The sequence below is a fragment of the Castanea sativa genome, chromosome 5 (genome assembly GCF_040712315.1).
Source record: "Castanea sativa cultivar Marrone di Chiusa Pesio chromosome 5, ASM4071231v1".
NCBI lineage: Eukaryota > Viridiplantae > Streptophyta > Magnoliopsida > Fagales > Fagaceae > Castanea > Castanea sativa.
Window position 1 is genome coordinate 28923887 of NC_134017.1, and position 144179 is coordinate 29068065.

The 144179-nt window shown below is 34.0% G+C and overlaps 6 protein-coding genes and 1 pseudogene across 10 annotated transcripts in view; 4 read left to right on the forward strand and 3 right to left on the reverse strand.

Moving 5' to 3' along the window:
* The first annotated feature begins 7701 nt into the window (after positions 1-7701).
* Positions 7702-65598, forward strand: LOC142635033 (dnaJ protein homolog ANJ1-like; annotated as a pseudogene).
* A 2572-nt stretch (positions 65599-68170) lies between these two features.
* Positions 68171-73107, forward strand: LOC142635034 (uncharacterized). The gene is made up of 7 exons (XM_075809253.1): positions 68171-68233; positions 68337-68420; positions 70861-71725; positions 72358-72380; positions 72467-72547; positions 72791-72928; positions 73087-73107. Exons 1-7 carry the CDS (start codon positions 68171-68173, stop codon positions 73105-73107), a joined length of 1275 nt encoding a protein of 424 aa, XP_075665368.1.
* A 6360-nt stretch (positions 73108-79467) lies between these two features.
* LOC142636548 (glycerol kinase-like) lies at positions 79468-82842 on the reverse strand. The gene is made up of 4 exons (XM_075810802.1): positions 82484-82842; positions 82146-82367; positions 80854-81820; positions 79468-79938 (listed from the first exon to the last, which is right to left on the reverse strand). The coding sequence occupies exons 1-4, from the start codon at positions 82642-82644 to the stop codon at positions 79699-79701; spliced, it is 1590 nt and encodes a 529-aa protein (XP_075666917.1). The 5' UTR covers positions 82645-82842; the 3' UTR covers positions 79468-79698.
* A 16964-nt stretch (positions 82843-99806) lies between these two features.
* Positions 99807-109786, reverse strand: LOC142636218 (pentatricopeptide repeat-containing protein At3g26782, mitochondrial-like). Of its 4 annotated transcripts, XM_075810353.1 has the most exons (6): positions 109532-109770; positions 108325-108367; positions 107074-107383; positions 105622-105700; positions 102487-104694; positions 99807-100434 (listed from the first exon to the last, which is right to left on the reverse strand). In XM_075810353.1, the coding sequence occupies exons 3-5, from the start codon at positions 107184-107186 to the stop codon at positions 102592-102594; spliced, it is 2295 nt and encodes a 764-aa protein (XP_075666468.1). In that variant the 5' UTR covers positions 107187-107383; positions 108325-108367; positions 109532-109770; the 3' UTR covers positions 99807-100434; positions 102487-102591. The 4 variants fall into 4 exon arrangements, 3 of the variants coding, with proteins under 3 accessions (XP_075666468.1, XP_075666469.1, XP_075666470.1); XM_075810354.1 differs by lacking the exon at positions 108325-108367; XR_012844280.1 differs by lacking the exon at positions 102487-104694 and having other exon boundaries at positions 107074-108367.
* A 14757-nt stretch (positions 109787-124543) lies between these two features.
* On the forward strand, positions 124544-131037 carry LOC142635966 (pyrophosphate-energized vacuolar membrane proton pump 1). Its single transcript, XM_075810014.1, has 8 exons — positions 124544-124920; positions 127105-127679; positions 127775-128154; positions 128955-129041; positions 129125-129455; positions 129859-130269; positions 130463-130522; positions 130630-131037. The coding sequence occupies exons 1-8, from the start codon at positions 124671-124673 to the stop codon at positions 130834-130836; spliced, it is 2301 nt and encodes a 766-aa protein (XP_075666129.1). The 5' UTR covers positions 124544-124670; the 3' UTR covers positions 130837-131037.
* Positions 131038-132959: 1922 nt separating this feature from the next.
* On the reverse strand, positions 132960-135915 carry LOC142636555 (protein SRG1-like). 2 transcript variants are annotated; one of them, XM_075810811.1, is made up of 4 exons: positions 135535-135915; positions 134822-135069; positions 133956-134280; positions 132960-133464 (listed from the first exon to the last, which is right to left on the reverse strand). In XM_075810811.1, the coding sequence occupies exons 2-4, from the start codon at positions 134992-134994 to the stop codon at positions 133228-133230; spliced, it is 735 nt and encodes a 244-aa protein (XP_075666926.1). In that variant the 5' UTR covers positions 134995-135069; positions 135535-135915; the 3' UTR covers positions 132960-133227. The 2 variants fall into 2 exon arrangements, with proteins under 2 accessions (XP_075666926.1, XP_075666927.1); XM_075810812.1 differs by lacking the exon at positions 135535-135915 and having other exon boundaries at positions 134822-135093.
* Positions 135916-142982: 7067 nt separating this feature from the next.
* LOC142636253 (uncharacterized) overlaps positions 142983-144179 on the forward strand; it is a 7169-nt gene continuing 5972 nt past the window's right edge. The window contains exons 1-4 of the mRNA XM_075810406.1: positions 142983-143191; positions 143587-143667; positions 143763-143887; positions 144015-144111. Coding sequence (XP_075666521.1) covers positions 143598-143667; positions 143763-143887; positions 144015-144111 — 292 coding nt within the window. The 5' untranslated portion in view covers positions 142983-143191; positions 143587-143597. The remainder of the gene's footprint in view (positions 143192-143586; positions 143668-143762; positions 143888-144014; positions 144112-144179) is intronic.

Below are 144179 nucleotides of genomic sequence, written 5' to 3' on the forward strand. Positions count from 1 at the left end.
TCCTATAAGATAGGCCTCATAAACTCCTACGCCAAAACGAGGTTGGCAACACCATTCCTCACGAACGGCCAACCTGAGATTCAACTCATCTGGGATTTGATACCAACTCCTAAGAGACGCTAATTTTTTGTCATCCGTCTTGGAAGGAACTTCCACAGCACAACTGTAGACGGTTTCTACGTCATCCTAAGGGATAGACGGAGGAGCACTCGACGGACTAGCTCCAGACCCAGATGTTGCTCTCGTCCTAAGCTATTCTTGAAGGACTTCCAGAGTGAACCCAGGGACCCCCGAGGTATATTCCTCGTCCGCGGTATTTCCCCCACTACTGCTATCACTACTAGAACCACTGTAGCTAGAAGAGTTATGATACTCGTCTATCTCTTTTTCGATACTATTACTAGATGAGGAAACAACATTTTTAGAAGACATTTTGAAAACTTAAGGAAAGCCTAAAGATGAGTGTAAAGAAAATACCTGGCTTTAGACGGAGGAAACTAGGAATGCTGGAAAACTTCTAGACGAGGCGCTAAGATGAGGATGTCAAAAAAGAAAATTTGAGACAATGCAGAGGGTACGGGAGGAATTCCACTATTTATAGGCGTTGAAAGGTGGTGTCTTGAATCACGTGACCAGCCAAGACACGCCACGTGGCTTTCCCCTCGAAAAATTAAATCAACGTGACAAAGTGCCAATGACATTACGACACGTGGCACATAAACAACTACATAAATGACACGCGACCAAGGGATGACTTCAGCTGGCGTACCTCCTGGACGACCCATGGACAAGGGGGCAACTGATGGGAATGATTTTTATCAACTCCAATATCGTCCATGGAGGTCGTCCTGGAGAAAACCAAGAAGGCAAGATTAGAAATCTCGTCCACACAGGAATGTGCTCGGACGAGATTAACATGATCATGTTTGACAGAACCACTGTCTCGTCCAAGATCCATCCACCTCGATCTGAATAAGGCCGTCCATGGAGGGACGACCTTCCATGAAAGAAAGATATGCTCGACTAAAGGATCTCTAGACGAGGAACCCTGGACGAGCCCTTGACACTTGGGAAAATTCCCGTGTACAAGTACACGTATAACATCCAGTGACCGTTATGTGAGAAAAATGCAACTCCCAAACAGTTGTGGAAGTTATCTCTGAACCCTTACACCTCCTCAAATCCAAGGGAGGTTATAAGTCTGATAATCGTTCTTAGGACACTATATAAATGCTCATTCGGACAAAACAAAGGTACGTTTTTTACTTCTCCTCAAAAGTTGGAACTCCAAAAATATAGAGAGAAAACTAACTTTGCCATCGGCGGGTTCTTGGCCGGTGACCCTGGTCATCTTTGATCGCTCTTCTTTCTTTTTCAGGCCATTGAGGGAGCAAGTAGTCCTTTCAAGTCTGAAACATCTAACCTACTGATTTTCTTCGCATCATGAATAACTATTTTACATTGACCTCCATTGAATGACTGAAAATTGTTTTACAAATTCATTAAAAAAAATCTTTAAAATTCTTGAATTTCTCATTTAAAGAGGATTTGTAGGCTCTTGGGTAAGGCCGCTTAAGCCATTGCCTAGAGTCCCCAATTGGAAAATAAGCACAAAATTTTTATATTAATATTTAGTTCTTTTAATAAAAAAAAAAAATTGGTGAATTATGTTTTTCTTCTAACAAAAATGTTGAGTTCCCTCATTTCAAGAAGGTCCCCGAAATTATATAGTAATAGAAATTCAACTCATTTGAAATCCTAAATTGTTTAACAAAAATATAATTATGTGAGTCTACCAAACTATCATTAATGATTAATTTCCTATAACGACTTCAAATTCCAATTTATTATATGCATATTTTTTTGACATAATAGATTGTCAATTTTAGTAATTCAACCTCACACATGACACGCATTTTATATATTGAAGAAGACCCCCACAAATTTTGAATTAATATTTAGTTTTATAAAAATAAAATAAAAGATAAAATTTGGTAAGTTATTTTTTCTTCTAAAAAAATGGTGAGTTCCCTCGATTCAAGAAAACCCCCAAAATTGTGTGGTAATAGAAATTCATATTATTTGAAATCCTAAATTGTTTGGCAAAAATAAAATTATGTAAGTTTACCAAATTATCATTAGTGATTAATTTGTCGTAACGACTTCAAATTTCAATTTTTTATAAGTATATTTCTCACAATAGATTGTCAATTTTAGTTTTCCAATTTCTCAGAGATGACCACACCTCTCTCTCTCTCTCTCTCTCTCTCTCTCTCTCTTCATGAAGATCCCCAAAATTTTGGCAAATTAAGATTGTTTCATGATTATGTTATTAAATGAAGTTATAGTGCCTTTGTGTATGTGAGAGACCGCGCCCCAAACCCGTTTTGGAATTAGGCCAAACTCATATGAATGAGTGGAGTCGTATTATTGTCTCTCAAAATGAAGGCTCGGCTATTATATATTTCCCTTTAGATTAATAGTTGTACAATAGAGTCGCCGCTTATTTAATTTTTGGAATAAATAAGAAAACCGTAATTGAAAATTTCATCATTTTATTGATTTGATAATAAATGTACATGGATCATAGAAAATTACATGACTCTGGTCCTAGATACAATCTAAGATAATTAAGTACATGGCTTTGTTTTCTAGTTACAATCTAGTAATTGAAAATTACATAGATAAGCGTTAATTTATTAACCCTTGATCTAAGCTCAAAGGGTATGTTACAAGATGGGAGGGTGTTAGGCACCCACCTTGCTCGATGAAACCAGTCTCCTAGACTATGATGGCCAACATTCATATCATATCATCCAACATATTATCAATCCATGTTCATTTCTTTGCTTGAATTTAATGTGTGTGCATGTGATAAACCCTAATTCTATTTATTCATCATTACATTTGAATTGAAAAATAAAATCTAGTGATGATGTGTGTGAATGGTGATATCCTAGATTCAAGGATTTGAGAGAATTATGAAACTAATATGTTTTTAATATTTTAGATGTAGATTTAAGATCAAAGCTAGTGTCATGCATGAACATGTGATGAACAACCAAGAACATATAAAGAACGCATATAAACATTTAAGAATATCAAGAACATTGAAACATATTTAAGGAATTTAAATAATCACTAGCATCCTTTAATCTTAAACTTTCATCGTAGAAACATAAAAATAAAAAAATAAAAAAGTTAGGGAAAGTAATTATACTTGCATGCAGGATCCACAAGGTGAAGAATGAGGCTCTTGGTGGAGGTCCTAAGGGTGGAGTATAGAAGAAGAACTAGGAGAGGGAAAGTGAGTCTCAGGAAGACCAAAATATGGCAAGACTAACTCTACTTCACTAGAACTTAAGACAGGAGAAGAGTGGATGTTTCTATGTGCTTTGGAATGGAGGAGAGGGGGGTTTATATAGTAATGGGGGAGAAAATATAAATGGAAATGAATTTAATGAGGGTTAACAAATGATTAAAAAGAATCATGAACCTAGACCCTATTTCAGTATTTAGAGAAAACCGGTGCATCAAATTTGGAGGTTGGAGGGAGTGATGAGCTAGCAAAATGACTAAAACCTTGGTTTTTCCCATAGCTCCTGTAACAGTTCTCAAAGCTAACTTAGAAAAATCATCTTTCTCAATTTTGGTCAGAATTGTCTCATTCTTGTGCTCAAATTGAAGCCCTAGATGTCTAATTTCTAGAAACATTAACCACAATCACAGATTCAAAATATTTTGAGAAATATCAATGAAATGGTGAGCAGAGGTCATTTGTTGGAAAATAGTTTCAACACAATATAGATATATATATATATATATATAGATATAGCGAGAGAGAGAGAGAGAGAGAGGTAAAGTTCAGAAAAAGTTCAATTAGAATTTGAAATTAGAATAATTTTACACCATGTGTTTAGATTTATATGGGGACGACACCATAATTATCTACTTAAGTTTGTGCCATGTGTCCACTTAAGTTTTTTAATCTTTGTGCCAAGTGAGTTAATAAGTGCAAATACTAAGAATCTAATATTAATAAACTATAAAACTAAATAAATAAATAAAAACTAATCACATATACTAAATAAAAATCACCACACGACAAAAATCACCAAACGTTCTATCTTATAAAAATTAGAAGAAGAAAAAAATGATCACAAGTAGTATTAAATTTAGGTAAGAATTTTAATATGTAACTAATTACGTTTACTTTTTAAAAAAAATAATAATTTGACTAATCATTTATATTTTATAAAATTTGTGTTTAATTTTAATGTATATATACGTATGCATGTATTACATGCTATTCTTTTAAGTAATTTGGCTAATTATTTATATTTGTATAATAAAAAATGTGTTTAATTTTAAATGTATCCATGCATTTGCATGGGTTACATGCTAGTTAAAATTAATAACTCCCCAAGTTAGTTTCCAATTAACATTAATAGGCTCCAATTACTTCAATTTCAGAATTAATCAATTCCAAATTTACCCCAATTAAAAAGATAATTACACAAATTACATTAATATTTGATTATCTAATTAATCAAGTGTGTGCAACTTTACCATAAGCTATTGTTCTTGCCAATCAAATTGTAAGTGCACAATTGCACCTGGACCCAAAGAAGATTATGGGCTCAGGCCCAATGAGCCTTAAACAATAAAATTTGTAGAGTGTGGGCTTGAAACCTAGGTTAGAAGTGCTGGGAGCTTGATAACAGGCTTTTATAAACAAATACAGGTAAATAACGAACGATAATTGCAAATGGATCTCCTCGGACTCGAGCCGAGGACTACTTCTTTATTATTTTTCTTTCTTTCTTACAGGTTACAATCCTTAATTTCTTTTCTTTTTCTTTAGAGAGAGAGAGAGTAAGTGAGAGAGAGAAAAAAGAAGATCCCCCCTCCTTTTGCATTCATCCCCCTTAAATACCCCTTTTTTAGATGCCCTTTGGGACCCTGACTAGAAGTTTCTACCCTACTGTTCAGGGGTCACTTCCACATTAATGCGGCCAGGGAGGTAGGTGCAGAGTCTTTAATGCGGAGGTGGCAGCCTTTGCTCTAGATATTTTCCTTAACACTGGTGTATCGAGAAGGTTCAGGGTTTCCCCCTTTTAACCATTAGTCTTTCTAGAGTTGTGCTTTGACCTTCATAATGAAGCTTTGAATTCTCTTGGGCTTGTCCGAGGAGAAGCTCGTCCTCGGCGGTACCCTTGTATCCTCGGCGTATTGGCCAATTCATAGAGTTCAATTTTGGGGCAGATCGGCCCTCCATGCTACAGTTCACAGGCCCATATGCCCATTTGGGTCCTTTTATTCCCCACAATAGCCCCTCAAAACTCTATTTTCCATCATCCGAGGAGAAAAATAGGGTTTTGATCCAACGAAAACTTTCCCCACACGTTCCGTAAATAACTACGCTTGTGAAGACCGTTTCGCATCCCAGAGGATGCCACTTGGCAGTTTTATTTTCAAAAACGCGCGCATTTATTACCGTGAATTATACCTTGTCTCCCACGTTCAACGGTGAGATGAGCATCCAACGGTTCTTGTTACTCCATGAAAATTTGGGCGGGACAAATGTAATTTCGAGGCCGCTTCTCGCACGTCGTGACGCTTCGGGAACCTGCGCCTTCATTTATTTCTCCAGAGGCTAATCCCATCAAAACATCAGCATTCACCTTTTGTCTGCAGAAATCTGTGGAAATTTGCACAACTCGAAATTTGTAAGTTCTCATTTCTTTTCTCTTAACACTTCCTCCTCGGACCCTGTCCTCGGCTACCCTTATAACAGTTCTCACCCTTAGAACTTAGTTTTTTCGTTTCTTTCTGATGGGGAAGTTCAAGTGTTTAGTTGATACCGCCGCTGGGATGGAAGGCTTTAGAGCCAAGTACCGTATTCCTATGGTCACCATCCCTATGGTCACCTTTGTAGAAGGTGGAATGACCCTCCCAATGAAACCCGTAACTAGGGAATACCTCCCCAACCATCGGTTGTGTCCCGATCAGTGCGCTCCAAACGTTTTTAGAGTTTTAGGTAGCGTCGACGCTCTAAATGAGCAAATGGGTCTGAACTTCACCTGGCATGACGTCGTCTTTATGTACGAATGCCACAAACTCAATGGAGTAGGTTACTACATCAAATCCCACTCCAGCGTAGTTAGGTTGATCTCCTGTTTGCCCAAGTCCAATAAAGGCATGAAGGATGACTATCTCATCGTCTCTGGCAACTGGCACGACGGCCCCCACTGCCCAGTTGAGTGGGGAGATCTAGGTGTGACACCATTAGGATTTAACTTCCCATCCCATAACTCCCTGAATCATCTAGGAATGTGCATTTGCAATTTCTTAAGCGTCTACCTTTAATTTGTTATATGTTTTGCGCCTCTGACATGTTTGTTTATTTGGATGTTTTTCTTTGCAGATAAGCAAAACGTACGCCCACGCTTGAGCCACTGCAACGTTGCAGATTTGAATACAGTGCTACGTTCCAAGGTGTTCGTTAGCAGAGACTTACAACTTAGGGCGGCCCACTTGATTCTGGGGTACAATCCCGTCTCCTCGGACTTCCAGGAGATCGAGAACGCGATAATCGCGGGTGACCGAAGGCGTAGGAAAATTAACGTAGCCAGACCTCACTTTCTGGCCGACCACGACATCCCTGATGCCCCAAACACAGTGTTGTACGCACAGGCCATAGCAGCAGTTCCCCTCGCTGTGCACCCTCAGGCAATTGCTGTCCCAGAGGAGCGTGTGTCTTCCTCGAACACGTTGGACGAGGAGATAGACCAGTTTCGGCTCGAGGACTCCCCACGACCTCGCGGAAACCCGTTTGTCATCCTTTCCGACGAGGAAGAAGAAGAAGCTGAAGCCTCTGGGATCGCTGGTCTAGTGATAGCGCGTCCAGACAACAGTTCTGTTGAAGAAGAGATGGACAAGCTGAAGGACCTTATGACTGACAGGGGCGCCCGAGTGGCAAAGAAAGGAGCAAGAGGGTCCCAAGCTCCCCCTGCCTTGCCACTACCTCATCCTCCAGCCGAGCCAAAACCTCCCACTGACGATTCTAAGAAGAAAAGAAAAGTGGATGCCGAGGGGGCTGGTGGCGAGAAGCCAAAGAAGTTGAAACAACAGCCGCTGCCGGCACAGCAGTCGAAGTTGGACAAGGGTAAATGGCGCGCCCGCTCAGTTGAAAGTGGGGAGATCAGGGACGTGGCCGAGGTGCGCCGAGCACCAGCCACCTGGTCTCCTGACTTGAGGCTAAACGGCGCCCCTATTCCCTGCCACTCCAGCATCAGGGTAGTCCAACAAGGCCACACCCACCACTTAGCCGAGGTATTGGAGCGTCCTTTTCTGCTGCCCAAGGATATGGAGTCCTTGGAGAAGATGGGCCAGCCGCAGCTGTTCCTTTCGTTAAAAAGGGGCTTAGCTCTGGTAAGTTCCACCTTACATTTATATTCTATATTTATTTGTAAGCACTTCACTGCTTTTAACCTCCTAACATATTTGCAGTCCATCCAAGAGGTTTTCGCAGCCGAGAAGTTCATGGAGGATTCTCGGAAGCGCGCTAGGATGGAGCAAGAGCTAAGACAAGAGATAGAAAGATCCCTATGCCAGGCCTTAGCAGAGAACGGGAAGATCACGTCAGAGCTGGCCGACTTGAAAAGAGAAAGAGATGGTGACAAGGCCAGCCTGAAGACGATGGAGGGACAAGTGGAGAGGCAGCTTAAGCTTCTCCGCCAAAAGGATGACGAGCTTGCCCAAGTCCAACGGGCGCGCTCTGACTTAGAAAAGGAGCTTACGCGTGCGAAGGATGAAGCTCGCGCCCACAAGCACACCCTGGAGGCCGTGAAGAAGGCCAGTTATCAGGAGGGAGTGACTAGAACACAAGAAGAGCTGACAGAGGCTTTTGCGGCCTTGTGCCGAGAGTATTGTCAGCTGGTCTGGGGAGAGGCCATGAATGTGGCAGGGGTTCCTCAAACTTCCGAGCTGAGGAAGCTCGAGAACATTTGGCTCCCCCTAGACATACACGAAATTGAAGACCCTCCTGTTGCTGCCTCTCCTGCCCTTCCTCCTGTGGTGCAAGAGCTTGTTCTTGATCCTATAGAACCTGAAGGTTCCTATAAAGAGAAGGACAAGTGTGATGGAGCCGAGAAAGAGCAAGTCCAAGACATGGAGCCCCCCGTTCCTTCAACAGACAAAGGGAAGCAAGTTTTGTCCACCTTTGAACTGGAGTTGAAGAGTACTGAGGCTGGCAGCAGCTCCCTCCAAGACCCCCCTTCCTTAGTTTAGGGCCTAGTGTAGGAATTTTATGTACTCCCCTTCTTTGTATATAATTAATGAAGAAGATTTTTATTCAACTTTCGTTCATGTTGTCTTTGTTTTACTTTATACTTTTTATGCTTGCCATGAGAGCTTTTAATAACAAATATTTAAAGGGAAAACAGAATAAATAAGTATAACTCCACCATGCAAATAACTATGACTTCAGAACTGCCGCATAACTTAATTTAGACATCAAATAATGTTAAAGTTAGACAATTCATATGACAGTTAAACCTTTGTAATTTGACATATTACTCTCAGTATGATGTAAGGTCCGAAGACCATTCCTTACGAAAATTCTGCTTAACACTTAAAGATGAAGAACTTGAGATCCAAATTAATAAATGGTGAGATAATGATTTCCATAAAACGGGTGATAAGAATAAGAACAGTGACAAAATATTAAGAACAGCGACAAGGTTTGTGGTCCGAGGACTACACTTAACCAAGTTTCTGTTTGATTCTTAAGAACAAGAACTTCAATTGTTAATTTCTCCAAAGTAGGAGGTCCGAGGACCCGGCATAACTAAGGTTCTGTTTAACAAATGGTAAGATATCAATTTCCACAAGGTTTGTGGTCCGAGGACTACACTTAACCAAGTTTCTATTTGATTCTTAAAAACAGTAATTTCAAATGTTAATTTCCCCAAAGTAGGAGGTCCGAGGACCCGGCCTAACTAAGGTTCTGTTTAACAAATGACAAGATATCAATTTCCACAAGGTTTGTGGTCCGAGGACTGCATTAACCAAGTTTCTTTTTGATTCTTAAGAACAATAATTTCAAATGTTAATTTCCCCAAAGTAGGAGGTCCGAGGACCCGGCCTAACTAAGGTTCTGTTTAACAAATGACAAGATATCAATTTCCACAAGGTTTGTGGTCCGAGGACTGCACTTAACCAAGTTTCTGTTTGATTCTTAAGAACAGTAACTTCAAATGTTAATTTCCCCAAAGTAGGAGGTCCGAGGACCCGGCATAACTAAGGTTCTGTTTAACAAATGACAAGACATCAATTTCCACAAGGTTTGTGGTCTGAGGACTGCACTTAACCAAGTTTCTGTTTGATTCTTAAGAACAGTAACTTCAAATGTTAATTTCCCCAAAGTAGGAGGTCCGAGGACCCGGCATAACTAAGGTTCTGTTTAACAAATGACAAGACATCAATTTCCACAAGGTTTGTGGTCCGAGGACTACACTTAACCAAGTTTCTGTTTGATTCTTAAGAACAGTAACTTCAAATGTTAATTTCCCCAAAGTAGGAGGTCCGAGGACCCGACATAACTAATTTTCTGTTTAACAAATGACAAGACATCAATTTCCACAAGGTTTGTGGTCCGAGGACTACACTTAACCAAGTTTCTGTTTGATTCTTAAGAACAAGAACTTCAAATGTTAATGGTACTTATAACTTTGACATGTTAACCAACAAAAGCAAGTTTTATTAATAATAATACCTTCTAAGGTTATTTACATTCCACGGACGTGGTAGAATTCTTTCATCTAGGTCAGCTAGCCGATATGACCCTATGCCTGCTACTGAAACAATGCGATAGGGGCCTTCCCAGTTGGGTCCTAGCTTACCCCAAGCTGGGTTCTTAGAAGTCCCTACAACTTTTCTTAGTACAAGATCACCAAGTGCAAGTGGCCTTAGCTTCACATGGGCATCATATCCCTGTTTCAGCTTCTGTTGATAGTAAGCCATTTGGACCATAGCTGTCTCGCGTCGTTCCTCAAGTAAATCAAGACCTTTCTCCAGGAGTCCATTGTTATTCTCCGGGCTAAAATAGCTCGTCTTTAGGGTGGGAAAACCAGATTCCAGAGGTATCACCGCCTCGGCTCCATAAGTCATAGAGAATGGCGTTTCTCCCGTGGACCTACGCGGTGTGGTCCGATACATCCATAGAACATGAGGGAGCTCTTCTACCCATCTGCCTTTCGCATCGTCCAACCTTTTCTTAAGCCCACTGACTATGACCTTGTTAACGGCCTCGGCTTGCCCATTTCCCTAAGGATAAGCTGGGGTGGAGTATCTGTTTATGATACCCATGTCACCACAATATTGCCTAAAGGCCTTATTGTCAAATTGAACGCCATTGTCGGAGATAAGTGTGTGTGGTATACCGAATCTAGTGACAATATTTTTCCAGACAAACTTCTTGGAATCAACATCTCTGATATTTGCTAAGGGTTCGGCCTCAACCCATTTGGTGAAATAGTCTGTTCCCACAAGAAGCCATCTTTTATTTCCTGCTGCTCTCGAAAATGGCCCCACTATGTCCAATCCCCACTGCGCAAAAGGCCAAGGACTGGAGAGAGGGTTGAGAACCCCTCCAGGTTGATGAATATTTGGGGCGAACCTCTGGCATTGATCACATTTTCTGGCATAGTCCTGAGCCTCCCTCTGCATGTTAGGCCACCAATAACCCTGAGTCAGAGCCCTATGGGCTAAGGACCTTCCCCCAGTGTGGCTTCCACAAATCCCTTCATGCAGTTCCTCGAGAAGTGCTTCCGTTGATTCCGGGTGCACACACAACAAGTACGGTCCTGAGAAGGATCGTTTGTACAGTTTCTGGTCCTCGGATAACCAAAAACGTGGCGCCTTCCGACGCACCTTCTCTGCTTCAGACTTGTCCTCAGGAAGGATGTCGTTCTTAAGAAAAGATATGACCGGGTCCATCCAACTAGGTCCAAGCCTTATTAGATGGATGCGGGCCGCCTTGGCGGGGATAAAAGTTGGCTCTAGCAACTCCTCCACAAGGATAATCCGGGGCAAATCCTGAGCTGAGGACGTTGCTAACGTAGCCAAAGAATCGGCGCGGGTGTTTCCACTCCTAGAGATGTGAGCTAAGACAAAGGAGTCAAATTCTGCTTGCTGACGTTTGACCTGGGCCAAATATTCCTGCATTCTTGGGTCCCTAGCCTCCATGGTTCCCATGACCTGGCCGACCACCAACTGAGAGTCTGAGAATGCATGGACTTCCTTTCCACCCATCTTATGTAACATGTTCATGCCTACCAGAACGGCTTCGTACTCGGCTTCATTATTAGTAGCCGAGAATGACAGCCTTAGAGATTTTTCAAAGATAATTCCCTCTGGGGATATCAGAACAAGTCCCACACCAGACCCTTTTTGATTAGCTGCCCCATCCACATAAATTTTCCAAGTCGAAGGCCCTGCGGCCGTGATCACACCAACTGATTTTCCATCCATGTGTGCTTCTTTTAGAGTCTCTTCTGGCAATGATTCAGTAAACTCTGCCACCAAGTCAGCGATGACCTGGCCCTTCACCGAGGTGCGCGGCTTGTATTTAACGTCAAAAGCTCCTAAAATGGTTCCCCACTTTGCCACCCTACCAGAGTAGTCGGCGCTGTGTAACACTGCCTTGAGAGGCAATTAGGTCAGAACCACTACAGTGTGAGACTGGAAATAATGAGGAAGCTTGCGCGTGGCGTGAACTATGGCCAGAAGTGCTTTCTCCAACAGCAGATAGCGCACCTCGGCCTCATTCAAAGACTTACTACCATAGTAGACCGGTCTTTGCACCCCGCTGTCATTCCTTATAAGGACCAAGCTGACCGCGTGGGCGACCACTGCCAGATAAGCAAACAAGACCTCGTCCGCCTCGGGGCGAGACAAAATGGGTGGCCGAGAAAGATATTGCTTAAGCTACTGGAAAGCTAATACGCAGTCCTCGGTCCATTGAAACCCTTTCCACTTATTCAACAATTGGAAGAAAGGACGGCATCAGTCAGCTGACCGAGAGATAAACCTATTCAATGCAGCAATCATTCCGGTCAATTTCTGGATCTCTTTTGGGTTCCGAGGCGGCCGCAAATCCTGAATAGCCTTGACCTGTGCTGAGTTCACCTCTATGCCTCTGTGAGTAATCATGTATCCCAAAAACTTTTCGAACCCCACGCCAAAAGTGCACTTTGAGGCGTTAAGGCGCAGCTTGTACTTTCTTAGCACCTGGAAGGTGTCGGCTAGATCCTTGACGTGTGAAGGTATCGTTTTGCTCTTTACCACCATATCGTCTACATACACCTCAATAGTCTTCCCCAATTGCTGTTCGAACATCCTGGTCATCATTCTTTGGTAAGTAGCCCCAGCATTTTTCAACCCAAATGGCATGACCTTATAGTGGTAGTTCCCCGTTGGAGTAATGAAAGCCGTCTTCTCTTGATCCTCCACCACCAAGGGAATCTGATGGTAACCCTGGAAGGCATCCAAAAAACTCATCCGAGGATGTCCGACAGTGGCGTCCACCAGTTGATCAATACGCGGCATTGGGAACGAATCCTTGGGGCAGGCCTTATTCAAATCCGTGAAGTCCACACATACTCTCCATGTTCCATTTTTCTTTTTAACTACAACCGTGTGCGCCAGCCACTCAGGGTAGAAAACTTCTTTAATAGCCCCAGCCCTCTTAAGTTTGAGCACCTCTTCCTTTATAGCCTCGGAATGTTCTTTGGAAGAACGCCGAGGTGGCTTCCTTCTCAGAACAATGGCAGGGTTGACATTAAAATGATGGCAAATGAAGCTCGGATCTACTCCTGGAGCCTCATACGGGTCCCACGCAAAAACATCAATATTGTCCTTCAGAAATTCCAACAACTCCATTTTCTCCTGGTGAGGCAAACGTACGCCGACTTGGAAGAACCTCTCTGGATCATTGGCTATTGAAAACTTCTCTAATTCCTCACAATGAGTCTTTTCTCCTGTCATCATTCCAGATGAATCAGGAGCAGTTAACTGCTATAAGTCTTTGGTGATCGAAGCCGACGACTCGGCTTCTGCCTGGTGCAGTACTGTAGCCGACATGCATTGCTTGGCCACCGATTAGCTGCCAAGGATTTCTTCTACACATTCCCCCGAAGGGAATTTAACCTTAACATGCAAGGTAGATGAGACAGCTCCAAGAGCGTGCAGCCATGGCCTGGCGAGGATGGCTGTGTATGGAGAGTACGCGTCAACCACAATGAAATCCATTTCAACCGTTTTTGAGCTGAATTAAACGGGCAAACGAATCTGTCCCTTCGGCACAATGGCCCTCCTTTCGAAGCGTATAAGTGGAGAGTCATAAGGGGTAAGATCTTCCAGCTTCAATCTTAACCCCTTAAATAGATCAGGGTACATGATATCTGCACCGCTGCCCTGATCTATCATCACCCTCCTTACATCATAGTTCCCTATCCTAAGCGTAACTACAAGAGCATCGTCATGGGGTTGGATAGTCCCTACCTTATCCTCCTCGGAGAATCTCAAGACGGGCAAATTTAGCTTCAACCTCTTCGGCCTGCAGCCCAACTCCTCGGCCTGAGGATGTGAAACTGCCATCACCCTGGTGGGAGCCGAGCCGGTCCTGCCAGGTGCAGCAAAAATAACACTAATTGTTCCTAACGCCGGTCGAGATGAATTATTCCTCTGATTGTTTGAACCAGATTGACTGCCCTGCCCGCTAGGTTGGCACAGGTGCTGCTTCAGTTTTCCTTCACTGACAAGCTGCTCCAAGTGGTTCCAAAGGGTCCGACAGTTCTCAGTAGTGTGGCCCACATCCTGGTGGTACTGGCAAAAGAGGTTCTGATTCCTCTTCGCAGGGTCTCCTGCCATCTTATCAGGCCATCTAAAGAAGGGCTCCTTACGAACTTTCTCCAGCAGCTGATGTACTGGTTCTCAGAACACAGTGTTCACTACCTGAGGTACTGTCGAGCCGGACTGCCCAACGTAATCTCGCCTCGGCTTGTTATTGTGGTACCTGTCCAACCTGAAATCCCTTTTCTCCTGCGGGATAACCTTCTCCTTACCCTTTCCTTGCTGTTGGTCTTCCTCCACTCTCTTGTCCTCGTCAATACGGTCCATGAGGCGACGTACACTGCGGACGGACTTTTTAGTCAAAGACTTTCTCAGGTCGTGATCAGTAGGAAGGCCTACCTTAAAGGTATTAAGCGCCACCTCATCAAAGTCGCCATCTATTTCATTAAACATCTCCCAGTAACGGTCGGAGTATGTTTTCAGCGTCTCCCCTTCCCTCATGGTCATGGATAACAGCGAGTCCAATGGCCGAGGTACTCTGCTACACGTAATGAACCGCGAAGCGAATGCCCTAGTGAGCTCCCCGAACGAACCTATAGACCCCGATTTAAGGCCGTTGAACCACGTCATAGCAACAGGCCCCAAGCTAGAGGGGAAAACTTTACACATCAGGGTCTCGTTGTGAGAGTGCACCGCCATCCTCTGGTTAAAATGACTCACATGCTCCACCGGATCAATCCGGCCATTGTAGATGGTAAAGGTAGGTTGAGTAAACCTCCTGGGAAGCCTCCCCTTCGCAATCCTCCGTGAAAAAAAAGATTTGGAGAGTTGGTGCAGCGCCCGACTCATAGCATCGTTCCCTAAGCCCCTGGAAGAAGCCTTCTTGCGTCTGCGAGCTGGCTGGTCATCCTCCTCACCTGAGGACATTGCACTGGGGGGTGAGCATGATCTTGAGCTGCAGCTACCTCCCCGTTCCTCCTCTGAGGAAGGATTAGATGAGGATGGTGAAGACCTACGTCTAGCACGGCATAACTTTCTCTTCAAACGATTAATCCCCTTCTGCGTAGCCCTAGCACCATCCTCGTGGGTGGTGCTACCCCCGCCCTGAGTATGGCTAGCCCCGGGGTATTCTGTATGGACACTTCCCTCACGATCCCTTTGACGCTCAAGGCGCTCGAAATGATCCTCCGGTTGTGATCCCTGTGACTCTGCATGGTGAGAACCTAGGCCTCCCATGGTATCCCAACCTTTTTTAGACTAGATTTCCCACAGACGGCGCCAATTGTAGGTATACAATTGCACCTGGAACCAAAGAAGATTATGGGCTCTGGCCCAATGAGCCTTAAACAATAAAATTTGTAGAGTGTGGACTTGAAACGTAGGTTTGAAGTGCTGGGAGCTTGATAATAGGCTTTTATAAATAAATACAGGTAAATAACGAACGATAATTGCAAATGGATCCCCTCGGACTCGAGCCGAGAACTACTTCTTTATTATTTCTCTTTCTTTCTTACAGGTTACAATCCTTAATTTCTTTTCTTTTTCTTTAGAGAGAGAGAGAGTAAGCGAGAGAGAGAAAAAAGAAGATCCCCCCTCCTTTTGCATTCCTCCCCCTTAAATACCCCTTTTTTAGATGCCCTTTGGGACCCTGACTAGAAGTTTCTGCCCTACTGTTCAGGGGTCACTTCCCCATTAATGCGGCCAGGGAGGTAGGTGCAGAGTCTTTAATGCGGAGGTGGCAGCCTTTGCTCTAGATATTTTCCTTAACACTGGTGTATCGAGAAGGTTCAGGGTTTCCCCCTTTTAACCATTAGTCTTTCTAGAGTTGTGCTTTGACCTTCATAATGAAGCTTTGAATTCTCTTGGGCTTGTCCGAGGAGAAGCTCGTCCTCGGCGGTACCCTTGTATCCTCGGCGTATTGGCCAATTCATAGAGTTCAATTTTGGGGCAGATCGGCCCTCCATGCTACAGTTCACAGGCCCATATGCCCATTTGGGTCCTTTTATTCCCCACACAAATTATGACACATCATTAATTTCAAATTGATTATAATTATAACCAATTAGAATCTATTGTTCATAATCACATATAGTCGAACTCAATTTATGATAGTGTATCTCGGCCATTAAAACTTGATTTGATGATATCTTTCAATCTAATGATCCAATTAACACTTATGACCAGTCAATTTGATCATAATAACATCAAGATCACTTTGATGAAATGAAATTAAAGATCTATTTGCCATAATTAAGATGTCTATTTCCAAGGTGAAATTACTCTTTTATTCTTTATGTGAGGTTAAATGCAGGTTGCAAAACGAGGTATCAACACTTTGATAAAGTAAACTATGTTATTTGTTTTAAAACTTATTATATTTTTGTCATATTTTAATCTTCTTACTTTTTTTGTGCTAATTGATTTATTAAGTGAGAAAACCATAGAAGTAAAATTGGTAAACCTTAAAAAAACACAATCATTGATTTTTTTTATTATTATTATTATTATTATTATTATTATTATTATTATTATTATTATACAAATAATAGCTAGACAAACAAAAATCAAGAAATTCATGGATAACAATTTAAATAATTTTTTTATTTGTTTAAAATAAACTTATATTTATTTTATTAGAGGCTATTTTATATTTTCAAATAAAAAACATTATATCTATTGTATATAAACTTGGTAAAATTTGAATATGCATTTACCTATACTTATTTGTAAATATATCTCATGCATATGCATAAAATTACAAGCTAGTTACATTAATGTTTATAACCATGTGAGTCATTACGTATATATGCATATATATATATATATATATATATATATATATATATATATATAAGGGCAATAAACAAATAACTGCAAAAAAATATATAATTAAATGTCAATATAAACATAAACATGCCTATAACCATAAACATAAACAAAAATATACAATAAAATAATAAAAAAGAAAATTACCAAGTAAGTATTATGTGTGAATACATAATTGGATTGACATGTTTTCTTTGGAATCGATAATTGAATAGAGAATTGGATTTATTATTTATAAGGTTATTATTAACCATGAACCCCCCAAAGAAAATTTGATAACTCTGCACAGATTCACAACAGAAATTTTAATGTCAATCACAATATTGTTTTCTACATGATTGTTTCAAAAAAAATTCAATTACAAAATAAAACACATAATGCCAAATATTAAAAAACATTGCAATTTCTTCTAAATGATTGTTGACATTTTTTTCCTAAACATTGTAATAACATGGATCCAACATCAATTGGACTCCACGACAAATGCTAGTTAAAAAATGAGAGGTAAAAAGCACTAAAGACTAAATACATGGGATATAATTTTTTTTAAATTTTTTTAAATGTGTTAAAGAAGAAATTAAAGAATTGGAATCAATGGAAAAGAATGACCAAATTTACTTTGTAAAAAAATGGGAAAAAAAGCTATAAAAAGTTTTACAACGTAGTTTGTAATAGAAGAAGTTGAAACCATTGAATTGGTAGAAAACACATAATTGAGATAAGGACAATAATCAGTTATATGTTATACCGATCCCTACCACAACTGCAAGTAAAATTAATAAAAATTTGTATAGAAAAACACGTTGAAATTATCTATGCTAAAAGAATCCAACATATGTGACTCAAAAGTTTCTTCATTTTTGCGGTCCTCTTTATTTTTCTTTAGCTATATGTCACCTGATGATTAAGTTTAGGCTCAGCAAAATGCAAACCCATGCTATTGTAACCTTATAAGACAAACTCGTCAATAAGGTTTTCACGCCTAATACAATTTCACATAATACATAAACTAACAATATAAAACCATCAAAAACCTTCTTTGATGGAGTTTAATGTAAACATAAACATAAACATAAATATAAATATAAACAAATATTTTAATAAAATAATAAAAAGTAAAACTACAATACATACATACATATATATATTCAAAGTTGAGAGAAATTCTAATTAGATTCCAAAATTGGAGTCTAATTTTATGCCATGTATCCAACATATGTGACTCAACAATTTCTTCATTTTTGCGGTTCTCTTTATTTTTCTTCAGCTATATGTCATCCTATGACTAAGTTTAGGCTCGGCCAAATGCAGACCCATACTGTTGTAACCTTATAAGAAATTCTTGTCAATAAGGTTTTCACACCTAGTACAATTTCACATAATATATAAACTAACAAGAATATATAAAACCACCAAAAACCTTCTTTGACGAAGTTTAACGTAAACATAAATATAAACAAATATTTTAATAAAATAATAAAAAGAAAAACTACAAATCATACATACATACATACATACATACATACATATATATATATATATATATATTCAAAGTTGAGAGAAATTCTAATTAGATTCCAAAATTGGACTCTAATTTTATGCCATTTATCAAATTAATTTTTAATTTTGCTTCCAATATTTATCACTCATTGCGACAATTGAGGATTTTGTTAGTTCATATTAAATGTGACACCACTCTCAATAAGAACTATTTATTTTTTAAAATATAAGAATTCTATAGCATACAAAACCTTTAGTTTTAAAATTTTGATTTATTTTAAAACAACTAGACAACTTCCTTTAAAAAAAAAATTATCATTTAAAAGAGAGTATTATTTTCATATTTTGAATATAAATTGAGTAAGATAATTAAAGAATAAAATCTTTCTACAACTATAATTAAAAAAAAACTTAAATCATAATTATAATTAACATAACTGATAATTTTAGGTAAAAATTATACTCTGAGAATATAATTTGAAATGAAAAATCATTAGCCTCTAAAAATTGAACTCTTTTTTTTTTTTCCCCCAAAGCTACTACCAAGAATAAACATGTAATAATCAAAACCATAGTTTATAAAAGTGACTCGAAAACATAACACAAAAACCAAAGTCGTAAATTTCATTTTTTTTTTTTAAACCAAAGTCATAAAGTAGCCATAATAAAAGAAAAATGAAATACAACAAAGGCCAAACTATGGTAGTCCAAAAACCAAAAAAAAAACAAACAAACAAACAATCAAAATAAAATGTGAGTTTTTGAATAAAACAAAAAAGAAATGAAATAATAATACTAAGAAAATACTACCACATAACTAGAATTAGAGTTACGTGACATCAAATATGAGATGCCAATGATATACTAGACAAGTAATTTGATGTCAAGTATCCTATATTTTAAATGGGTTTCAATATGTGCTAAGTGTAATTCTATCTCATTTGTAAATTTTGAACGTATAATACTTCCAACCTATTTAAAACTATTTTAAGTCCATCTAAAATTACTTCATCTAAAACTACTTCTAGCTCCTTCTATTTAGACCCCATTTGGAATTGCTTCTAATCTATCTAAAGCCTAGAATTTCTTACAAAAACTTACTACAGTTCAAATATAAATTTAATGTAAAAGTATTATATGTTTTAGAAGTTAATTGTTCATATCTTATTTTAAAAAAATACACACAAAAAATAATTTATTGCATTACAATAACAAAAATAAAGTTAAAAAGTAAAATAATATATATTTTTTACTAAAATAAAATACAAAGGCATGAAAAATTTACATTTTCTATGAAAGAATATTCTTACAAGTTTTTTTTTGTAAGGAGTTAACAAAAGTAAAAATTATCAGCGTAGATAGGAAATATAAAATCCATTTAAATATTTTTAAATGTACTGATACATATGTATGGGATTACAAGCTAGTCTATTATAAAAGTCGGATCCCTCAACTAGTGGATGGACACAACAATGACAATCTTCTATTTAGTTAGAATGATGTGGACAAATAGTGCTACATGGCAAAGTAGCAATTTGTCCATAACATAACACACCTGACATGTGGTAATACATTGATCTATCCATAATATATTATAAAAGTTGGATCTCATAATATGTAGATGCACATAACTGAGGGTGTTCATAATGCGATTCGGTGCGGTTTTGGCCAAAACCATCACCGCACCATACCTCAATTTCACAGTCACATCAGCGATGTAATGTATCATAGTGCAATTTGGTTGATTTTGGGCTATGACATTTTTCAAAATATTTGACTGGCTTTTCTTTGTTTTAGGCTAATTAAGAGTAGCCCAACAAGTTTTTAGGTGTGAAAATGCTCATATTTTATAATAGTATCATACACACACACACACACACACACACACACACACATAAATGGGTGTGGTGTGATTTTTTCACCGCAACTTGCAATGAGGTGTGGTAACTTCATTTTATGCGTAGTTTTGGTCAAGTTAGGTGCGATCATGCGATTTGAGTGGTTTGGTGAATACCCCTACACACAACAATAACAAGTTGCACAATCTTCTATGTATTTAGAGTGATGTGGACACATAGTATTACATGGTAAGTAGCAATTTGTCCATAACAAAACGCATCTTACATGTGGTTTTACATCTAATTTTAAATTTATGATACATTACAAATATTTTGAAAGCTTGAATTTGTGTTAAAAATACAAGAGCTTGTTTAGACCCCCAATTAAAAAATTATGGCTCGGTTGATTTTACTCTTACTTAAGCTAAGAGCGGAAACAAGAGTAAATAAAGAGCAATCAACCAATACTACTCTGGTGCAAAAACATGAATAAAAAAAAATAAAAGTAAAGCACAAGAGTAAGGGAAGAAGGATGCAAACACAAGATAACACGACGATGTGTTATTGAAGAGGAAACCGAAGAACTCGACAAAAAACCTCTCTGCCGCCCTCCAAGCTGTAAATCGATCCATTAGACAATAAGTTGGGTGTTGTGAAATTTTAAAATACTCGCAAGTGTACGAACCGTACCGAAGTATAGTTTGACAAGAACGAGGTCGAACCCACAGGGACTTGAATGAACGTAGGAAAATTAATCAAATCTTAACCAAATTAATCCTAATTTAGTTTAATAAAAATTGGTTGTTTTGAAATTAAATAAACTAAGAAAATAGTTAAACTAAGCAAAAGATATAAAGTAATAAAAAGATATAAACAATCAAGGGAAAGGAATTAAGGTTTTGGAATCCGCCTTGTAAGTCATATCAGCATATATTTATGATCATTAATTTTTCCCAACTACTACATGATAATCTAGAAATCAATCTTGCTATCATGAAAAATATTCTCATTAAAATCTTTATTTTAAAAATCAAAAGCATGTTCTTCTTCACTTCTTAAGTATAAAATCAAATCATCAATTGTATCTATAGCCAAACAAATCACAAGATATATCTAATTCTAAAAATCAAATCATAAATTGTATCCACTGACAGATAAATCACAAGCGATATCCAATTTTATAATCAAGAATTAATAAACCAAGCATTCAATTAATTAAGACAAATCCTAAATCATGAGAAAAACATGATTGAACTCATATCTAGAATCTCATCGTAGTCAATTGATATGAAGCAAGAACAATTTAAATAATTAAAGAACAACTATTGTGGAAAAAATCAAATCACATAAATATTACTAATAATCTTTAACAAGGTTTCATCCTCAACCCTAATTATAAATTTAGCTACTCATAATAATTAAAATAAAACACAAGAATAAAATACTAAACATTAAACTAGACAAATAAAATAAAACTAACTGTCATGGAAGAAAACCAAAGAAGTAGCCGCACTCTCTATGTTCAGCCCTCAGCCCTCAGCCCTAGCACTCGCCTCCCTTGAATTTTGCCCTAAAGAGCCTTTAAATAGGCCAAGGAATCCTATTACAAGTTGAATTCCCGTTTGGGGAAAATTTCAGATTTTTAGGCTTCATTTAACCGACAAGTTTGGCCCATTTAATGTCAGAATTCGGACTTTTGGTAAACTAAAAAGTTGTAACCCTTTAAGTTAACTTTCCAGCCCAACTTGAATCATCTCAATTAGACATCTGAGCCGAAAGTTATACCAAAAATACTAACTGATGTGCAGGCTGGAATCCTAATCCGAATTAAACTTGGATTTGATGCAAATTTCCTTTGATTTCCTGCTCCAATTGGACTTAAATTTAATTGGCTTGGTCTTCTTTAACTTCATCATGGCCCTTGTAAAAGTAAAGTCTATTAGCTTTCTTCTTTGCACAAATCCACTTATTTAATTCCATTCTCCTACAAAAGATAAATTCACGCAATAAGATTCAATTAAGCACAAAATTAATTATTCACCATTATTCCAAAACCAAATATAAAATGCATGAATTACCTCAAAATAAGTATAATAATACTTTCTAACAATGATATAAATATGCAAAATTAAGCTATTATCAGTGCACATCATTGGGATACATGAATAGCAAGAGACACTCCAAGCCTAATCTACCCAATGTATCTAAGCCCTCCAAGCTCCTACTCCAACAAAGCTTCTCAGAACCGTGTCTTGTCTAGCTTTTTGGATCCCGTAATACGCCAGATTGCATCCACCAAGCCTCACCAGCTTCTTTTGGCAAAACCCCAAAGCTTCCCAAGCTCCAAAACACTCTCTACACTCTGAAAGGATGTGGGTTATGTTTGGGTACAAAAATCCTCTCAAGGTATGGCAATAGGAGAGGGAAGGAGAAAATGCTACAATGATTTCTCACTAAGGATGGGTAGCTCTCTCTCTAAAAGATGGGTGTGTGTATCTCTGAATGGTCTCTCATACTTTTGTGGGTAATGAAGGTATATATAGTATGATGAAGGGTAATAAAGTCACACTTAAAAATCCTCCAGGCAGAGAGTTTTGCGAGTATTTCGCGAGAAGGCTTTACCTGCGAGACACCCGCGAAATTGACAGTCTGGCACGACTCTTCAGCTTCCAATCATGTGCTTCTCACATGCCCTTTTCGCGAGAACCCTTCTCATGAACTTCTCGCAAGCTAGTTGCAAAATGCACTGATCTTCAATCAAGCTTGAGTCTTCACCAACTTAATACTAAACTCAATACAATAAAATCCCACAAAATACAAGGAACAAAATTAAAGCAAATACAACACTTTTTGTCATGGAATAAAGTCAACATAAAACATAGTTGTAAATTACAACTTTACAATATCCCCCTTTGGCTCTTCCCTGACAAAACGCCCTATAACAGACTCTAGACTTAAACGTGAATTTGGGAACAATGGCAAAAATCACTCACACCAAAATCTAGAAGTTGTGAAGCACTTAGAACATTTATACCTGTAACTTGAAATACTTGCACAAAACACATTAGACCCTCAAGGTAAAGCAAGTAATAAAAGGACAAGTATAATGTAATAAGTAAAATGCAATCAAGTAAACATGATGTGAAACATAGAAGCATCTTGATCATACACCAAAGCAGTCATATGGAAATGACTACAATGATCATATAGCAAAGCAAATGATCATCCAAATATGCAACCAATAAAGCACAATAACATAAGGAAGTATGCATGTCCAACACACAACTAATGCAAAACACAAAAGGAATTGCATTAAGGATACAAGATCCAACAAGGGCACAAGAACAAACAACCAATGCAAAATACAAAAGGTATTTGCATTAAGGATACAAGATCCAATAAGTGCACAAATGTGTTCCAACACAAAAACACGATGCAATGAGAGCAACAAAGCATGGATATTAAATGTAACTTAAAGCACCATAAAGTAATGAGAAAATAAGCATAATATAAAACAAAGCATAACAAAGTTTTCTCATAAAAGTTGTCTTATCCCCCTTGGTATATGCATCTCCCCTATGGCTTTCTCCCCTACAAATGTACATGAGGTAGATTTCTCTCCCTAAGAATGTGCACATGAGTCATATAGAAATGACGATATAATCTAGTATACTTTCCCCCTTTTTGTCATGAATAGACAAGTCTGTCAAGAGGAAGGGGGGAAATAAGATATGAACAAAGGTAAAGATGACGCATGAGGGGTGCAAGATGAATGAGAAAATGAAGCTCAAACAGAAGACAAAAATAAAGAATGTTATAAAGCATAATGTAAACATGACATGCTAAAGATGATGGAACAAAGTATAGACTAAGGTATGACATAGACACAAGAACATGTTATATGTGCTAAAAGATCTTAAAAGACTTAACTAGCATGAGTGGATGCAAAACATGTCAAGTGTTAGAGCGTGTGCAGCAAAGGTGCATCTAGAGTGCATGTAAGATGCATGACCAATACATAAATAAGCACTCACGGGGCAAACTGTATAAAACACACAACCAATTATCAAAACATGATAAACATGAATAATTATGGTTATTCCCAAAGTTTGGTACTCATCAGAGTACAAAAACAACGAGAAAATGTCATTTGGGCATTTTATCAAACACTTAGAGTGCACACACTACACATGTATATTAAACAATGCATGAACATATAAAAATCTTGCCTAAATACATGTTATTTATGCCACAAAGGGCCAACATCCAAAGCAAATCAACATTTAAAACAAAACTCAATCAAAAAGATTAACAAAAAATAAGTTTTCCAACTCTCATTTGAGAAAATCCCAACTATATACATAAAACCCCCAAAAACATAATCTAAGGATCAAAATCAATGAAAAGAGTTAAAGGTTACCTTAGAGGTGTAGAAACATTAAAATAGGGGTTTGGGAGAAGATGGGATAAGTTTAAAACAAATGACCCACGAAATGCCCTTTAAAAGCTGATCTGGAAATTTTCGTGGGTAATTTCGCTGGTTAGCTTCCCTCAAAATTTCACTGGTATTTCGCTGGTAAGCTTTACTCGCAAAACAGTCGTGAAACAGTCGCAAAACTCTCTGTCCAAAGCTAAAAAACTTGAGAATTGGACTTTTTAACTCGTGACTAAACTTACACGTGAAATAAGTCACGAAAACACCTAGAAAACATTTTTTTCACACAAAAACAACTTGAAAAAATTTGAAAAACATGAGTGATACAAATCACTTCCAAAAGCAAACGAAAAAGAACAAAAATCTTTTGGTTTGATCCACATAAGATTGAGCACACACACATCACATTTGAACATGTACAAACACACAAATGAAATAGGCATTCATTGAACATTAAACTTGTGTGTTGTGTGTGTGGATCAAGTGTGGAATAGTCCTTAGTCTAGAGTGAAGTTTCAATGATTAATTCAATCAAATCATACACAACTAGTACTAAGTCAAATGGACTATCTCAATTATAGAAATGAACATATATGATCTCCCACAATAAAATGATTACATATCTTTAAAGCTTTTCATTTAGCTTCTTTACAAATCATAACATTTGATCATTTTTGAACAAATACATCTCCTTTTGAGATTGATGCCTGAACTTTTTGATATTTCAACTTTGTGAGTGAGCCTTTGGCTTTTTAAGGCACCATACATTTCAATACAAGTCGTTTTCCCTTTTTCCTAGTCAAATACTAGTATGTGCGATGGCTTTTGCAGCTCAATATCTCTTTTCGAGATTTGACATTTGATGAGCTATAAACAAAAACATACAAACATGGGAAAAGATATAGGCACAAGTTTATGCATGTATCAAGACCTACAAGACTATTAACTAATCATTTATGACAAGCTTAAAGATCGATTTACAACTATCACACATAGATTTCAAGATTTTTTCCACAAAGATAGTTGTGCATACAAAACAAGCTAAACTCAAAAATGCAATATGCCATTAGGACGAAGGTACTAGGCCAAACTCACATATGATATGTGCTCAAACATATACGATCAAAATTTTTGAATTTTTCACTTTTTATATGTTTTTGGATTTTTGCACACAAAAACAAAAGCATAAAGTAAGATCAAATGCAAAAACAACAAAAACAATACATATAAAGAGATGCATGATGCACAAATGCATGACAATGAAGCATCTAATGCATGAAGGGTCCTACAAAGATCGAAAGAATTAGATCAATGACCAAAGAGCAAAAGCTCAACCATAGGAACCCTTCCTTATCCAAACGGAATGATTGTTTTGAATGAGTGTCTCATGAGAAGTGAGCCCAGGGTTGGAAGAATGACAACCGGAGATGTACATAGACAAGGAGATAAGAACATCAAAAACTTTCTTTAACAACTTACCATTTTCCCCCAAATCCGGTTTTGCTTTCATAGCACAACTTCCAAGAAGCTCAAGTTTCTCTTTTCTTTTAAGAGCTTGAAACTTAGAGCAATGAGGTTTAAGATGACCAAAGGCACCACAATAGTGACAAACAATGTGTTTAGGTCCACTAGTAGGCTTTTTGGGGAGGGATCTAAAAACATAATTTTGTTCTTTCTTCAACATGGAACATTGAGGTCTTATGCAACCGATCATACCTTAATGGTGGCAAGTAGGAACAAACTTAGATCCACTCAAAACCTTAGGATAAGACATAAACGAAGGCTTTGGCTTGAAAGCCTTTCTCTCCACTTTTTGGTTTCTTTTGTGTGAAGGAATGTACACCGATTTGTCTTTAGAGGTAGAACTCACACTAGGCACAAAATCAGGTGCCACAACATGATTGCAACAAATATTTTCATCCTTCTTAGCAATAGGTTCAACAATCAAACACTTGGCATAAATCTTAAGATATTCATTTTCGCATTTTAGCTCATCAACAAGCTTGTTAGACAAAACAAGTTTAGCATCTAAGTCTACATTCAAACTTTTTTAGTTTTTCAAGAGAATGTTCAACAAGTTTTTTATACTTTTCAACCAATTTGTTGGATTCATTGAGCTTAGCAATCAAATCATCAATTTAACAAATAAACTTGCTCAAGTTCTCATGAATCTTCTTCGCCTTTTTCTTCAAGAGTTTGACATTTGGAATATTAACAACACCCATAGATTCATGTAACATGTCATCACAATTTTGAGGATTAACACTCATAGAGACTGATGGAAATATTCATGTGCGCCACGGAAAGATAACGGATCTACTTCATTCATAAAAGTTAACATGTACTATATAAGTTTCAGAATTTAAGAACAAGAGAGTGTACCTTGGAGTGGTGAATTTCAAAACCGAAGATCAGAAGTATTTGGGAACACTTTCAATCTTCACTCCAATTCCACTAACGCCCAAGATGAGTGGTCTCTTAATCAGTTCCAAAGGGAAAATGTCAAAGTGTCTAACACTTACAAACACCACTTCGTAATAGTTCTTACAAAATTCTCTACAGAAAAATCTGTATGTTTTTCCCTTTGTGTCTAACCGATTATCTAATTGGGCTGGCCTTTTGGGCCATTCCAATTGGGGCTTAAGTGTGTGGCTGGGAGTGGGACCAAAAAGGACCAATAAGGCATTAGCTCCAATGGGCCTTGGGCTTTTCTGTCAACTCTTGACGAGTCTAAAGTTACCATTAACTATATTTAATAGCACTATATAAATATAGTTGCACTCTAGGCCTTATCTATAAATTATATCACAAGACTTTATTGTACGTGCAACCCCTTCATAAAATATTCGTAGTAATACAAAGTCATGAAAGAAGACTACCACTTTGTAGATTACTACTTCTTAATTTCTTGAGTACCCGGTTTAATCCTTTAAGTTATTCATCATATATTTATGAAATCCAATTCCATAAACATATACTTTAGTAACTCCTTACTAAAGTGGTTATGCCTAACTCTCTAAATAACAAACTCATTAAACTTATCTCAAGAGAATATTTTGTATCTCCGTTAAGAGATTATGAATTCCCTCTTGAGAATATATGTTCCATTAACACTAAATGTGGTTGCCCAACATACTGAGGTTTTGATCATATTTTTAGACCTCACTCATGATATATCAAAGCAACCTATACCTCATGATCAAGTCCATTATTCTCTAAGGATTAAGAGTTCATGTAAATATAAGTTGTAAGTTTATTATTTAATTGACAGCCGTTAGGAGAATAATAAAACTCACAGCAGTCCAATTTAATATGTCTTAACTCTTAAAACATATCAACATACCAACTAGAAATCTTCATTTCCATAATCAAGACAAATCATCTTAGTTGATATGTTATAGTCTTCGTAGATGAAATGCTCAATTTTCATCACCGACTATGAACTACATTTTAAGTTTACAAAGAACTTGTGATTTATATCTTCTGTAACTTTTCACATAAATCACATACTATACATCTCATGGACTATATGATAATGTCCCAATATTCATGTTACCATTATTTTTAGATAATAATAAAACAACTTTATTAAACACAACATTAAGTCATACATAATGTCATAAATAATAACATACATAGCATCATACAATAGGATTTAAGGGCACTAATCCTAACAATCTCCCACTTGCCCTAAAGACTATTGTGCACTAATCTAACTCCCATCTCCTCCAAATATGACTCAAAAGTCCTTTGGGGCAAGGCTTTGGTAAAAGGATCCGCTAAATTCTTTGCACCATCAATCTTTGCTACTACCACATCTCCACGAGCAACAATGTCTCGAATGATGTGATACTTTCTCTCTATGTGCTTTCCTTTCTTGTGATTCCTTAGATCCTTGGATTGTGCAACCGCTCCACTATTGTCGTAGAACAATGTAATGGCAACTTGCTCAATTCTCACAACACCAAGATCATAAAGGAATTTCTTGAGCCAAACAGCCTTTTTTGCTGCTTCACAAGCAGCAACATACTCAGCTTCCATGGTGGAGCCAGCAATACAAGATTGCTTAACACTCCTCCAACTTATGGCTCCACCTCCCAAGGTGAAAACACAACCCGACATGGATTTTTCAAAATTTAGATCCGACTGAAAATCTGAATTTGTGAAGCCAATAGGAATCAAATCCTTACAACGGTAAACAAGCATATAATCTCTCATTCTCCGTAGATACTTGAGAATATGCTTTACATCTTGCCAATATTTTGGTCCTAAATTTGATTGTCGGCTGACCATGCCAACTAAATAATAAATACCCAGTCTAGTACAAAGCATGGCATACATGAGACTTCCCATAGCAGAAGAATAGGGAACTTGTCTCATCATATTTTCCTCCTCTTGAGTCTTAGGCCTTTGGTCATCAGACAGAGGAACTCCATGTATAAAAGAAAGTAATCATTTCTTGGAGTTTTGCATGCTAAATCGTTCTAGAACCTTATCTATATATCCAGCTTGTGATAAACCCAACATCCTATTCTTTCGATCTCACCAAAGCTTGATCCCTAGAATATAGTTAGCTTCGCCCAAGTCCTTCATATCAAATTGGCTTGACAACCAAACTTTAATCGATGACATTACCCCTACATCATTTCCAATGAGTAGAATGTCATCTACATAAAACACTTGGAATATTACTACTTTGTCTTAATGTCTCTTGTACACACATGGTTTATCAAGATTTTGTTCAAAACCAAATGATTTCATTGCCTGATCAAATCTGATCTTTCATGACCTAGATGCTTGCTTAAGTCCATAAATAGACCTTTTCAACTTGCATACCATATGCTCTTGGTTCTTTGCTATGAAACCTTCCGGTTGCAACATATAGATTTCCTCTTCAAGATTGCCATTTAGAAATGCAGTCTTGACATCCATTTTTCAAATCTCATAATCGTAATGAGCAGCAATGGATAAGAGAATTCTGATAGATTTAAGCATGGCTACTAGCGAAAAAGTTTCATCATAGTCAATGCCTTCTTTTTGTGTATACCCTTTCACCACTAATCTTGCTTTAAAGGTTTCAACCTTTCCATCTATCCCTCTCTTCCTCTTGTAAACCCATTTGCAACCAACAGGTTTAATGTCGTTAAGTGCCACTACAAGATTTCAAACTGGATTGGAATACATGGAATCTAATTCAGATTTCACAGCTTGAACCCAATGATGTGCATCTATATCATTCATTACTTCATCATAAGTGTATGGATCCGATTCAGCCTTTTCTGAGATAGCTTCATAAGTTTCTCCCAAACCTATAAATCTCACAGGAGGCCGAACAATTCTCCCACTACAACAAGGCACCTGTGTACTAGACAACTCATTAGTAGTATCTTGTGGTGTATCTAATATAACCACATCATCCCTAGTTTTATCCAACGATTGTTGATTTACAGATTCATTCATTTCAGCCAATACAACTCTACTTCTAGGAGTAAAATTATTCATATATTCATTTTCCAAAAATCTAGCATTTGTACTAACAAAAACTTTTTTATCATTTCGACTATAGAATAAATAACCCCTAGTTTCTTTTGGATAACCTATAAGCAAACATACTTCTGATTTTGGTTCCAACTTATCAGACTTCCCCTTTAGCACGTGTGCTGGACAACCTCAAATGTGGAGATACCTCATACTAGGCTTACGCCCACTCCACAATTCCATGGGTGTTTTGGGAACAGATTTTGATGGAATTAAATTCAAAAGATGTATTGCTGTATCTAAGGCATACCCCCAAAAAGAAATTGGTGAAGTGGAATAACTCATCATGGACCTAACCATTTCCAAAAGAGTCATATTCCTTCTCTCTGCTACACCATTTTGTTGAGGAGTTCCAGGTGCAGTCAATTGGGATATAATCCCATTCTGAATTAGGTAATCCTTGAAATCCCCAAGAAAGTATTCGCCACCTCGATCAGATCGAATGGCCTTTATGCGTTTGCCTAATTGATTCTCAACTTCAGCCCTAAAGTCTTTGAACTTTTCAAAGGCTTCAGACTTCCATCTCATTAGGTACACATAACCATATCTTGAGTAATCATCCGTGAAAGTAATGAAATACTTATAACCTCCTTTTTCTTGGGTTGACATAGGACCACATACATCTGTATGAACTAATTCAAGCAACTCTTAGGCTCTTCTACCTTTTGCATCAAAAGGTCGTTTGGTCATTTTACCTTCCAAACAAGATTCACAAATTGGAAATTCATCAAAGTCCGTGGGCTGTAAAAGTCCATCTTTGATTAGTCTTTGAATCCTATTTGAATTAATATGACCCAAACGCAAGTGCCAAAGATATGCATCATTAGAAGGAAACTTTCTCTTTAATGATGTTACATGAGAGCTACTATCTAATTCAGAATTGTATAATTCATGCTTATCAGAAGTTAAAATATAAAGACCATCTACAATATTGCCAGAACAGATAAACATTTTATCCTTCTTTATTACAACATTGTCTTTCAGGATAATACAATACTCATGTTTACCTAAATAAGTTGCAGAAATTAAATTCCTACGAACATTAGGTACAAACAGACAGTCTTGCAATATTAAAACCCACCCTAGACTCAAAACACAAATTAACAACACTAACAGCTTCAACCGAAATTCTACTTCCATCAGCCAAAGTAAGAAACAATTCCCCTTCACTTAACTTTCTAGTCTCCTGAAACCCCTGCAAAGAATTGCAGATATGATTAGTACAACCTGAATCTACACACCAGGAATCCGTGGGATTCTGTACCAAATATATTTTAAGAAGAACAGAACTTTTCATACCCTTGTTCTTGACAGCCTTAAACTTTGGACAATTTCTCTTCCAATGTCCTTTCTCACCATAATGGAAACACTTTCCTTTGAGCTTCTTTCCTTTATTGGCAACCCCTAAGGCAATTTGCTTATCCTCTTACTTAGTAAAGTCCTTTTTCTTCTTCTTTTTACCCTTGTCTTTCGACTTAAGTTGAGAAGTAGAAACTTCACCCACATTGGCTTCAACACTAGAAGTACCAAAGATGCCTTCCGCCGCCACTAACTCATTCATTAATTCAGACAATGAATAAACCTTTTTGTTTATATTATAATTCAGTCTGAATTCCTTGAATGATTCCGGTAGTGACTGGAGTATTATATCCACTTGGGATTTTCCATTAATGTCAACACCTAAAACCTCTAAAGTATTCAGATTAGAGATCATTGTAAGACAATGCTCTCTCACTGAAGTACCTTCAACCATTTTGATATTATAAATTTGCCTCATGGTTTCTTGCCTTGCTGAACGGTCTTGCTCACCAAACATCTCCTTCAGACTATGCATAATGTTCAAAGCTAGTTCGATATCCTGCATTTAATGATGTAGAACATTTAAGATAGATACTAGGATATAACACTTGACCATTTCATTAGATTTCTGCCAACTATCATATCGTTGTTTTTCCTTAGAAGGAGCATCTAATGAAGGAAAGTTAGGACATGGTTGAGTAAGCACATATTTGTGCTCTTCAGCAGTTAAAACAATGTCCAAATTTCTTTTTCAGTCAACATAGTTGGATCCAGTCAGTTTGTTTTGATTAAGAATAGAAACAAGTGGGCTAAATGATGCCATGTTCAAATCTGAAAATAATAAACATGAATATAATAAGTAAAATGGACATTGTCAATTTAGCATATAAGCATATAATATGGAACCTTAACAAAATCATAAAATAATATATGCAACGACAACCCAATCCCATGTTTAAAATTCCTTGGAAGCAAGTAAATTATAACACTATGATTGATTGAGAATTGTTCTCATTATTAGTGATATCATGATAACTCTTATCAAACACTAATAATATGTCGTTTTTCCTTTAGCCTCTAAGTGATAATGACATAGCTCCGATGGGATGTTAACATTAAACTTAGTCTAGTGTACACCATTGACTAAATTCTATGTGAGTCATTAAGTAACTCCACGATAGCGTGGTCGTTCTTAATGTAAAAACATATATTATTTATCATTAAGAAGTTTAACCTGTAGTACCATGAATTAAACACCCTCCAAAGGGAGCAAGGCATATACGCCAAGGCGAGGTGCTTAATCACACTACTATAAACCGTCAATGGAGGTCGTGAGATCCAACCTTTGTATCTCTCTCACACTAGATGTTTTAAAATAAAGGGTTTTAAATTTAAAACATGCATAAACTAATTACACATTGCCTTGCTCTTTATATATGTAAAAACACTTAGGAAAAATTCTGAATCCACAGTCCTCGATCGATCGAGGATGTACCTCGATCGATCAAGAAAAGTTCTAGTTGCCCAATCGATCCTTGATAGATTCTCGATCGATCGAGAAAATGTTCTACGAAGCTCGATCGATTCTCGACAGATCCTCGATCGATCGAGAAATCTTCTGTCAGCTCGATCGATGCTCAATAGCTTCTCAATCGATCGAGCATTACGAATTTTGAATTTTTCAGAATTTTTTTTAGACAGTTTTTCAACGTTTTCATGTACAAAACAACTAACATGTGATCATAATGAACATAAAAAGATATCAAAACTGAATTACATTGATGCTATAGCCTTAAAGTTCAATTTTTATCAAAAATAATAATTTCAACATCCATGCAGAAAACTAATTTCTAACAACATGAAACTATTGTCAATAATTCCAAAACTCAAATCATGTTAAACAGATACGAAATGAAGACCACTCTGATACCATTTGATGGAAATATGCATATGCGCAGTGGAAAAATAACGGATCTACTTCATTCATAAAAGTTAACATGTACTATATAAGTTTCAGAATTTAAGAACAAGAGAGTGTATCTTGGAGCGGTGAATTTAAAAACCGAATATCAGAAGCACTTGGGAACACTTTCAATCTTTACTCCAATTCCACTAACGCCCAAGATGAGTGGTCTCTTAATCAGTTCCAAAGGGAAAATGTCAAAGTGTCTAACACTTACAAACACCACTTCGTAATAGTTCTTACAAAATTCTCTACAGAAAAATCTGTATGTTTTTCCCTTTGTGTCTAACCGATTATCTAATTGGGCTGGCCTTTTGGGCCTTTCCAATTGGGCTTAAGTGTGTGGCTTGGAGTGTGACCAAAAGGGACCAATAAGACACTAGCTCCAATGGGCCTTGGTATTTTTTGTCAACTTTTGACAAGTCTAAAGTTACCATTAACTATATTTAATACCACTATATAAATATAGTTGCACTCTAGACCTTATCTATATATTCCAAGACTTTATTGTACATGCAACCCCTTCATAAAATATTTGTAGTAATACAAAGTCATGAAAGAAAACTGCCACTTTGTAGATTACTACATCTTAATTCATTGAGTACCCAGTTTAATCCTTTAAGTTATTTATCATATCTTTATGAAATCCAATTCCATAAATATATACTTTAGTAACTCCTTACTAAAGTGGTTAGGTCTAACTCTCTAAATAACAAACCCATTAAACTTATCTCAAGGGAATATTCCGTATCTCCGTTAAGAGACTATGAATTCCCTCTTGAGAATATATGTTCCATCAACACTAAATGTGGTTGTCTAACATACTGAGGTTTTGATTGTATCTTTAGACCTCACTCCTGATATATCAAAGCAACCTACACCTCATGATCAGGTCCATTATTCTCTCAGGATTAAGAGTTCATGTAAATATAAATCGTGGGTTTATTATTCAATTGATAGCCGTTAGGAGAATAATAAAACTTACAGCGGTCCAGTTCAATATGTCTTAACTCTTAAAATATATCAACATACCAACTAGAAATCTCCATTTTCATGATCAAGACAAATTATCTTAGTTGATATGTTATAGTTTTCGCAGATGAAATGCCCAATTTTCATCACCGACTACAAACTACATTTTGAGTTTACAAAGAACTTGTGATTTATATCTTCGGTGACTGTTCACATAAATCACATATTATGCATCTCATGGACTATATGATAATGTCCTAATATTCATGTTACCATTATTTTTAGATAATAATAAAACAACTTTATTAAACACAACATTAAGTCATACATAATGTCATAAATAATAATATACATAGCATCATACAATAGGATTTAAGGGCACTAATCCTAACAGAGACATTTTCACAAACACATGGCATGGTACAATCATCAACATCCATAGAAGCATACAAAGTACTATCTATGGCAATACACACAAAGTAGTCAAGAATCACACTTAGGTAATGAAACCAAAACAAGTATACCCACTCTGATATCAATTGAAAGCTCGAATTTGTGTTAAAAATACAAGAGCTTGTTTAGACCCCCAATTAAAAAATTACGGCTTGGTGGATTTCACTTTAACTTAAACTAAGAGCGGAAACAAGAGTAAATGAAGCGTAATCAACTGATACTACTCCAGTGCATAAACATGAACAATAAACAATAAAAGTAAAGTACAAGAGTAAGGGAAGAGAGATGCAAACACAAGATAACACAGTGATGTGTTATCGAAGAGGAAACCGAAGAACTCGACAAAAAACCTCTCCACCGCCCTCCAAGCAGTAAATCGATCCACTAGATAATAAGTTGGGATACACGAATAGCAAAAGACCCTCCAAGCCTAATCTACCCAATGTATCTAAGCCTTCCAAGCTCCTACTCCAACAAAGCTTCTCGGAACCGTGTCTTGTCTAACTTTCCAAGATCCAGCAATACGCCCGATTGCATCCGCCAAGGCTCACTAGCTTCTTTTGGTAAAACCCCAAAACTTCCCAAGCTCCAAAACACTCTCTACACTCTGAAAGGGTGTGTGTTGTGTTTGGGTACAAATCTCCTCTCAATGTATGGCAATAGAAGAGGGAATGAGAAAAGGCTACAATGATTTCTCACTAAGGATGGGTAGCTCTCTCTAAAACATGGGTATGTGTGTGGTTAAAAACTTATCAAGAGTTTTTCTCTCTGAATGGCCTCTAATACTTTTGTGGGTAATAAGGGTATATATAGTATGGGTGAAGGATAAGAAAGTCACACTTAAAAATCCTCTAGACAGAGAGTTTCGTGGATATCTCACAAGAAAGCCTTACCCGCGAGACACTCGCGAAACTGACAGCCTGGCACGACTCTTCAGCTTCCAGTCATGTGCTTCTCACATGCCCTTTTCGCAGGAACCCTTCTCGCGAACTTCTCGCGAGCTAGTCGCGAAATGCACTGATCTTCAATTAAACTTGAGTCTTCACCAACTTAATACTAAACCCAATAAAAAATACAAGGAATAAAATTAAAGCAAATACAACACTTTTTGTCATGGAATAAAGCTAACATAAAACATAGTTGTAAATCACAACTTTACATATTTTATATTTAATTCTCCTAAAAGTGATAGAGCATGTATATATTATTTACTATTTACTATTTAGTACTTCTAATGTATATATACTAATTAAAAGAAAAAAAAATACCATCAAAATTTTTGAGCCATCAAAAAAAATGTTAAGTTTAAATATTATATCTATGACAAAATTTAGTTACAAAATTAGTTGTAGTATAAGACTACAAACGTATTCAATATCTTTTTCTTGGAGATGAATTTTGATAAATTTACCATTAGATTACATCTTCTTCTTATATTCTCCATGCATACAAAATTTCTAGAAAATTAAAGATTAATAACTACGTCACCAATAAATTGTTTAAATTGCAATTTTCTGTAGTTTAAAATTATGCATAAAATATAAACTTATAGATCAAATAGTAAATAATATATAATTAACAAAAAAATTTAATATGTGTATTGAAAGCGTAAAAACATGCAATTCAACGGTTAGATTTTCAAAATATGTAGTACTATTTATGGTATTAAGGTTGTAGCCTAAGGCTACAACCTTATTCAATATCTTTTTATTAGAAGTGAATTTTGACAAATCTACCATTGAATTACATTTTCTTTTTATATCTTTATACTTGAAAAAAATTTAGAAAATTAAAAATCAATAACTATATCATCAATAAATTGTTTAAATTGCAAGCCTTTGTAGTTTAAAATTATATATAAAATATAAGCATATAGTTTATATAGTAAATAATATTTGATTGGCTTAAAATTTAACATATGTATTAAGAGCGTAAAGAACATGCAATTCAATGGTTAGATTTTTAAAAATATGTTGCAATGTTAATTTTTTTTAAAGGAAGTTTTAATTTTAGGCTACAATCAATTTTGTAGCTAAATTTTGTCCAATATCTAATTTAATGTTAAGTAGATAGCTCAAATGAGAATAGTAATTGGAATAGAAGACAAAAAGGTTCAAGAGAAGACATTTTCTTTATAAGGGAGATTTTTTTTGGAGTAATTAAATTAGAGTAATATAAGGAGACCAATTTGTTATATATAACTTAATATTGTATATAATTAGATATTTATTTATTTTATTATTATAAAGTTTCCATTTATGGTTTCTGCCATTTTATTGGTTATTTTCTAAACTGTTTGAGATTCATATTCGACATTGTTGCTTGCGCTATCTAATTTCCACTTAATTAGCTAAACGATGAAATTTTGGCAAGCCAACACAAACTTGTGATAGTTGTGGGGCTATCCTATGGTATGAGGAGATGATTGTGAACTCAAAACGACCATCACAACCAAAGTTTTCCTTGCCTTTCGGAATGACTAATTAATTTACGTTAAATTGCGCACCTCCAATCCTCAAAGATTTGTTGAGTTACTGTGGACCTTCATTTGTGCATTTCCACGATAATCTTTTACAACATAATGCAATGATTGCAAAGAAAAATCATTTTAGTACCTTCAAATGTCTTATTATTAATACTATTATTATGAACTTTTAGAATAACAAATTCAAAAAATTATTATATTTTCACTAACATACATTTCTCATTATTTATTCGACATTATAGTGTAGAATATTGTTAGGACATATGTGGAACTTGTTAGAACATAAGTTATGTAAGATTAGCTAATCTTTTGATAAAACACATTTTACTTGTAATTGGGTAGATCTAGGATGGGCTTAGTACTTCAAGGAACAAGAGTTCAAGTTTAGTATTGAAGCCATGAAAATCTATTCAAGAAACAAGTGAAGAAGTGTTGTTCATTAAAGCTCGACAAATAGCTCGACAGATAGATATCTATCAAGGTTTAATGACAAATCTCGACAGCTGCTCAACAGAAACAGTATCTATCAAGAATTACAAAATTCAGATTTCCAGATCTGTTTTCACGCATATCTATGTATGTTTTTATATGGTTTCTTTTCTCACAACCCTAGACATATATAAATATTATTTTAAAGGCCATCACAATGTTGTTGCACAAGGAATTAGAGCATTCCTTCATGCATTGTGTGACCGGAGACAAAAGTTGACCTAGTTCATCATTGTTTTTAAAGAAGCTATTGTGTCTTTGTTACAAAAGTTGATGCCCTATTTTGAGGCTCTCTCTTTCAAGTCTCTCCATAACAAATCATTGCCACCCCTTTGAATTTAAAAACTACTGATTTTATATATTTTTTTCAATTGGTCTCTCTCTAATTTTCGATCGATCGAGCCTTGCAGAAATTGAATAATAATTTCCTACAATTACTCAATTTCAACTTTACATAAACACACACTTTGAGCAGCCTAAATCTAGACTAAATGTTTTGATCATGGTTTGCCGACATATAAATATTGAAGTTCTAATACATTAGTTCCTAATTTCTTAGAACCTAACAATATATATTAGCTTTGAGAGCGAATTCGGCTCTAATCCTTGAACTGATTAATTCAAGTTTACATATTCTCAATTTTCATTTGCAAATTCTCCTTTTTCTTCTCATTAATCCCTCAATTTTTTACATAAAACTGTACATTTTTTTTAATATCTTGATTTGTAGATTCTTGAGTGAATAAAGGAGGAGAGAAGAAGATTAAAAGAGAGTTTACGGTTTAATAATGTTTGTTGTCAATGTACCACTTCTATTTTGGATATCAATCATATGTAATACATGTGCATTTTGTTTCTAATCTTTTAAGCGCATTGAATATTGTATGCATAGAGTGAGTCTGCTTGGCATTATAAGGTTAAACTATTATGTTATTTGATGGGTTCTTCCGCCAATGAAGAGTGATTAAGAGAACAAGACACATTTTGTAGTGTCACTTCCACTTGATTTGGTGATGTATTGCTGGTTGGTCTTTGACTCTTTGCTTATGTATTCACTATGTGTTTGACTTTATGTCTTTGCAGGGCAAACAATAAAACCTTATTACACTCACGGTTGGAATTGGCTACATTAGCTTTGCAACTACATTTAGAGTGCTAAGTATCAAATGTTGAATATTATTTTGAAAATTTTGATCCGAAGCACCACTTTAATTGTATGATTGATACCCAATAGTATAGACTCTCACTTTTGTGGATGTGCTTCTGGTTTGACAATGAGTTTGCATCATGACATTAATTTTTCCAAACCTAAAGATGTCAAAGATCCATTTCAGGTAGGTATTAACTTTTTCACCCCTGAGTTGGGCAATATATTTTCTCCACCTCTAATTATTCGACTCTCATTGCAGAGAATTAAAAAAGGAAAATTTAAATAATTTCTTTATGATTAGGTCTTTTTTCTTTCTTTCTTTTGGATAAGTTTTGTTTGGTTACTGGGGAAACAGAGATGAGAAAAAAGGAAACTTAAAAAAAAAATATATTTGGTGTGATATCCATGCATTCTTCTTTTGGTTAAGTTTTGTTCGTTTATGAGAAAACAGTAAGTACCTAAAGATTTTGTGGTTAGATAATATGTATTGGTTGTGTGCACTATTAAATTATCAATGGTGTTTAATGGCTACATTAGCTTTGCTTGCTTGCTTGATAAAACACAAAAATAAAAATATATACCTTCCTATTTATGGTTTGGTGTGAATGTAAACCTATCTCAGGAGCCAAATAATTTTATCATTTGAGTATATATATTGCCACTATATAGAGGGATCTCATGTTGTTAAGGATGTTGTAATATCAGAGGATGAGGGTGGTCACTGAAATGGTCTTTGTTTTTCTTTTCTTTTTGCCAATATTTGGTTGATTTTGTATTACGTAATTTGAATTTCACTGATGAATGGCTAATGAAATTTATTTTATGGGCAAACCTTCTTAAAAAGAAAAAATAATAAAAATTAAGCACGATTGTTGAGGAGGAGAAAGGGGATAATAATTTGTGATATTTGTTCAAAGTCCAAAAAGATTTGATTTTTGAGTGTAATTTATAATTAGTTTCTTAAATATTTCACCAATTAAATATAATTGGTAGAAATCTGTACAATTGATTAATGAAATACAATAAAAAATAGAATTTTTTTTAGTACCATTTAATATACACACACACACACACACACACACACACACACACATATATATATATATATATATATATATATCTTCTATGTTTTTAGGGTATCTGTTCTATGTTTATTTTTAGTTAATTAGCTGATGATGTCTTAAATATGTATCACAATGTTTGGAATGGAAGTGTAAATTATTCCAACTGAGGAAGGGAAGAAGCAATTTGAAGTTATTGATAAGGGTGATGTTGTTTTTGGGATATTGCCTCCTTGTTTAGGTGCCTCATATTTTTAGATTAGTTCTTGATGCCCACATCCCAGGTCAAAGAATGTCCCACAACTGTCAAAAAGATTTGTTATGGGCTTCAAATCCGTTAAGTCTCTAAAAATTAAAATTGAAAAACATTCACATAAAATTTAGAGAAAACAAATTTTCTCAACATTATCCTCTTTTAAGATTGTAATATCTTTTGGATAGTATTGTATTTTTGTATTTTAATTTATTATAGCTGCTCTTTTTTGTGTTAATTTGAATCAGATTTTCCCATTATTTATACAGTTAGTGTCTTATTATTAGTTTCATTTAACGTTTATAAACACTCCATATATTTATAAAGTACATGTGTTAAAGTATAAATTTGAATATAATCTTAATTAGGTTTTTCATAAGTTTACTGATTTGATTGAATGTTCTAATGATTAGCATTGCATTCAATAACTCATCTATTGCAATAAGCTCCCCCCCCCCCCCCCCACCCCCCTTTTTTTAGATGTTTGAAACTATGTTCAACCTCTCAACAACGATATTATGGCTGGCAAGTTTAGATAGCTAGGTTAATCTCTACACTAGCATATTTTAATTATGCAAGAGGTATAAATTAAGGTGTATATATTAATTGTGTATTTATATATTATTTGAAGAAAAAAAATCAAATTATGCACAAATCAATACACACACACACACACACACACACACACAAACACATCTAATACTATATATAAAAGTAGAAGCCTTTCCCTGAAATTAAGGAGGTGTATTGTTAGGGTTTGTGCCCTAAAATCCAATTTATTGGCATGTCATAAATAATTAAATTGTATAATTACATGAGACTATTTATAAATGAACTAATGGGACATTATCATAGTCCATGAGATGTATTGTATGTGATTTATGTGATTTAGTCACAAAAGATGTAAATCACAAGTTCCTTGTAAACTCAAAATGTAGTTCGTAGTCGGTGATGAAAATGAGTGTTTCATCTGCAAAGACTATAGCATATCAACTAAGATGATTTGTCTTGATCATGGAAGTGGAGACTTCTAGTTGGTATATTGATATGTTTTAAGAGTTAAGATATATTGAACTAAACCGCTGTGAGATTTATTATTCTCCTAACGATTGTCAAATGAATAATAAATCTCACGACTTCTATTTATATCAACTCTAAATCCTGAGAGAATAATGGACCTGATCATGGGATGTAGGTTACTTTGATATACCAGGAGTGAGATCTATTAGTCACGGTCAAAACCTCAATATGTTGGGCAGCCGCATTTAGTGTTGATGGAACATATATTCTCAAGATGGAATTCATAATCTCTTAATGGAGATATAAAATATTCCATTGAGATAAGTTTAATGGGTTTAGTTATTCAGAGTGTTGGGCCCAACCACTTTAGTAAGGAGTTACTAAAGTATATATTTATGAAATTAGATTTCATAAATATATGATAAATAACATAAAGGATTAAACCGGGTACTCAAGGATTAAGATGTAGTAATCTTCAAAGTGGCAGTCTATATTTATGACTTTGTATTACTACGAATATTTTAATGAAGGGGTTGCATGTGAAATAAAGTTTTGGGATATAATTTATTAATAAATCCTAGAGTGCAATTATATTTATATAGTGGTGTTAAATATAAAAAATGGTAACTTTGGACTTATCAAGAGTTGATGGAAAAGCCCAAGGCCCATTGGAGCTAGTGTCTTATTGGTCCCTTTTGGTCCCACTCCAAGCCACATACTAAAGCCCAATTGGAAAGGCCCAATAGGCCAGCCTAATTAGATAATCAGTTAGTTATAAAGGGAGAAACATACAAAATTTTTATTAGCAATTTAAGAAACGGTGTGTATGTGAGAGTGAGACACACTTTCATTCTCTCTTTGAAAACTGATTGAGAGACCACACATCTTGAGCGTAAAGTAGATTTGGAGTGAAGATTAAAAGTGTTCCCAAGTACTTCTAATCTTTGTTTTGAACTTCTCCATACCAAGGTACGCTATCTTGTTCTTAAATTCTGAAATTTACATAGTGCACGTTATCAATCATGAATGAAATAGATCATTGTTTGTTGCTTCCGCTATGTGTTTTTGTATGAGATACAAAACCATTTTTTTTCCTATAGTTGCCACATTAGGAAAAAAAGACTACTTTAAAAACAACCACGTATATAGTTTAATATTAAGAAAACTATACGGTGCACTGTATGAGAAAAAAAAACCATAAAAACCCAAATACGGTTTAGAGAGGCATAGTTGCAGAAAGAAAAGGAGAATGACAGAGAAAGAGAACGATAGAGAAAGAGATTCGGTCCATCATAGGTGGTGGAGCGAAAAATCTGAGACCTTTGCCACCTTCAGACCACCATACCATCCACCCTTATAGTCTTTTCTTTTTTTTGTACCGAAGGTCAACATACTCCTTTCCTCATTAAATACTGTTTTTTTGTTGAAGGACTGAAACTCCTCACCATTGTTTTTCCTATTCGAATTAGAATCTAAAATCTTCAATATATCTATGTTTTTGAATTCAAAACCGGCAATTCCCCTTACTAAATTTTCTAGGGTTCTTCTTTTACCCCTTTTTAAATAAAAAAATTAAATGGGTTGATTCTCTTTCTTTGGATGCTTTGGTTTCAAATTATCCCTCTATATTTTTTATGTGTGGTAACATTAGGGATTTTGCCCTTTATTTACTATGGTTAAAAGTCAAAATTTATTGACACCCCATTTTGCAACCTGCATTTAACCTCACATGGAGGGTAGAAGGGTAATTTCGCCTTAGAAATATGCATCTAGATTCTGGTCACTAGATCCTTAATCTCATTTCACCAAAATGATCTTGATGTTATAACGATCAAATTGACTGGTCTTAAGCCCTAATCAGTGTTTGTTAAATACATGTTTGCATCGCATACAAAACATACGCAGCGAAAAATTAACGGATCTACTTCATTCGCAATTGTTAACATGTACTATGCAAATTTCAGAATTCAAGAACAAGATAACGTACTTTGATGCGGTGAAATTCAAAATAAAATATCAGAAGTACTCGAGAACACTTTTTATCTTCACTCCAATTGCACTTTATGTCCAAGAAGTGTGGTCTCTCAATCAGTTTACAAAGAAAGAATAAAAAAGTGTCTCACTCACATACACACCATTTTACAATGAGGTCACACACTCTTAAAATTTTGTACGTTTCTCCCTTTGTATCTAACAGATTATCTAATTGGGCTAGCCTTTTGGGCCTTTCTAATTGAGCTTTAGTGTGTGGCTCAGAGTGGAACCAAAAGGGATCAAAAAAACACTAGCTCTAATGGGCCTTGGGCTTTTCTGTCAACTCTTGACGAGTCCAAAGTTACCATTAACTATATTTAATACCACTATATAAATACGATTGTACTCTAAGCCTTATTTATAAATTATATCTCAATACTTTATTATACATTCAACCCTTCATAAAATATTCGTAGTAATACAAATTCTATAATGTAGACTGACACTTTGTAAATTATTACATCTTAATCCTTAAGTACCTTATTTAATCCTTTATGTTATTCATCATATATTTATGAAATCCAATTTCACAAATATATATACTTTAATAACTCCTTACAAAAGTGATTAGGCCTAATACTCTAAATAACCTAACCAATTAAACTTATCTCAAAAGAATATTTTGTATCTCCGTTAAAGACTATGAATTCCATCTTGAGAATATATGTTTCATCAATACTAAATGTGGCTACCCAACATACTAAGGTTTTGATCGTGCCTTTAGATCTCACTCTTGATATTCAAAGCAACATACATTTCATGATCAGGTCTATTATCTTCTCAGGATTAAGAGTTCATGTAAATAGAAGTCGTGAGATTTATTATTCATTTGATAGTCATTAGGAGAATAATAAATCTCACAACAGTCCAGTTCAATATGTCTTAACTCTTAAAACATATCAACATACCAATTAGAAGTCTCCACTTCCATGATCAAGACAAATCCTCTTAGTTGATATGTTATAGTCTTCGCAGATGAAATTCCCAATTTCATCACCAACTATGAACTATAATTCTGAGTTTACAAAGAACTTGTGATTTATATCTTCAGTGACTTTTCACATAAATCACATACTATGCATCTCATGGACTATATGATAATGTCCAATATTCATGTTACCATTATTTTAGATTATAATAAAACAACTTTATTAATTACAACATTAAGTCATACATAATGTCATACATAGTATCATAAAATAGGATTTAAGGGCACACATCCTAACAATCGGACCTTCAGATTGAAATTTATCATCAAATCAAGTTCTAATGGCTGAGATGCATTATCACAAATTGAGTCCGACTATATGTGATTATGAAGAATTGATTCCAATTGGTTATAATTATAATTAATTTGAGATTAATAATGTGTCATAAATTGATTGGTTAGGACTACATTTTATGATAAGGTTGCACATACCTAATTAATTAAATAGTTAAACAATAATTATTCAATGAGTAATTTGTGCAATTATCTTTTAATTAGGGTAAATTTGGAACTAATTAAGTCTGAAATGGGAGTGATTGGAGCCTATTAATGTTAATTGGAAACTAATTTTGGGACCTATTAATGTTAATTGTGCTGAAATTGTTTTCTAACAAATGACCTATGTTCACCATTTCGTTGATATCTCTCAGAATATTTTGAATCTGTGAATGAGATTAATTTTCCCAGAAATTAGACATCTACGGCTTCAATTTAAGCACAAGAACGAGAGTAAGATATGATTTTTTGAAATTGACTCTACAAGCTGTTATAGTTGCTACGGGAAAACTGAATTTTGCTTGCTCCTCAGTCCCACCATTCTCTACATTTAATGCACCTGATTTCCCCAAAGGATAAAATAAGGTCTAGGTTCATGATTCTTTGTCAACCATCATTAAATGATCTTCCATTCATATTTTCTCTACCACTACTATATAACCCCCCTCCCCTCTCCTCCATTCCAAGACACATACAAAAAACCCCCTCTCTTCTTCTCTCTTGAGTTCTAGTGAAGTTGAGTAGTCTTGTCATATCTTGGTCTTCCTAAAACTCAAGATATTGAGTGAGACTCACTTTTCCTCTTCTAGCTCTTCTTTTCCTCTACCCTTAGGACCTCCACCAAGAATCTCTTCTTCCACCATATGGATCTTGCATGAAGGTATAATCCATTTTCCTAACTAGTTTTTTATGTTTCCATTATGAGAATTTAAGATTAAAGTATGATAGTAATTATTTAAATTCCCTTGAATATGTTTGAATGTTCTTTTGTGTTCTTCACATGTTCTTGGTTGCTCATCACATGTTCATGCATAACACTAGTTTTAATAAAATGAGGAATTTTTCAATTATGGTTTTCTTCTTTATTCCAACAATTAAATAAGTGGCGACTCCATTGTAAAACTCTTAATCTAAAGGGGAAAATATAATCAGTCGAACCTCCATTTTGAGAGGCAATAACATGACTCCACACATTCATGTAAGTTTGGCCTAACACTTAAAAACGAGCTGGGGGCGTAGTCTCTCACAAAATTCACCTTGGATTATTTTAAAATCTAACTATATTAGACAAAAAACTTAATTTTTAATACACAATTTTGTTTGATAAAATCACTGATCAATCTTTTGTTTTGTTCTAGCATTCTTATTTTACGTTGCCAATTAAATTGTGAATGGTAGTTTCGTACGCATCTCAAAACTCTAAAAAGTTTTTTTTTTTGTTTAATGGGTTTAGATTTGATTCATTTTTGTTTTGGGTTTTTGGGTTTTCTATCAAAATCTTTGTTTCCTCAATTTTAGATATTTGCTTTTTTTGGGGGCTTTTGGGTTTTCTATCAAAATGTTTTGTTTCCTCAATTCTAGATATTTGCTTTTTTTCTTTTTAAGATTACAAAAATCACTAAATCATTGATTGAAATCATTAGGTATTTCCATTTCTAACATTTATTTTCCTTCTTCAATCTTATTTTAGGATTTTCCTGCCAGAATAGCATGCACTAGATAGAGTCCGTAAGGCATACAGAGACAAGCTGAATACCGTAATCGGTAGAGTTTTTTTTTTTTTTTCCTTTTGCGTTTTCAAATCGAGGGACTGAATATGATTTAGGTTTGAATGTCTTGGTTGGATTGGTTTAGATTTAGTTATAGTTAGATTTGGTTTTGAGTTAGGCTTCCATTAGCATGCCTCTGATAGATAATTTGGACGGTTGTTTATTTTTTACATTTTAAATTATTTTTGCGTTAGTTCTGGCTTGAATTAGATTGGTTTGGTTTTGAGTGATCATTTACCAAATTCATTGTATTTGTTTCTCAAGGAAAAAAAAATTGTCGCCTATAATTCCATCTTCTCCCACTTTTCTGCTCCTTCCCTGTAACAAGAAAGGTTCCATTCTTAATTTCATCTTCGCCTACAAAAGGAATTACTTAATCAAGGTTAAAGGTTGTCGATTTTATCTTGGTTAGATTTTTTTTTTTTTTGGCTGATTTTTGTTAGATTTGTATTTTTTTCTGTTTTCCCCTTAAATTTGAATTGATTTATGTTTTGTTGATTATTGTATTTTGGTTAGACTTGGTTTTTTTTTTTTTTTTTGCAGTTTTTTTGTTAGATTTTTTTTTCGTCTGCCTCTACATTTTGAAATTATTTTCTTGCATTAAAAAAGCTTCAAAATTATGCACATTTTAGGTCCAAGAATTAATTCAATTTTCACTATTTTTGGTAGGGCTGTCTAGAGTACCCGAAGACCCACTGAAACCGATCAGCCTGACCGAAACCGACCCGTCACAGCCGAACTAACACCTCTGATGGGTTGATGATAGGTCTCAATCTTCAGACCCGACTCCGGCGGGTCAAGTGGCAGGTTTCGTCCTCAAAAACCTGATCTACCCAACCCTCCTGACAAAACGTCAAAAAGAAGGCCGAAATCCAGGACGTTTGGGCTTCTCAACTCTGATCTAGCCACGTTTGGCCTTCCTTTACTCAGATCCACTTAAATCCGGTGAATCTAGCCCAAATCTACTCAAACTCAAACAAACTCCGGTAAGCACGACTCTAACTCAGTCAAATCTCATTAGATCTCGGCCAAATCTCGGCCAGATTTCCATAGATACGAAGGAATATCAGCCAAATCTCGTTAGATCCGGTCAGATCTGACGAGATTCGGCCAAATTTCGACCAAAATTTGGCAAAATCACAAAACCTGAAACCTGATACGACCCGACCCGGTTGATCTGAAACTTCCCATGCGTCAGTTGCGGGTTGAAATCTTCCCCACCCAAGAAGGTCAAAACAAGTCTGAGTTGGGCACAAACCCAACCCAGCCCGACCTGTGGGCACCCCTAGTTTCTAGATTTCCTTTTTTTTTTTTTTTTTTGCCACCTTTGAAACAAAATCTTTCTAGATCAGCATTCATACAAGTAGGTTTATGGTTGGTCACTTTAAACTCAATGCTTTATAAAAGTTCACACTTTTGAAACTTTTGATTAGATAACTAAAGGAATATGAATGCTACTTAAATAAAACACACTTTGTTTACATTAAACTTTAGGTAGATGGTATGCTATAGCTCCATACGAGAAATTCATAGATGATTATGTGGATTAAAAAAAATAATTGTTTAAGTTTGTTGAAATAAAACATTATTATTAGCAACGTGATGTGTTATACCATGTTGGCTCTGATACCATGTTAAATAGCATTATTATTAGCAACGCAATATGTTATATCATGTTGCGTATGCTAGAATGGATGCAGAAGGGGAAGCATAGAATAGGAATACTAAGAACACGAGGGTTACGTGGTTCAGCCTTGTTGGCCTACATCCAAGGAGGAATCCCTTAAGGGTTACATCTTTATTGTATAAGAGTGTAGTACAATAACCTGTGTTACAATGAACCCTAACATGAGTATATATAAGCGACTAAACCCTAGACTACTAATACAAGCAGGAGTGGGCTTGGGCCTATTAAATTGGGCTCATATGTCTAATATATCTCTAACAAAGTTGTTAGTGTTATCCCTTGAATCCTCTGTATAATTGATACCTGCCTTCGTAATTAATATTTAGGATATAACAGTCCTACAACTCTTTGGTAACAAAGGCATTCTTTCTGTTTGGAGAAAAGTGAAGTCCTTTTGGTATTTGTAGCATTGTGTTGTGGTTATATGTTTAATATTCAATTGTAGAAGACCTAAAATAACATTTTGCAGCTGAAGATGCTATTACTTTACAATCTGATTAAGAATATAGTAATGAAAACAATTACCACCGGTTATTGACGACATTACAAAACTTGAGTAGACTTTGCCCTTCCTGTTTTTAGCAAAAAATCCTGCCTCTCAATCTTCAATTATATCAAAATCATCTATGTTATGACTTATAAGTCAGTATCTGTTTCTACTTTATTTCCTGAGGAAAATAAAAACAGGAATTTCTTTTATTAATTTGATTAATGTATATATCTTCATCAATATTCTTAATGTGACTCACTTATCAAAGACAAAAATTTTAAGGCTTTTTAAAACAAAATAAATTCATGCCTGGTCATCATTTGCTTCTGAACTCTAATTTCAGTGTAGGTGTGACAAAGAATGAAGGGTATTATTCATTTGATGGACAATTTCTATTTGGAATCATTAGATAAATTTGTCATTTGTAAATTTCATAAATTAGTTTAGTTGCTGTAATTTTTTTTTTCATTTATGCTAATTTCCTTATTTTGTGTTATACATTTTTATTCTTAGCTTTTCTAATTTTGCCTAATGGAACCACAAAATTATAAGATTTGGGGAGAAATAAAAAGAAGTAGCTTCTTCTTCTTTTGGAATTTTTAATTAAGTTTTTTAGTCTTTGTTGAGTATTATGTAGGTATGAGAGCTGCCTATGGGAATGTGTAGAATGTCATTGATGGGTGTGATGAGGCTTGAGTTGAAAGTATTCAATCTAACACAAGAGCATACTAGAGCAAGATGACAAGACAAGATGGTGTTGAACAACCTTGAGAAAACATGTAAGAATCTGCAACTTATTAATATTTTATGTAAAATCAATTTTTGACAGGTTTAAAAAACTGTACCAATTACAAAGAATAAAAATTTTATCTGGTGTAAAATCAGTATTTTTCATGAACACTATTTTCCAGTTAAATACCTACTTGACTCTTTTTTTGTTCTTGATTTAGTTTTGGTAGGTTTGATCCTTTAGTAATTTCAGATTTTGTTTGTTTATTTCTCTGGTGCAATTTAATCAATGGTTATTTTTGTGTGCAAAAGAATCATCTTCTGTAAGTAGATTGATTGTATTTATGATGCTATATAGCTATTTGTTATTTTTTTGGAACCTGTTTTGTGGTGGTTGCATTTTGGAATTGGTTAACTGAATCTTATTTACTAAGATAATGTCAGTGGTGCCTTTTCTCTGCATGTTATTTGGTCTTTGCATTATGTAGGAGGCATGTCTTTATAAAAAAGAAGCTAGATTACTTATGAAACCAATGCTTTCTCAACCTCCTAATTTTTCACAAAGTATATCAATGTCACATGAAAATTATAAGCACTGCAACATTGCTATTTTTTTTTCCCTTGATGATCAAAACTAAAGTGCAAATCCAGTGTGTAACAAAGAGGAAAAATTAGAAGAACTAACCTGGATTTTGCTTTCAGTTGTTTAAAGTGGGTGTGTAGTGTGATCCTTAATAGCCAAGTAATCTTTCTAAGCCTTTTGTTATTTCGGCTATTGAATAATTAACATTCTATTGTAGGTTTAGACAAATGGCTATCTACTTAAGTTGGTTTCAAAATTTCAGAAAACAATGATCTTATCTGCATTTGCATCCCTTAATGATCATGTGAAATAAAAAGCAATTTGGAATTTCTAAACAAGCATAGAGAGATCACAGTGGTCAAGATTGAACTTGCATTATGTAATCTTTTCTAGGTTTAAGAATAATTTTGACATTGGCTAAAGATATTTTTAATATGTTTAGCAGATGAAGAAATTATGAGATTAAACGCAATGTTCAAAAGCATAGTTGTTGACAACTTTGGACCTACAAGATTTAGAATGAAGCATGAAGTCATTAAGCAAGATTGTTGCGGCACATAGGAAAAAACACCCCTTAAAATTTTAGCGCGTGTCCAATTTAAAAGTTCCAAAATACCGCAGGTTGCACTATTTGAGGGCTTTCAAATTTATCCATTTATTGTGCACACAATTTAAAGCTAAAAAATTGTTAAATTGAAAGAGACCGAGAGCGAGTCTAATGCCTTTTCTGTTCTAACATATGACAAACAATATTCCAAAGTTATTATATGAAGACCAAAAGAAAATTACAGTTGTATGGTTGTTTGTAATTTTGTTTAGCAAGTCAATGTAGTTAAGTTTTGTTATAGGTGATCTGCATGCTATTATATGACATTTTTTGTTTTATTTTTTCGGGTCTGAGAAAATAGTGTTATAACTTACAAGTTAATATATTGGAAACAAAATTTAGAGTTATGAACTTCAATGGAAGTTTTAAGACCTAATGTAAAAGTTTTTGTGAACATGTGCAGAGAGAGAAGCCTGTAACTACCATATAAGAACAATGGCTGAAGAGTTACAAAAAGGTTATTGTTTTGTTTTGCTTTTTGTTTTTGATTTTTTCTATCAAATTTTTATTGCCTCTCACCCTATCTACATAGTTACCAGGGTTAGGTACTTTAAACTTTTGTTTTAATGGTAGACAATTGCAGACAATGTATTTTGTTGTTGTAGCTGTGGGGGGTAAAAATGCTTAAATGCACATTTGGGCCTTGGGCCTGGTTAGTTGGTATAAATCTGTTCAATCAAGGTCTTCGAGGCCCACAGGCCAATCCGCGCTACAAGAGGCAGCGGAGTTGTCCGAGGAGGAGCATCTCCTCGGACGAGCCCAGTAAAGGCCATGGGACGTGCTAAAGGGTTTAGAGACAAAATTCTGGAGGATCTGTTGGGTAAAGGCGTGGTTCAAGCACTCGTTAGAAGGAGGAACGTGTGAGAAATATTTGAGGAAAAAACTACTACCACCGCATTAAAGGCGCTGCATCTACCTCTCTGGCCGCATTAATGGAGAAATGACCTCTGAACAATAATATTCAGCCTTCCAGCTATTATTTGAAAACTTTAAGAACGTGGTGGATGGGACAAGTATCTAGAAGGAAAATCTGTGTAACACGTGGATGAAATAGGGAAGAAAAAGAAGGTTATAAGAAGATGAGAGATGAAAGAATGGGGGGATCTCTTTTGGAAACTAAAAATTGTAATCTTTTGCTTAGAGAAAGAAAGGTTATACAAGTGGTCATCGACTTACGTCCGAGGAGAGTTTTTTATCATATTCATCTATTATTTGCATAGATTGCGGCTTTCTAGCCTGTTTATCAGTTCCCCAATATCCCTAACCTAGGTTTCAAACCCTAACCTAGGTCCTCGGCTTTCTATTATTTGGATAGTTTTTGTTTTAGGTATATAAGTAGAGAGAATATTTGGTAAGCCATGAAAAGCCACATTCTACCGTGGTTTAATTTTAAATTATCTATAAGACACATATATACACACTTACCCACTGTAGACACTCGATTTGCACCCATAATTTAATCAAGGAAGATGACTAGAATGACCATCTATGTCCCCTAAAAATCATGATTGTATTACATGCATCAATTTATTCTTGCATTACATGCATCAATTTATTCATTGCATATCATATAAATAATCTTGAGGTTCTAACGGTCGCAATGGTGTGTTCGGTTTCTAAATCGAAACATTAGATCGAAAGATATCATGTGATCAAGTTTGCACAGTTAACATGCATTGTATCTATGAAGAGTCAACCATGCACAACTAATTTAAATTAACTCTGATTGGTTAAACAATTAAAATTAAGTAAATAATTTTGTGATTGGTTGATAATTAGTGTTTAAAATAGGATTGCATGCATAGGAATAAAATGGATGATTGGATCACAATAAAATTGTGGATAATTTGAATTTTATCAAGATTTATTTTAAAGAATTTATCTACAAGATAATTGTTCCTAAAAATTTTAAATTATCCAGAAAAAAGATTTAAAAAAATTATAGATTAAGGGTGAAAACATGTCTAGGTACAAGGATTGGATCAAAAAAACCCTAGAAAGAAAGTCCAAAATGCACCCAAACACAAAAGTGTGTTCGGCATCCAAGAGCACCATTCGGCACTTTAAAAGTGCCGAATTGGCTCCTTTTGGGCTTTGGCCCAACTCCTTTTGGGTGATGATAAGGCACACACTTTTCAATCTTTTCGCAAAAAGGATGAGTCCCGATTCGCATTCTACACATCGGAGCTATTTTTTAGAGTTTTCTAGCCTCTATAAATAGAGACTGGATCTCATAATTTAGAAACTTTTTTTTTTGGTGCTCTGAGAGGCATACATTTTTAGACTCTCCAAGTGCTTATATTTGCTGATCCTTTTTGATATTTGATGCCAAAATTAGGATTTTTAGGTTTCAAAGATAATTGAATAAATTTCTTTGAACCCTAAAACATCCTTTCAAGAACAAGAAGTGCTCATGCAAGAGGTTGTTTTCAATCACCCTATTCCTTTTCTTTATGTCTTTCTCTAATGATGATGCATTTTTTTTATCAATAACACGAATTATTAATCATTGTTTTGTTAAAGCATGATCTTTTTTTATATATAATTGTTGTGATCTCTTTCTTAATTTCAATAATCTGCATATAACTAATTTTGTTTCTTAAAATAAAAACAGACGTACATCTTTCTTAGATGCAGATCTAAATTTTTCTTAATAAAAAATGGATCTGCATCTTTCATAGATGTAGATCTGAATTTCTTCTCAGTCAAAACGGATCTGCATCTTTATTAGATGTAGATCTGAATTTTTCTTAAATCAAAAACAGATTTGCATCTTGATTAGATGTAGATCTGAATTTTTTTTTTCTTTAATATATGCAGATTTTGAAACAATGAAAAAGATTTTGCACAATTTTATTCATGATTGTTTGTTTTATTTAGTTCATGTAGCATAAATTTATGTAATGAGTGAAATTCTCTTCAAAAAAAAAAATATTTTCCATATTTTTGAACGTATAAAAAAAGATTTAATTTTTCTATTATCAAAAGCCATTTTTTTTATCATCACAAAATAGATCTAATCTTTTACCAAGTTAAAACCATTTTTTTATTTTCAAAAACAGATCTAATTTTTCTAAACTAAAAACCAAATTTTTTATCACCAGAACAAATCTGAATTTTCTCTCCAAAAACCATTTTTCTTATTATTACAAAACAGATCTGGCATTTTTGACAAACCAAAATCAATTTTTTTTTTCACTAAAACATATTTGAATTTTTTTAAAACTAAGAAGAGGATGAATCCATGGATAAATTTGTGTGATTTAGTTTTGTGTATATACAAATGTCATTCATAGGATGCATAACGGGTATATTGGTCACAAGAGTTTAGAAGACCAGACTCTGTCTAGGCGGAATGGGTGCCTAACACCTTACCATTCCGTAACCTAGTCTCCAGATTTTGGTCTTTGGATAAGTAGATCTAAGCCTTGTCTTTGTTTTATTTTGGGTAGAATGTAACTAGGACAAAAAGCTATGTAATTATTTGGTAGTTTGTAACTAGGACCCAAAGCTATGTAATTTTCGATTCTTCAAACATGTATTTTTTTATTCAATTAATGAGAAGGATGCTATTCAATTATGTATTTAGTTTTTTCTTATTTTTTGTATAAAAAATAAGTGACGACTCCACACCACTTACCCAAAAAGAGAGGTGCCCCAAAAAGCACTCCAAAAATCTCTCTTTTTTGAGAGACACTTTTGGCAAGGTCTCTCACACCCACACTATGTCTTAATATCGCACTATCGATGAGTAGAAGATAGTTAGAGAGTTGGGCATACTTTCATTTCATAGTATGAAATATGTTAACACAACACAAATTAGTTGATTTTTATGGTCCCGTTACTCTTTTGCATTTATTTCTGGTTCCATGATTTTTTTTTTTTTTAAATTAGTCTTATCTTAAGAAGGCTACAAATATGCAGTGAAACTACTAAACTAATTTTTAATATCTCAAAATATATATGTTTCTTTACTCCAATTTAGTTTACTTTTTCTATATAATATATGTACAACATTATCCAAAAGTGTCTTACATAAAATAAAAATATCACAAAATTATCCATACATCGAACAGGCAACTTACTAGTACTAATAAAAGCACATATAACCACAATGAAGCACATGTGCAACACAATAAATTATTAACAAATATTCAATCATATATATTATATTATAGTCAAAGTACAATTAGAATCCAAATTAATTCTCAATTAATTTTTAATTGTTGTTTAATTTTGCCAAGGACATTGTAGCTGAATTGGCACCCCATACACAAAAAGCAAAGATAATCATGTCACCACCTAGATAAGATTACATTATCATCACTAATGTTAAATGTTTCTATGCGTAAGCATGGGTTACAATCTAATTCAGTTAAATTTATATATTACCCATTGTATTTACTTTAGGTAAATAAATATGTAATTAATATTTTTTAAACAAATAAAAAAATCTAAAAGTTCACACAATTTAATTATGAAACATAAATTCACAAATATTTATACCATTGATCATTCATATAATTGTTGTTTATCAAATAAATATATTTTTTAACTAGTGGATATGATTAACATAAAAGAAAATATGGGAGAAGAATAGAAAGTTTAATTGAATCTCATGTAAGATATCTTGATAAATTTGTTGTTAGAAATATAAGATAAGATTAAGATATGGGTGTGTGTGTGTGTAATATTACAAATGAAAGAAAATTAAAAATTAAAAAAATAAATAAAAACACAGGTAGTTGTTCCATAGATGGCCTAGGAGATTGTTTAAGACCATATATGGCCTTATGCAACCTGTACACTTTTCTAGACTCCCCCTGAGCAACAAACCCAGGTGGTTGCTCTATATACACCTATTCCTTCAAATCTCCATTCAAGAAGGCATTTTTAACATCTAACTGAAACAATGGTCAACCCAAATTAACAGCCAATGAGATCAAAATCTAGGCAAAGGAAATTTTAGCAACAGGTGAGAATGTTTCGGCATAGTCGACAGCGTATGTTTGGGCATACCATTTGGCAACCAAGCAAGCCTTCAAACACTCAATAGAACTATCAAGCAAATACTTCACAATATATACCCAAAGATAACCAATAGTATTTTTCCCTAGAGAATGAGAAACTAAAGACCAAGTAGCATTTTCAGAGAGGGCAGACATTTTTACCTCCATAGTAGACTTCCAACCAGAGATAGACATAGCCTCCTGTATAGACTTAGGAACAACAGTAGAATTCAAGGATATGGTAAAAGCATGGAGAGATGAAGACAAATGACCATAAGAGACAAACTGAGAGATGGGATGAGAGGTACAAGAATGCTTACCTTTGTGCAAAGCAATTGGAACTAAGATCAAGAAATACACATTGGTGTCCCTTTTGAGTATGAGAATACCCAAGAAAAACACATTTAATGGATCTAGGATCAAGTTTGTCACCTAAGATATGAACATAGCACACACAACCAAAGATCCTAGGAGGTAGATGAAACAAATGTGCATTAGGAGAGAGCACAATATAAGAGATCTGACCACCTAGAACAATGGAAGACATATGATTAATCAGGTGACAAGCAGTGAGAATAGCATCACTCCAATATGATTTGGGAACATGCATATGAAACATTAAGGCACGTGTGACCTCTAATGAATGACGCATTTTACGTTCAGCAACACCATTTTATTGTGGAGTATAGGGGCAAGAAGATTGGTGAATTATATCATGATCATCGAAAAAATTAAGACATAGATGTATGAAAATATTCACGATCATTATCAAACCAACAAAGATGAAGTGAAGCATTAAATTGAGTCTTTATTTCCATATAAAATAATTTGAAAATTGAGTACAATTCAGACCTTTCTTTCATAAGATAAAGATAGGTAACTCTAGAATAATCATCAACAAAAATGACAAAATATCTAAATCATAACAATAAGGGAGTGTTTATTGGATCCCAAATATTAGAATGAACTAAATGAAAAAGACTACTAACACAACTCTCACACTTAGAGGCAAAAGGCACCCTATGGTGTTTTCCCAATTGACATGCTTCACATTGTAAAGACTCAATTTGACGACACGATAGGACTAATGACTTCAAATTCGGGAGAGATGGATGACCAAAGCGACAATGATGCTGAAGAAGCGAGATAGACAAATGAGAAGACACTAAGCTGGAAGAACCACACCAATCCAGGTACTAAAGTCCACCGGCTTCATGCCCTCTACCAATAATCTTCCATGTTTTAAGACCTAGAAAGATAAAATGAGTGGATAAAAAAATGGCAATGCAATTTAAAAGTTTAGAAAGCTTACTAATGGACAAAAGACTAAAAGGAAAATCAGGAATATATAAGACAGAAGAGAGATAAAGATTAGGATTGAGATTGGCAGTGGCCAAACATAAAACTGTAATGGCTAAGCCAATGTAACATTGGGAAGACCACTAGAGTTCTCAAGGTTAGAGAGCAAGCTTGAGATATCTGTCATATAATCAATAACACCTGAGTCTAGACCCAAGGGTCCTAAGTGGCAAGACAAGCAATGGAAGTACCTTGGTGAGCCAAAGTAGCAGTAGAACCAGACCGAACGGAGTTAGACTGCAAAGACAGGAGGTGATTGTACTCTTCCCCAGGTATAGAGACTACTCTGGATGTTGGTGGAAGTGATTGTGAGGGCGGTTCTTCAACTTGAAAACTCTCTTGATGAGCTAAGGGTTTTCCATACGACTCCCAACAGAATTCTACTATATGATTCTCACCATGACAATAAGTGCACTTACGAAGCCCACGTCCTCTACCATAACCCCCTTGTTCACTACCACAGCCCCTTGGTCACGACCTCTATGACCACCTCTATTACTCCCCATACAAATGGCAAAGGCAAATTGTAACGACCCAAGAAAAAGCACTAGCCACATTTGCGCTATACCTTAAAAGGACTAGTCATAATTGAGGCTCCTTATAGTTGTTAATAAAGCCCAATTCAACCCAGTAAATACCCGATGTGGGACTCATCACGCACCCACACACATCACACAATCAATCAAATTGGGGTATCACAATCTCCCTTACTTAAATCCCTAACGTCCTCGTTAGGGTCCACTTTGTGGGATAGTGTCTCTGAGCCCACACGGGGTTACAGGCCGGCTCTGATACCATATGTAACGACCCAAGGAAAAGCGCTAGCCACATCTGCGCTATACCTTAAAAGGACTAGTCACAATTGAGGCTCCTTGCAGTTGTCAATAAAGCCCAATTCAACTTAGTAAATACCCGATGTGGGACTCATCACGCACCCACACACATCACACAATCAATCAAATTGGGGTATCACAATCTCCCTCACTTAAATCCCTAACATCCTCGTTAGGGTCCACTTTGTGGGATAGTGTCTCTGAGCCCACACGGGGTTACTGGCCGGCTCTGATACCATATGTAACGACCCAAAGAAAAGCGCTAGCCACATCTGCGCTATACCTCAAAAGGACTAGTCACAATTGAGGCTCCTTGAAGTTGTCAATAAAGCCCAATTCAACCCAGTAAATACCCAATGTGGGACTCATCACGCACCCACACACATCACACAATCAATCAAATTTGGGTATCACACAAATTTATCACTAGAACATAGTACATCAGTGTTGGGGGAAGGGGCAATACTAGAGTTAGATAATGTTGCTTGTCTAAGTCTACCAAAAACTTCACTCAATGAAGGGAGGTCAGGACTAGCTAAAATTTGTGACTTCATCGAATTCAAACTTTTAGGTAATCTAGAGAAAAAGCGAGCAACACGCATAAAATCTCGTTGTTTCTTCATTGTTTTAATATCAAAGAAGATGGGCTTTTAAATATTGAGTTCTTCACATACACCCTTGAACTTGTTATAATAGTCTTCCAAAGACAAATCACTCACACTCAAGGAGAAATAATTTTGATGGTCAGAAATTCGCTTCAAATTGTGAACACCAAAGTAAAGTTCCTTGGCCTATTCCAACACTAAACATCAACCAACAAAATTCGAGTCCAACAAATTAACCCAAAGTTGCCTAAACAGAGAATCAGAATGTAGGGAAGAAAAATAATAAAATCAAACCAAATCATTCAATAGCCAAAACCCTATTTCGAAAACTCTGGCAGCAGCGCTAAGGCACAAAAGCAGCAATGCAAGGGTCAGCGAGTGGGCTAGGGTGGGTCACCAGAGTAGGGCAAGTAAAACCGTGCCTCTCTCGCGATCAGGCAACATTGATCTGGTGTCGCAAGACCCAAGAGAGATCACCGGCGCTGGGTAATACCCGATCCTTAGTTGTCGGAGCTAGGGATCAAGTATTATGGTGTTTTTAGAGTGTAGCTTAGGTTCATCAGAGCTATGGGTTGACTATTATGGTGGCCGGCAGTGATAATAGTCGTGGATGGTGGTCATAGTGTTAACGACAATGGCTTGGGTGCTCTGATATCATATTTAATTATTTAAACACACAATTCTAACAAATATATTGAAATAAATGCAATAGAAATATAGTTTTTCAAGACCAAAATTGATAAAAACTATACGGTCGATTTGAAATGTAGTCATATTGTCAATTCACTACAAGAAAACTGGCCTTTTGCGGCGGGTGCGAAAACTGCCGTTATAGATCGCCTATTGCAGCGCTTTTTTGGCCCACCGCTATACATGAGATTTATTGCGGCATACTATTGCGGCGGGCCAGTGACCCGCTGTAATAGACCTACTTTAGTGGCCTGCGACTTAGATATAGCAGGGGGTCATTGACCTGCCGCAATAGACCCTGAAATTGCAGCGGGCCTATTGTGGCGGGTGCAAAAACTGCCGCTATATATTGCCTATTGCGGCGCGTTTTTGGCCCGCCGCTGTACATGAGATCTATTGCGGCGTTTTTTGTGACTGCCGCTATAGGTAAGGCTTTTGAATAAAATCATGTTTTTGTCATTTACAATAACGCATAAAAGATGAGTTTAAAGATCGGATGGTAAATTATATCCGATTAGCATGAAAATTGGCATGCATGTTAAAAACATATAGAAAATGTGATCCAACGGTTGGATTTTCAAAATATGAATTAAATAATAACTTATTGGTTGGTGTAACATTTTTTAGAGTTACATTAAGTGTAACTTGAATCCAATCTTATATTTCTTAATTCAATGTGAATTTTGACAAATCTACCATTAGATTACATTATCTTCATATATTTTTCATGCTTGCAAAATTTCAAGGTGATCAAAGATTAATAATCATCAATCAATTGTTTAAATTCAAGTTTTTCCAGTTTAAAATAACGCATAAAAGATGAGTTTTAAGATCAAATGGTAAATTACATCCAATTGGCATGAAAATTAGCATGCATGTTAAGGACATATAGAAAATGTGATCCAACGATTGGATTTTCAAAATATGAATTTAACAATAACTTATTGGTTGGTGTAACAGTTTTTAGAGTTACATCAAGTGTAACTTGAACCCAACCCTATATTTCTTAATTCAATGTGAATTTTGAAAAATCTACCGTTAGATTACATTATCTTCATATATTTTTCATGCTTGCAAAATTTCAATGTGATCAAAGATTAATAGTCATCAATCAATTGTTTAAATTCAAGTTTTTCTAATTTAAAATAACACATAAAAGATGAGTTCAAAATCAAATGGTAAATTACATCCGATTGGCATGAAAATTGGCATGCATGTTAAGAACATAGAGAAAATGTGATCCAATGGTTAGATTTTCAAAATATGAATTAAACAATAACTTATTGGTTGGTGTAACATTTTTTAGAGTTACATTAAGTGTAACTTGAATCCAATCCTATATTTCTTAATTCAATGTGAATTTTGACAAATCTACCGTTAGATTACATTATCTTCATATATTTTTCATGCTTACAAAATTTCAAGGTGATCAAAGATTAATAGTCAGCAATCAATTGTTTAAATTCAAGTTTTTCTAGTTTAAAATAACGCATAAAAGATGAGTTTTAAGATCAAATGGTAAATTACATCCAATTGGCATGAAAATTGGCATGCATGTTAAGGACATATAGAAAATGTGATCCAACAGTTGGATTTTCAAAATATGAATTCAACAATAACTTATTGGTTGGTGTAATAGTTTTTAGAGTTACATCAAGTGTAACTTGAACCCAACCCTATATTTCTTAATTCAATGTGAATTTTGACAAATCTACCATTAGATTACATTATCTTCATATATTTTTCATGCTTGCAAAATTTCAAGGTGATCAAAGATTAATAGTCATCAATCAATTGTTTAAATTCAAGTATTTCTAGTTTAAAATAACGCATAAAAGATGAGTTTTAAGACCAAATGGTAAATTACATCCGATTGGCATGAAAATTGGCATGCATGTTAAGGACATATAGAAAAAGTGATCCAATAGTTAGATTTTCAAAATATGAATTCAACAATAAATTATTGGTTGGTGTAACAGATTTTAGAGTTACATCAAGTGTAACTTGAACCCCACCCTATATTTCTTAATTCAATGTGAATTTTGACAAATCTACCGTTAGATTACATTATCTTCATACATTTTTCATGCTTAAAAAATTTCAAGGTGATCAAAGATTAATAGCCATGTCATCAATCAATTGTTTAAATTCAAGTTTTTGTAATTTAAAATAACGTATAAAAGATGAGTTCAAAAATCAAATGGTAAATTACATCCGATTGGCATGAAAATTAGCATGCATGTTAAGAACATAGAGAAAATGTGATCCAACGGTTAGATTTTCAAAATATGAATTAAACAATAACTTATTGGTTGGTGTAACATTTTTTAGAGTAACATTAAGTGTAACTTGAATCCAATCCTATATTTCTTAATTCAATGTGAATTTTGACAAACTTACTGTTAGATTACATTATCTTCATATATTTTTCATGCTTGCAAAATTTTAAGGTGATCAAAGATTAATAGTCATCAATCAATTGTTTAAATTCAAGTTTTTCTAGTTTAAAATAACGCATAAAAGATGAGTTTTAAGATCAAATCGTAAATTATATCCAATTGGCATGCAAATTGGCATGCATGTTAAGGACATATAGAAAATGTGATCCAACGGTTGGATTTTCAAAATATGAATTCAACAATAACTTATTGGTTGGTGTAACAGTTTTTAGAGTTACATCAAGTATAACTTGAACCCAACCCTATATTTCTTAATTCAATGTGAATTTTGACAAATGTACCGTTAAATTACATTATCTTCATATATTTTTCATGCTTGCAAAATTTAAAGGTGATCAAAAATTAATAGTCATGTCATCAATCAATTGTTTAAATTAAAGTTTTTGTAGTGAAACCTAAAGTGAGTCATTTATTTTTCTTTTTTCTTTTTCTTTGTATTGAAACCTAAAGTGAGTCATATGTGTATATATATATATATATATATATATATATATATATATATATCTAAAGTAAAATGTTACTTTGTTTTAAAAAAATAGGGTAAAAGATTACTTTGTTTTTATTATCAATTTTATTTTATTTAAAATATTTTTTTTATTTTCATTAATTTACACATGATTCTTAATTAATCAAAAAAATATTAAATATTACTATCTATATTAAATATAAATATAAATATTACTGTAAGGACACAATTCAAGTTCCCAAACCACGACTAGGAGGAAAATGGGCTTGAAAGGCCTTTCTTCACAATGAATTTGTAGAGGATGGGTTTATAATTTAGATTTCAAGGATGGCTTTAGACAATCACAAAAAGAACGGGCTTTGGGCCCAATGGAACAAAACAAAGAATCGTTTGCAAAGAGTAAGATTGAGAATTCCTCCTCGGACTGATTCCGAGGATAATTTCTAATAGTATTTCTCAAGTGTGGATACAAATATTGATTATCATACACTTTTTCTTTCTCAAAAAGCCCCTCCCTTCTTCGTATGCCTTCCCTCCTATTTATACTCCTCCTCTTCTCTTCATCATCTTCCACTTTATGGCCGCGACCCTCATTTTTGGATACTTGTCCCATCCATTCTTCCCTAAAGCCCGCTGGGATTTGGGACCAAGTTCCAAGCTCTATACTCAGGTCCCATCCTTCCATCTATATTGTCAGCGTATCAATTACAGGGTCTTTAATATATGGGCGGTGGTAGCAGCTTTACTTTAGACATTCCACCGCTCTTTCTACTGTCCTCCACGTATACTGTATATCCTCGGCTTAACATTCCGAGGACAAATCTACTCCTCAGACGGTATGGGACACTTAAATACTCCACGATTATTTTGATGTTTTCGGATTTGGGTTTCTAGCCCAAAAGACCTTGTTGGGCCGTCCATTATAAATTACTGGGCCCAATACCCCTACAATTACTATTTATAAGATATTTATGTATTAAATATTAAATATTACTATTTATAAGATATTCATGTATTAAATATTAAATATTATTATTTATAAGATATTTATGTATTAAATATTAAATATTACTATTTATAAAAGATTTATGTATAAAATAATTATTTATAAAACTTAAATATTACTACCGTTAAATATTATTTATTTATAAAATGATTGGTGTACGTCGTTTGATTACAATGCCTTTTGTTTGTTTTATAAACTGTTTTAATTTTTTGGATAAGACTAATGTAATTAAAAGGTGGATTGTCGTGAAATTTTTGAAGTTTAATTTTCAGCTATTTCATTAGTTGACTAATATATATATATATATATATATATATATATATAGAGAGAGAGAGAGAGAGAGAGAGAGAGAGAGAGAGAGAGAGAGAGAGAGAGAGAGTTGTGTTAGAGTCTGTAGCTTAGTGGTATAGTGTGAGTGCAACAGCTAAGTGCTCTATTGTTTGAGCCTTTGCGTAAGCGTATTTGCGTTTTTTAATTTTTCAAACCATTAAAACCCTAGCATATTTATAACTCCAGCCGCCCCTCCTACCTTTTTTTTTTTTTTTTCCTCTCTCTCTTTTCACCTTTTTTTCTCTCTTTCACCAATCTCGAGCTCAAAGAGGGAGAGAGAGAGAGAGAGAGAGGATTTAGATCAGGTGCAATACCTAGGGTATTGCATCTGGTGCAATTGTAATCAAGGGCTGAGATTGAAAGTTAAAAAAATAACTTTCAATCTCAACCATTAAATAAAATATATTAAAAGAGAGTTAAAAAGTCAAAGTTTAAAAGTAAAAAAAGTAAAAAAAATTGTGAGAGGAAATGGGTGAATTGCACCAGGTGCAATACCCTAGGTATTGCACCTGATCCAAATCCGAGAAAGAGAATGACGGCGAGCGAGCACACCGCCGCTGCCTTCGAGTGAATCAAATCCCATACATCTTATCATTGTCCGAATTTCTCCTCCTCTTTCTGGGCTAATTTTTTTCAAAATTTTGATTTTTGTTGTCTTTATGTGTGTTAATTTTTTTATTGTTACGATAATTACAACTAAGCCGCCACCATTGCCGTCTCCTTTGCGATTTTCAAAGTTCTTTCGGGTGAGATATTTCAATTTCACTTCTTGGGTTTTTTTTTTTAAAATATTCATATGACAGCTATTTAATTATTATTATCAAAACCTTTTGGGGATGCCTTTATTATGTGATTGTGATTTGTGATATTTCTGCATCTGGGTGTTTGCCTTTGCTTGTTGGCTGTTATTATTTGAGCTTATTATTTCTGCATAATTACTGTCCATATTGCATTTGCTTTATCTAATAATGATTTGATCTCATTCTTTATAAATGGAATCGAATTCTCTAGCTTAGATCGTGTTTGTTTGATCGAAAAAATTTGATCTCATTCTTTATAATGATTTGATCTCATTCTTTATAATTACTGTCCATATTGCATTTGCTTTATCTAAGAGTTGCTTTCTTTTTCCCCTTAATTTATTTATTAATTTATGTGTGGGATTTTTAGGAATCACGGTTTTTGTTGGATTTTTAGGTGTTTTTTGAATGTTGAAATTGTTGTCTCTGAGTTTCTCGGCTGTTTTATGTTTGCCTAATTCGTATGCTCAAGTCAAGAGCTTTGTAGCTCAACCCAACCCATTTATTGAATTATCAAAATATTAAGGTTATGGTGTTTGTTCCCAAGAGATTTGTAGCTCAACCCATCTATGGAATTATTAAAAAAAGCGAAGGTTTTGGCGTTTGTTTGTGACTTGTGTGGCATTGTCAACTGATTATGCTGTTGATTTGTCTTTGGTGGCAACACAAAGGTGTATGTGTGTGTTTTATGTAACTTACTTACCAATAGAAAAGAATAATAAAAAACTTGCTGTTTGTTTCAAGTTTATGTTGATTGATTGTAACTTGGATCAAAATAGAATTCTAATACATATGAGTTTGCTGCAGTTCAAAGAGCTTGCCCAGGCGTATGAGGTACTGAGTGACCCTGAGAAACGTGAGATCTATGACCAATATGGTGAAGATGCGCTTAAGGAGGGAATGGGCGGTGGCCATGACCCATTTGATATCTTCTCATCTTTCTTTGGTGGGAGTCCATTTGGAGGTGAGAATTATGAATCAACTATTTGACTTGTATATTTTGGAAGGCTCTTGAGATTGATATGACACAACAGTTGGTTTGATTCGTGTGAAGAGTCATGTGGTGATTTTAATTAATGTCTTGTGGATGACATGAACAGGTGATGGTAGCAGCAGAGGACGAAGGCAGCGACGGGGAGAAGATGTGGTCCACCCATTGAAGGTTACTTTGGAAGACCTTTACCTTGGAACAGCTAAGAAGCTTTCACTTTCTCGAAATGTGATCTATTAAAGTGCAATGGGTGAGTGTTTTGGTACTTTATTTTATTAGTCTTCACATAATTTTACGTGTTTAGTGTAGTGTAATGGTCGATGCAAATGTGGATGGTTAATGTTTTTGTTCGATTACAGCAAAGGGTCAAAGTCAGGAGCTTCAATGAAGTGTGCTGGCTGTCAAGGAACGGGTATGAAGGTCTCAATTAGGCACCTTGTCCCCTCTATGATTCAGCAAATGCAGCATGCTTGCAATGAGTGCAAGGGTACTGGAGAGACTATCAGTGATAAAGACCGCTGCCCACAATGCAAAGGGGAGAAGGTTGTACAGGAAAAGAAGGTGTTGGAAGTCATTGTGGAGAAGGGCATGCAGAATGGGCAAAAGATTACATTCCCTGGTGAAGCAGATGAAGCGGTATGCTATCATAGTTAGCTTATAGTCATTGATTAATTTGACTTTGCTTCGGGTAGGGAATTAATTGTTTGATGGTTGTGTTTTGTAGCCTGACACTATCACTACGGAATAGCTCGGTAACTAAATGCTCTCTCGAAAAATCGAAGACGCCGTCAATGCCGCCGTTAGGGCCAAAACCGGCGATCCCGTCATCTTCATCATAATCCCCTCTCTCACTCTGTGTTTCTTTCGACCCTGTTTGGTTCCCGAGAAAATGCAGGAAAAAAACGAATAATATGAATTCTTTCTGGCTTAATTTAGTTGAGATCTTCATTTCTGGTCAAAGTTTTATTGTGAATGATTCTGTTATGTAGTTTATGTGATTTTTTTACATTGTGGTTGTGAATCAACAGTCTCATCATATGAGGAAATCGGTTCCTTCGGTGATCACGAAGATTAAAGCGAGGCAGATCCTCGATAGCAGAGGAATTCCTACCGTTGAAGTCGATTTGTTCACCAACAAAGGCATGTTCCGAGCCTCTGTTCCAAGCGGCGATACTACTGGAATGTAAGCTTTTTTTATTCTTTTCAAATTATCTTGTTTGGTTGCTCACAAAATTTTGATTAATTTGATATATGCATTGAAAGAAAAAAGAAATCTACTAGTTTAGCATCGATGAATTTCACAATCTCTTATCCTAGTATTGTTTTCGGATCATGATATACCAATACCACTTTGTGTGGACTATGTCATTCAATGATACATATTTTCTATGGACACTGTTCCTAGTTGTTCTCTTGATGGCCTCTATGGCTGTACTTACATTTGAACTTAGTGTGATGTAATTGTATTATTTGTATCAATATGGCTCAATCATGCCTTTAGAGGCTAGCAATTCGAAATGCTTCTTCGACTTCTTTTAGAAATTTTCCGAATTAAATAGAAATGGTTCGAAGCAAGTCTTTTTGTAGTATTTTGGAAACCCCAATGACTCAAATGATATGAACGTGTACACAACCCCAAACATCTTATCCACACTCTCCTCAACCTTAATCTAGGGTTTTTTTTTATGCTTTGTATGGACAATTTAGTTGTAGTTTAGCTAATGAAAATTGCCAATTGGATTTGAATTGTGAGAGAAACCTTAGCAAAATCTAGTCAAACTTTAGCTTTGAATTTGTTTTTGTTTTTTGCGTTTTTAAAATTTGTGAGAAAACTGAAAATGAAATCATTAATTGGTACATTTGTGAGCCCATTTGTGCTTTTAAGTTTTGTACAATTCAAATTAATACAATAAGAAACTTAGAAATATTTATTATTTTTGTCCTCTTGGATAGGTAACATAAAAATTAAATTGATAGAATGGGATAGGATAGGATAAACTTTAAAAAAAAATGCCAAATTGCCATTTTATAAAAGCTTGGACATGTCACTAAGAAATTGAAATGTTGTGCCATTCAATGTATTGGCCATTGTTGTGGGTTACCATACATGTCCTAAGGAGCTTCTTTTTTTTTCCCTTACAGATATCTTGGTTACTTAAGAAAGAAATAATCAAGAAATGTATAGAAAAATAAAAATATTAAGAGAAACCCAAAGAAAAAATGACAGAGATATCTGGGAAAAAAAGTGAGGCGGCATAGAGAGGGGGGTTAGGCAAAAATGGAGATTGGGGGGTGGGGAGGAGGAGTACACAAGACCATCTTTGAGGGACTTTTTTCCCCCCTCCTTGGATGACTTATCTTGACTCTTTGATTGCTTTTCCGTGGTCACTTAAAATGTTTTCAAGGTGACTAATACTGTCAAGCACCCCAAACGCATGAAAGTGGAACATTTTGTTCAAAAGGTTTATGCTGAAACAAACAAGCCCTATAAGTGGAGGGTTCCTGAGGCTGACTTGGGATTAAGATTTGTGTATAGTGTTATCATGCTTCATCCATTGCCAAGAGCAAATGCATCTAAATACGTGCTTAGTACTATAATTTATTAATTATTTTTTGATCTAGTTGCTCAAAGTGATGATGGAACTGAATGCTACTAAATGGCACACACTAGATATTTAAATCTCTGTTCTATATATCCCATGGACTTCAACCATATTATTGCTTAGTTTGCCTGTTGAATTGTATCATAACATGATTTGTAACCATCATTGCCTTTGTGCTACCCAGTGTTCAGTAGTTTCAATAGATTTTTAGTGCCATCTCTAAGGGTCACTTTCTTATTCTAGGTTGTGCCTTGTAAAATATGAAGTTCTTTTTCTTTCTGTGTGCATATGAACTGTTGGAAGTTGACTTGTGCCTTAGCTATTAATCAACAGGTCTATCAGTATCTCTACTTAGGCACTTTTTGATATTTGAAATAATGTGTGTTTTTCTCATCTCAAGTAATGCTCATAAAGTTTCGTGCTCCTATATGCTTATATCAAGTAATCCTCACTAACATATTCTAGATTGCACCTTGTAAAATATCATATCATTTTAATTTTTGCATGCATGTGTGTGTATCAACTGTAAAAGTTGACTTGTGGTTGGCAATTAATCAACATGTCTATCAGTATCTCTTCCTAGGTGCTTTTTTTTTTGTTTTTTATTTTTTTATTTGAACTAGTGTATGTGCTCATCTCAAGTAATCCTCATAAAGTTTGATGCTCCTATGTCTTCAAATAGCTCCAATTTATTTGGCATCGTGCATAAAGCAGGGAATGGGTTTGCTAGAGATTTTATTGAGGAAGCAACCTGTTCAAAATGATCAAGTACTGCTTAAGGTAATTGATTCACCTTTCAATGTAGGGTTTTTTTGGATTTTAGTGTCCTATAATTTGACGGAGATATTTGTGACTGATTCAAGTTGCATATATTTTTATGCAGATTATAGAGATATGCCGTCTGTATGAACTTGACAGTGTTAGTTCAAACATTATGAAGGCATATATTGTTTGGTGTAGCATGCTTGTACATATACATGTGTGTGAGTGTGTTTTGGTTTTTGTTATTGAATTGAGAGGTTTATGGAAATGAAGTTGAAATTTTGAGTTCCTAAACTGTAATTACTGGTTTCAATTACGATGAATAGTGCTTCAAAGGAGAAAACACAAGGAAGGATCTCTTAGTTATATCCATAAATTTGATTGCTAAGCTGGTTTTATGTTACAAAATGGTAGCTTTGTGAATGAAGTTGCAAAGTTGGTTATAAAAGTAATACTTATTTGTGCTTTGCAATTCACTGATTTGTAAAAATCTTACATAAATAGGCTCACATTAGGAGTCAATTGGTGTAGTGGAGTCAACTGATTTTCCACCGAAGTTATTTTACTGTTTTTGGTGGGGACTACGAAATCTGAGGTATGCTTATATAGGATATTTTTCTTTTATGTTGAACTAATTGGCTACAATAGGGTCACTTAGTGTGTATTGCATTGAATTTCTAGTTATACTGCATTTTTTTGAAGTGTTGAAGGATATTTTTAAATACTTTGGAACTTTGATTGTGGTATTAGCTTGGAACTTTGATGGAGGTTATAGACAACGTTATGTATTTGATAATATATTTCTATGTTAATATTATTTTAGTTTGGAGACATTTGTGGTGTTGTTAATTAATTACATTTCTGGCTAGTTTGGAGACATTTGTGGTATTGTGTTAGTAGAGCTAAAACTAATATAGGTTTTTTTTGTAACAAACAATATATTTGATGTAAACAGTGGTTTTAGAGCCCACTGGAAAAAAAAAAAAAAAAAAAAAAAAAAAAAAAAAAAAAAAACTATAGCGACGGTCAAAAAGCGCCGCAATAGGTTCACATTTTATGTATTAAATGAAACCCTATAGCGGCGGTTATAGTCTGCTGCTATATGTTTTAACCTATAGCGGCGGGTCACCTGCCGCTAAAAGTGCAATTACTCCGTTTTACTTGATTGCCTATAGCGGCGCCGTGTACCCGCCGCTAAAGGTAAACACTGTGTCCGCCGCTAAAAGTCATTTGACACGAATTTGAACGTTGTATGGCGGCGGTTTTATGCCCGCTGCAATAGACCAAAACCGCTGCTAAAAGGCGTATCTACAGCGGCAGATTTTTGTACCGCCGCAATAGAGATACTGCATCGTGACAAGGCTGGCAGGTAGAACCACCGCAATAGGTGAAATGTACCTATAGCGGTGGTTTTTGGGGCTTTAGCGGCGGTTTTGGCCCGCCGCAGTAGGCCAGTTTTTTTGTAGTGATTGAAATGTAAATGTTAGAAAACTTGACTTTGAAAACATGATTAGTAATTTTGCATGGGAAATGAATTATTTTAATTATAGAAATTAAAAATTAGAGGAATAACATTTCACTAAAAAATTCTTCAATGAAAACCCTACAAAAAACAAGAGATATAGTGGCTTTTTTTTAATGGCGTTTATATAAAATAAAAAATAAAAAAAACGTTGTTATAGGGTGTAGATGACAATTTAAGTGTAGAGTAAAATAAGAATTTCAATATTTTTTAAAACTTATTTTTAGTCAAAAAAAAGTGAGATGTAAATAGTTTTCCTATTAGGAGAGATAAGTCATAAGTGAGATGACAATAGAAAATCTCAATAGAAGAATTTCAAGGTAAAGGAGTAAAGAGTCGTAGTTTAAGAAATAAATCTTTTATAAAAAAAATTTAATTGACAAAATTTAGTTACAAAATTAATTGTAGCTTAAGGCTACAACCTTACTCAATAAAATAAATATCACTACATATTTTGAAAATCTAACCGTTAAATTGCATATTATTTATACTCTTAATATACATATCAAATTTTGTGTCAAGTGGATATTATTTACTATATGATCTATATGTTTATCTTTTATGCATATTTTAAACTACAAAAACTTGCAATTTAAACAATTTATTGATAGCATAGTTATTGATTTTTAATTTTCTAGAAATTTTACAAGCATAGAGAATATAAGAAGAAGATGTAATCCAATGGTCAATTTGTCAAAATTTAACTCCTATAAAAAAATATTAAATAAGGTTGTAATTTTACGTTACAACTAATTTTATAGTTAAATTTTCCCAATTTAAATAACGTGTATACCTAGGTTTTTCCGTAGGAACAAAGAGCTTTGGGGAAGTATTGGCGCCGCACTGATTATAGGGCAACGAGTATATAACTCAGAGAGAGGTTCCAACTGTTGCATATCCAATCTATACAAGCAAATAAAAAAATAAAAATAAAAAGAGATGGATATTGAAAAATGGGTGATTGAAAGGAAGCAAGAGAGAAGAAACTAGATTATTATGCTCCGCTGCTGCAAGTTGATGCTTTGGATCGTATATCCCAATTGCTAGAACATATTATACCCCACATCCTCTTCTTCATGCCCCATAATATAAAGATGCTGTTTGTACCACTGTTTTGTCCAAGTCATGGAAACAAGCATGGAACTCACTCCCCAGGTATGATTTCTCATTCTATGGTAGAATTCATAGAAGGGATTATCATAAACCAGTTTGGGAAAAGCAAAGTGGTGGAGCTGACTTAGAGGAGAAAATAGACAAGTTTGTTAAGTCTGTTGATGAAGTTTTGTTACCACTCCGTGATCACAAGACGATAATTCAATGTTTTAGGTTGAGCATGACCCTTTGTGATGATAAATATGCGTCTTGTATCGATAACTGGATGAAATTGGCTAACAGAAATCATATGGAAACGCTATACCTTAACTTGATTAACATGGAAAAAGTGAAAAGGTATGTTTTACCCAAGACAGCTTTTTCTGTCGGATCTTTAGCCAAATTAACGTTGAAGGGCTGTAAACTGTTGGTAGACTATTTTGGTGATAATATGAATAAGTTTATTTGTTTGAGAAAGCTGACTCTATTAAGTGTTGAAGTTGACGATTTGACAGTGAAAAAGATTCTATGTTTCTGCGCTTTGCTCGAGGAATTTACTCAGTCATGGTGCATGAAAGCGGAATTTGTTCACATCGGTTATGCTCCCAAGCTTAAGAAGGCTATATTAAATGGAGTCAAAAGGATTAAGATTGAAGCTCCTAATCTTGAAGAACTATACTGTCGGGGTCATCCTACAATAATTGGAAGATTGGACTCAGATTCGTTTGCTTGCAGTAATGTAAAAAAAATGAACATAAAGAGGTTCAAAATTTCTAAACAATTGTTGCAGGAGTTCAATTCTAAGTATCCCCTTTTTGAGACCTTAGACTTTGGATTCTATGACGATAAACTCAAAATTTCCAGTAATGGACTTGAGAGTTTAAGATTGTCATCTGGTGAGAAAAGGTCGCCAATCAGGTCAATTGTGAAAATCTTCATTGCTTATTCGACTATGATTGCAATGCAATACCATCCTCATTTTCTATCACCCCTTGTTGTCTATTTAAAATTGAAAATACACTTTACCTACATGGTCATCTAGACACTGTCAGCTTTCTTACACTCCGAAAATATCTCGGAAATTTTAAGGAGCACCAAAATTTGACGTTGTATGTTTTCAGTTCTACGGTAAGCCCATAAATTGAAGTCTATTTACTTTTTCCTCCCCCCATTTTTAATGTTCATATAGTGACGATATTATGTACATACTAGTCTAATTCCATGATTCCAATACCAATTTTTTGTTCTTACTTTATTTAAGGATTTTTGTGAGAGTATACTGGTTAATTTATACTTTCTACCTATATAAATTTAAAATAAACAGTTTGCTAATTTGAATTACATAACTAAACAAGCAAACCCTTAATTAATTTCTGAGTAGTGCAAGCTGATTAAATTCATGTTTGTGAATTGAAATTGTGTAGACATAACATATACATGTACTTATCTATTTGTTTTCCTTTTACCTCAACCACTTGCCTTTTTCTTTTTCATGTTTCTATAACTCTATTAGTCATTAAAAATACAGGTTATGCCTTGTTGTTCAAGATTGTAATACAGCATATATATACCAAATTGATTTCGTGAATAAGTTCAAAATACTAAAGTTTAGATAACATTTTTGTTTTCTTATTCAGATTTCCTTTACTTCAGAGGAGTTAAGTAGAGATCTACCAATTCCACCAGTAGCAATTTTTGAGCATTTGAAGTTGTACAATGTTCGTGTTCAAACAATGCAAGACTATACAGCTCTTTTAGATGGCTCATTATGAAGTTGTCATCCAAAAGCCTTGTTGAGACGTGCAGATTCAAAAAACAAGGAATTCACGAAGGTGAGGGTAAAAATTTCTTATACGAGGAGAAAAGGGTTTTAAATATATTATTGAGAGATTTCTTTTTACTAGGAATTTTGCTTACTATTATTTCTATTTTTCTTATCTTTTATTTGTTGTGTATTGTAGTTCTTATGTGAGACACTAGTTATCAGAGAAGAAGAGCCAAAATGTTGCGGTGACAATCACATGAAGTGTTTGAGGCATTACTTAAAAGCTGTTAAGTCAGAAACGTACTATGATCGTATGAGGACGCATGATGTAAAGGTTCGTCACACTACAAAAAAAAGCTGTCGATAGCTGCGTTTCTTTTTTAGCGATGTTTGCAAAAAACGCCACTAAAGGTGATGAATTTGATTCACTGTTAACTCTTGAAATATGTGATGAATTTGATTTTAATTTTAGAATGTTCATTGTTGGCACAGGAGCTTACATGGGACACGTAAAAAAAGACCCACTCCTTAGAAGCCTACAGAGATCACTGCTATTGATCCTTGATAATTCAATCAGAATACTCTAGATTCAAAGAAGTTGAAATCATCATTTTTTTGGTAATTTTTTAAATTAGTTCTCGATAATTCTAAAATTATTCCAAACAATTAACCAGTAAACCATATATACCATTGGAAAGCTTTATGAATTTAGTGTCAATGCATCAAACAGCGTGCGGAGGATTTTGTGGTTATTTTATAAAGGTCAGCATGATGTACTTGGGAAACGGTGTGTATCTATTTGGTTTACGAAGTGTATTTTCCAATTCCGAAAACTTGTTAATGGAGCTATTCCAGGTTGGTCCCATCTAACTCGGTGACCTCATGTATGGATGGAACACCCAAATCTTTCAGGAAAAAACTAGTGCCCAGTGTGTTTACACACATTACAAAAATACACTAAGGCTGCGTTTGTTTCGGCTGAAAAACGCTTTCAGGAAATTATTTTCTAGCCTTTTGTGTGTTTGGTAGCTACAGAAAATTCGGTCAAACAGAAATTCAAATCAACGTTGACTGGAAAATAACCCCTCTCACCCGTAAATTCATTTCCATTCTTATTTTACCTTCAATGAATATCCGAAAAATACACACCCAAAGAGAGAGAGCTCAACCACACTCCACCTGAAGAACCCAGGCACATCCTCGCCGGTCAGATCGCCGTCTTTGTTCAAACCCATCCTCACCAGTGATGCCTAGAACCACCCCTCTACACACGGCCTCGCTGTCGCATGCAAGCCACTTCGCCGACCCATCCCTTGTCCTCGTCCTCCACCGACCCATCCCTCATCCTCGTCCTCACCGACCCACCTCCATCGACCCATCCCTCGTTCGAACCAACCCAGAAATTCAAATCAAGTTTTACACTTTGAAACCAGACATGAGAGAGAGAGAGCTTGAAGGGAAACTGAAACCGAAGAGAGAGAGCTTGAACCTGGGAGAATCAGATCGCCGCCGCCGGCTCATAGTCATTGCCTGAAACTCGTCGTCACGGCCAAACACAAATCGAAGCCTTGTCATCTCGTTCTCGTTGCCGCTGAAGCTCATCGGCAACACCAACACACAAATCGAAGCCTTGACCCAATTTCAACCTCTCTCAATCTCTCACTCATTCTTCCTCCCCCTCTATTTGACCGAGTTAATGGTTTTATTTTGATTTTTGTTTCTTTAAAAAGTTTACATCTTGCAATTTTCTATTATAAATTTTTTTGGAAGTTGAGAAAATGTGAGAAACCAGTAGAAAATTTGTATTTTTCAGAATGTTACCAAACACTTGAAAATATTTTCTACTACAATTTTCAAAATGCAACCAAACACTAAAAAAAATATTTTCCTTTCCCGAAAATATTTTCACTTAAAAATATTTTACACCCGGAAAATATTTTACATTCAACCAAATGCAGCCTAAAAAGCAAAAACCTTCGACTTTGAAACCTGACTTGAAGTCAAGTTTTTAGTCTATTTGGGAAGTGTGTATCTACACACTCTGTGCAATAAGCACAGTCCAATCTTTTATACCATACTCCTTTTACCACTTTATGTTCCTCCAAAAAAAAAAAAAAAACTTTTAATGTGTCCACTTATTTAATTAAGGAAGTGTTTGGTATATGATTTCAAATAATAATTTTCAGTCTTTAAACAACATTACACGTATTTTCACACACTTTTTCATTCATACGTATTTTCAAAAAAACTTTTTAAACTTAAAAACTGTTGTTTAAACACACGTACCAAACAGACCTACACCCCACCACCTCCATCAACCTTCATAGCTACCCTTGGGTTTTCAAATCCAAGTTAATCCCACTAACCCAGTTGTTCATCATGTGTGATTAGGCTCAACAATGTGGATACATCTTTACCATCAAAACTTGATTTTGCGATATCTTTTAATATGGTTATCCAATCGAGGCTCATGATAACTAGTTATTTTGATCTTTATGTCCTCGATCTATTTTATGAGAAGTGATCGAAGATCCAATAGTTGGAATTATGATGCTACCCCTAGGTGATAAATTACATTTTCACCCTCCAAATGAGGTTAAATATAGGCCCCAAAATGGGGCTCCATGAGATCAAGAATCAAAAAAACACAAGACAAAAAAACAATGAGTACTAGAGATATGTAATGAATAACAACAATAACAATAACAATAACAATAATAATAATAATAACAACAACATGAATGATGATATGCATAGCCTATTCTACATTAATAATAAAACCAACACACACTCATTTAAGCCAAAGGCGGAATTAGGTGGGGCCCAAAGGGGTGCCAGGCCCCCTAGAGAGAGAGAGAGAGAGAGAGAGAAAGAAAGAGAAAGAAAGAGGTAAATTTTTTACGATTTTATATATGGGCCCCTCCCTGCAATTTTATATTCATTTCATTATAATAGCATTTGCATCAATTGTAAAATAATATAAGACCCCTCTCTCTCTCTCTCTCTCTCTCTCTAGAAAGTTGATAAAAAATTATGAAGGTTGAGAATTGAGACTTGGGAGATGAAGAAGAAGAAAGAAGAAATAAAAAGGAAAGGCGAAGAATAAAGAATAAGAAGGCAGAATTGGGTGCAATGAAGAAGAGGAAAGAAGGAAGAAAGAAAAAGAGAATTGTTGGTGAGTAATAAGTGTAGTCTAACTTCATGAGACAAGTCACTAACTAGGTCCCACACATGTGATTAAATTTACAAAAATACCATGGTAACTCATAACTCATCCCCTGAAAACTAGAAAAACTGGTTCTTAATTTTCATCACTCAAACTTTTGAGTTATGGAAATTAAGTTATGGGAACAAAACCAAACAAGTTGAATTGTGGTGGGGCCTATGATTTTTGAGAATTGAGTGATAAAAATTAAGTTTTGAGTGATGGTTCTGCCAAAACCATACACCCTCTAACCTAGGAAAACTTAATACTCATGGTTGAATCGAAGGGTCAATTGATTATCAATCAAGAAAAGTGTGATTTCTATGAAAAAAATGATGAACATGATCAATTGACAGTGTATTAAGACTTGTGTCAAGATGCCTGGATTGATGAAGAGAGATGTCGAAGGGGCGTTGAGAAAGGCTCCAAACTACCAAATTATGCAAAAAATGCAAATATTCAATAACAAAAAATGCATGACAAAAATTGACACTTAAAGCTAAGTATCTTGATGTTAACGCCACAACTCTCTCAAAAAAAAAAAAACTTTCTAAGACGCAAATTATATGGCTTTCACATTAATGCTCAAAGATACACACTAGTATATGCATCATTAGTTGGCCAACTACAAGACATAAATGCAATTTTAGGACTATAAACGAGCTGAGCATAGAAAAGTATTAAGAGTTTATCCTTTTCGTTAATTTTATTTCGAAAACAAGTAGAGCGTGATTTTATCACCAACAAGATTACATGTTCAAGCTTGATTAATTTCTTTGTCAAACAAACTCGAGTTTGGTCACAAGTTACTTGAACAAATTTTTTTTCCCCATATATTGTAAAAATATAATTAAAGTGTTTTACATCTTCACGAATCTATGAATTTTTATTATGAATGGATTGTTTATATTATCAATAAAATATAAATAATATTTTAATATCATATGAATCTATTTAGAAAATTATACAATGCAATCTCTAGTCTATATAAGTATATTTTTTAACATGTACATATAAAAGTATAATATTATATGTAGTTAAATCAAGCCCTCATGTTTGTGAGCTCATTCAAGAACACAATATTATACTTGAGTTTGGCTATTTAATAGTCAAACCTAAACTTTAGCTTGAGTTTGGCTTGTTTACTGTTTTAACATAAACTAGATTTTTCTTGAGTTGAGCTCAAACTGTTTATAAACAACTTAGTTCATTAATTTACAGCCCTAAATGCAATGTACATGTAACAAAACTAAACTTGTAGTGAGTGAAGCAACTTCAAAAGAAAGTTGCAAAATATTTTGGTATCAAATCATGAATAACATAGTTTACACTAATTTACTTCACAAGCATCACTATTTCATCATAAGAGTGGGTAGGAAAAATTATATTCGTAATAATACTATCAAACCCACATAATTTGATTATCCTTTTGAACCTAAATCTAATTAACAAAACTTAGTTTTCCATATACGTGATAAGATTTCAAAGAACAAAACGATGATAGGATTGCTTTACCTGCCTATTTAAACTTCTAACTCAGATTTCAAAGAACAAAACTATGATAGGATTGATTTACATTTCTATTTAAACTTCTAACTCAAATTTCAAACTTCTAACTCTACTAATAGCGTTTCTATTGGGAAATTGCCTCAAATCCTATTAGTGACTTGGAAAGGTAATATGGGTTCCTTTGTGAAGAAGGGAAAATTATTTGAGTTTTTTTTTTTTTTTTTGGATTATATTTGTGTGGAAGACTATTACTTAAAGTGGAAGGAAAGCCTACAACTTATTAAATAATTAATTCATTCCTTGTCCATCAAGGAATAAGAATTAAGTATTATAAATAGACAATGCTACAAAGAATTTGATGGCTTTGGCCCAAAAGCCTTCCTCTATGGGTAGAGGAGAAAGAATCATAGAATTAAGAGTGAATGCAATAAAGAAAAAAAAAAGATTTTAGCCTGTGAAGTAACGCAAGGAAAAGGACAACAATATTTGAATTTTTTTTCACAAATCAAGGAAAATTTGTAAAGCAAAAAGAAAGAGAGCTTGCAATGAGCATTGTGGTGAAGAAAGAATAAGGCATTATCGCAATGTGAGTGAAGTGAGAAGAAAATAATGTGTGTAAGAGCAAAGAAAACAATGAGATTTTCTTTAGCTGTGTGAGAAACAGAATAGAACATAAAATGTGGGATTTTTCTCCAAGGGGGAGGTTTTTTGAGTGCTACAATCACAAAGAGTTGTTGCATTCAAAGTGAGTGAAGATTTCTTGTAAATTCACATAAATTCCTAAAGAGAGATATTATATTATATAATGTGGATATCAAATTAGCATAAAATTTTTATTAAAAAAATGTAGTTTAATTAATTTGATACTGGTGAATTTATTCAGAATTTGTCGACCTTCGATTTTTAACCTTCAAGGATAAAGGATCTCCCACAGTAATTTTTGTGTTTTTATGTGTGGTTGATATTTTGATTTGGTAATTTAGTAATAATCTTTTTTTAGTGATTTGTTAAAATCGTTAATTTTGTTTTTAATTCACACAAAGATGGATTGGGACCCAACATAATCAGCACGTCACCAACTATACCATCTACAGAAATGATTAGCATTTTTTTTGTTTCTTCTTAACCTCACTAAGCAGCTACAGAAATCTCCAAGCAAAATTTGATACTCCAACTCATTAAAACTTCAAATACATTGACTGATTACAGCGCGAAAGAGAGAACTCCAAAATTGCACCCTTATGATTTGTTATCATAACCCAGAACCACCCCACGTCTAGTAAGATAGCCACCAACTATCCGCGAGTCAGATCAGGCTCCATGCCTATGATTGCTTGCTCATTTGGGACATTACCAACTTATCAGCTACACAAACATAGGTCAAGTTTTGTAAGTGAAATAGTTGGATTTGTTTTTCTTTGCTAGGTAGAGAAGTAGTTGGACTAATTGCTTCTAAATCTTGGCTTTCTTTCTCGTTATTTTTCCAGGCAATTTTCATTTTCCAACATAAACAGAGGTGGAGTATTCCACTGCTGGGATGAACAGATTGAAGATGAGAAATTATAATCAATTTAATATTCAACTGATACAAATATTTATACCAAATTAATTGATAAAAGGTAGTACAAGAATATTTGTATTCACAAAGAGTGAGCATATGATATTTTGTGGTAAACCTCAACTAGCAAATATTATTTTGTATACAAATCCGAGGAAAATTTTGTCTAAACAGAATTTTTTTTTTCAATAGTTTCTCACTAATAAATCCTAGATGTCTAAAAACATCAAAAACAAATTGTTATGTGAAAAAAGAGGGAGACAGAACACAAAGTATACAGGATTTTACTTCAAGTCATGTTTTTCCAAATTGGAGGGGATGAGTTTTTCAAGTAATTTGCAATCAGGGACAATGGAGTTTTTAAAGACACTGCAATTTAAAGTTTGGGGATACTTTTTACAAATTTAAAAAGGGGGATTACTATTTCCTCGTCTAAAAAGGTAAACAAATTTTTGGGTTCCATTGCTACATTTGAAGTCTCATTTTCTTTATTGGATTATGTGTTTGTGTAAGAAGGAATATGTAAACCAGTGTCATTGTAAACATTCAAAACAAAATTATTGAGAACCAGGGCAGGCATTGTTGGTGACCAAGATACCCATTGATTAAACCATGAAGATTAATGCATTGTTGATACATAAATCACTTTTGTAGTAAAGTGCAGAATATGAACAGCAAGATGAAGTTACAAAGGTCAGATCTCAGCATTTATTAAATCATCATTCGGTGCAATACATTCTGGTGTTTATCGTTCACATAAATCACTATCCCAGAATTTTAAGAATAGAAATAAAAAGATGTGGAGTACAGGAACCAAGTTGACACAAGTATATCAAAGGGAAAGATCAGCCAAGTCAAAAGTTCTGGAAACAGCTTTGCACCAAGAATTGAGCTTTTTCTTCCTCGACTCCTCATCTATTATAGGATTGAAAATGGTAGCACTTTCAACCTTTTCAGCAAAAATATCATCTTCCGTCCAAACCCCAACTGCTAATCCAGCAGCATAAGCTGCTCCAAGTGCGGTTGTTTCTATGTCAGCCGGCCTCACCACTGGGCTTCCCAACAAGTCCGCCTACAAAACAGTAAGAAATGCAAGCTCTGCAGCTAAGAAACCGAAGAAGGACAATGCAAAGGAACTCGCAGAAATTAGATTACATCACTAACTTTTGAAAAAGCATACCGCCAACACAGAATAGGATACTTAGCCATGGAAGATCTTCACAAAATTAACACAAGATCACTGACAATATTCATAATAAATTAATATTGACCATAGCTATAAACATATTGAAAGGGAAAGAATTTTTTGTATGGACAAAAGCTTTCCAAAGTCAATTCATTTATATCTTCAAAAAAGGTTACATTTGCGGAAGTGAAAAGCAGATTCAGGACACGGCTCTAAGAAACTCAACTAGCATCATTTGCAGCAAAATAAAAGGTTACAAACAAGTTCTTTGATTCTATGAGGAAGCATATAGCAGTATTCTCCAAGCAATGTCTGGTAGAAATGAATTATGTGAATCACATTAATAAGAATCATGATACACGTTTCAAGATTTCACTTTCAAATTTACATATTCTTTCCATTTCCTATCCAGACACATACAACCAAAGACATACAGTAGCACCAAAAAGTTGATTTGGTAAACATTCACCATAATGTCTTAAAATGAAAAACTCAAGAAAAAGCATATATAAATCTTTATAGCCACTTCTGTGATATTAGACCACTATGAGGTCCTCATTCTGGCATGAGACAACATAGCCAACAGAACTTTCAAGGAAAGCAAATTTGTTAAAGACATAGAAACGAAGTCGAATCACATTTTTTAAGGAAGAAACACAAAGTAAAGAAGAATCAGCAAAGATTTTTTAGAGGGGCGTAAAGAAGAAAAAAGGTTTACAAAAAACAACAGCTGCATTGGTAATTTTGAACAATAAACTAACAGAGGAAAAAGTATAACAAAGGAAACGTAGAATTCCAAACCTGTATCTGCATCAAAAGATTGTTAACAGTAGCACCACCATCCACCCTAAGCACAAATTCCCCCTTGTCATTCTTAACCTCTCCCTTCTCTCCTGCATCTTTGTGCATTGAATCCAACACATCTTTGACTTGGAAACACATGCTCTCAAGCACAGCTCGAGCAATGTGAGCCTTGCTTGTAAACCTTGTGATTCCAATACAAACTCCACGAGCATCATCACGCCACCAAGGAGCAAATAGTCCATTAAACGCAGGCACAAAATAAACCCCACCTGTGGACTCAACCTCTGATGCCAATCCCTCGATCTCACTTGCAGTTTTAATAATTCCAAGACTGTCTCTGAGCCACTGAACTGCAGCTCCAGCAATAGCAATTGATCCCTCCAGAGCATAATTTGTAGGAGCTTTAGCGCCAAGCTTGAATGCTAGAGTGGTCAGAAGCCCATGCTTCGACTGAGTAATCTCTTCACCCGTGTTGAGAAGTATGAAAGCACCAGTTCCATAAGTGCTCTTAGCCTCGCCTCTCTGGCAAGCCTGCCCCAGCATTGCTGCATGTTGGTCACCCAAACATCCAGAAATTGGAACATCAGAAACTGTCCATCCACTGCAGATTTTTCCAATAACCTCAGAATTGCTGACAATTTTGGGCAGAATTCCAGGCGCAATATCTAGGGTTTTTAATGTGGGTTGATCCCAATCAAGTGTTTTAAGATTCATGAGCATTGTTCTTGATGCATTAGAGACATCAGTGACATGTAGTCCTCCCTTCAATCCACCAGTTAAATTCCAAATTAACCAAGAGTCTATAGTGCCAAATAGAGCATCCCCTGCTTTCACTGCCTCCTTAACCTTATCAACATTTTCCATCAACCATAGAAGCTTTGTTGCACTGAAATAGGTGCTGATGGGCAGACCACATGTCTCCACAAAATGAGTTCTTCCACCTGGCAAATCCTTCTCCAATTTTCTGTGATAAATAAAAACATTGAAATTGAAACACTGGTATTCCCCAATAAAAAAATTTACTGATGTGATAAAAAATATGGAAAGCCCATACACAATCACAAACTACAACAGATGGGTATAAATCAAATTCATAGATAACTGCAACCAATTTCATGTTTTGATGAATGAAACTGAAACCCAATTCATAATAACAATTAATACAATCCACGAAGAAATTTCAAGAAATGTCAAAATCCAAAAACAAAAACTACCCAATTGAGAATCAAAATATCCAAGACCTGGGAACTAAAAACCAATACCAAACGGATAAAGAAAAGAAATGAGACCTGCAAATAGAACTGGTACGAACATCCATCCAAACAATGGCGTTGTGGAGAGGACGACCAGTGGATTTGCTCCAAAGCATAGTAGTCTCTCTCTGGTTAGTCAACCCAATTGCCTTCAGCCCTTTGTGCACGTCGTGGCCATCCTTTGTTGCCTTTTCCACTGCCTTTTCAATACAAGTCCTCACACTCTCCAGAATCTCCATTGGATCATGCTCCACCCATCTGTGATTGTAAAAAAATAAAAAACAAACTTTTTCTAAGACACGCACACACACACACACACACAGAGAGAAAACTGAAAAGGGTGTGGATGATATTTGATCATTAATATTATTTACCCGGCTTCTGGGTAAAACTGAGTGAACTCAACCTGGTGAGACCCAACTATGCGAGCAGAGTGGTCATAGATTAAGAATCTGGTGCTGCTGGTTCCTTGGTCAATTGAGCCAACATACACTTCTTGTGGTGGCTTCGAATCCTTGTCCTTTGCTCCACTCATCTTGCTTTTTTTTTTTTTTTTGTGTGTTGCGGATACTCAGAACTGAAAACTAGACCAAAACTGAGAAAACAATGTTGTATGTTCGGTGGTTTAAATGCTTGAGATTGAGAGATCAGTGCAAGTGGAGTTTATATAGTCAACATGTTGAGTGGGAGATAAATACGTTTCTGTTGGGAAATTTTTATCTGACTGGCAGACAATGTCTATCCACCCTATTATTGGAATATGAAACGGTCCAGTTTACTGTATTCTTAGAGTTTTTCTTTTTAAAAAAATATATATGTTGTATTCTTAGATAATTTAATAATAGATTATTTTTTAAAAAAATTATTAGAATATGAAAGAGTCCAGCTACTATATTCTTAGTACATTTATTAATAGTCATTTTAAGAAAAAAAATTATTAGAATAGGAAAGGGTCCAATTTACTATAATTTTAAAAAATTTACTAATTAACTATTTTAGAAAAAAAATTTTAAAAAAATTAAATAAAAAAGTTAGTTTTTATTTTCAATTAGAAATAGTAGTTCCTAAACTAACATGTATCCGTTAACTTTTCCTAAATAGAAACAATAGTTGATGAATTTTTTTTTTTTTTGAGAGACAACAATTGATAAATTTAACCGGATAATTTCAGCTTTTATTTTTTTCTAAGTTATCACTATCTAATTTGTTAGTTTCTTACCATTTTTTTTCGTACATATTTTAGATTTTTTCCTTTTATTTTATTATAAATAGATAATTGGGAGGATTTGTAATCTATATATAATAAACAAAAAAGACTTTATCAGAAGGCAGGAAAGTTTGATAGTTATTTCCAATAAAATTGCAGATAGATGTAATAAGTTTTGTCCTTTTCCAAAAAGTCTTATCTATCTATATATCCATTCTCAATAGGCGGCAGAGATAAAACAATCATAATCCAAACCCCTACGTTGCTATTAATAAACTCACTCGTTGCCGTGAAAGTAGTTGCACTTGCAGCAAACCTACCGCATCAGTGTGCTTATTTAGTAAGACAAACCAATGAGTGATTAACACGTTTACGAAATAAATAGATACATATTCAGCCAACAAACAAAAATAAATAAATAGTCACGTTAAGTTATTGTTATTTTCTGTAGATTAAGAGAAAGTAAAGCAGAATTAACTCAAAATTAAGCTATTTTTAACCAATTATTCTATGCTCTTCTCCTTTCTCTCTCCATTCCCTTCAATCTAAATGCCCAAGTGTATTCAATATTCATACATACTCATGGTCATGTTTATTATGTCTCAAAATTTTCATTTGATGGCCTGCACTATTCCTTTCTTCCTCTCCTTTTATCGCCCATCATTCATTTAATAATTCATTATGTGTTTTCGGTTTTAACTTTTAACTTTTAAGAAAAAGTAATTGCTAATACACTCAAAATTTGGAATACAAAGAAAATGCAACCAGGCATAAAATTAGTTTCTTTATTCCTTGTTACCTTAGATGGTATCTTCTTCATTTTTTTTTTTTTTTTGAGAAAACACTGAAGGACATTTTTATTGTTAAACTAAATAATTACAAACTCGTTGAGTTCAAAGGACTAAGTTGACAAACTATGACCTTGTGTAACCAACATTAAGAATATTAGTATATCTTGAGTGTGTTTGAAGTCAAATTCAAGTACAAGACAAATTAAGGCTTAAGTAACAAAAGATCCAAAGTCTTTAAAATCTCAACTCAAGCTCCATTTTAGCTCGACCCATCGAGATTAGTGAATCTCGACCCATCAAAGCCTAAATCTTGACATGTTGAGATCATGTGGTTTCAATTTTCTGGTTTTGTTTTCATTCAACCATTTGATCTAGAGTTTCATGGTTTGTAAGTCAAGTATAAAAGCAACCCTAGGGCAATTTTTTCAAGACTTTTGGAGATTACTGTGCCCTTCCAAGCCTACTTCAATTCATTCTTCTTCCTCGGTTTCTCTCCGTTTTCCAACTTGTGGTCCAATGGGAAGTAGCAAACTTCCAATTAAACTTGAATTTATGTTTTTATAGTAGAAATAAAAATTAGTACTAGTTTCCACACAAAAAAAAATTGACATATAAAGATTTTTATATATTAAAGAAATTTTTATATTTGGATTACAATGAATGGACAATATGGTTAGTCAAAATATTGCCTTTCTAAATTGAAAGAAAGCAACATTAGAATTTTTTTTAAAGATGCATGCCTCTCATTCATAGATTATTCAAGAATGATTTGCTAATGCATTTATCCAATTGATCAGGCATCATTCTCATTTGTTTTTCTTTTCAAAAGAGAATGATTCTTCTTTGACTTTTCGATACTTGGTGAGCCCTCATTAATCCAATTGATCAGTCATTTATCCAATTGATATGGCATCATTCTCATTTAATACTGAAAAGTTTGAATGAAAGCAAATTATTGACAAATTATTGCCAAACTATGGATACATATGATTAACAACTATACCAAATTATTGCCAAAAGAAAAAAAAAAAAATATATATATATATATATATATATATATATATATATATTCCGAAATTCCCTCCAGCAATATTGTTTCATTATCTTAGGTGATGGCAGGTTGCCAACTTTCATTGTTTGTGGGTATGGGTATTATGTGTACGCGAACAAGTGTTTTATCTTCCTCTAATCTGATTTTTTTTTTTTTTGTAGGGTACCACAATTTTAACCAAGACCCTCAATTTGATCCAATTAGGAAGATCGGTTCAGAACTTTCTTGGAAATATTTCACAAAATAATTTACTCTTCTAATTCTATGAACAATAACAACAAACAACTGATGTTGAATGCATAAATACTTATAAACAATTAAATATACTCACAAACACGGGCAGCTTATTTTAGAGTCTAAGACAAAAATTAAAATGAGACCTTTTATATATTTAAATATTACTTAGATAAATTTTTTTCCCAAAAAAAAGCTCTATTTATATAATTATAATAACTAAATTTTAAAATTTTAAAAAATTAAAGCTTAGAGCAAAAGAATCTAATTTATAAAATGTACTATTGTAGCTCTATTTAACTATGAAAGTATCATAATCTCAACCTACATAAATAAAAACAATAAAAGCATATTCATCACATCACTCAATAAATTAAATTTTATAACATAATACTAATAAAAGGAGCAACACTATTAAAAATATAAATACTAAAAAATTATAATAAAACTATATTTTTCTTAAGTTAATTTTATTAGAAATTTAGTTAGTAGTAATTAACTCTATAATATATTTATTTGATACACAATTATTTGTGGTTGTCAACAACTAGTATAAACAAAGTAACTGGGTAATGGGTATCATATTATTTAAATTAGATTATATATATATATAATAAAATAAAATAAAAAAGAGAAAGAGATAATAAAACGCCAACCACATATTTCACTTGAACCTAAAATAAATTAAAATTAAAATTAAGTGCGTGTGCCCGTGTGTACCACATTTTTCGGACTCCATTGCCACATAAAAGTAAAGTTCAACACAACAAAGTCATAGAAACGCCAAAACCAGTAAAGGCAACGCACGCAACACAAGCAGAAACAGTCAAACAAGTTAAAAGTAGGGGCAAAAATGGCGCTGTAGCATTTTTAGGCAAAATATATGAAAATTTATCATTGTTTTACAAATAAGTAACAATTAATCACTTTTATCAGGTCAAAATAGGCAATTAGCCATAATTACTCAATAATATAGTAAGTAGTTACTGTTTCGAAAGTTTATATAATACTAACATCTCGACTCTTAGAGAGTCGATTTTGAACCTATAAATCGAGCCTCTGAGGCTCGATTTCCATGTTTTGAACAGATCTGATGTGGCGCTTTTCCATGTGGCGGCCACCTGGAAATCGAGTTTCTAAGAGTCGATTTACATGTGAACAATTAAATATTCTATTTATGTTGTCAGTTGAATCCACGTGGATTCCAGCTAGATATTGAGTCTTAAAGACTCAGTTTTTAAAAAGTGAAATCGAGTCTCAGAGACTCGATTTGCAATGGTTGGTCCAATTTAATTCGGATGGTTAGGGCAGCTGTTCTTTAGTCCACATTACCTATTTTTCTGGGGTCTACCGTTTCCCACACCAAAAAATCCAGCAGCTCTCTCTTCCTCTCTCACTCTCATACAAAACTTCAAATCAAACTCACCTCCCATTTACACATCCTCATGTCAGGTAAGGTTTTTATAGCATACACTCTCTCTAGTTGTTAGTTTTTTTTTTTTTTTTTTTTGCTGAATAATTGTTAGTTACATATATATATATATATATAATGTTAGGGTTCTTTTATGGGTAGTTGTTAGTTACATATATGTAATGTTAGGCTTTTTTATGGGTATGTATTATGAGTTTTTTTGTTTGGTTTGTTATTTTTCTTTATATTTTTGATAGAATGATTTGAAGATTTGTGTGTTTAGTTTTTTTTTTTTTTTTTTGAGTATGATTAATGATTTTTTTTTTTTTGTTTAGAAACAAATGGTAATGATTGAGTATATATGCAAATGTGGGGTTTGTATATGCATATGATGTAACAAGTTAGTGTATATATGCTAGGCGCTTCTTTTTTTTTATAAAAAGTAAAAAATATTTAAGATATATTTGTATTGTTAGGCTTTTATCATGGCTATTTGGTTTAATATTTTTCATTATTTTTTTGTTAGAATGATTTGAAATTTTGTAGTGGGGGTGAGTTTTGTCTTTAGTTTTTTTATTTGTTTGAGTATGAAATGATAATGATTGAGTGTGTTTGTATGTGATATGGAGTGAGTATATGCACATGTGGGGTGTGTTTGATGTAAGAAGTTGTAATTTTTGTACTTTGAGTACATAAAAATGTTTTGTAATTGTGTTAAAATATGTCACTAACATATTACCCTTAACTCTAATAGGTTCACAATCTCTGAAGAATATTGACATAAATGTATACTACGGTAGACCCTTTTTCAATCCTGAACAGATTGACGAATTCCCATTTCAAGGGCTGAGTATCGAATACTATTACATGATGATACGTCGTAAGTTGAAGACATTGAATGATTTGAAGATGAAAATCATGAGAGAACTGAGTTTGAGCCCTACTTGTTATGACATAAATATTATTTATCGTTACTCACAAGAAGTCCTTCATGAACGGATAAATTACAAGTACATGGCGATCAAAGAAGATAAACATGTAAATGTCATGTTTAATAGGATCCATAAAATGCCCCAAGTAAATGCTACTGAGTTGTACGTAAGTTCTGAACCGCTCGTAGAAGTTGATGTTGAGGAGTTGCAAGAAACAATTACATCTTTGCAATTTACAGCCTTAAATGATGGATGCACTACAATGGGAGGTTACACACTCCCATCAATAGATTATGCTGCCAATACTGGTGAAACACTTCAAGCTCAAGAGACATATTTAGGGGTGGAGGACGAAGATCATTTTGCGAATAATGATGAAAATCTCGATGATATGGATGAGTACGAAGAGAGGATTGAGCAAGGCGATTTTGAGAAGGATGTGGATAACTATGAACTTGCTCCCAATTTTGAAGAGGGAAATATGAAGTGCCATGATGAAGGTGATGCGGACGATGATATTGGCATCCAGCATGTTAGAAATACGACCACTCCCTACACACCTCCTGCCGAGTCATTCTCCGCAAATACTTGGAAAAATATGGTTGATCCTTCACGTCTTCAGATACCATTTGTTTTTACTTGGGAAGATGGGATGCATTTTAATAAAATGTTGACTTTTGCAAATAAAGAGACGGTGAAGCGTGCATTGATAATATACGCAGCAAAGGATGATAAAAATTTTATAATCCGGAGGTCAACCAAAACTAAATTGTGCGCCGCATGCATTGACACCAACTGCAAGTGGTACATTGGGGCATTCATGAAGGCTAAATTTAATGGTCTGTGGATGGTCACGTCTTATGTGGGTCCACACAGTTGTATATCCTTTGGCCTGCGAAGAGACGATAAAATGATGGATTCTAATTTTGTTGCATCAGAAATTGTGAGAAAATTGCGACAAAATCACACTGCTCGTATTGATGAGCTCCGGGGCCACATAGATACTAAGTATAATCATCAGCTTTCTTACTATAAGGTATGGGACGCAAAACAAAAGGCAATTACTATGATATTTGGAGATTCGGAGGAGTCTTACCAAAGGTTGCGAAAGTTGTTGGCATACTTGGATCAAGATTCGGGTACCCAGTACACCTATTGGACCATACCTAGGCCCATAAATGGTACTACATTACTGCGCTATGTATTTTGGGCATTCGCTCCATGCATTGCTGCATTCAGATATTGCAAGCCAGTAATCAGTATAGATGGGACTCATTTGTATGGTAAATATCGAGGGGTGTTGATGATTGCAATGGCAACCGATGCTAACCAAAAGGTTTTGGCTCTCGCCTTTGCTATTGTGGACAAGGAGTCAGGGGCTAGTTGGGGGTGGTTTTTAGAGTGTTTCAGGAGTTCGATAAGGCATGTGATACTTGACGAGGGCATTTACATTATTTCTGACCAACATAAAGGTATCAAACGCGCCATTGCAGAGTGGCCTATAGGTGATGATGGAAAGTTACGGGTATATCACTGATATTGCCTTCGACATGTTGCTAGCAACTTCAACACACACTTTGATGACCCGACTCTAAAGGCATTGGCCTTGAAAGCTGGATATGCAACTCATGAAGCTAAATTTAAGTCCATAATGCAAACCATTAAGGATGTCGAGATTAATGCACTAAGAAGTGTAGACCTTGATGATCCCCATCTTAAATGCTATATGCCATACACATATCTAATGAGTGAGGATGTGGAGAAATGGACCCAGTCACATGATGGTGGAAGGCGTTACGGGGCAATGACAACCAATATCTCTGAGTGCTTTAATGGGATACTTAAAGGTGCCCGCAGTTTGCCCATTGCTGCAAGGGTTGAGTTCACTTGGTGCAAACTTGTTGCATATTTCCATGATCGACATAAAGAAATTACTTTTGATCGCTCTCAAGGTAAGGTGTGGAGTGATTATGCAATGGGGATCTATACCAACAATCTGCAGAAAACTTCAGGACACACTGTGAGGGAATTTAATCATGAAACTAGTGTATATCAAGTGGTTACCCCGTACAACGACCATAGAGGTGGAGGGGGAAACCACAGTCATGAAGTGTGCGTATTTGCTAGAACATGTGGTTATGGAAAGTGGCAAAACATTAAGATCCCTTGTTCACATGCAATTAAAGTTTTGCAGCAATTGCATCTTAATGCGACCAGCTATATTGACCCATGTTACAGTTTGAAGAACGCCATTCACACATTCACATCAATTTGTAGTACCAATGTCAGACTCATTGTGGAGGGACGTTTGTGGACCACGATGGGTGCCTGACCCAAGTCTGTTGCGGGCCAAAGGTCGTCCTGTGAAGTTCCGAATAAGGAATGAAATGGATGGGGTACGGCGAAAACAGGGAAGCCGGAACCCAGATTCGGACTTGAGGGAGATTCAATCGAGGCAGCAATGCAGAGTGTGTCATGAAGAGGGGCATAACCGCAGAAGATGCCCCAATTCCCTTGGGGCTTCGACAGGCGATAGTGCTACAAACTAGGCAAGTGCCTTTGCAATTTTGATATAATATGCTCAGAATTTCATTTGGTTTTTGTTCTTCGCATTTAGGAACTAACAACCATATTTTAATGTTTTTCAGGCGAGCGGAGGCTCGATTTTGGAATGGCATTGTACGTGGGAGTTGTGGTTATCTTCAGTATGGACAAGTGCTAGGCGACCATGTTGTATCAGTATGGACAAGTGTTAGGCAACTATGTAGACTATGTTGTATCAACTTAGTTGTTATTTTGTTTATTGTTGAATGTTGTTGTAATTAAACTACTAGCTATCCATTGTACTCGTTACATTAGTTGCGTTGTGCAGCTTTTGTCAATAATGCCAGCAACCGTAAAGAGAGGCGTGAGAGGAAGAGGTACAGAGAGTGGAGAGAGGCGTGATAGGGTGAGTGACAGAGTGGAGAGAGAGGTCTGTGCGAGAGGCGTTATTTTTTGAAAAAACCCTATTAGAAATTGAGTCTCAAAGACTCGGTTTCCAAGTGGCTTCTGCAGATCAACTAGCTTCCACGTGTTGAACACGTCACATACAAATCGAGTATTTAAAGGTCGATATATAAATCGACTCTCTAAGGCTCGATTTCCAGGTGACCGCCACGTGGAAAAGTGCCACATCAGATCTGATCAAACCATAGAAATCGAGTCTCTGAGACTTGATTTATAGGTTCAAAATCGACTCTCTAAGAGTCGAGATGTTAATATTATATAAACTTTCGAAACAGTAACTACTAACTATATTGTTGAATAATTATGGCTAATTGCCCATTTTCGCCCTTTTATTATACTCTAGTTTATGAAACTTGAGTTCTCAATGGTACTCAAGTTTCATGAACTCCAGTACCATTAAAAAATTTTGATACTCAAGTTTATGAAACTTAAATTCTCAATAGTACTGGAGTTCTATGAACTCAAATATTATTAAAAATTTTAAATGGTACTCAAGTTCCATCAAAAAAATTTCAGCTATTTTGAAAGCTATTTTTTCAAAAAATTTGAGTTCATGGAACTCGAGTACTATTTAGAACTCAATTTTCTCAAACTCAAGTACCAAAAAAAATGGTAAATCTCTATATATTTTCGAAACAGTGGTATATTCATATATATTTCCATGAACAATAGTAGAAGGCCAATTTGACCTAAAAGTAGTATAGCAAATATGAAAGAATTTTTTATGGCAAACCTCAAACCTAAGGGAATGGCTAGAATGGAGAGCTTGACGCAAAGCAAGTTCATCAAATACAAAGAAAGATTAAAAGAAAAGACAATTTTTTTAGCGATATTGACCAAAAAATTAAAGAACAAAGTTTCTCCCAAACTAGTTTGGAGAGAAACCCTACAAACTCATCATATATCTTTATATTGAGTGTGAATTTTGAAAATCTAACCATTAGATTGCATGTTCTTATTACATTTTTAATGCTTACAAAATTTCAAGAAGATCAAAGATCAATTGCTATATCTTATTGCACGTTAATTTCTATACATAGGAGAACACATCCCAACTCAGACCCTTAAGGGACATGTAGATTTCACTTTGATTTTGGTTTAAAATAGCCACCCAAACACGTGTGAAAACCATTTTCCAACAATTTTCAATTCCTTTTATTTCATTCTTCATAATGAGAAATCCGATAGAAAAAGTAATCTTTTTCAAATATGTAGATTTTCCAAAATAAATTTCAATAAAAAAAATGTAAATTTGTGACACAGCACAGTCTCATAGGTAATGGGGGAGTCAAGATTTGATTCCAGGGAGGTGGACAAAATTCACATACATATAGGGGTGGTAATTCGTGTTCGCGTGTCGGGTTCGTGTCGTGTCAACTCATGAGTATTCGACTATATAGGTCAACACTAACCCGACATGTTTATTAAACGAGTCAAGATTTCTCAACCCTAACACGACCCATTTATTAAACGGGTCAGTCGTGTCGACCTATTTATCAAATTTTATCAAAATGGAAAAAAAATTATGAAAAAACAAACAAATAAATTATTTTTAATATAAAATTCAGAACTAACAAGTAATTGCATCACAAATAATCATTTAATACTAAAGTATATTCCAATATCATAAATAATTAATCACAATATGTCAAAAAAAATAAAGTACAACAACTAATAAATTTATATACCTAAATTTTGAAGGGTATAATTAAATGGGTTAGACGGGTCAAACAGGTTCTATGTGTTCAACACTAACCCAACTTGTTTATTAAATGGGTCAGCCGTATCAACCCGAATATGACACGAACTCATTAAACCTCAACTCATAATCTACTAATTTCGTGTTGTGCCGTGTCGGGTTCGCGAGTCGTGTCAAATTTTGCCACCCCTACATACATATATGATGTGTGTTTATGCTTTATACACATGCGTGCACATACTCGCACACACACACAAAACACATGCACATGTGTATGTGCATATGCATGTATGTATAAACTTTATTTAAATTATATAAAACACATTTGATAAAATTATGTGTGCACACGTGTATGTATGTATTTAAAAAATTATCATATATAACATATTACTTAGCATAATAAAATATTAAGATATTGTCAGGAGTATTAAAATTTAGTAAATTTTCAGTATTTTGAATAAATATTATAAATAAAAATTTAGTGCATGTTTTATATTTTAATTATAAAGTGTATGTGTATATATATATATATATATATATATATATATATATATATTAGATTGTTTTTGTTTCGTGTAACAAATTACAAATAAAAACTAAAAAAAAATTGTATGCACGTGTACGTGTATTATACATTTATACTATAAAACATGCATTTTTTACTGTATAGATAGGCTACACAAGTGACATGAGTTTTCTAGTTCTTTCTCGTCCTGGTTCCTACCCCAAAAATAAGGAAAAACTTTGATTTTCATGGTGAAAGAAAAAAAAAATTATAGTAATTTTGGTTGAAGGTCAATAGAAGTTATTAGTTTTTTTTTTTTTTTTTTTTGAAAAGGAATAGAAGTTATTAGTTGATTATTTTTTTCCTCTTGATGTGGAAATTATTTTAGCATTAACATTTTTCTTATTAATGATATAGGATTATTTATTTTCTGACCATTTATTGAATAGGATTTGATCTTGTAAAGTATACTTGGGTGATCTTGTAAAATTCGTCTCGTGCATTTTTAATGTACTTCTGTTATTATTCATCACCCACTTTGGATATCCCATTTCCAGTTGCTTTAAAAGCTCAGGTTCACAGCTTGCTTTGCTTGACTGTTATGATTCCCGTGATTATATGAAATCTATCTTAACATCACAAAAGAAATCGAGCTGACAGTAATCAATTGATTTTAGGGCCTTAATCTTTTTTGCCAAAATTGTAATGTGATAAGTGGTTATTTATTACTTGGCAAAAATGCAGTTTTGGTCCCTACATTTTGAGTCAATTCTCATTTTGGTCCCAAAATTGATTTCGTTACTAATGTCATCCCTAAAAAACAGAAAATCATTTTTAAAATGGTCCTTGCAGTCGGCCAACCAACGGAAAAATCCTACGTGTCTAACGGAAAGCCCTACTTGCTGACATGGCGCTGATGTGGCATTAAAATATTATTAAAAAAGATTATTTGGCATTTTCAAATGCCATGTCAGCATTTTAATTTTTTTAAACAAAGCCACATCGGAAAATTTATATAAAAAATTAAATTAAATTTTTTTTTTTAAAAACTTAAATCTAATTTATTAAAAAAAAAAACAACTTGTTTCTCAAAAAAAAAAAATGACAAAACAACTTGATGTTCTTTGTGTTCTTCCCCATCACACCCAGGAAGAACTCAAACCCAGATTCCAAGAAAACAAACCCAGCAACCAATAACTCAAACCCAGATCACAACAACATAAAAGGGGGAAAAAAAAAACCCAGAGATCAAACACAAACATAGACCCAAATCACAAATAGAGATCAAACACAGACCCAGATCGCAGCAACACAAATGAAAAAGAAAAAAAAAAGAAACAGAGATCAAACAACAAACACAGACCCAAATTGGTGAAGGCTATGCTTCTTACTCCAGCTTCCCATCTGGAGGATTTCCAGCTGACGGTGATGTGGCCGTCGACCACGCCTTCGCATCGCCTGAGATCTACAGATTCGACGATCCAAACCCTGGCTACTCCCAATCTCCGTTCAACCTGATCCACGTGGATAAGGGAAATGGGAACGAGAATAATTACGGTGGTAACCGTGGGACTAGGGATCATCAAGATCAAGCTCCGATGCGGCGCTGCGTGAGTTCAAGTTCGTGCTCCACGACGCTCTCGAATCTTTTGGAATCCACACCTCCCTTGCCAGAGTAAAAAATTTTCCAAAACCTTTTTTCTCCAAATTCAAAATTTTTTTTCAGGTTGGGTAACTTCGGTTCGTGGGGTTGGGATTGGGGTTTGGTGCAGAGGATTGTGATAAAAAATTTTAAAACTGAGAATTGAGAAATTAAAATTTCAGTTTAAATCAAATTTGTATTTTCAATTTAAATTAAAATTAAGAAATTAAAAGTTTGTTTTTTAATTAGATTTAAGGTTTAAAAATTTTAAATACATGTGGCTTTTTTTATTAATTTAAATGATGACATGACATTTAAAAATGCCAAATAATCTTTTTTAATTATATTTTAATGACCACATCAATGTTATGTCAGCAAGCAAGGCATTCTGTTAAACACGTAGGATTGGTTGGCTGACGGCAAAACCCATTTTAAAAACGATTTTCTTTTTTTAGAGATAATATTGTAACAAAATCAATTTTGTGACCAAAATGGAAATTAACCCAAAATGTAGGGACCAAAAGTGCATTTTCGTCTTATCACTTTTATATATACCCACTATTTTTTCTCCACTGCCACATAACAATTATAATAAAATTGTGGCAAAAAAAAGTTGTAGTATTATATTTTCTCAACAATGATCTTCATAGAAGCCCCCCAAAACTATTTTATAAGCTTTATTGATGTGTGTAACTGGAATTTGAAATCATCAATTACAACTTTGGAATAATTATTAAGTGCTTCTAGAACACAATGATGTAATGCTTCTTTTTTTCACATTTATAATGGATCTTACTAATTAAATTCATTGATAAATCTTCCGTGAATATGAGATAAGTGAGCATCATGTCACTGTACTCCAAGAGCACTTAATAGTTATTAGTTCTGAGCTCCTTATGTTACATCAATCATCATTTGTTACGTATCATTTTTTTTTCTTTCCTTATAAAGTAACAAGAGTCTAAAATGAAAACAAAAATTTATATTGTGTGTGAAATAAAACATATTGCATTTAATGAAGCATAAAATGAGACAGTAAATTTAAATTCATAGTTAAGCTATTTGTTATTTGAAATTAACCAAAGCTTTAAATATGATTCCATGAAACCTAATGAATACTATCATAGACTCTAAGGGGAAATGGTTTATCTCCAAACTAGTTTAGAGAGAAACCCTTCAAACTCCTCGTATATCTTTTTATTGAATTTGAATTTTGAAAATCTAACCATTAGATTAATATTCTTATTAAATCCTTCATGCTTGAAATTTTTTTAAAAGATCAAAAATCAATAGATATGGTATTAATGGCATGTTTAAATTTCAAGTTTTTGTAGTAAAAATTTGTGCATAAAAAATAAGTTTATTAATCGAATAGTAAATAACATCTAATTTGAATGAAATTTGACAAGTATGTTAAGAATATAAAGAATATACAATCCAACAGTTAGATTTTCAAAATTCACATCCAATAATAAAATATAGGGGAAGTTTGAAGAGTTTTTCTCCAAATTAGTTTGGAGAAAAACTTTGTCCGCTCTGAGGTGTTTAATCTCTCATTGGAAATGCACTCATACTCTCTCTTTTTTATTCGAACATAAGAGAGATGTTAGACAAAGAACTTTAAGGCCAAAAATGAAATATCAAAACACACACACACACACACACTCTCTCTCTCTCTCTCTCATATTTTAAATTGTGGCTAGTTTCTTCTTGTGTTGGAAAAGTTGTTAAGTTTTGTTCCGTAGTTAATCCTAACATTGATGGATCTTCCATTGGGAACCCAGGCTTGGCCTTTAAGAGCTTTGTTAGGATAGTGGGATCGGCTAGGATTGTGAGCAGTGAGGCATAGGCTCATGTTACAGCTAATCTAAATCTTTGTATTAAAAGTTGGGAAAAGTTAATGAATGCCTTAAGAGGATTGGTTTAGAAAAAAAAAATTTTAGAAATATTTTATGGGAAAAGAAAAAGTAACTTATTTTTTTGACAACTTTTTATATTTCTCATAAAGTAGTATCAAAACATTCCTAAATTAATCAATTAATAAATGTCTTAAAGGCATTTGTCAACCAAACCCTTTGGAGGTTGAGTTGGATGTGAAAATGCCGTCTATTTGTTAACTAGTAATGGATATAAGTTAATTTCTCCTTTGAGCTTATATTTTTTTTTTTTTGAATAATCCTTTGAGCTTATATTAATGATGCAAGTCTATGTTTACTTGAATCACATCAATGACTGGGAATTTTGTCACTCATATTGGGAAGCTAAATGTGCTTACACACTACTAAGAACCTTAGAATTCAACTAGTTAACATTTTTTAGTATTTTTAATGGAAATATCTAGGGTGAAATCACTCATATCCCACTTTAACCATTGAATTATTATTATTATTATTATTATTATTATTATTATTATTATTATGTGTTGACTCACTAGGGCGGAAAAAAAACATCTTTTCTCGTAATGATTCATTAGGAATTTCTTTTTTTTAAAATCATTTGGATTTTTTTTATAAGCTCTCCAACCGTTTTTACTTCACTTCCTGTGCTAATAATAAATATATTTACTAATAATTATTTTATATATAATTAAAAATAACACATTAATTTATAAAATCTCTCTCTCTCTCTCTCTCTCTCTCTCTCTATATATATATATATATATATATATATATATATATATATATATATATATATATATATATATAAATATATATATATATATATATATATATATATAATTGGCAATTAATTTATAATGTAACATCACTCTTAAATTATTATTTTTTATATAGACTTACAATTATTTTTAGTTTAATATTATCCTTAAGTACCTAAAACAAAATATTCTGAAAATATAAAGACCTAAAACAAAACAAAACAAAAAAAATTGAAACAAAATGTTTGAAATTGTGGAAAGATACCACTAGATGAAAATTGTCAAGTTTAAGGGAGGTTGATGGCTCTGTACTCTGTAGCCTTCAATGCTTGGATTATATAAGGTTATTATTAAAAGAATTAGGAAGCTTCTAATATCAATGATTATTTTATTATACATTTACTGTATACATCCTTGTTTTTATAGTACATGGATCTCATGGTCATGTGAAAACCTCTTCCAAGATTGATTTGAAACAGCTCCGTGAAGATTGCACATTGGGCTTCTTGATAAATTGGGAATAGGCCCAAGATATATCGTATATAGAGAATTCAAACTGAAGGTACCCTGATTTCTAACGCCAATACTCTTTGATCGAAGTTCCATACAGATTATATATAGATAGATCTTCAGCATCAGAAATTTGTTTTGCGCAATTTATTCTTCAAGCCACTTGAAAGCGTAACCAAAAATGATAGAAATCTATGCTTCAAACTTGAACCCCCTAGGCTCATTTGAACAAAAAAAATGGGACAGCTCAGGAGGTATTTGAACCTCCTAGGCTCCAAGTGGAGCCACCCCTGCCTAATGTGGGTATCCAAAACTCATTCGAGAATTTCCTCAAGATTGTAAAGTCCTTTTGCCCAATATACATCAGATAATTACATGGAGTGACCCCAAAATGCTAATTAAAGGTCTGTTTGGAAACCGCTAATTTAGATAAAACTAAAAAAATTTTACTGAAAGTATTTTAAAAAAAAAAAACAAAAAACTAGCTGTTTTTTTTTTTTCTGAAAGTATTGTAGAAAAAAATTTATACGTAATTTTAACCCTATTGTAATGCTTAAATATGCAAAATGACTTCCAAACATGAAAAATAAATATTTAACAACAACAATAATAATAATAACTAATTTTTTTGACTTAGCTATACTATTAAGTTTGTTATATCATAATTAAGATACATATTTCATCAAAGCAATCGATTAGAGTTGCCTAAAAAATACCATAATGTTAATGGTAATTATAACAAGAAGTTTTTAGATTTTGACAAAAAAATACCATAATATGAACAAAAAAGAAGGTGCAAAAATACCATGAAACAACATTAACAATGCAATGGGACCCATTTTAGGTGAAAAAATAAACTAAAAAGTAAAATAAGTTTGCTTTTCATCAAATCCCAAACACAACCTACAACCTAAGACTTCAGATTTTTGAATCCAAAATCTCACTAGTCCTTGGACCAATCTCTTGGGATTATTATTAAATTTTTTGTACAATAATTGTTAAAGATAGGTGACAGAACACGTGGATTATATTAAAATTAGAGGTACCACAGCACCACATGCGTATCGCTCTTCAAAGGGAATTATACTTAGGCTGTGTTTGTTTCGAGTGTAAAAAGAATTCAAAAAATATTTTCCACCACCAGAGATGTTTGGTTTGGCCAAAAAACTAAGTCAAACGGAAAATCACTTCCGTTTACTGTAAAATATGAAGGCCTGAAGTGTAAAATAGATTACACTTCTATTTTACCTTCAAATCATTTCCAGGAAAAAAAAAATAAAAAATAAAAAATAAAAGAAAATACCAAGAGAGAGAGAGAGAGTGAGCCGCCCACCGTCAGAGAGAGAGAGGTTGGTCACCTGAACTTGAGATCGACTCCACCGCCGTTTGGGCCATGCCTCTCACCGCCAATCAAGCGAAGCTCAACTCCACCACTGATCTGCCATGTTTCTCTCTTCCTCCCTCTGCCACCCATGTCACCGATCTACCCTTTTTCTCTCTACCCACGTCGAGCAAACCACCGCAAGACGAGCGACCCATCGTGACCCAATCACCTCTGCCGCGCGATCTTGCCTCCGCCATCTCTAGATCGAACTCAGTCGCCTCTCTCTCTTCCTTCTTCTCTCAATTTGACCGGATTTGATGAATTTTTTTTGTCTGGTTTTATTTCTTTTGTGTTTATCTATTGAGAAATGATATTATATATTTGTTTGGAAGTTGAGAAAATGTGAGAATCAAGTAGAAAATGTGTTTTCTATAGTATTTTCAAGAACACAACCAAACACTAAAAAATATTTTTCAAAGTATTTTTTAAAATGCTACCAAACACCTAAAAATATTTTCTTTTCCAAAAAATATTTTAACCTGAAAATATTTTACACTTGAAAAACATTTTACATAGAACCAAACACAACCTTAGTTGCATGAAACACATGCCAAATACTTTAAGTTACCGTTTGAAAAGCCTTTGAAGCAAATTTGGCCAGCTTGAATGAGCCTTCCCTAGTAGACAAGAAATACAAATTTAAGTTATTGAAATGGTAACTTCATCTTAACTAAAAAAATATATATAAGATTGAGAAAGGTAAAATCAATATATCATAATAGCTAGGGTCTTTTTCTGAATCCAAAAGTATCTACAAGTAGTCAAGTACAGATGCATGAATCTTTGAGAGGATTTTCTTAGTGGTCAGGTCCAGATGGTGGAGGGGACTTTGTGGATTGTGGATTCCAGTGTCTTTGGTCTCCTCAGCTCGGTTATAGGACTCATGGAGAATGGAGAGGGAGCAAGAGATAGGTGAGAAGAGAGTGGTCCAGGAGTTGTATATCAAGTCTGCTTGGAAGAGTATGTATTAGTTTTGTGAAGCATTGTAATGGATTTGGTATGAGAGAATAGGCTTCTTCACAGCCCTCATCCTCCTCCTTTCATATCTAGTGGTGGGGATGGATGGTTGGTGGTGATGAAAAATAGTGGTAGATTCATGTAAAAGTGATTCTCCACCACTCAGCAAATTGTAACAAAAGTTGTGTCCGTAAAAAAAAAAATTCAGTATGCTCAAGCTTGAACTACTAGTACTCCTTGGGTGTTCTCAGCAAGAAAGTCCCAAAAATGAATATAGTTTCTCCACCAAAGATGAGGTGATTTTTCCCGCAGGATCTATCAATTGGAGGAGCACAACCTGATTCAAACCCCAAATACAAGAGATGAGTAGCAAGGTATTATTCAGATAATTAGATATCACTTCAACCTTTTTTTTTTGATAAATCACTTCAACCTTAGACTTATAAGTTCATGCCACAATTTGAAAAAGATCAAAACTCCAATTTCTTAAGCACCCTAAAAATAAGAACATAAACAATGAAAATAGTACTTCTCGAAGATTTATGGACGAGCTTTCATGTAAGAAAAGGCACATGCCTGACATTTACTTGCTCAAAGATATGCAATATACATAAATTAAACAGACCCCTAAATGCCTAATTCTTCTTTAAACAACATAATTTCCACATAATGTCTTCAAGGGAATGACCATTCTGGCTTCCCTACGCAAGTGGAAGAAATATCTTGTACACATTAAGGCATGCTATATATGGCTGATGCATAATAGAATTATTGATTCACATTACAGAGTTGCAGTAATAGATCCTCAGCAAAACAAGAATGAGTTCACATATCAGAAATTCCATTAGGAACAGGAGGAAAAAAAATGGTCTTGTTTAGGACCACATCACTGAACCAGTTCTTGTGCAAGCTGAACTAAAAATTATTGATATTCCAATATAGTAGCTTAAATTGTTATTTAAGAGGGAAAAAATTATCTGAGACCTTCAGGATAGTATCTTAATCGACAGTTTATAAAATAAATAAATAATGAGAAATGTTAGCGAATGTCTTAAGAACATTGGTTTAGAAACTATTTTTAGAAACATTTTATGAGAAAATGATAAAACAATTAATTTTTTTGACAACTTTTTATATTTCCCATGAAAGTGGTATTAAAAACTTTATTAATATAATTTATTAACATTTGTCATAAGGACACCCGTTAACATAACCCAAAAAAAATTAATAGTTGGGGCTGGGGGGTATTTGAACCCTAGACATCTCAATTGGAAACACCAGGGAGTAGTAATTGAGTTACAAGGCTTTTAGTTACAAAAACAAATGGTCAAATTCAGTCCATGTCAAGAAAATATCAAGCCATACAGCCCATACCTAATCAATTTAATTTTCTAATTGAGACTGTTTCAACTAAGAAATCCACTCAGTTATGCAGTTAGATCTTTTCCCTTAAAGTCTACCTAGGCTGGCCTTGATGACTTGAGTACATGCAAGAGAATCACCCAATACCAAACCACACCTAAAAGATCAAGCTTTTGGTAAAATATCCAGCATAATTCACTAGAATTTTTATTATTTATACATAGATCGGGCTTAAATAAAACATCTGGAGTATTTCACAAGATAATTATTATTTCAAACAATGGTTTAAACAAGTGGGGTCAATTTCCCCTTTTTCTGAGAAGAGCTTAAAATAGATCATGGAGATTATGAAAAAATCCATGATAAAAGACACAGGTGCCAGGCACTATTGTCTATACCTTGCTTCTTCTCCTTTTTTCCTTTTTTAATTCTTTTCAGTCTTACCTTGCTTCTACAACATAGTAAGAAGTGTTCAATGTCATGACTCAAAAAGGAGGTATAATGAACCCCCATGTACTATTCCAATTCCGAATATTATTGGGAGACAACAGGATCAATCATATATTATATAACATTAATTAAAAGGGGGGGGTGGGGGACTTGCAGTAACATAAGGAATAGATATAAGATAATGTTCTAAAACTGATGTTGTTAGATACAAAAGATCTATAATTCAACTCAAGGCCAATCAAGCATTATCCCAACATGGCCAATATCTCCTGGCATGAACGGAGATAAAAGTTTTTTGATAATAATACCCCCAAATTTGCAACTTTTGATGGAAGTACGTATAAAAAATTTATTTTAGTTAGCCCACAGAAAAAATCTCTTAATAAGTGGTCATGTTAAACCTACATCATCACATCTTTAACATGGAGAATCCTGACCAGCCAGCATCCTAGGAAAGATGAGAGCTTTCTCTTTCTGTTTTGAAAAATAAGGTATTTTATTCAAAAGAAGGAGAGCTCAAAATGGTAAGCTTCCTAAAGAATATAACAAAAAGAGGGATGAGCTTTCTCAAAATTACCTAACATATTTATTGGTCATGCTCGTTTGAGTTCTTGCCTAATCTTTGCAGCATTTCACCTTCATTACAAAAAAATCAATCACTAGAAATCAGACCGAAATATCATCACCAATAATCTCCACAAGAGCATGCTCCTTCCTTAAAATGGTGAAATCGATGAGCATCTCTAACGATGATTTCCCTTTCTGTGACCTTAGAGATAAACTTGGTAGCCGTATGACAATCCCCACAAACTCTAAGATTCTTCTTTATTCTAATGATACTATCAGGTCTTGTATTTAATAGCCCAAAAACAATTGCCAGCTTCTCACTATGCACATTTAACATCTTCTCCTTCATCTCTTCCTCCACATCATGCAATACAAAGTTCAGATCAGGCACGTACCCAACTTCTCGAATTCTATTTATCATCTTCTCCAACTCTGTATAGATCAAATTAGTTTGGGGGTTTGACTGATCCCCAGCCACAAAAGTATAGACCTTGTTTTCAATCTCTATAATTGTATGGCCAGCAATTTTCCTCACCCCTCTTCGTTTCATTAGAGCTCTAACCCTATCAGAATCATTTCTTTTGCCTGATGATGAGTAAATATTGGACAAGAGAACATACCGACCAGGGTTATTTGCATCTAACTCAAATAAATATTTTGCAGCAACTTCAGCTAGTTCTACATTTCCATGAATTCTACATGCCCCAAGCAAGGCTCCCCAAACACCAGCATCTGGCCTAGTAGGCATTCTCTCAATAAAATCACGGGCTTCATTTAGTCGACCAGCTCGACCCAAGAGGTCAACCATACATGCATAATGTTCAGGTCTTGGTGTAACCTGAAAATCTCTACTCATGGAATTGAAGCATTCCCATCCTTCAACAATCAATCCACCACGACTGCAGGCAGACAAGACCGATAAAAATGCAACATGGTCTGGCTTTATTGAGGCCTTCATCTGATCAAATAGGTAGAGCGCTTCTCTACCATTGCCATGTATTCCATATCCTGATATTAATGTACTCCATGAGACTATATTTCTTTCCTGCATCTTATCAAAATATTTTCTAGCATATACCAAACTTCCACATTTTACATAGAGATCAATTAGAGAAGTTTCAAGAGCTATTTGGTTTTTGTAAAATCTACGAGTAATGATCCCATGAACGCAGCGTGCATGCTGGAAAGATGCCAAATTTGAACAAGCACAAACCACACTCAAAAGGGTCACCGAATCAAGTAAAATTCTTTGTAATATCATCTGTTTAAAGAGCTTTAAGGCTTCAAGAGGTAAATCAGCTTGAGCATAAGCTTCAATCATGGATGCCCAAGACACCAAATCCTTCTCAAGGATTCCATCAAAGAATCTTCGAGCAATGTCAATTCTCCCACATCGTGCATACATTACCATTGCTGCATTTTGGACAGATCGATCAAAATCAAGTCCATTATCTATCACAACTCTACATATATCATCAGCCTCATTTCCTCTATTTACACATGCCATAACATTTAATATAACAGCCCTGTTTGGTCTGATTCCTTCGCCCAACATCTGCGAGAACAGCGACACTCCTTCTTCATAATGCCCATTTTGTGCATATGCACCAATCATTGAACTCCAAGAGACTATATTTTTTTGGGGCATTTTGTCAAAAACTAGCCGAGAAGTATCAAGACACTCACACTTACCATACATGGAAATGAGTGAATTACCAACATAAGCATCTGATACATAGCCAAATTCCATCACGTTGCCATGAACTATAACCCCAAATTTGACATCCTTAACACATCCACAAGCCTTGAGAACAAAAGGAAAAGTAAAATTGTCAGGTTGAATTCCCAGTTCTCGCATTTGCCTGTATAGAAGCATGGAACGGTAATATAGGCCATTGTCAACAAAGCCTTGGATCATTACATTCCAAAGGAAGACATCATTGGATTGGAAGGTTGAGAAAAGGGTGTAGGCATGAGACATGGATCCTAGAGAGGCATATTGGGCAATGAGGTTGGTTGAAAAATAGAGGTTTAGTTGAAGATGTGATTTGAGCATGGAAGTGTGGACAGATTGCAAAGATCGAAAGGTCCTGCATTGCTTGATCAATGAGACACACGTGTCCGGCTCAATTGGTTGGAGAAGGAACTTGGTTTGTGCTTCTGCATGGTAGAAGACAAAACGTAACTGACAGCGTGGAGGATTCAATGCAGCTAGCTTCTGCATAAAAATAAGGTCCTTAGGATCAATGATTTATATGTTCCTGTTATTTCTCCATCATTATTAAGACTATCATATTCATTTATGTTTTATTTTCTTTACTTCAAAATTATCTTTAAGATAACAAAATAATAATAGGGTTTTAGAAGGAAGATGAAGCTTGCCAACAATATAACAAGCATTGCTTTTCTTTCAGTGATCATGTTCAAGATTCAAATGGTGTATTAGGGACCTTCAATTAAGCACCATATGTTTACATTTTTTTTTCTAGAATTACTATCAATTTTTTTTTTTTTTTGATAAGTAATAAAGAAATTTATTGAAAAAAGATAGTCACCCAAGTACACAGGAAGTATACAAGGGAGAACAAATCAAAGACGAACATTACAAAAATCAAGAAAATCCAAAATAGAAAGAAAAGGAAGGCTTCTCCACACGGAGAACCAATCTAGTAAGGTTCGGAAAAAAAGAGACTTAAGAACAGGCATGGAACTCTCGATGTCTTCAAAACATCTACTATTTCTCTCCTTCCAAATACACCATAACAAGCAATGAGGAACGGCCTTCCAAATATCTCCATTACTATCAATTTTTTCTGAATTCATTACTTTATCTACTTTAATTAATTACTCAACTCCTGTATGACTTATTTGTCCTTTCACTACCCCAAGAGAAGGAATTGAAAGAACTGTGTTAAGGGATGCACTTATCGAAAACCCAGAGTATTTTAATCTAATCAAACCAAAACATTTATGCTATGATAAGAATAGATTGGTGAGAGATGTGGGAATTATATGCCTTAGTAAATTTACAACTGCTCACGAATAGGCTTCATATACAACATTAGACTTATTGGCATAAGAAAGATATAAGAAAAATATATAAAAGAGCAATTTTACTTTTAGTGTGCTCAAGAACCTCCCATACCTTTACACAAATTCGCATATAGAGTTCTGGAAACAGTGGTCTATGCACAAAATCAGCAATGTTACCGCCAAAACATCCCCTAAAAACAGAGGAAGAAAATCATTTAAGACAATATATATGTAGCCACTCACTCCCAAATTTGGGAAAGCAGTTGATCAATTATCTCACAATTCACTTTTAATTGGTGAGTAAGCTAATTCTATTGTCATAAAAACATGACTTTAAGCCCCATACAATTTTTTTTTTTTTTTTTTTTGGAGAAGGAAACCCTATGCACTTTAGTAAATACAACAGAACTAGCACCAAACCTCATAAACTATATAAATCACACCCAAACATGAAATGAAAGACAAACAAATTCTTTTTTTATTGCAATCCTTCTTATTAGAATTCTTTTTATTTTTGAAATCCTTATTACACTATCATTTCATTGGTTGAATTATTCTTCTAGCTTCTTCTTTTTCTTCAACTTCATAAGTCATTGGAATCCAGTTCTTTTCTCTCCTCATCTTCAATTTTTTCAAAGGTCATGCCCTGTGCACAACACTCCTGCTTATGCCAAGTCTAGAAGAGGTGATTGATATGTAGCCTTACCCTCAACTTTTAGAAAGGCTAATTCCCAAACTCGAGCCAGTACTTATATCTTGGTCCAAATTAATAGCACTATAGCTAACTCATGATCAAGAATTATCACTCAACTTAAATTTTCAGTGAAAAAACTAATTGGTTTCAATAGATCAAATTGTTTAAAATAAAAAACTCCATGCATTCCAATGCATCATTGAGCTTAGGTGTTGGGGAAATAACACCTTGGGAAGCCTCAAACACATACGAACACCACCTTTGAGTTTGGGCCCAACTATGCTACATTAATCATTCACTCTTGTTATTCTTATTCAATGTGAGACTTCACTCACACATGTATTCTCAACATTAGGTTATAATGAACATCTCAAGAACTTCTTGCACCATATCACCCTACAAATCAGCATGAAACCATGTTTTACTTCCCACTTTCATGCAAGCTAAAGATAATACCCCCCTCGACAAGACAGAATACTCCATACAAGTACACAATTGAAAAAAGAGAACGCATTAATTTCATTAACTAAATAAATAAAAATTAACAGAAACATTGAAATAATTAAAAATTCCGGTAATGAATACAAACAAAATTCAAATTTTAATAATTCACTTATCTATTCTCTTTTTCCCCTCTTTTTGTTTTTATAAAAGAAATGCAATCCCAAACAGCTAGGGAACGTAACCCAAATCGTGGGCAACACATGTAAATAACTTAAACAAACACAAACAACTAGAAGAAAATTCAAAGGCTGAACTTTTCGTTTCTTTTTCTTATAGTTTCCCATCAACCCAAAAAAAAAAAAAAAAAACCAAAAGTTTAAAGACTAAACAAAACAAACCGTTATCCAACAAGAAATATACGAATACCTGCCCGTGTCTGTGAAGGTGGCCGTGTCCATGTCGGCAATCTTTAAACTTTCTTCAGCAACAAAGAATTTATGTTTGGTTGGGGGGGAAGAGTACAAAAGTGCTGTTTGCATTGAATTTAATTAAATAGGTTTATATGCGGTATTGGTGGAACAGGAGGATTGATTTACAAAACATTTGCATACAAATCTTGGAGGAGGAAGAGGATGTGGAGAAGAGAGGAAAGTGTGGATTTCTCAACAAAACGGCGCTTTTTCAAACTGCTACTCCGTTGGCTTCTTCTTCGCCACCTGCTCGCTCACTATTCCACCTGGGATTAGCCCAGTCCCCTGTCATGCTCCCAAAGCCAAACCCAAAAAAAACAGTTCCAACAGACTCTCTAAAAGGAAAATTTTTCCAAATTTTTTTTGGAGTTGCTACAGTAGCTCTCTTGAGAGCATCTCCAACAGCCTCTCTAAATTTTTGTACTATTTGGAGAGTGAACAGTGACATTTACCTTTTACCTACCTACTTTTTGAAATACAATTTCCAACAAGCTCTCTATCCTTTCTCTATCTCATTTAAATATTATTTTTTCATTCTTTCTTTAATCTTTCTTTATTCTTTTTTAATCTTTTTTTATTCATTCCCAACAACTATATTTTTCAAACAAATTCCTAACAACTATATTTTTAAATTTCCCAACGGTAACATTCTCAAATTTTCCAACAATTATATTTTCTCAATAGCCTTTTTTTTAAATGTAATATTTTTCAAATGGTAATATTTTTCATTAGTCATACTTTTCAAAAAGACTTGATAAATTTCAGGATTGACATAGATATGATAAATATCAAATTACATCGAATTTTACCTGTAGAAAACTAACATAAATGAAGAGAAATTTCAAATTACAATAAAGACTAAAGACCTAAAAATTATTGCAAACATAAAACTTAAAATTAGATGATCCTACGAATCACTATATCGTTGCCACAAGTGCTCAACGAGATCCGATTGGAGTTCAAAATGAATTTCTCTATCTCTAATTTTTTCATGGGCTACAACGAATGCCGTAAATTGACTAAATTCTTTAGTAGGCTCATGGGACACTGTTGTAGGGATGCTTTCAGGCAGTTGTTCATAATCAAAGTCTTGGTGTATTAGACGTGTGCTAAACCAACCTCCACCAATTAGCAACTAGGAGCTTAGTATACTTAAAATAAAAATTGAGCCCAAATATTTTGTTTCATGCGCAAGAAGGCCAATTACCTCACCATCAAACAAGAAAGAATCAAAATTCAAGCTGGTGGTGCTGCAAAAAAAGCCAAAATCATCATGCAGGCAGTAAGAAATAACAGAATCCTTATATTAAATAAAGAACTGGAGGAATGTTTTTATTCCAACCCCAGGTAATTGGGATAAAGCTTTGTTGAGCATGTGTAATAGGACCCTGTAGTAATATTTTGGAATACAGGAGAAGAAGAATTTGTGAAGTCAACCCCCAAGATGAACAATAAACAAAGAACAGAAACATTCAAACAATCATAAACATAGTGATAATTTACAACCTACTCCAATAGCTGTAAGCAATTCTATATTTAAGAAGCAAAAGTGAAAAGGGCCTCATTTGCTTGTTAATTGTTCTTTAAAATGATAAGGATTATCCTTTGCGATCATCACAAGGTGAATGCACAAAAAAAAACACAAAAAACACAAAAAAAAAAAACTGAAATTATTGTTTAGTGCATCCCATCTAGTAGGGCACAGATATTGCAAGTGCACTAGTAGAAAAAACTCAAGGTACATAATGGAAAGATGGAAGAAACCGGTCAAATTTATATTGGTTGCAGATATCAATGACACAAGCCAGACCATTTGAAATAACATTTTGGTATATAGCAAAAGCAACAAAGGAAATTGAATGGTAAAGTCAACTAAAAATATTGCTTCTGTTAATACCATTAGTATCAGATTTTAGTTTCCAATAACCCAAGAGAAAGCATGAAAATCATCTAACCAGCCTTTCCAGAGTATCTAAATTTAATGGGAAAGGCTTGCTGCAATGACATTCTCACTTAACAAAAGATTTCATTGATGGATACTTCAACATAGGCATAAAAAAATTTAGCAGGAACTACAAAAATGACTAAAATTATATATACATACATATATATATATATATATAACCCAAGTACAAAATCATGAACTGTTATCTTTGGGGATTAGGAGACGTTAACTTTTTTGCAACCAATTACTAAACATAAAGATTAGCAAAAATATTTTTGCAAAAACCAGTAATGATGCAACAACCCAAAAAAATCATACAAACCCCAACCCTTAAAGAACTGCAATATGCAATATCTAAACTCAGACAGTAGCTATAGCAAATGATGCAAAACCACTAAATCATCAACTTGTAGAATAAACCAACAAATTCAAACATGATGCAAAACCAATTAAATCAAATTTTGGGTACCGATTTCCGTGATTGAGCCAATGTCATCAGTTCTCCGTTCTTCCTCAGGTGGTTGAGCCAAACTCCAACTGAACTGAAAAGCCTTGGTTTGGGGGGTTGAAAGTCTGGCGGTGGGGAGGCGGACGAGTCGCTGCTGCTTGGTGAACGCCAATCTCCGCCGGCTTTGTCCTTCCGGCGACACTCGATTTCCACCGGCCTTCTCCGCCCCTCTCTCTCTGCTGCGTTCTTTCTCCCCCTCTCTCTTCTGTTTTCTCTGGTGTGATAAATGTGTAACTGTGAAGTAAATAGATAAAGTGTCTCAATTTTTTTTTTTTTTTTTTTTTTTGAGAAATGTAGAGCAGTTTGAGATAAGGTTTTTGAAGTTTAAGACGAGTTTTTTGTAATTTTTTGAAATATGTATGGGTGAAAATGTGTGTAAAAATGTGTGTAGTGTTGTTTAAAATGTAAAAATATGAGTTTTAGTTGGGTGAGCAAATAGGCCATGAGTAATCAATTGGCTGTGAAAATGTGTGGTCTTTAAAACTAGTAGGTTGAAATAAAATTGAGTTTATACCTAGTTTTTTTTTTTTTTTTTTTGTATGTAATCGTGTGATATGGTGTTTAATATTAGATAGGTTTCTTTTTTTGAGAAAAAATAGAGGGAGATAATTAATTAATTAATTAAAAGTTATTTAATTATTAGATAACAATAATAATCTAAAAAAAATAAGTTGTGAAAAATTTAATGCATAAATTCATTCCAAATTACATAGATTTGATAAATTTCAAGACTAATATAGATTTGATAAATGAAAAATAATGCAAGCATGAAAAATATGATCGTTAAAAAAAAAACCATTGGAAAGTATGATTGTTGAAAATTTTTAAAATGTTACCATTAGGGGATTTAAAAATATAGTTATTGCGAATTAGAAAAATATAATAGTTGGGAATACATATTGGGAATACATAAAGAAATATTAAAAAAAGATTAAAGAATGAATGAATAAATAATATTTAAATGAGATAGAAAAAGAGTAAAGAGTTTATTGGAAAGTGTACTTCAAAAAGTAGGCAGGTAAAAGGTAAATGTCATTGTTCACTCTCTAAACAGTACAAAAATTTAGAGAGACTGCTAGAGATGCTCTTATGCGCTAGGTAGCTACGGATGATATACTAACACTTTGTTTGGAAACGAGAGAAGAGGGGACAAAAAGATGGGATTAGGAAGGAAATGATCCAATAAAGTAAAGGAATTTACCGAAATACCCTCAGCCTTTTTAGAAGCAAATTTCAAAATTCAAACACTACTCTCTATGGAAATTCAAATAAGAACATGAAGGTAAAAATACACCTACTTTCTTTCACTTCCCTTTATAAACCAAACAAATACTATACAGGACATTCTAAAAAAAATTCTATATAGGAAATTATTTCCTTTTCCTTTCTTTTCTGTATCCAAACACAGTTGAGTAAGGAGTAAAAAAATGGGAGGGTAGAAAAGATTTTAACTTCCCTCATTTGTGTTTGGTTGGGAGGATGGAAAAATTGAGAGATGGAAAACTTTTTTATTTGGTTAAGAAGAAAAATGAGAAAATTGAAAATAAAATTTATATAAATTTAGCATTATGCCCTTATAGAGGGATGAATTTGAGCTTGGGCCGAGAACCAAGGCCGAACAAATCATGTCTAAATAGAGGGGTATGGCCCAAAAAGATGGGTATGAGTAAGGAAACCCAAGAGATAGAATACAACTCCCAAGAACAAGTCTTGTGGAGGCCCGAAGTAATAAGCAAGGCTCTTCCCCTAGCAAACACACAAGGAACCATGGGTAACCAATTCCCCTCTAGCCCGAGATGCCATCGTCATCAAATTTGCCTAGAGAAACTCCATAAAGAGATGAGGACCACAAAGCAAGTCACCTACGCATTAATGAGATGTTCTCTACCTAAAATCTTCCGCATTAAATGCTTATAGATAAGCCTAAACAGTAAAGACACTCCAAAAATCTTGTTTTATAATGAAATAATGGCAGAGCAAAAAAGTGATGGAACAAGTATCCCCTAAATCTAGCTGGGGAGATAAGGAAGGAAAAGGTGCCTATAAAAGGGAGGGATGTGTAGCAGGAAAGGGGGTTCAAAAAAATAGAGAGAGAATAAATAGAGAGAGAAGCAGGATAGGACTTAGAGTTTTATAACTTTCAATCCAACATTTTGTACCTCGGGAAAACAACTTCCATATCAATAAACAACCATTTTGTTACTTGTTACCTTGTAATCAATTATTTAGATCTTCCATTGTGGAATTTTTACCCTTTAGTTCTTATAAATTAATTGTGTAAGTCATCTACTTAGCACAAACCTTCTTGAGTGTCTGTTATTGACGCCCACAACACTTATTAAATAAAAAAAAAAGTAACATATTGTACTTTTAAAAAAATTGTGTATAAATGAGCACTTCATTAAAAAAATAAATAAATAAATAAAAGGAGTATAAGAAATTAACCCAAAACTTAAAAAAAAAAAAAAAAAAAAACTAACCAATACTATTGAGAAACATACAAGTACAAAGAAAAAAAGAGAGAGAGAATGAAATGTTGAATACCAAAAAAGAATAAATAAATAAACACAAGCAAAAAATAATAATAATAAAACGTTAAGATAAAGTAATGAATGTAGGTGCTAGAGCAATTTTGTCCAAAGGCAACAAGGAACCACTCTTATAATCTCCCCAATTTGGGGAGATAGAGTTTTGGTGGATTCGGGAGAAAACACTCAGACCCTACCAGTTTTCTCTCATTTCTCCCCTCCCAACCAAATACATTTTTCAAGCATTTTCTCTCTTATTTTCCTCTATTTTTTTCCCGGCATTTCTAAAATCATCCCAACCAAACATGCCCTAATAATATCCCACACTAAATTAAAGAGTGGTTTTTTTTTTTTTTTTGCAATTATATACAAAATAAAAATAAGTTCTATTTCCACACTAGTTTTCACAAGCATTCTCTATATCTTTTATTTTATTTTTTAGAAACATTTTTCACAAACTTTCTTTCAAGAGTCATAAGTTTATATGATAGGAATTAGCGGTATTTTCATTGAAAATTTTATCCTCTCAAGATGTATCCTAACTTTAACTTTTAGCCTAAATCTTTTATCCATTCAACTTCTCATAAAAAAATATTCATTAATTTTTTTAAGTATATTGATTAGTTCAGTGAGTTCTAGTAATTAGTTTAACTAATAAAGTTTTTTATCATTGAATAAAGAATCTATGGTTCGAATTCCGCCTACACAAAAAATCACTTAACTTAATAATAAAAATAAATCATTATGAAATAGATGCTATAAGTTGAAATTCAATCATATATATATATATATATATATATATATATATATATATATATATATATATATATATATACACGAATGGATATCAAGAAAGAATTGTGTTGCAAGAACAGAATAACGGTATAATAAATAAAAACTGATAATGAAAGTCGTGGGGATAGGAGTTCCGAGCAGACATGTTGGGCTATAGGCCATACTCGAGGATGAACAGGAGCCCGAGAATGGTCAATGGATTCGCTGGGCCTAGATCAATGGGTTGAGGACAAAAGAAAAGAATAATGGGTCAGTTTTAATTTCCGAGGAACTAGGCCACCTTGGGAAGGCTTCTAGGAGGTAACCATTGTGGGACCAAGAAGCTAGGTCCCTTCGGGAGGGTTTCAAGGAGGTAACCATTATGGAAGGATGAGCTTCAAGGAAAGAAGCAGAAAATTCAGTCAACCCTGAAAGATAAAATATCTGGGAAGAAAGCTACCACAACCACATTAAATGCACTGCACCAAATGAACTGACTGTATTTATGGAAAAATGACACTTGAACAATGGCAACTCAGCTCATATCTACCTATAAAGCTTCCAGGAGGTCTTGATGGAACAAGTATCCATTAGATTTTCTACTAAATCAACAGGTAGAATGCTGGGATGAAGGGGAGTAGGACTATATAAAGAAGTGATCACCATGAAAAAGGGGCATGTAATTTCCATTAATCCGTGTCTTTAATCTTACTATCTTGAATCCTATCAACTGTGGTCCATTTTTCTTGTAGAATCATTACCTGGATTGACCCATTCTCTTACAAATTCGTTGTTTTGGGCTTAGTGGGCCTTTGTCCATTGTTCTGGTGGCTTGAGTTCATTTTCACGCCCTAAAAAGCCTATTTTTTGAAAACTTAAAAACTAACTTGAATAATACATTAATACTTCAAATGCTGATACTTATTCAAATTTTTGAAAATTATACAAGGATGGTATTTTTTAATTTGTTTTTTTATACAAGGAATGAAGGATTTTTGGGGACTAGGAGAAGTTTTTGATGCAAAGGGGTTGATACAAAAGTGAAAAAACAAAAAATGAATATCAAATTAATTCAAAATAATTTTATGAATAGTAAAAGTAAACAATTCTTCACAGAGTGAATAGTGTCGCACAGCAACTGTAATTGATTTTCTAATACTTTCAAAAACTGATAATGTTAAGAGTCTTCAATAATTTTTTATATTGCATTTTTTTTTATGAATAATATTGCATATATATATTGCACAATAAACAATGGTCAAACATTGGAATGTGATTTGGCATGTGCAACGAGACTCTTATATGAGACTTTCAAGTTCTTCTAAAATATTAGCCTTTCTATTTTATTTTAAGTGTGATACGACTAAGTTTGTCCAAGTTGTGCATTATGGTCCTTGCCCAACGGCCATGTACCACGGACAGTTGTTGAAGGAGTTATAGCTGCTTCTAATGGATTGTTGCTCTTTGTTTGTTTGTTTATTTGTTCATTCATTCATTCGTTTTATTTATTTATTTGATAGAGTATCATAATGTTTATATTGTGATTGATATTACTTTTATACGGATAAAGAGTGACTTGGTTGTTAGACTCATTTGTGTGATCTTGTGGTAATATTAATGTTTTATGTACAATCTCTTTAACTTTATGAATAAAGTTTTTTTTTTTTTTTAATTTCTATTTTTTTTTAGAAACAAACTAACGACTAAATACATAAACACTTAACTATCTATATTAAACTTTTAGGTCTTTACTTGTTAGCATACCAAATTAATATTAAAGGACACGTGAATAGAAAACATATATCACATTCTTGTTTATGTAGTATACATAAGACACAGTATAAATAATGTAGACGTGTTTTTAAAAATTCAAGAAAACAATCAATAGCTTAAGACAAAACTAAAATCGGTCATAAAATTTATGAACAAAAATTGTTTAGGGTGATAAAAAATTAAACCCTAAACTCTCAAAATGCAGCAAATTAAACCTGAAATAAATTTAAACTAACAGTTAACAGCAATAAGCCGTTGATCATTGAAAAAAATTAGAGGACATAAAAATTTATACAAACCAAACAATTGAGCCAGTGAGCAATAAGAGAGTTGCTGCCACACCCGCCACTGCCAACCGTACATCACCCACCACACACTACATGCCTCCTGCCAATGTCATAGCATCATCCACCCTACTAGTAATTCTTTTATTTTTTATTTTTTTGTTAAACAATAAATCTTCTAGGTTGAATTACTTGATGTCTTAATGATATACAATTCACATTGTCAAAATAGGTATCATATCAATAGAACAAGTATTAATGCGTGAATAATGTTGTGAAGCTTGATGAATAACACACTTTCCATAACAGCGGAAGTTGAATTGTGCTGAATTGATGTATAGCAATAATAGCATCAGATCTATTCAACTTAGAAGAAATTGAAAAGTAATTTTTTTTTAAAAAAACTTGTTGATGAGAGTGTGCAATGGTCTGACAATAGAGACGGAAGGTTTGTTTGCGGTGGGTAATGCAAGGTGGGCAGTGGCGGGGTATGGAAATGTCTCTCTCTAATGGTTTGTTTGAGTTTCTTCTCTCTCTCTCTCTCTCTCTCTCTCTCTCTCATATGGTAAACATAATTGTTAATTTAATTTTTTTTAAAATGATTTCAACTTATGGCATCTACTCATGATAATAGCTCTTTATTATTAGACCAAAATATCAATCGGTTTTTTGTGTAGGTGGAGATTGAACTCCAGATTTCTTATTCAACCATCAGAGACTTTACCAGTTGAGCTAACTGGAACCCACAACTTGTTAATTTGATTAAGTGGACTCCAAAATTATTATATGCTTTATTTTAGAGGGTACATGATTTGATTTGTTACAACCCTAAATGTATCAACAAAATCCTCTATTTATATTTCAAAAGTACAATAATGATGTATTCTCTTTTCTCATTTAATTGTAAATTCTACCAATTAAATTTATTATGTGAATTGACTTACTATTTGTGTGAAAAGTAAATAGCATTATTGTAAATATACAACAATATACAATATATACATACATACATATACATACATACATATACATACATACATATATATATATATATAATAATGTACATATTATATGTATACAATAATGTATATACCATATGTAAACATATATATATATATATATATATATATATATATATATATGTATGTATAGGTTATATACTGTTGTATATTTACAATAATGCCATTTACAATAATGCAATATATTTATTGTATATAGTGCATATAATAATGTATATATGTATATACACTATTCCTGCAATGAAAAACGCTTGGGAAAAAAACTTGATATTCTTGGCTTATGTTTACTAGCTAGCGTCTTTGTTGAAGTTGAGCGCACAACTATGACTCATCCAAATTTCCTCTTACTTCATATATACTGTATATATGGCTCATTCAATAGGATGCCACAATAATCACACTTAAGTGGAAGACGTCAACTCATGTCGCTCACCTACCCATTTCTTTTTCTGCAAAAAAAAAAAAAAAACATTATTGTGTAATTTTCTAATCACAACAGTTATAGGACTATGCGGATCCTGACCGGTGCTCTATAGGACTGTGCAGATGCTGGTGCAGGGCTAACATCGGAGCTACAATCCTTCACTAATATATATAATTGAGGACCTCTTCCTTGTGGTAGTGCTAACCCACTTGAACCTGCAGTACTTATTGGACTTGGTGCATCACTTTTCCCACTGCCACCAAAACATGGCGGTAAAGACCCATCTACAGTATGGAAGCACTTCATTAAGTTGCCTGGTAGTGATCCCAAGAAACAAAAGTCACAATGCAATTATTGTAAAAATCAATATAATTGTCATGGCAAGACAAATGGTATTTCGGGAATGTTGCACCACATGGATGTTTGTAAGGAGTGACCTTTTTCCAGTAATGATAAGCAAAAAACTTTGTCTTTCCAAGTTAAGAAGGAAGGGGAGTGAGAGGGACTTTTGTTAGGCAATGAGTTTGTGTGACAATGGATACTTGGGCCTTCATACAAAACATGAACTACATGGTAGTCACCGCACACTTCATTGATAGTGATTGGAACTTACCAAAAAGAAATCTTGAACTTTTGCCCTATAGCTAATCATAAAGGGGACACCATAGGTAGAGCGGTTGAGTCATATTTGTTGAAGTGGGGTAAAGACTGGTTGTTTACAATTATCGCGGACAATGCTAGTTCTAATGATGGGGAAATTGATTATGTGAAGAAGAAAACAAAAGAAAGAGATAATAACATATTAGGTGGTGAGTTCATACATATGCGTTGTTGTGCACATATCTTGAATTTGATAATGCAAAGTGACTTGTAGTCCATTCATGAATCGATTGTCAAGGCTCGGAATGCAATGTGATCTGTGAGAGCCTATCCCGCAAGGTTTAAGAAGTTTCAAGAATGTGTTGATAAGGAGAAAATTAAAGCAAAATTTTTGTTGTCTTTTAATGTGCCAACAAGGTGGAATTCGACTTATCTCATGTTAGATTGTACTTTGAAATTTGTGAGAGCATTTGATAAATTGGAAGAGGAGGATAGACATAACTTTATTTTTGTGAATTGGATGGAAATAGGGAAAAGCCCATTGGTCCTCCTAGCTATCTTGATTGGGAAAATGTCAAGACTTTTGTGAAATTTCTTGACATATTTTATGAAGTGACACTTAAATTTTCTGAGTTTTTGTTTGTCACTTCCAATACATACTTCCATGTGTTAATTAGCATTGAAATTCATGTGATAAATGGACAGGTTTTCTAGGCCTGGGCAGAGTGTTTTTGTCCATTTATGTTCATGTTCATGTAATAAATGGACATGTTTAAGTGTATTCATGTCTTGAACAAGTTGTGTACATTGGGTTAGAAAGCCCAATTTTTACATTAAAATAAAAAAAATAGTTTTTTTTTTTTCAAACTGATTAAAGCCGTAAAAAACTGTCTTTAGGCTGTGTGCATGGGTTCTAAATATGAGAAAGCCAATCTTTATTGATTCGGTGATAAATGTTTTTAAAAAAAACCAATATAACCGAACCCCACACATCCCTGGATAGTTATGCTCTCCCCTTCTTTTTTTCCAACAATTCTTTTGGATTTCATAAAGGAATATTCCATTCATGGATGGGAATCTTCCCCCTCTCCTCTTGTGGTTGTCGATGAAATCCATCTTCTGTATTGTTGCACGTATAAGGCATGAACTAAAGGTATTTACTGGCTTACTGCTGTGCCTCACCCAAAATAGAAATTTGTTCGAACAATACTTAGGTAGGGTTGGCATTTTCACCTATTGTTGATGAGCTCCTATAATTGAAGTCATGGCGTATTAAAACTCATGCTTCGAATGAGCCGACAGCAAGGTTCGGTGGAACTGAAATAATTATGGAAAAGTTTTGTCAAAATATAGTTTTTTTTACAATGATCAGCATATTTATTCATGGTCACATGGTTACTTTGATACGATACCTATAAAATATAATAGATTGAATGAGTGATAATAATTATTTATCAAACTAACAATGTGAACCATCATGATCTAAATGACAAAAAAAAAAAAATGACAACAACTATTTATACATATATAATTATTATAGTTTGTGGGTTGTCACGTAATAGCAGGTACAAAAATTTGCAAGATTGGATATCATATCACTAACAAGAACTGTTTAGTTATTTTTAAGTACATTGTTACTACTTAATACTTACTAGCGTACTAATGTAATAGATTAAATTCTCCATTGAATGCCTTCTTTTAACCTCCAAAGAAAAAAAAAACCAAAGCCATAATAAGAATCACACAAGAAAACATTGAAAAAGGAAAAGAAATAAAGAATAAAGCCCTGTACGAAAAGAACAACAAAGCAGATAAGAATCCAAGAAACCGTATGCTTTCCAACTTAATTTCCCTTATTAGATAATTCCAAAAACTCATAGGATTCTAGAACTGATGAAGGATGGATCAAGAGTTTTACAGATGTATAGACGTATCGAATACAAATCTTCTTTCACACTTTTTGTGTTATACATAACACCCTCCACTAATCATGCATCATATTATATATATTTCCAAAAACAAAGAAAGATGGGGACATATTAATTGATTAGTTGTATAATTTAAATTACGGATTTTATTAACGTATACTCTAAAGACACATAATAATATTCCATTTTTAAAAAAAGTTTTACAACTTTTTCAATTCCCCATAAAATGTTTTCAAAAATTGATAATTTAATATGTACTCTTAAGGCACACATTAACCAGACCCTTAAATTACAAACAAGTTTTGGAGGTGTTTGGTATAAGATATCATGGTGGGGTGGGTTAGTCCCAGTGGTTCAAAAACTTAGAGTTGTAGGCTTGCAGCTAGGAAGTGGGAAACCCAATCAGCAAAGCTAGGAGGTGAAGAAGTAAGGTGGGGAGTCCTGGTTTAAGTTAGGTTAAAAAGGCAAAGCTGAAAGCTGGAATGTTGGAGTTGAGTGACCCAATCAAGATCGGTGATGGGTCCTCAGCTGTTGAGTTGTGTGTATATTGTAGATTGTAGAGTGGGGGGGACCATCCTTGAGCCTTGAGAGGCGAGTCTTAACCTTCACTTCTCTTAATAAAGTCTCAACTTTAAACGCCCCACACTGCTTTGTTGTGTTGTGTTGTGTTGTGTTGTGTTTGTGACTACTCACTTCATCGTAAAGCAAACAAACTCCCGCTATTATTTATTATATATTATGTGCAAGCTTCCAAAAAGGTCTCACTCTCACTACCACTTTTCACTTTTGCTACTTTCACCCCGACTCCATTCCAACTTTCCATGCATTTAAAATAAAAGATATAAGACTTTATGATAAATGTTAGGAGAACCCATGTCAAGATATTAACAGGTTTTTCTTTCTCAAGAAAAGATACTTGTTTCTTAAGAAAAAAAAAAAGAAAAAGAAGATACTTATAAGTTTTTGATATAAGTATTAGGGAGGAATTAAATTTCAAATCTCTTATTTAATTGTCCGAAATTTTATTGATTAAATAAATTAGCTAGAATTCGCGCATTTTTTTTATTTATAATTAAGTATACTAAACATGCGCTAAACATTTCCAATATTATATTTTTACAAATATGCTTCAATTTAATTGAGCTTCAATGCTTTTATAATGAGTATAATTGTTTATTTTGTTAACACATGTTTCACTATATATAACAATTAAATTATCCAAATTAATATTTTTAGTTCCTTGTTTTATTATTTATAATAAACATCAACCATTTCATGTTTTTGTTATAATCTTGAAATATTTTTCATCTATTAATATTTTTGTATAATTTGAATTATTTGATTTTAATTCCATATATAATCTATATACTTTTTTTATACTTGATTTAAAACAAATAAAACAAAATCATTTGAAATGATAATAACACAAGACAATAAAGACTTTTTTCTTTGGACTAAGTAAGTAAGTGCATGAAAGAATATAGTAAGCATTATTCCATTCATTAACTTGTACATATGTGTATATTTGGATAAACTTATATTATTAATTAGTGTTGTTTATTTTGCCAGCAGTTATATCATTAATTTATTTAATTTATTTTGCAAAAATATAATTATAACTTGAAATAGATTAATGCTTTTTAAATACTGTATATTCTGTTTTAAGAAGATAAACTTAATCAAATGGACATGTATAAGTAAGAAGAACATATACAATATGAGAGACCGCTATAAGCAACTATGAATAGAAATTTATAAAATTCGGGAAAAAAATTTATAAAAACTCATCGAGCAAGAGAATTTGAAGCTACATATTCCCTCTTGAATGCAAATCCTCTATTCCATTTTTTGTAATCTCCAATCATAATATGTCATGTCTCTAATTTTTTTTTTACATTTTAAAATTTGGATAATTTATAATGAAAGTAAAATAAATGTATGACAAGTTGTAATTGATGAAGTATAAATGAAACACAAAAAATGGTACATAGAATTTAACATTGCAATATTTACCATCCGATGTCTGGAAGAAAATGGAGTTGTTTTTGTTGGCACCCAAAATATAATAAGTCAATTAAAAATTTATTTAAAAGATAGTGTTTGCACTTTGTGTACACTCAAAATGTTCAATAATTTTTTTTTAATTACACAAACTTTTCTTTAACATTATCAATTAAAGTGACACTCAGGTTTTTTTTTTTTAATAATGTAAATCAAAAATTTTTTATTGAAACGGCAAAAATTCAGCAAACTACACTAAATTTCCAACTAACTCATGCTCAACTATAACTACATCAAAATAAAACTTGAGAACATAGTCTAAAACAAAAGAACCAGCCAGCTTGTTGGACAAAGACCTGCCAATACCCTCCATCACTCTAACATAATATTTAACTTTTAGGAAAAAAGATTAGTATTTTGTACAAACTTCAAGAAAGAGTGTAAAATGGAATATTCTAGATGTCACGAAGAATCAATTTGTTAAGGGTGGAGCATGTGTCCACTGGACACAAGCCGAATCCATTTGTTGATAGTCTATAAAATCTCCTGAAAAATGATTGATCACGCCAATAAAAAACCACAAAAGAATTGTATTTTCATATTTATGTTGAGTATTATCCCCCAACATAATTGGAAACCGGAGTGCAAGAAGATAATATATAGATGAGAGTGGTGGTTGTAAAAAAAAAAGGGGGAAAAAGAAAATAGAATAAAAAAGAAGAAGTCGAATTATCGGCTTTTGCACGCCATTCAATACGGTTCAAAAGACGACCTATACAATATCCTCAACTGTGATGTGATATAGAGCCATCATCCCCTGCTCCATGTAACACCACCCAACACGCCCCATACTTGTCCGAGGATGGCTATGATCGCCTCGTTCACGTTAGCTATTTTATTTCCCAATTCACTATGCAGCGCGATTGAAGAAATTATCAATCAATGGTTTTAGTCATTTGATTGTAATGACTTATATAACTCATTTAAATGTTACATAGAAAATGGTGGAGCTTGTGTCTAGTGGCCAGTACCCTAACGGATTCAGTGGCCACTGCCACTGGACACAAGTTGAACCCCATAGAAAAATTTTAAGATTACATCCTCTTGTGCCGCAATTTTCTTATAATTCATTAATTTTGATGTGGCATACTATGAGTGATGAGTTTATGTGTAAGCGACAAATATTTAATCACAATTTATCATATAAGATAATTATGAAAAATAATATGGAGTAATTTGTGCCCTAAAATAACTTTCTAAATTGCAACATAGTGGATTTTTTGAGATCACTTCAAATTGTTTGGATCTACGCTTTGTCCAAACTTTAAAGTATAGGTAAATACAAAGTTATTTCAGTTTCTTACAATGGCACGGGTTGTCAGTGATAGCTCTAAAAGTTTCACTCTTGTCAAAATGACAAGGATTTCAATAAATCATATGCGTTTGAAATTGGAATTTTTTCGTATTTACCAGAAAATATTTCGCACACCCAATACATTATGCATAATGTAATAAATAATTTCACCATAATTTTTTATAATTATTTTTAATCTTTAGCACATCATAAAAACATTAAAATTATTTTGCTTTAAAATAAATACTTGTTTTAATTCAAAGGCCAAAAAATTATAGTTGAATTGTGAATTTCAGTCTTATAAAATTAATTGTGAATTTTAAGTAGCTCAATAGATAAGATCTTTTATGGTTGATTAATTAGTTTGAAAAAAAAATTATAAACATATTAACTTGATGATGAAGAAAAATCACTATTGAGGGAAAAACATTCTTAATTTTTTTAAAAAAAAGAAGTTATTGCCTACAAAGTTTCTAACACAAAAAAATAATAATTTAATTATTTTGCTGAAGTAAATTGGATAATGGGTTACCTAAAACAATTTATCTACACCGTTAGCTAGAAGCTACTTTTCAGTTTGGAAATTTCACTCCTCAACCTTTTTATATGTTCGGTTTATTAACTATTAATTTTGGATAAAAATTATTACTAATATTTATTAGGACCCAGTCACAGCTTTACAAGGACAAGACATATGTACAAGTATCTCTGAGTTGACGGCGCATCATATCTAGTAGTGGTGCGGTGCAGGGAATATATTCCATAAAAAAGGCATCAAAAGCGAATAATCGAGAGTAAAATAAAAGCGATTCCGACATAGATGCGTCGAATAATCTGAGTAAAGATGAAAGGGCTTTCTTAACCAATTCCTCGGTCCCACATCTCGCATCTACATGATAATCACCACTCACCAACCGTCTGATCATTTCAAATCTCACATCAAAAACTCAATCCAACGGTCACTGTCATAAATCGAAAACTCACATTTTTAGGCAAAAACTCCTTCTTGTCCATACATTTTGACCTTATTTTAATTTTGATCCCCAAGTTTTCGTGCATTTTATTTAAATCTTATCATTTTAGTACCAACCCTCATTTCACTTTAAAAAAAAGACAATTTTTTTAATAAAGGAAGAGATTAATTTTAAATAGAAAAGTTAATGAATGTCATGAAAATATTGATTTATAAAATATTTTTTAAAACTTTTTATGATAAAAGAAACAAATAACTAATGTTTTTGACAATTTTTTTTATTTTTTTAATAAACGTAATATTAAAAATTTCTTAAAATGATCAATTAACAAATGATTTAAGGTTTAACTGTCCCATTTTTTAACTAGCTATATGCATTTTAAAATATTTTTTAAGTTTAATTTTATTATATATATGATGAACTTTTAACTTATTATGTCCACCTTATAATGATTACTCTTATCATCAAGTTAAAACACCAATCAATTTTTGATACATTAATTGGTTTTTAATGTAAGTTGAGTTTGAACTTTGATAACAAAAGTTTTTACTAATTATGTTATTTGGAACACACAAAACAATTTTTATAAAAGTTTGAAATTTAACGTGTCCAATAACAAAATTTTTATTTATTTTTTAGCCTTCTCCTTCAATATATAAGGTGCAAAATAAAAATTGTGAAAACTTGAATACTACGTTAGAAATAATTCCAAAACATAAGGATGAAAAATATTTTTTTTACCACCTTAAAACAACAAAACACAGGTAAGCAATTTTTATCCTTAAGATCATTTTCATTACGAATGCTAAATGCTATAAATGGTAAATTTTAACATCAAATTTGTAAAAGTACTAAAAAACAAGTTATAACAAACCTGCAAAACTTAAAAAGAATACTATTTAAGCTACAGTAGCTCCAATCTAAACTTGAAAGCACACTGTAGCTCCAATTGAAAAAAAAATTATTATTATTTTAATGACTGTAGTGGAAAAGATGGTTTGTGTAGTTTATTATTATTTTAATGAGTAGTTTATATTATTTAAATAAAATGATAAAAAAATAGAACTTTTGATATTGATTATATTGTAAAATGAGTTATTAAAATTAATAAAGTAACTTTTTAAAATACTAAATACTAAGGAGTGTTTAATATATATAGTTGAAAATATGTATTGTAATACGGTGCGTTTGAAAAAATACATCAAAATGCTTATACATTTAAGTGGGACCAAACACCCCGCTAAGAATTTTCAAAGGCTTTGATGGGAATGCTGTAGCCCTCTTATAAAACCACTTGAACCTTGGCCCAAAGAGCTTCACTCACTGATTTCACTCTCTGTGACTCTCTGTCTCTCCCTGTGCGTGTGTTCTGTGTTTAGCTTAGGCTTTTCATTTTCCGGCGCGTGGGGACACGCGAGTGTAGCTAGGGTTCCGGCTTAGGATGGCATTGCTCTCGGAGCTGGCGACGGAGATCGTGATCCCAGTCTGCGCTGTGATCGGGATAGCCTTCTCGTTCGTGCAGTTTGTACTAGTCTCGCGCGTGAAAGTCACGCCCGAGCGCCACGCGCCGCCTCAGTCGGTAAACAACAACAAGAACGGTTACGGCGAGTACTTGATCGAAGAGGAGGATGGCATCAACGACCAAAACGTCGTCGCTAAGTGCGCTGAGATTCAGAACGCCATTTCCGAAGGTGAGAGAGCTTAGATCTAACGGTTCTTGTAGTTTTTTGACCCAAAAAAAAAAAAAACTACGAGCTTTTGGATTTCGTTTGGCAACTAAGAAAATGAAGGAAAGTTAAAAAAAAAAAGAAAAGTCAGATTTTGAGCTTACTAAATTATTCTTGACTTGTTTTTGTTAAGAAAACGAGCAAAAGAAAGTGAAATTTCGAACTTGAATTTTTTTTTTTTAAAAAAATGGTTTTTCAGCTGAACTGGTTAGTTTTTTCTGTTTTCAAAAAAAGAACAAAAAAAAAAGTTGTGAACTTTACGTTTTGGAAAATCAATAATTGTCGCAACCAAACAAGGTGTATTATAGGGTTTCATACGTTAACAAAAGTTGACGAAACCTTTGCGTTTTTGGAATTTTTCTACGTATGAGATAGAGTACCCTTTTATGGACTTTTTTTTACGTTAAGCTTTTACTATCAGTAAATGTTTTTAATTATTTTTCCGTGTTTACTTTAGATCTAGGAGATAAGGTATATTTTCAATTTTTATTTTTATTACTGGGATGGATGTTAATGATTCTTGTCTTTTTCTATGTAAATACGTTTGGCTTTTTGGGTATTTATTATAACTGTTTACTGCACGTGTGGTGCACGTGAATGCTGGCATTCAATGTATGTGGCTTTATTTACCGTGTTGTAGCATCTTTGGGGATCAAAGATATTGTGCATTATAAAAAGATTTAAAAAAAAAAAAAACAACATTTAAAACAATTTTGTTTTATTCTTTGTTGTTTTCTGCCTTTTTGTTTGGATTTTCGTGTTGTTGTTTGGGAAAGTAAATGTTATTCGTGTTTACCTTGTCGTTACTAGGAGTTATTTTTTTTGTCCTATGTAAATGAAGGATTTCAGGGGTATTTTTTAATTATTTTTTTTAAAGAAACTGAGAATATGGCATGTGGAAATGGATCTACATTCTGACTTCTGAGTATTTTGAGCAAGTAATTTTAGTGGTAGTAGTGTTAAATTGGAGCTTGGCAGTTGCATATGCGCGTGGCAGAGAATGGTGTCAGTATAAGAAATGGTTCGAATTACCTAGGGGAAAAAGAAAAAAAAAAAAAGAAGATATAGTTTTGTGGCTGAAAAGAATATTCCTATTGCGATGCCACAGGGATAAGATGCCCCTTGCTTTTTGCAAAACATCATGGGCATGTCATTTTGTCTAATGCTAATGAAGTTTGTTTGATAAAGTAGGACTCTTGTTTGTCAATAACCCTTGGTAATATAATATGTTTAAAAAAAATAAATTTGATAATTATGATAGTTATTAATAGATATTTATTATGATTGCATTTGTATATGGATCTATATATTTTTAACATGACATGCTAAGATTTTAATGGAGATTTTAAATATAGAATAGAAATTTAAATTTAATTAAAAATGTATATATTAAAATAATTATGTAAAAAATTGTGAGACCTCAAAAGCTTACATGACATAGTATTGTGAGGTCATCTAAAAGTTGGGCTTGGTTATATACATATGGATTTATGTATGTAAATAAATAGATAAAGTCGTTGGTTAAACAATCTCATTGTAATGTATTAATTTTCCAAAAGTCTTGTATGGAATCCCTCACAACCAGTGCTCATTTCCCATTTGTTGATTATTTGTCAAGTTATGGCTATTACAAATATACTACATAAATCTTACAAACTCGTGTGTCAACTTTTAAACATAAAACAAAAAAGAAATCAAGAAATTTATTTATCATATTGTTGATGTGGCACTGGGTACAACCTTATTTTGTTGTTGATGAAAGTCATTGCCACACAATTTTGTAAGCTTTTTGTACTAAAATTGGTAGTAGCTTTAGCATTGATGATAAATTTTTTTTATTACACCAGTCTTTTCAATCCCTGAATTTTCTTCATCTTTAGATTTCCTACCACTGTACTGCATAATTCTATGCGACAATGGGTATCTGTTTGCAACTTGATATTGCCAGATTTGCTACTTTGTTGGTAATGGCCAAATAATTATGATCCCTGATTTATTTGGAGCAGTTTATAATCTTTGCTTGCAGTCTCATATGGTTTAGGCACTTCTCTTATAAGCTAATTGTGTATATGTTCAGATTTTAAGCTTATCACCAGATATGGTTGTATCTCTATTTTATTAAAATTATGGTATGCATTCATGTAACAGGTGCGACTTCCTTCCTCTTTACCGAATATCAGTATGTTGGGGTCTTTATGGTTGCTTTTGCAATTTTGATCTTCCTCTTCTTGGGCTCCGTCAAGGGCTTCAGCTTAAAGAACCAGCCCTGCACTTATGATGCAGAAAAGTTATGCAAGCCAGCACTTGCAACTGCAGTCTTTAGCACTGTCTCTTTCGTGCTTGGTGCTTTAACCTCAGTTTTGTCTGGTTACCTTGGAATGAAAATTGCTACTTATGCCAATGCAAGGACAACACTGGAAGCAAGAAAGGGTGTTGGCAAGGCCTTCATTACTGCATTCAGATCTGGTGCAGTGATGGGTTTTCTACTTGCTGCAAACGGTCTTTTGGTTCTTTACATTACTATCAATCTCTTTAAGCTATACTATGGTGATGATTGGGAAGGCCTTTTTGAGGCTATAACTGGTTATGGTCTTGGTGGATCTTCCATGGCACTCTTTGGAAGAGTTGGTGGCGGTATTTATACTAAGGCTGCAGATGTTGGTGCTGACCTTGTAGGAAAGGTTGAAAGAAACATTCCAGAAGATGACCCAAGAAACCCAGCTGTAAGCCACGTCTCTTTTCTAAAATTAATTGTTTTAGCCACTGTTGTTGTGGGTTTGTAACTTGTAATGATTAAGGTATGTTGTCGTTCATTCAGGTAATTGCAGACAATGTTGGTGATAATGTTGGGGATATTGCTGGAATGGGATCTGATCTGTTTGGCTCATATGCTGAATCATCTTGTGCTGCCCTTGTTGTTGCTTCCATCTCCTCTTTTGGTATCAACCATGACTTCACTGCAATGTGCTATCCACTTCTCATCAGTTCTATGGGTATCCTTGTCTGTTTAATCACAACCCTCTTCGCAACTGATTTCTTTGAAATCAAGGCTGTCAAGGAAATTGAACCAGCACTGAAAAAGCAACTAATCATCTCCACTGTTCTCATGACTGTGGGGATTGCGATTGTTAGCTGGGTTGCTCTGCCATCATCCTTCACAATTTACAATTTTGGGGTTCAAAAAGTTGTGAAGAACTGGTAAGGTTTACTCATTTTTCCTTTCATATGTGTTATGTAGAAAGTTGCTGTTTAAGTATATTGTTTTCCACACATAAGTTCTTATTCTATACTAACTGGTAACCATGCATATAATCTTCAAGAACATTCTAGATGTATATATATATATATATTTTTTTTTTCTCGATAATTCGATAGTTGCAATGGAGTGGGGGGGGGGGGGATTTGAACTCTGGATGTCTCCTTTGGAAATACCAAGAGGTGCTAGTTGAGCTACAAGGCTCTTGGCTCTAGATATGTTTTCAAACATATTATTTGTGCTCTTTTAATTTACAGATCTGATTATCATTTCTAATTTTGATTTATGTTCATTTTGTCGTTGGGGGAGGGTGGTCTTTAGTTGTTAGGTTCCGGGTGTAATACATTCTTGCTTGCACTATACTTTTGCACATTATTTAAGGTTCACAAAGGAAGGTCTTTTTCTATACGTGGAGTTGTTTAACATTCGGTCAGAGATTTTCCTAACACAAGCCATCTATAACCCATATATTTCTGTTAGTTGACTTTATATCTTCCGGAGGTGCTTTCCAGTCTATTATATGCTGTATAAGTAATTAGATTGTAAAATGAGCTACAAAAGACCATGTACTTCCTGGTGATGCGCTCAGTGATTTGATCAATTACCGAGTCGACATTGGTTGAATTCATCCTGCTTTAACCCACTTGAATTTCATTAGTTGGCTTCTCTAAGTATTCAGATATATGAAATAATGAACATGTCATTATTGATATGCAACTACTGACATCAAATGTTCTTACAGGGAGCTCTTCTTGTGCGTGGGTGTTGGTCTTTGGGCTGGACTTGTTATTGGGTTTGTTACAGAGTACTATACTAGCAATGCCTACAGGTGTTAAAATTATTAACATGACAATGATTCTTTCTTTTTGCTTATTACTTATGTATACTTACCCACACAGTTCCTTATTGCAGCCCCGTGCAAGATGTTGCCGATTCCTGCAGGACTGGAGCTGCCACTAATGTTATATTTGGCCTTGCTCTAGGATACAAATCAGTCATCATTCCAATCTTTGCCATTGCAGTTAGCATTTTTGTTAGTTTCAGCTTTGCTGCAATGTATGGAATTGCAGTGGCTGCTCTTGGGATGCTGAGCACCATTGCTACTGGGTTGGCTATTGATGCTTATGGACCCATCAGTGACAATGCTGGAGGTATTGCTGAGATGGCGGGCATGAGCCACCGAATCCGTGAAAGAACTGATGCCCTCGATGCTGCTGGTAACACCACTGCTGCCATTGGCAAGGTACTGTGATACCCGTCTGTTCTTGAGTTTTGTTATCGATTTGATTGTGCAAATGATGATATATTAGTATAGAGTTTTGCAGATTCATTTTTTATGGAACTAGTCTTATATAGTCTGGGAAGATGCCTCAGTGTGACTTCCAACATGACTATAGAAACATAATCTAAGCTGCTTGCTGCCTCCCACAAGCCTTGAACCCCGTCTGTTTCTCGCAACTAACTGTGCCAGCTTGTCTGTGCCGGTTTCTTTTTACCTTGATTAGTTATTTTTTTTCACCCAACAAAAGAAAAATATCAGTTTTTTGTTTTCTTGTCTTTTTTCTTTTAAACTACAAATTACATGTCTTCTACGAAGTTTTATTCCTTATGGATTTCACTGAGCTTCAATTCTCATATGTTTGTAGGGATTTGCAATTGGATCTGCTGCACTTGTGTCTTTGGCTCTATTTGGTGCTTTTGTGAGCCGTGCTGGTATTTCAACCGTTGATGTATTGACCCCCAAGGTTTTCATTGGACTGATTGTGGGTGCCATGCTTCCTTACTGGTTCTCTGCCATGACAATGAAGAGTGTAGGAAGTGCAGCCTTGAAAATGGTTGAGGAGGTTCGTAGGCAATTCAACACTATTCCAGGTCTCATGGAGGGTCTTGCCAAGCCTGACTATGCTACCTGTGTGAAGATCTCCACTGATGCATCCATCAAGGAGATGATTCCTCCTGGTGCCCTTGTCATGCTTACACCTCTTATTGTTGGAATCTTCTTTGGCGTGGAGACCTTATCTGGTGTTCTGGCTGGTTCCCTTGTTTCTGGTGTGCAGGTAATGTTAAATTATTGAAACATTGCAGTAACTGTGCTTCTCAAATTATATACTATAGCAGTAACTAATATAAATTTGTATTTTAGTCAAAGAAATGTTATGAATGTCCAATTGGACTTCATATCACGAATGATTACTGTAATTGTTTGCTGACTTTACTATGCATTTTGGCTTCGGGTTTGTGCTTTTACAGATAGCAATATCTGCATCTAATACCGGTGGAGCTTGGGATAATGCTAAGAAGTATATTGAGGTAAAAATCAAGTAGCTAATTTGTTTTCTCCACATCAAGTTCCTGGTCATCATTATTTGACCAATTCAGAGTACTAATGAGGTTTTTTTTTGGGATTGAATTGTCAGGCTGGTGCTTCAGAGCACGCAAGGAGCCTTGGCCCGAAGGGGTCTGACGCACACAAGGCAGCTGTGATTGGTGACACCATTGGAGACCCACTCAAGGACACCTCTGGCCCATCACTCAACATCCTTATTAAGCTCATGGCAGTTGAGTCGCTCGTGTTTGCTCCTTTCTTCGCCACTCACGGTGGCCTTCTTTTCAAGATCTTCTGAGAGATGACAAAAAAGAACACTGGGGGCAAGAAGTTTAGTTCAATTTTATCTTAATTTTGTCCGCCGGAAGAGGTTTATTAACTTGCTCTTTTCTTGTATCATTATCCTTCTCCGCCCTTAGGTAGTGTTTGATTCAATCATGAACTTTGAGAATTAATTTTGCGAAATGATTTTTCCGAATATGAGGATCACATTTGAAAATTGCGCTTGACGTAGGCCGCAAATTTCATATTGACTACATATTTGCATTATGCAGTAAGCTTACTATAAAAGTCTTGTGGAAAATGATTTTATTGAAGGTCTTGAGGAAAATGATTTTATTGAAGGGTTTATGGAAATTGAAAACGCTTTCAACTCGTGCCTTTTAAAGTTTTCTTCCTAAGACTTGAGTGCGTCAGGCCTTCAAGGGTTCATTGGGAAAACGCTTTCAACTTATGCTGCGTTTGTTTTAGTGTAAAATATTTTTTGGGTGTAAAATAATTTCAGGTGAAAATATTTTTGGGAAAGAAAAGTATTTTGAGGTGTTTGGTTGTGTTCTTAAAAATATTATAGGAAACACATTTTCTACTTGATGCTCATATTTTCTCAACTTTCAAAAAATATATAATATCATTTTTCAACAGATAAACACAATACAAACAAAACCAAACCAAAACATTCATCAAATCTAGTCAAATTGAGAGAGAAGGAAGAGAGAGAGGCGACTGAGTTCGATTTAAAGGTAGTGGAGGCAAGATTGCACAGTGGCTCGCTCGTCTTGTGGTGGTTTGCTCGACATGGGTAGAGAGAAAAAGGGTAGATCGGTGGTGGAGTCGGGCGAGGAAGGAAGAGGGAGGAAGAGAGAAACAAGGCAAATCAGCGGTGGTGCTTTAGGCAGCGCGATCTTGTCGGTGCTGCGGTGCAACAAGATTGGTGCAATCTGGGGTTGGGGGCGGTGGTGTGATCTGGGCTTCTCTCTCTCTCTCTCTCTCTCTGGAAAATAAGATTTGAAGGTAAAATAAGAACAGGTATGATTTTATGGGGTATTTTACCGTCAACGTGTAAAATAATTTTTGTTGACTCAATTTTCTGTGCGTACCAAACACAGCTTGGTGTAAAATAGTTTCTTGAAATGCTTTTTAGCCAAAACAAACGCAGCCTTAGATGCATTTTGCCTGATCAGACATGGAGTGGTGATCTACTGAGTTTCTATATTCATTTAGTTTGAAAGCTTTTTTACGGAAAAAAAAAAAGCAGGGTTTAACAGAGATTTAAGACCATGATGTCTATCCCTTCATTTATTTTAGGCCGTATTTTTAGCACTCTGCAGTGGGGTTTTAGTCAAACAACCCATCTTTTTTAAATTCATCAATGTCCTTCAGAAGTTCGTCTAAAAAACTAAGGAAACTCCATTTTTTTCTCTCCCTTTAAAAGGATAATCACATGGAATCTAAAGAAACATTACAAAAGTTGGCTATTAGAACTTCATAATTTTACCCATTTAAATGGGAAAATTATTAAGTACTTTCTTATCTCACATGAATGATGAGTTTTATCATGAATTTAATTAGTGGGACTCACTATTCATGTGAGAGAAGGGAGTGTGCATTTATGATATTTCGAGAGTACATAATAATTTCTCATTTAAATGAGGGAAATGAGATGGATCATGAATACGGTAATGTAACTCTCAGTGAAGAGGAAAGAAAATGTGAGGAAGATGAAACAAATAGAGGGGAGAAGAAATTATTAATTTTCATGAATTGTGTTTGGTAGGAGGGATAAAAGAAAAACAAAGCACAAAGCATTAAATTCCTATTATATTTTTGTATTAAATTGATAAGATGATCAAATCAACTATATTAGACATTTTCTCCTATTTTTGAAAGATTAGAAATTGTGGATTTATCTTTTTTTTTTTTTTGTCCTTCCACTTTTCTAATTTACCATAAAAGAGAGTATTAATCCATCTTGTATTTTCTCTCTACCATTTTCTATCAATCTACTTTCCACCCTACCAAGCACGCTCTTTAAGTCCCACATCCCTCTGGCCAAGTTCATAGCAGCTCCCCTTTTGATGCATGGAATACTCCCTTCCTTGGGTGCCTAGGATTCTATTCCTTAGTTATCTGTAACCTGATATCTGCACTAAACAAATATTGAAAAATATATTGTTGTAACCATTATTGTACAAAGAAACAGCATAACGTTGTTCCACACTCTAGTTTTCAATTACCCAGATCAAAGTTCTAAGTATTAACATTAAGCATATCTCCAACGTGCAGCCAAGCTATAAGTAGGAATAAGGAGTCTACAAATTGTTTACATAAAAGGACAGAGATTACCACTGAAGTAACATAGGTGAAGTGCCTTATCTGTTCATAAACCACGCAAGACTAAGATAGTACAATTCTAGACTTTTGCCACATGAAGAGCTCTCAATCCTCCCTGGTAATATTCCCAGTATGTATCAGCATAGTCTTTCACCTTCTTGAATAACTTTGGCCTTTCCTGGTTGACCAATCCTTCTTCAGGTCCAATCTCTTTTTTCCGTTCAGGCGTATAGAACATAGCCACAGAAATCCTCTCCCTCTCAGTGTTGGTCAGTACCCTATGTACAGGGCTCTTGAACATTCCATTAGTCATTATCTGCCATTATAGTAAACAACCAATTATAAAATGCTACCATGTATTACACTTCTACATAAAATGCTACCGTATATATTTTCAACTGTTTAAACTTCTTATTATGCTAATTGCAGTGATATAGAAGTAGATTATCTTTCATTAATAAGCCTTACTTTGCAAATTATAACCATTTTTCTATTATGGTATTTTTGTCCCTTTTTGGAAATGTATGACTCTGTCTTCTTTGGAAAGATCCATGATGATACTGCCACTGCTTAAGTTATTTTATTGATAGTTAAATGTGAATCGCTAGAGATGTTTAGATTACTTCCAGTCTTCACATTTTAGTGCTCAATAGGTGCTGCAAACTTCTGCCTAAGCAAAATCCAGCTCTAGCAATAATAGTTTTCACATAGAAAATCTCTATGAGAATTACTTTTTGTTGTAGCGTATGCAAATTCATGAGTATGCCTTTTAGATTACACTGTAATTAAACTGCACATATACCGTACCTCTATTTGATCACCCATGAGGACAAAGAGAGCATGAGAGATTGTGGGAACGGTATACCACTTCCCATCTTTGTGGACTTGAAGACCTTCTACATCATCTTGCAAAATGATGGTGTATCCTGATCCATCTGCATGGGGCTTTAGGCCTAAAATAAGATCAGGCCTTTCACAACATGAGTAGTAGTTGAACCGTGCTTTAAGAAGTTCTCTTTCACCAAACTGATTCAGGAAGCAATTTTCTTCTAAACTCAATGATTTTGCCATGGCTTTGGAAACAGTCTCTGTGAAAGTCTTCATCTTGATTGTGTATTCTTCTAGAACATCTCTGCACAATTGCAATTACCTCAAGGATATTTATATAGTCAATTTTTTGTGTGTAATTACAAAACCCATTTAAGAGGGGACGGGGGGTTTAATGAGAGTGAAACAACATAGAGCACCGATGCTAGTGTGCATGCTCTTTATCAGCATCCCTTAATTTTGTTTGTTTGCTATATCGACTGGCACTTTTGATGATTACGATGATATATTTACATTGCTTTGATGCTTTGTGCGTATGCGCATGGTTGGTAAATATTTAATTCCTATGATGCCAAGCAGTCTAGTGTTATGCAGAAATTAATAAACTTAAGAGGTTGCAGTTCAGCTACAAATTAAAAAAATCTATGATGCGAGTTTTCTACAAGTTTTTGAGTATTTTTGTCCATTTGGCTAATTAGTTAATCATTTTCAATGATTTATAAACAACTATTATACCAAAACAATTTGATGAGTGTGCTTTCAGGATTTAATTTCTCTTACTACATTTTAGGTTTATTCAACAATATCTTGGTTTCTTTGCAATAAGAAGGGCAAGGTGGAAGCACCTGAAGGCTGCTGGGCTATCTGGCCAAAATTTGCTCTTTCTTGTATCTTCTGGGTACACATCAACAAACAAGCGATCGGACCAATCAAGGGACTGACCTTCTTCTGGGACAGGATCAGCTCCATACCCTTCGAAGTCTTTAACTCCTTTAGCAATCTTCTTCTTCTCTTCCATGGGCTGCTGGAAGAAATCCCTTGTTACTTGACGTATCTCATCTAGAAATGAAGTTGAAATGCCATGTCCTATTGCCTACAAAACCAGTAGAAAACCCATATGTAATACTGAGAGCTTAAAATATATGGCCTGGAACACAAATATTTCAAACCGAACTTAAAACACAAACCACGTTGCAAATTAAGTTTATATGTTGTATTTTACAATACATTCAGATGTATGATCTTCTAAGTGACACTTTTCCTGTTGCAGGGTATTCCTTACCATCAAACAATAGCTTATGATAACTAGCTATCACACATTCAATTGCAAGAAGATTTAGATCATTATAGTTTCTACTAGGATTAATTTGTGAGAGGAACTACAAAATGGTTCTTGATAACTAGTTCTAGGGGATTCTCATGCACTCTTAAATTCTAATTCTCAGGAGGACATAAGAGTTCCTAATATTAGTACTCTTTATTATACTAGTAATCTAGATTAAGAAGCAGTGGTCACTAGAACGGCTTTATACATACACACACAAAGCTGAATTTAGACCTGAAAGTAGCCCTATGAAGACAGTGCTGATCTAAGTTTCTGTAGTTCTTCTTCTTGTTCGTAGATTGTTGCCGTAGATGAGAGGAGACTGAGGTCGATGACAGGGATTGAAGATAAGGCAGAAGAAACATCTTCAGTATCACCTCCTCTGCAAATATAGAGGGATGGTGGCTCTTCACCTTTGAGAACCATTTCCTGGACACGTCTTGATAGCAATAAATCCGCGGTTGGAATGGAAACTCCGGCCATTTTGTCAGCTCCTCAGTAGGATTCAGGCTGGAAGGATTCCTATGAGAACTTGATAATGTTATATAGTGATTTATGGTGGATAGTGATTAGTGAATGATTGGAGCATATGTGAACTCTTTGCTGCTTATAGCCAATTTAAACCATCCACTTGTTTTCTAGTTACAAGCTTAGAGCATCCATGAATCTAAAAATTTAGCTTTTTAGCTCCACAAAAATTTACTTTTATCTATTTTACTTATTCACTTTACAAAACATACTGACAGTGGATCTATTTTAGCTTTCAACACAATAAAATAATATAAATATCACAATAAAATAATATATCTACTACAATAAAATAATATATCTACTACAATAAAATAATATATACAATACAATAAAATAATATATCCATTACAATAAACAACAATTACAACCATCTGCAACTGCTACAGCTGCCACTACCGTCGCCGCCGCCGCAATCACTGTCGCCGCCATAACCGCTACCGCCACCGCCACTGCCACAATAATCTTTATTTTTTCTTCCTCTATTCATTCTCAACAATTATATTTTTCAACTAAAAGTGTTACATTCACAATATCTTCTTCAATACTTTCACAAGAATCATAACAAAATCTTATGTAGAAAGTTGTTACTAGTTCTAATTTGAACCCGCCACTGAAATCATATTTTTACTCACCAATATTAGCTAATTACTTAAAATTTATTGTGAAAATATTGTGGTAGTATTTTTAAATAGTATTTTCTTATTCTTTGTCTTTCTTTCATCCATCCGTTTTCTTTCATCCATCCGTTTTCTTTCATCCATATGTTTTTTTTTTCTTTTTTTTTTTTCTCTTGCATTTTGTCCACCACACACGTATACCCATTCCATCCTCTCCTTTTTTTTTTCTTTACTTTCCCCTTTCTCCAGAACCTTCCTCCCTCTTTCTTTCTGCAGCTCTCTCATTTTCTACTCTTTTTTTTTTCCTACTTGATTCCATAATTTTTCTACTGGATTCCATAAATTCTCTAGCTCTCACACTCTCACCTCTCTCTCATCCTCAAACTCTCACCGATTCATCCACCATCCTCACCAATCATCCTCCTTATCCATCATCCTTCTCCTCACCCATCTTCGAAGCTCAGCTCTGTTCATCCATCATCCTTCGCCGATCTGTTGATTTTGCATTTGGGTTTGTGTGTGTTTGCATATGAGTCTCAATTTGCTTTCTTTACTGATGTGTGTGTGTTTGCATATGATTATGTAAATCAAAATTATAATTAATTGTTCAGCTGTTTTGTGATACTTTGGTTTGAGTGTTGTGAAATGTCTGTTTGAGAGAGTGGGTTGATGACGTTGAGAGAGTTTGAGAGCTTGGGACGGCGTGAGTTTGAGGCTGAGAGAGTTGATCGGCTGGTGGATTGGTGACGTCGAGCTTCGGTGGCGGCGACGTTGACGACGAGTCAGTCCGGCGGCAGTAAACAGAGTGAGGAGATCGGAGTTGAGAGAGTGAGCTTGAGCTTCAGATGAGAGTAAATGAGAGAGAAGGCACGGTGATAAAAGAATGAAAAAAAAAAAAGGAGCAAGTGGTATTATTTTAATCGGGAGCCGAATAAAAAATTTTTTTTTTTTTTTAGCTTTGAGCTACAGTGCTCATGTATCTATACATGAGCACTGTAGCAATTAAGCTAAAAATTTTAGCTATACCTCTATTACTGCAAGGGTAAAATAGCAGTCAAGCTATTTAGCTCGACTGCCGTAAGTGCTCTTACAATGTTTTAAGTGCAATTTTAGACTTGTCAATGGGCAAACTGACGTGGTTTAGGAGGATGTTGCGATTTGGTTTGCTTATTTTTCAGCCAATTGTTGTTGGTTATGTGTCTCATACTAACACAAATCGCATCAGAATCCAGCTAATTGAATATCTATATGGACTGTGTGTATTGTACTGTTCTATCAACCAGAGATACAGAATCTGCTGAACTAATTTGTAGGTTGATCAAGCTCAGCTTTGTGGATTTTAATTGACTTTAAGCTTGAATTGAATCGCCTCGCCTGAGCCTAGTGTAAACCTATGACTAATAAGCTAGAGAAGCCTCACTATCAGACCACTTTTAATAATAAAAAAATATAACAATTTTACAATAACGTCCTACTTATGTGTGATGGAAATCTAATACAATTATCAAGATTCTTTTGCTCATGTTCTTTGGAAAGGTGACTGGAGTTGTTCAATTGACAACAACTACAACAATCAAGTCTTTGTTCTAAAATCTTGGGACCGGTTAGTGTGGGAGCTAGGATTTTGGCTTAGGGGGAAGATAAAGATAAAGTATTGAAAACGAAATTAATTCAATTTTTTTAATCAATATAAGATAATCAATTAAACAAAATATTTTATTAATATAAAAGGATATAATGTAAATATAAGTTATAATTATTTTTGTGCTTGTTTCAATTATTTTTGTAAGCCTATTTTTAGAGTTAGTATGATCATTGTTACGCTTAAACTACTTCATAAATCAAGTTGATTATAACTACATATTTCAAACAAGTAAAAATAAATAAATAAAAATAATCAATAAATAGTCATTAATATATGTAGCTAAAAGAGTAATCAAAATAGAGAGAGGTGTTACGTCCACAATATTTTTACAACATTTTCACAACAAATTATAGGTGGTTAATTGTTATTGGTTCAAATTTGAATCTAACACTAAGATTACTTTTTTGCCCCAATAATAACAACCAGTAACAACCTACCACTTAGAATTTGTTGTAAAAATGTTGTGAAAATGTTGTAGACATATCATTTCTCCTAAATATAATATATTCCAAACAATTATTTGAATACTTAAATGTAAAACTCAACGTTTTAAAATATTCTATATATATCTTGATTTTTCAAAAACATTGTATGAATTTTTTATTTTGAATTAACTTAAAAATATCAACGTTTTTTTTTAAATCTTAAACTTCATTTATAATTATTAAAGAGCTAATTGATTGTGAATGACCTTAAAAAGTATATAAATGTTTTATATATAATTTGGCAAATTGGTTGGGAGTTATTTTTATGATACATCATGTTAAGTTTTTTTTTTTTTTTTTCATTACTATATTATGATGGTGTGGGAGCATAAATTCACTTCATATATAATATTTTTGTTCTTATACTCAACATTTCGATGTGTACCTTTAATTAGTAGATCCATTCATAATAAAGTGACTGAATTTTGATATTCTCTTTATTCTTAGTGTCATATATTATTTTGTTCGCAATGAATCACAAATTCAAAATCCAAAAAGAGAGAGAGAGGGTTACTGGTGTAATATACCCATCCCTAATTATTGGGATGAAAGATATTTTGAGCAGGCAAGTGTATAAATGAATGATGATAATTTGGTAACCCATTCTTGATTTGAAATTGACAAAGGTGATTTTGATATCTGACTCAGCAATCCATTAGAGAACATCATCATCATTTGGATTCTTTTGCTTGGTATATGGCGATAATAGTTTTCTTGATTTAAGATTCTTTTTTGTGATCATTGGTTTCGACTTTAAGGTCATTTTTGAAGAAAGACATCTTGAATGTATTACTCATGAATCATAACTCGTAAATCATATATCATAAAATGTCCGCAAGAGCATTGTGGCTTGATTGTCACTTTTTGGTGTTTCTAAGTGGTACCATCCAGATTTCTTAACTTTCAAACAATGAAAAGTAAATGACTTTAACAAAAAGAAAAAGAAAAAGAAAAAGAAAAGAAAAGTAAATGACTTCACTGCCCATGAAATGGAGGGCTACCTGAGAAGTGAGAAGTCCCTGTCACCTTCAAGAGCTTAACGTGCAAAATACATTAGGGCCCATTTCACTTGGAAAATGAAGTTATGATGGTGGGCCCACCAACTCCCACTTGGAGAGTGAAGATTATCCTATGTGTGAGTCCATGATTTTTATGTTTTAGAATATTTTACTAAGATCAAAATACCTACCAAATAAATAAATAAATAAAATAGTTTTGTAACTCAATTCATTATCTTATGTGTGAGTCGATGATTTTAATGTTTTAGAATATTTTACTAAAATCAAAATACCTACCAAATAAATAAATAAAAGAGTTTTGTAACTCAATTGATTAGCACATTTTAGCATTTTTAATAAAAATATTTTAGAGTTCAAATCTCTCATCTCTTATCATAGCTATTGAATTAAAAAAATAATATTTTTTTAAAGGAAAAAAAATCACAATTAGTAATTAGTACATGAACTTTTTTATTTTTGAAATTTTCAATCACAAATTACTTGAATTTTCTTAAAGAGATCAAATTTTTTGAATCTGAATTGATATTTTTTGGAATAAAATTTCAAATTTTTTATAACCAAAATATTATTTTTATTATCATTTCTTCAAAAATATTTTCTCTACTCTTATCTTTCCTAATAATGAAGGATAAATGTCAAACTAAATTATAATTTCCACCCTTAAAGTATAGAATAATTTGACTTTGACCCCTAAATTTCTAAGTTTGGATTCATAATCTTAACATTACATAGGGTTTGGAAAAAGGTCATTCCATACATCTAAGGCGATGAGGTGGCCATAAATTAATATCCTATTTCACATTATAATTAATTAATTATCTGAAAATGCTAATTATTTATCAAAATTATCCTACCCACGTTAATGAGAAATTCTTAGGTAGTCTTAGACTACAAGGTTAACAAACTAACCATGTTGTGTGGCCCAATAAAAACACAAGAAGTCAAATAAATACTAACATCATTTAAATTGTCCACATCAACAATAACAACTAAAGGGTGTTGACATTTTCCATTAACTTTTACTTATATATATAGTTCAAGTTACATCTAGTATAACTCTAAGTAATATTATATTATTTAATAACTTGTTATTGAATATATAGTTTGAAAATCCAATAGTTTAATTACATGTTCAATATTTTCTTAACGTGCATGTCAATTTTCATGTCAATTAGATGTAATTTACCCTTTGAGCCATAAAGTCATCTTTTATGCATTATTTTAAACTAAAAAAACTTAAATTTTAAAAAAATTGATTGATGACATGATTATTGATCTTTAATCATCTATAACTTTTTTAATCATAAAGAATATATGAATATAATGTAATCCAGCGGTGAATTTATCAAAATTCATATCTAATTAAATAATATTGGGTAGTGTAAAATTGCTTAAAGTTACACTAGGTGTAACTTGAACCCATATATATATATAGGCCTGGGGGGGAGCAATTGTTTTCAAATGTTTTGGGGGCGAAAGCAAATTCTAATTCTGAATCACAATATTTTTTGCACTTATTCCACAAGGACTAAAACTTTGAATTAACATTTAACTCTTCAAAGTAGGAAAATGCATTTTTTGGAATATGCCACATAGCCGATGATGTGTGTTTGGAAACAGTTCCTCAACAACATTTGACATGGGCTAATCCTGGTCAATAAAAATTGTTACTAGAAATTGATTCCCCATTGAGTCTAAGGGTGTGTTTAGATATCACTTATTTGCTAAAATTTAAAAATTTATTGCTAAAAATACTGTAGCAAAATACTTTTTAAACAATCGAAAGACTATTCATGCGTTTTGCGCAACTTGGCTGGTCCATGAACAGTGCCATGGGACCAGCCAAACTCAAACGCAAACGCAAACGCTGAAGAAGCAGTACGCAAATGCACACTAAGAATGACTTAAACAACCATTTAAAAGTAGTGGTTTTCATCCAAAAGTAACATAAGTTCAAACATCACATTTTGCCAATGGTTGTTAACACTTATAAATGAAGCACAAATTGAATTATATCTATTAATGCGATAAGTAGTGTCAAATGCCAAAAAAATTCCAAAACAATCATAATCAACCCTTGATCTCCCATTCTTTGGAAAAGATTTTTCATGCAATTTTCTTGATCTACTTGAATCTTGTAAAAAAAATAAAACGTGGGATCTTCTGCATGTATTTGCTTGAAATGATTCAGTAGGCTTTAAGCATCTCTAGTACTAATCGTTGACATATTTTCATGTTCACATAATTATAAAAATCTTTTTTAGTGAATCCACATTTTTACTCCTTCCAACTTCTTCTGTTAGATATGAATAAGCATTTTTTGTACTCATACATGCATTCACCATGAAATCGATTACACTTCTCTTAGGTTTTGACACATGACAACTAGATCTTAACAAATGTCTCTCTAATGGTAGTGCAAGTTCATGATTATGATCAAAATTATAAGCAGTAATCCTCTAAACATCATTTTCAACTGCAAAAAAAAAAAAAAAAAAAGCTTTACAACCTGTTAGGGTCATATTTTATTGTAATTGACTAATCCTTTGACAAAATACACTTTACTTTTAATTACGTAGATCTAAGATGGATTTAGTATTTGAAGAAACATGTTGTTCAAGTCAAGTATTAAAGACATGAAGATTGATCCAAGAGAGGAGCGAAATAATAGGCTTTGGGCCCAATTTTTTTGGCTAAGAGACTGTTTTGGGCCTTTTGGTCTTTTATAGTATAACAAATATTTTATCTTATTTTGCATAGGGATTATTGTAGGTCCAAATTCTTAAGTGATGCAGGGACAATGTTAGGCATAGCTTAGCCGCGATAGTGTTAGAATTGTTTTGCTAAGCCCATTTATAATTTCCCTCGTAGACACTCGCTTTTGCACTCTTGATTTAATTAAGGAAGATAACATGGAGTGACCATCCACGTACCAAAAAAAAAATCATTCTTGCATCACATGCATCATTTTGTTCTTGCATCACATGCATCAATTTGTCCTTGCATTACATGCACCAATTTGTTCATTGCATATCATAACATTGATCTTGAGATTCTAACGATCACAACGGTGTATCCGGTTTCTAAATCGAACCATGAGATCAAAAAATATCGCATAATCAAGTTTGCATGGTCCACAAATGCTAATAATAGCATATAAGCACTAGGGCATGGCAATGCTCAGAGTGGTCAGAGGCTAGTAATAGCATATAAGCACTAGGGTATGGCAATGCAGCCCACTGCAAATTGATTGGGCTAGAAGCTGCCGTGTCCAGCACGTCAACTTGCAAATAGCCAGAACTCTTGGTTTTGGCCCACCAATAAAAATACATCGTCTTTGACGGCAAAGAAAAGCATTAAAAAGTTAAATACTGCAGCAAAGCATGTGATCCTCAAAATAGTTTCTGGGGCTTTAAAGTCATAAATAAACATAATTACACTAATAAATAATAAATCAATAAAAGGGGTTCAGCCACCGCCGCCTCCTATTCCTAGTTCTTATAAGCCCCCCTATAACCCAACAACGTTTTGCACTTCGATGATGACAACGTAAATTCCATCTCCAACAATCCACGTCACACCTTGGGTTCTCAGGTTCCTTTTCTTTATTTCTTCTACTTTTCTGTTTTCCTCACTTAGAAAATCCAGTAAACAACAAATATGCCCATATTGATTCCTTTGTTTTTTGCTGTATTGTTTCACATAAATTGAATAAATCAAGCTAAACTAAGCCACATGGTTTTATTGGCTTTAGTTGAGTGAAGCTTATTTTTGGGTCTTAATTAATTAATGTGAGTTTAGAGATTTGAATAGAATTTTGGGTTTTTTTTTTCTTTGTTAAGGTTTCTCAGCAACCAAACAGGCCTGTGTTTTTTTGTATATTGCCTGTAATTTTTGTTTTTGAATTATGGGTTCTGGCTTGCTTGGGTAATTGATTGATGGGTAATTTTTGTTTTTTGTTTTTTTTGTTTTGGAATTTGTTGTTACAGAGTGAGAGCCAATGGGGAGTGCATCATCTGTGTTGACTCAATATGATATCGAGGAAGTGCAAGAACACTGCAGTAATCTATGTGGGTTATCCTTGCGCTTGTTTATAAGTTCTGTATTTCTTTTATATTGTTGTTTTTAGTTCTCAATTTGATGTGTTGGTGTGTAAAAATTTTAGTTTCCCAGCAAGAAATAGTATCATTATATCAAAGATTTTGCCAACTTGATCGGAATGCGAAGGGTTTTATCTCTGCTGATGAGTTCTTATCAGTCCCTGAGTTTGCAATGAATCCGCTTTCTCAGGTAGTCCATTTGGATCTTTAAGAGTAATTGATGGAGAATTTGTATTTAGTGCTTGTGATCTTTGTAGTGTTTTTTTGGTGATGCATGATAATTTCACAGCTTTGCTTTGTGGTAATTTGCATTGCAGAGGCTACTTAAGATGGTGGATGGTTTGAATTTTAAGGATTTTGTGGCTTTCTTGTCTGCATTTAGTGGTAAAGCTACTACACAGCAAAAAATTGAGTGTAAGTATGGTTGCTTAGCAATTTAACAGGATTATTTATGCTTCTGATTCAATTTCATAATGATGAAC

Coding starts and splice junctions, on each gene's coding strand:
- LOC142636218 (XM_075810354.1), bottom strand. CDS start 107,186: ATGCAAACAGCACTTTTGTACTCTTCCCCCCCAACCAAACATAAATTC. Junction 105,701..107,073: donor ACCTTCACAGACACGGGCAG/GTATTCGTATAT, acceptor CTCTGTTTTTAG/GGGATGTTTTGGCGGTAACA. Junction 104,695..105,621: donor ATATGCGAATTTGTGTAAAG/GTATGGGAGGTT, acceptor ATTTTTATGCAG/AAGCTAGCTGCATTGAATCC.
- LOC142636548 (XM_075810802.1), bottom strand. CDS start 82,644: ATGAGTGGAGCAAAGGACAAGGATTCGAAGCCACCACAAGAAGTGTAT. Junction 81,821..82,145: donor CGTACCAGTTCTATTTGCAG/GTCTCATTTCTT, acceptor TATTTATCACAG/AAAATTGGAGAAGGATTTGC. Junction 79,939..80,853: donor ATCTTTTGATGCAGATACAG/GTTTGGAATTCT, acceptor ACTGTTTTGTAG/GCGGACTTGTTGGGAAGCCC.
- LOC142635034 (XM_075809253.1), top strand. CDS start 68,171: ATGGGTTTGCTAGAGATTTTATTGAGGAAGCAACCTGTTCAAAATGAT. Junction 71,726..72,357: donor GAGTTTAAGATTGTCATCTG/GTGAGAAAAGGT, acceptor TTAAAAATACAG/GTTATGCCTTGTTGTTCAAG. Junction 72,548..72,790: donor AGCATTTGAAGTTGTACAAT/GTTCGTGTTCAA, acceptor TGTGTATTGTAG/TTCTTATGTGAGACACTAGT.
- LOC142636555 (XM_075810811.1), bottom strand. CDS start 134,994: ATGGAAGAGAAGAAGAAGATTGCTAAAGGAGTTAAAGACTTCGAAGGG. Junction 134,281..134,821: donor GATAGCCCAGCAGCCTTCAG/GTGCTTCCACCT, acceptor GCAATTGTGCAG/AGATGTTCTAGAAGAATACA. Junction 133,465..133,955: donor TCATGGGTGATCAAATAGAG/GTACGGTATATG, acceptor CTATAATGGCAG/ATAATGACTAATGGAATGTT.
- LOC142635966 (XM_075810014.1), top strand. CDS start 124,671: ATGGCATTGCTCTCGGAGCTGGCGACGGAGATCGTGATCCCAGTCTGC. Junction 124,921..127,104: donor TCAGAACGCCATTTCCGAAG/GTGAGAGAGCTT, acceptor TTCATGTAACAG/GTGCGACTTCCTTCCTCTTT. Junction 129,042..129,124: donor TATACTAGCAATGCCTACAG/GTGTTAAAATTA, acceptor TCCTTATTGCAG/CCCCGTGCAAGATGTTGCCG.